This window comes from Salvelinus sp. IW2-2015, linkage group LG36 (genome assembly GCF_002910315.2).
Source record: "Salvelinus sp. IW2-2015 linkage group LG36, ASM291031v2, whole genome shotgun sequence".
NCBI lineage: Eukaryota > Metazoa > Chordata > Actinopteri > Salmoniformes > Salmonidae > Salvelinus > Salvelinus sp. IW2-2015.
The window spans coordinates 30,792,824-30,937,002 of NC_036875.1; the positions used below are offsets into that span (position 1 = coordinate 30,792,824).

Genomic DNA, 144,179 nt, shown 5'->3' on the forward strand with positions numbered 1-144,179 from the left:
GTGTTTTAATTTCTATATTGTATTTACTTCGCCACCATGGCCTATTTATTGCCTTTCCCTCCCTTATCTCACCTTATTTGCTCACATTGTATATAGACTTATTTTTCTACTGTATTATTGACTGTATGTTTGTTTTACTCCATGTGTAACTCTGTGTTGTTATATGTATCGAACTGCTTTGCTTTATCTTGGCCAGGCCGCAGTTGTAAATGAGAACTTGTTCTCAACTTGCCTACCTGGTTAAATAAAGGTGAAATAAATAATAAATAAATAAATAAAATAAAATGTACATTGATTGATAAATGGGTGGCAGGTAGCCTAGCGGTTAAGAGTGTTGGGACAGTAATGGAAAAGTTGCTGGTTTGAATCCCCTAGCCAACTAGGTGAAAAATCTGTTTATTTGCACTTGAGTAAGGCACTTAACCCTAATTGCTCCTGTAAGACGCTCTGGATAAGAGCGTCTGCTAATTGACGTAAAAATTCAACGCTGAGATGCAAGTAATGCAACCCCCTCTCTCATTATATCCAGTTAGCTAGTTGTGGAAACATCAGGAGCCTGCTATATCAAAGGCAGGCAAAGATATGGGCTCTCTTTCCCTATCCTCAGGGGTGGCATAATTGATGCTGATTACATAAAATACATTACACCCATAACGGACTCCCTTTGACCCTGCATGTGGTCATAATCAATCCGATTGACCCCTGGCTGCCTGTGCAGAGCAGTAGCACACAGCACACTCCCCCCTCCCACGCCTCGCGCCGCTGTAAGATTATCCTTTGGGGATCTTCCTTCCTTCCTTAATAACACAAAACATGCAAAATAAAGTTAAATAAATGTTAAATAAATTTCCTTCCTCACTTTTTCCTTGCTTCTTTCTCCCTGCTGCCTGCCTTATCAAGCATCTAAAGTCTTGAACAAAAATGCCTATAGAGAATCAATCCAGGTCAATCAGATATGTGAATATCAGTTGTGTGAGTCTATACAGTACTGTGTCGGCTCAAAACCAGGAAGAGTTCATTACTATGTACGACAATACTCCAGGGCATGTATTCACAAAGGTCCCTCCTGTCCATGTCATATTATTCATTATCATCTGAAAGGTCCAAGATCAGCAGTCCTACTCTGGGACTTTTTGAATACAGCCTCAGGTATTTAAAAGAAAGGCTTCATTAAAAGCAATGAACAGTGACATGAACTCAACAGCCTCTCTTTGTCTCCTAATAGCAGTGTGTGAAGTGCTGAATCAGTCTTTGGAGACAGATCAGCAAACCCGGGATCAAATAATACACTGAACAAAAATATAAATACAACAATTTCAAAGATTTTACTGAGTTACAGTTCGTATAAGAAAATTAGTCAATTGAAATAAATTCAATAGGCCCTAATCTATGGATTTCACGAATTGGGAATCAAATCAAATCAAATCAAAATGTATTGGTCACATAAACATGGTTAGCAGATGTTAATGCGAGTGTAGCGAAATGCTTGTGCTTCTAGTTTTGACCATGCAGTAATATCTAACAAGTAATCTAACAATTTCACAACAACTACCTTACACACAAGTGTAAAGTAATGAATAAGAATATGTACATAAAAATATATGGATGAGCAAGGGCCGAACGGCATAGGCAGGATGCAGTAGATAGAGTACAGTGTATACATATGAGATGAGTAATGTAAGGTATGTAAACATTATATAAAGTGGCATTGTTTAAAGTGACTAGTGATACATTTATTACATCCAATTATTAATGTGGCTAGAGGTTTGAGTCAGTATGTTGGCAGCAGCCACTCAATGTTAGTGATGGCTGTTGAAAAGTCTGATGGCCTTGAGATAGAAGCTGTTTTTCAGTCTCTCGGTCCCAGCTTTGATGCACCTGTACTGACCTCGCCTTCTGGCTGATAGCGGGGTGAACAGGCAGTGGCTTGGGTGGTTGTTGTCATTGATGATCTTTTTGGCCTTCCTGTGACATCGGGTGGTGTAGGTGTCTTGGAGGGCAGGTAGTTTGCCCCCGGTGATGCGTTGTGCAGACCTCACTACCCTCTGGAGAGCCTTGCGGTTGTGGGTGGAGCAGTTTCCGTACCAGGCGGGTATGCAGCCTGACAGGATGCTCTCGATTGTGCATCTGTAAAAGTTTGTGAGTGTTTTTGGTGACAAGCCAAATTTCTTCAGCCTCCTGAGGTTGAAGAGGCGCTGCTGCGCCGCCTTCTTCACCAGGCTGTCTGTGGGGGTGGACCATTTCAGTTTGTCCATGATGTGTACGCCGAGGAACTTAAAACGTTCCACCTTCTCCACTACTGTCCCATCGATGTGGATAGGGGGGTGCTCCCTCTGCTGTTTCCTGAAGTCCACGATCATTTCCTTTGTTTTATTGACGTTGAGTGTGAGGTTATTTTCCTGACACCACACTCCGAGGGCCCTCATCTCCTCCCTGTAGCCCGTCTCGTCGTTGTTGGTAATCAAGCCTACCACTGTTGTGTCGTCTGCAAACTTGATGATTGAGTTGGAGGCGTGCATGGCCACGCAGTCATGGGTGAACAGGGAGTACAGGAGAGGGCTGAGAACGCACCCTTGTGGGGCCCCAGTGTTGAGGATCAGCGGGGTGGAGATGTTGTTTCCTACTCTCACCACCTGGGGGAGGCCCCTCAGAAAGTCCAGGACCCAGTTGCACAGGGCGGGGTCGAGACCCAGGGTCTCGAGCTTAATCACGAGTTTGGAGGGGATTATGGTGTTAAATGCTGAGCTGTAGTTGATGAACAACATTCTTACATAGGTATTCCTCTTGTTCAGATGGGTTAGGGCAGTATGCAGTGTGATTGCGATTGCGTCGTCTGTGGACCTATTGGAGCGCTAAGCAAATTGGAGTGAGTCTAGGGTGTCAGGTAGGGTGGAGGTGATATGATCCTTTAGTCTCTCAAAGCACTTCATGATGACGGAAGGGCCGGCAGCCTTGTGAAGGTTAACACGCTTATATGTTTTACTCACGTTGGCTGCGGTGAAGGAGAGTCTGCAGGTTTTGGTAGCGGGCTGTGTCGATGGCACTGTATTGTCCTCAAATCGAACAAAGAAGTTGTTTAGATTGTCTGGGAGCAAGACATGGGGGTCCGCGACGGGGCAAGTTTTCTTTTTGTAGTCCGTGGTTGACTGTAGACCTTGCCACATTCCTCTTGTGTCTGAGCCGTTTAATTGCGACTCTACTTTGTCTCTATACTGATGCTTGGCTTGTTTAATTTCCTTGCGGAGGGAAGCACATACAAATCAGCGTATACATCAATGTTGTTGTTCAACGCTATCCGGAACATATCCCAGTCCACGTGATCGAAGCAATCTTGAAGCGTGGAATCAGATTAGTCGGACCAGCGTTGAAAAGACCTGAGCACGGGCGTTTCCTGTTTTTAGTTTCTGTCTATAAGCTGGGAGCAACAAAATGGAGTCATGGTCAGATATGCCAAAAGGAGGGTGAGGGATGGCTTTGTATGCGTCGCGGAAGTTGTAACAATGATACAGAATTTTCCCAGCCCGGGTCGCGCATTCGATATGCTGATAACATTTAGGGAGCCTTGTTTCAGATTAGCCTTGTTAAAATCAATACAGATATGGATCTGTTGGTAATAGTTACCATAAAAAAAGGTAGGGGTCGTGGATGAGAAAACCAGTGAGTATCTGGTGTGACCATTATTTGCCTCATCTTCTTCGCATAGAGTTGATCAGGCTGTTGATTGTGGCCTGCGGAATGTTGTCCCACTTCTCTTCAATGGCTGTGCGAAGTTTCTGGATATTGGCGGGAACTGGAACACGCTGTCATGCACGTTATCCAGAGCATCCCAAATATGCTCAAGGGCCATGGAATAAATGGGACATTTTTAGCTTCCAGGAATTGTATGGAAGAGCCACCATGGGGCACTCTGTTCACAACGTTGACATAGGCAAACCGCTCACCCACACGACGCCACACAAGCTATCTGCCATCTGCCGGTACAGTTGAAACCGGCATTCATTTGTGAAGAGCACACTTCTCCAGCATGCCAGTGGCCATCGAAGGTGAGCATTTGCCCACTGATGTAAGTTACAACGTTGAACTGTAGTCAGGTCAAGACCCTGGTGAGGACGACGAGAACACAGATAAGCTTCCCTGAGACAGTTTCTGACAGTTTGTGCAGAAATTCTTCTGTTGTGCAAACCCACAGTTTCATCAGCTGTCCAGTGGCTGGTCTCAGACGATCCCGCAGGGGAAGAAGCCTGATGTGGAGGTCCTGAGTTGGCATGGTTACATGTGGTCTGCGGTTGTGAGGCCTGTTGGGCGTACTGCCAAATTCTCTAAAACGACATTCAAGGCGCCTTATGTTAGAAAAAGTAACATTAATGTCTTTGTCAACAGCTCTGGTGGACATTCCTGCAGTCAACATGCCAATTGAGACATCTGTGGCATTGTGTTGTGTGACAAAACGGCACATTTTAGAGTGGCCTTTTATTGTCACCGGCACAACGTGCACCTATGTAATGATCATGCTGTTTAATCAACTTCTTGATATGCCACACCTGTCAGGTGGATGGATTATCTTTGCAAATCAGAAATGTTCACTAACAGGGATGTAAACACGTGCACAGAAATAAGCTTTTTCTGGGATCTTTCATCTCAGCTTATGAAACATGGGACCAACACTTTACATGTTGCATTTATATTTTTGTTCAGTGGCTTTGAAATCTTTCAAATACTGTACTTTTAGCGTTTGCTTTAGCCTAACTGGAGTTTTAGATGGTTATGGTTTGTACTCTTACGACTACTCTGTTGGTTCTATTGTGCGAGGCAAGCTAAATTGAGCACAGCTGTATTTTAAACTTTTTCAAGCAGCATTTGAAGCCAGGTCTGATGGAGCAGTGCATCAATCTTCAGAGATGGAGCAGAGCCGAAGATTACTAGCCACAGCTCTTTGGGAGAAGGAGCGAGGATACGGAACGAACAGAGCAAATCCCGAGGATTGCCACAGCTCTTTGCGAGAAGGAGGGAGTTACGGAACGAAAAGAGCAAACAGAGGACTGCCACAACTCTTTGCGAGAAGGAGGGAGGTACGGAACAAACAGAGAAAAACAAAGGATTGAAACAGCTCTTTGGGATATAAGGAGGCAGAAGGAATAAGAGCTCCTAGCCCAGCTCAGTTGGAAATGCCATCACCCACAGGGGGTCGTTACACATAGTTTAGTCTGACTAATAAGTATTAAAGAGAGGGAGGCTCTGATCCACTACAGCTGAACACACCTACACACACTCCCTCCCTCCCAAACACACACACACACACACAAACACAAACACACAAACACACACACACACATTCTTGTATAACTTACCTTATGGGGACACATAATTCAGTGCCACTCAAAATCCTATTTTCGCTAACCCCTAAACCTAACCTTAACCCTAACCCTAAACCTAACCCTAGCTTCTAACCCTAACCCTAAAACCAAATTCTAACCTTAACCGTAAATTGCATTTAAAACCTTGTGGGGACAAACAAAATGTCCGCATTTGGTCAAATGTTTGTTTAATAGTTAAACACACACACACATACACACACACACACACACACACACACACACTGACACTGATACCAGAACATGGATTTATCTCGACCCCCCCCAGTCTCTCATGTACTACACTGGAGCTGAGTCAACCAAAACCCTGTTCATTCTCTGGCTGTGTCCCAAATGGCACCCTATTCCCTATATAGTGCACAGCTTTTGACCAGTGCACTATGTAGGGAATAGGGTGCTATTTGGGAAGCATACTATACCATGCCATGCCACTTCCCCTCTTGCTAGAGAGCAGCTCTTTATTTGCTGACTCAGTATCCCATTTAATATGTCTGCTACAGCAGGACCATAAGAAAATGGATAGGGGGGAGAGGGGATGGAAGGTTTTAATGTAGCAGGCTATGGGAGACAGGGGTTGAATTACTATTCTAATTCAGAGCCATCCATGATTGTTTAATTTATTCAAATGGAATATCTTCCATATATGATAATTAATAAATGGCCAGGTCTATATGATTGCAGTAATATTGAAATTAAAGTCACTTATCACAAAGTACACTCGTCATTTACTGAATACAATAATGATAATCAATTGTATTACTATGCAGCATAAAGACATGACAAGACATTGTACGCTAAGGTATTGAACAGTTGGGTTAATTGCATGCATGAATAATGTGTACACATTATTTTATTTACCACCACAGATGGACGCTGGCACTAAGACTGCACTCAGTCAGCTGTATAGGGGAATAAGCTAACAGGAAACCGCTCAACCAGAGGCGGCGCTCCTAGTGGCCGGAGACTTTTATGCAGGGAAACTTAAATCAGTATTAACTCATTTATATCAACATGTTAAATGCGCAACCAGAGGGAAAAAATTCTAGATCACCTATACTCCACACACTGAGACGCATACAAAGCTCTCCCTCGCCCTCCATTTGGTAAATCTGACCACAATTCCATCCTCCTGATTCCTGCTTACAAGCAAAAATTAAAGCAGGAAGCCCCAGTGACTCGGTCAATAAAAAAGTGGTCAGATGACGCAGATGCTAAACTATAGGACTGCTTTGCCATTACAAACTGGAACATGTTCCGGGATTCTTCCGATTGCATTGAGGAGTACACCACATCAGTCACTGGCTTTATCAATAAGTGCATTGAGGACATCGTTCCCACAGTGACTAAACGTACATACCCCAACCAGAAGCCATGGATTACAGGCAACATTCGCACTGAGCTAAAGGGTAGAGCTGCCGCTTTCAAGGTGCGGGACTCTAACCCGGAAGCTTATAAGAAATCCTGCTATGCCCTCCGACGAACCATCAAACAGGCAAAGCGCCAATCAAATCGTACTACACCGGCTCCGATGCTCGTCTTATGTGGCAGGGCTTGCAAACTATTACAGACTACAAAGGGAAGCACAGCCGCGAGCTGCCCAGTGACACAAGCCTACCATACAAGCTAAATCACTTCTATGCTTGCTTCGATGCAAGTAACACTGAGGCATGCATGAGAGGATCAGCTGTTTCGGACGACTGTGTGATCACGCTCTCCGTAGCCAACGTGAGGAAGATCTTTAAACAGGTCAACATTCACAAGGGTGCAGGGCCAGACAGATGACCAGAACGTGTGCTCCGGGCATGTGCTGACCAACTGGCAGGTGTCTTCACTGATATTTTCAACATGTCCCTGATTGAGTCTGTAATACCAATATGTTTCAAGCAGACCACCATAGTCCCTGTGCCAAAGAACGCTAAGATAACCTGCCTAAATGACTACAGACCTGTAGCACTCACGTCCGTAGCCATGAAGTGCTTTGAAAGGCTGGTAATTGCTCACATCAACACCATTATCCCAGAAACCCTAAACCCACTCCAATTTGAATACCGCCCAAACAGATGGAGGTGGAGCGCAATCTCTATTGCGCTCCACTGTGCCCTTTCCCACCTGGATAAAAGGAACACCTACGTGAGAATGCTATTCATTAACTACAGCGTTCAACATCATAGTACCCTCAAAGCTCATCACTAAGCTAAGGATCCTGGGACTAAACACCTCCCTCTGCAGCTGGATCCTGGACTTCCTGACGGGCCACCCCCGGTGGTGAGGGTAGGTAGTAACACATCTGCCACGTTGATCCTCAACACTGGAGCCCCTCAGGGGTGCGTGCTCAGTCCCCTCCTGTACTCTCTGTTCACCCACGACTGTGTGGCCAGGTACGACTCCAACACCATCATTAAGTTTGCAGACAACACAACAGTGGTAGGCCTGATCACCGACAACGATGAGACAACCTATAGGGAGGAGGTCAGAGACCTGGCCGTGTGGTGCCAGAATAACAACCCATCCCTCAACGTAACCAAGACTAAGGAGATGATTGTGGACTGCAGGAAAAGGAGGACCGAGCACCCCCCCATTCTCATCGATGGGGTTGTAGTGGAGCAGGTTGAGAGCTTCAAGTTCCTTGGTGTCCACATCACCAACAAACTAGAATGGTCCAAACACACCAAGACAGTCATGAAGAGGGCACGACAAAGCCTATTCCCCCTCAAGAAACTAAAAAGATTTGTCATGGGTCCTTAAATCCTCAAAAGATTTTACAGCTGCACCATCGAGAGCCTCCTGACTGGTTGCATCACTGCCTGGTACGGCAACTGCTTGGCCTCCGACCACAAGGCACTACAGAGGGTAGTGCGTACGGCCCAGTACATCACTGGGGCTAAGGTGCCTGCCATCCAGGACCTCAACACCTTTGATGGTGTCAAAGACCCCACCCACCCCAGTCATGGACTGTTCTCTCTACTACCACATGGCAAGCGGTACCGGAGCGCCAAGTCTAGGACCAAAAGGCTTCTCAACAGCTTTTTCCCCCAAGCCATAAGGCTCCTGAACAGGTCATCAAATGGCTACCCGGACTATTTGCATTGTGTGTCCCCCCCATCCCCTCCAGCCCGGCTTTTACGCTGCTGCTATTCTCTGTTCATCATATATGCATAGTCACTTTAATCATATCTACATGTACATACTACCTCAATTAGCCCGACTAACCAGTGCCTGTATATAGCCTCGCTACTGTTATAGCCTCGCTACTGTTATTATTCACGGTCTTTTTACTGTTGCTTTATATTTCCTTATCTATTGTTCACCTAATACCTATTTTCTACTTAAATATTGCATTGTTGGTTAGGGCCTGTAAGTAAGCATTTCACTGTAAGGTCTACCTGTTGTATTCAGCGCATGTGACAAATACACTTTGATTTGATTTCACATTGATATATTTACCAAAATGAGGTTGCTTAATTGACAGAAGCATTTTTTAATCTGAAATATTTGGATAATCTATAGAGAGAGATTCATTATTTTTGCTCAGTTTTTCTTAACAGCAAGGGAATTCCAGCAGCTCTGCCAAGGAGTAGATTTGTCACAGTGAAATTATGTTAGGATCAATTGAAGTGCAAGGGAAGATTACAACGACGTCAAGAATGACAGCCTATAGGCAAGAATGTGAAGGCAAGAATATGACACAGTCTACCGTACTGGAAGGGAAGGATATGACACATTCTACTGTACTGGAAGGGAAGGATATGACACTGTCTACTACACTGTAAGGGAAGGTAATGACACAGTCTACTAACTGGAAGGGAAGGATAATGACACAGTCTACATACTGGAAGGGAAGGATAATGACACAGTCTACTATACGGAAGGGAAGGATAATGACACAGTCTACTATACTGGAAGGAAGGATAATGACACAGTCTACTACACTGGAAGGGAAGGATAATGACAGTCTACTATACTGGAAGGGAAGGGATAATGACACAAGTCTACTTATACTGGAAGGGAAGGATATGACACAGTCTACTATACTGGAAGGGAAGGTAATACGACACAGTCTATTATACTGGAAGGGAAGGATATGACACAGTCTACTATCCTGGAAGGGAAGGATATGTCAGCAAGAAACTGTATCCCAAATGGTACCCTACTCCCTATCTAATGAACCACTTTTGACCAGGGTCCCTAGTGAATAGGGTGCCATTTCAGACACAGACAGTGTCTAATGGGACAAATATGTCGGTAAGAAGAACACTGTCTACTTTACTGGAACTCTACTCTCATGTGAAATTCCCTCCTCAAAGACACATTGTAAATAGGAGGACTCATCAAGAAAGAAAGACATTCCTACAGTACACAGAAGGCTGCTGAGTGGAGGACAGTTCATAATAATGACTGGAATGGAATGGTATCAAACACTTGAAAACCATTGATTACTCTGAGCCCGTCCTCCCCAATTAAGGTGCCACCGGCCACCTGTGCCACAGTACACCTTTTCCCCAAGAAAGACAAACCTAAACAGAAAATTGGTCAGTGGTTATTTTTCATTGTAACATTTCTAGTGTTGATTCAGGAGTTGAATTCACTCTGTACAAGTGAAATTAACACTCAGTGGTGTAAAATAACCCTTATTGTTTGCCTAATATCCAGAGTTGTTGTTTTACACAGTGGGGAGTAAAACAGTCCCATCAAAACAGCACACATCATTATCATATTTCCCAGGCCTTTTGAGATCTGCATTGTACTATCTTAGAGTAAAAATTTTATGATGGTATTCACCTAAGTATTCACTTGGTGAAAGCCACAAGTCTACATATTATAGATTTCAATAACTATGTATCTGTCACTAACAAATACAGTCATGGGTGGTAACTCTACAATTCACTCAAAAAGAGAAGGCACCATGAGATATATGCACATTTGGCTTTGCACAACGCGCACAAAGGATTTACTGTAATACTACAGGTGTTCATTTCTTACACTGAGAAAGCATAAGAGTTTCACCACTAAGCAAAGTAAATCCAGTTCAATCTAAATCAAGTGTTATGTTTTACACTGTAGGTGTTGCATATCACTCTAGAGCAGAGCTATGCAAACTCTACAATCAGGTTCATTTGAACACTTCAAGAGTTGAACGGGGAAAAATAAAATCTTTCACACTTTATTTAAGTTATTTTAACACCAATTCTTTGGGAATCTTATATTCACTGAAAATAATGTACATTTAACACTTTTAGAGTTAAAAGTACACCTTTGATTTTGCTTTGTAAAGTACAACTTTCCCCAAGAAAAACTTACAGTTGAGGTCGGAAGTTAACATACACCTTAGCCAAATACATTTAAACACAGTTTTTCACAATTCCTGACATTTAATCTGAGTGAAAGTTCCCTGTTTTAGGTCAGTTAGGATCACCACTTTATTTTAAGAATGTGAAATGTCAGAATAATAGTACAGACAATGAATTATTTCAGCTTTTATTTCTTTCATCACATTCCCAGTGGGTCAGAAGTTTACATACACTCAATTAGTGTTTGGTTGCCTTTAAATTGTTTAACTTGGGCCAAAACATTTTGGTGGCCTTCCTCAAGCTTCCCACAAGAAGTTGGGTGAATTTTGGCCCATTCCTCCTGACAGAGCTGGTGTAACTGAGTCAGGTTTAAAGGCCTCCTTGCTCACACACACTTTTTCAGTTCTGCCCAGAAATTTTCTCTAGGATTGACGTCAGGGCTTTGTGATGGCCTCTCCAATACTTGGACTTTGGTGTCCTTAAGCCATTTTGCCACAACTTTGGAAGTATGCTTGGGGTTATTGTCCATTTGGAAGACCCATTTGCAACCAAGCTTTAACTTCCTGACTGATGTCTGAAGATGTTGTTTCAATATATCCACATAATTTCCCTGCCTCATGATGCCATCTATTTTGTGAAGTGCACCAGTCCCTCCTGCTGCAAAGCACCTCCACAACATGATGTTCTTCGGTTTGCAAAAATCCCCCTTTTTCCTCCAAACATAACGATGGTCATTATGACCAAACAGTTCTATTTTTGTTTCATCAGACAAGAGGACATTTCTCCAAAAACTACGACCTTTGTCCCCATGTGCAGTTGCAAAGTGGAGTCTGGCTTTTTTATGGCGGTTTTGGAACAGTGGCTTCTTCCTTGCTGAGCGGCCTTTCAGGTTATGTCGATATAGGACTCGTTTTACTGTGGATATAGATACTTTTGTACCTGTTTCCTCCAGTATCTTCACAAGGTCCTTTGCTGTTGTTCTGGGATTGATTTGCATTTTCTACACGTTCATCTCTAGGAGACAGAACTCGTCTCCTTCCTGAGCGGTATGACGGCTGCGTGGTCCCATGGTGTTTATACTTGCGTACTACTGTTTGTACAGATGAACGTGGTACCTTCAGACATTTGGAAATTGCTCACAAAGATGAACCAGACTTGTGGAGGTCTACAATTTTTTCTGAGGTCTGGACTGATTTCTTTTGATTTTCCAATGATGTCAAGCAAAGAGGCACTGAGTTTGAAGGTCGGCCTTGAAATACATCTAAAGGTACACCTCCAATTGACTCAAATGATGTCAATTAGCCTATCAGAAGCTTCTATAGCCATGATATCATTTTCTGGAATTTTCCAAACTGTTTAAAGGCACAGTCAACTTAGTGTATGTAAACTTCTGACCCACTGGAATTGTGATACAGCGAATTGTAAGTGAAATAATCCGCCTGTAAACAATTTTGGGGAAAATGACTTGTGTCATGCACAAGGTAGATGTCCTAACCGACTTGCCAAAACTATAGTTTGTTAACAACAAATTTGTGGAGTGGTTGAAAAATGAGTTGTAATGACTCCAACCTAAGTGTATGTAAACTTCCGACTTCAACTGTACATACAGCCCTTTGCCTGTCATGTCATGCAAGAGAACATCTTTGTACAGTGACTGACGTAATAGATACCTCAAGGCTGTAGAGGCAGGCCATACCTCGGGCCTTTACTGCCACTCTGGCATTCAGTTTATTAAGCCAGCGTAAACAGCCGTGACCGAATATAATACTGAGAAAATCTGATAGCAGTCTATAAATGTAAACCTAATGGCTAAACCATTATAACATTGTTACAGTCCTTGCCTGGTTGCAGTTTGTGAATGAAGCCCTGTGAATGGAAAAGGAGCAGGAGGAAGCATGCTGCTTCTTCCATTAGCTAATTGAATTTGAATCGCTCCTACAGATCTCTTAATTTGATCACTCTTTTGTTGCTGAGAATTTTTATGCACAGTAGCAAATGCAAACTTTACTGTATTCAAGGTTTAAAAAGGCTTCTAAAGTTTGTGATTTCCACTTTAAAATTGTAGACTTGATTTGCCATAACAAAAAATTATCAACCCCTACATCAGTATACGGACGTCTGTGATTTTCTCATCTTTTTTTTACAGTATGTCAAGCAAGTGCAGCTTTAGGAGCAGCAAATAATTACACTTTTGGAAGTAGCTAGAGAAAGGAAAAGTCAGCAGTGAGAAAATAAATGCTAACATGTGAGATGGAGCTATTTTAGGTACTACTTCACTTGTTTCTGCTCGGCTGTAAACAACAGTATTATCCGTTGCATGGTTTCCACAAGCCAAAGTGAAGGGCTAATGGACCAAGGCTTGCTGTAGTAGTGGTTAGTTTTCTGAAACAACACACCCTACAGTACCTAGCCTACTTTATAACCCTATAAGGACCAGTGTGCAGCAGTGTCACTAAATAATTGATCCACCTTGTTCTGGCTTGATGCCATGATGCCTTCCCAATTGGAGTCCTGCCTTAAATGTGAAATCTGGGAATCTGTTCAATGGTCAATTAAAAAGGAAAGTGACAGGTAAGATATACAAAACCTTGCAAAGAGCATATCCAACTGACAATCTCTTAGAAAAAAATATAAACTATTGGAACCAAGAGTTAAAAAGAACTGATGTTGGCACAAAATGGAAGGAAAGTTGGAGAATAACTAATGAATTAACAGAAATGTACGCTTAATCCAGTATAAACTAATTTATATAATTTTTATATAATTTATTATACAAGAGACAGAATTCACAAATTCTACAGCACAACAGCAGAGTCATGTTTTAAGTGTAAAATGAACAATGATTCAATAATCCATGCTTTCTGGGAATGCTATAAAGTCCAAAAGTTATGGGCAGAGCTAGAACGTTGGCTGTCAGAAGTATTACTACAACTTACTTTAAATTTGGCGGTCTGCATATTTCAAGACATGGCATATGGGGGTGTAGTGAGATACCCAACTGACTGGATGATTCTTTTGTCATCACTCATCTTGAAAAAAACGTATACTAAAACTTGGAAATCAATTAATCCGCCATCATTAACACAATGGAAAAATATAATGAATTGTTATTGAAATATTGAATTAGCATGGCGACTGAGAAAACGAATTGGTACAATTTAAGGCCATGTGGCAAACAATAATGCAGGCTCTAGGGATGGAGGTGTGAGCATGCGGATCTGGTCAGAGGAGATGTAGTTGTTTGTGTGTGTCTGTAAATTGTTGTTCGTATGTGTATGTTTGTATTTGGTGTGAAAAAATAAATTACAAAAATAAAAAGGAAAGTGACTTGGCTACTATGGTGCTGAATTGTTTTTCTCCAGATTGAAACAATCAGTGTTTCTAGGCTTCATACAATCATACAACCAGGTCACAGACAAGCATATACTGTAGTGTTAGAGATGGGAGATGATGTGATTCAGAGCTAAGAACTAAGCATGGCACAGCCTGTGACTGTGGCTGCACTTCTAGCCCCTGCCCATGGTCATGAGGAGTGAGAGCTCATTCAGAAGTCACACGAGCCGGTCTCGTTAACATCTTCAGAGGCTAACACAGAGGGCAACCATGACTCTAAAAGGCACGAGGAAGGTAAGTAAGGTAACTACACTTAGGGCAGGTTTCCCAGTAGACTAAAGAGGGATTTTCAGTAGAGATTATCCATTCAACTTTTTATAATCAGAACTAGGCTTAGTAAACTGTGTCCGGTAAACCGGTCCATAAGCTTTGCGGGTGTAGACGAATATGAAGACATGAGGGATAGCATCAATATGCATGAAGAAGAATACGATAATATTGCCAACAATGTATTTTAGTGAGAGACAGGGTCAGCACATTTCATGCTGTACATTCAGAATAGATAATTGTTCTTATCATCAGAGCAAGTGCAACCTTGTCCTTGCTTGTTAACGTTTCAGCTGACACTGTAATATAATATAGATGCATGTCACATCACGCACGACGACGTCAAACACCCACTTCCCCAAGCGGCCACAGCTTCCCATGTGACTGCATGTGGATCTCACTAATCATTCAATACGAGAAATTACCCATGTAGAATTTCAGCAGCAGCGCCTTAGCTCAGAGTCTCTTTCTGTGTGTGTGTGTGTGTGTGTGTGTGTGTGTGTGTGTGTTGTGTGTGTGTGTGTGTGTGTGTGTGTGTGTGTGTGTGTGTGTGATCATCTTATGGAACTTGCTGTGCCTATGATACTCCAGTAATGAGAAGGATGACCTATCTATATGTTGCTATAGTGAAACCTTTCAAAGTCTGTGTGTGTGTGTCTGTATGTCTGTGTGTGTGTGTGTGTATGTGTTCATGCCTGTGTGTGCATGCATGCATTTGTAAGTTTGTGCCTGTGTATGCTGTGTGCATGTGTGAGCGTACGTGAATGTGTTTGTGCCTGTGTGCCTGCCTACATACGTATGTGTGCATGTTTGTGTGATGGGTGAGGGGGTGCGTGAGGAGCCAATTAGAGAGTACATTGCGTTGGTGATCTAACAGGTAAACAGCTAACACGTTGCTATTAAAAATGGGAGAAATCATGCTTCAATTACTAAGGAGCAGGGATATGACATTAGTGATGGGTATTCCGAGTCTTTTCGGTGAGCCAGATCTTTTGGCTCAGCTCACCTAAATGAGGCATTCATTTGGCTACCAAACAGCTCTTGGTTCAGTGGTGCTTAAAATGTGATGAAAAGACATGAAAAATAGCACATTTCTAATGTAAAGCCTAAAGGGTTGCCTACCATTATGTCAGATCATGAAATTTTAGTTCAAATACTACATTTCACCTGACTAAATTTTGCGTGGACCAGAATGAGGCTCTCTCCCCACTACGTATTGTTCCTGCAGTGAGGACTTACCATCTTCAGATAATGTTTTTATAATGTTTCTACAGATCATCATTTTATGGTGCTCAAAAATCAGTAGCAGTAGTATACAAATCAGGGACTCAAATCAGGGATTGAACGGCTCTCTCTCTTGATTCGGTTCCCTTCGTTCTCCAAAAGATATCTGGTCAAAAAGAGCTGTTTGTTCGCAAATGATTCATCACTGTAAGACGTCATCCAGGGCTCTGACACAATTCATCCTGATTAGCCCTGATAGGTGTTGTTTATGACCCATTTAAAGAAGCATAGCACTAACTCTGACAGAGAGGACGGAGACAAGGCTAAGCACACACAGAAACATTATACCACATGCAGGCAAGCATACGCACACATCCAGATGGACTTACTCACGTACTCTCACACACACACACACACATGGACTTACTCACATACTCTCACACACACACACACACACCCATGCATGGTACTCTCACACACACACATGCACACGCACACACACACAACATCCTACAGTAGTGTACATGGTACATGCCTCTGTGTGGCTGCTTGTCCAGTGAGGTATCATGAGTATGTTTTTCACTCAGAGATTAATCCACCCTTGACATTTTACACCATGTTAGCCAGAGATCCCAAGGGACAGCCTGAGAAGAGAGCCTTTAGTTATATCCATTATAGACATGAACCATACCCCTGTACTGTACAAGCAAATGCCTTGGGAGCTGAGCTCTGTAGATTCTTATTTCTCCCCTCCACTCGAAAATGTTGCACCTCTTTAGGTTCTCTGTAGAGCAGATACGGTATAATGTGGAATTGTGCTGATCTTCAATCGTAGGAAATTACTGTGTAGCCTATTCTGCAAATGAACATAACGCCACATTGTACAGCATCTTTTCTCTAAGTCTATTTCAGTTATTGCTGCAAGAATGGTAATGTGTGTGTGATCTAGATCATAGGCTACAGTAGCATAAATCACGTCTGCGCACAGAGAAACTGTGCTATCTGTTTTTGAGGCTTTCAATAAAAAGTGCTCCACGTGATATTTAAGAGCGCAAACCCCATCCAGCTATTTCGATTGATTCAGTGCATTTTGGGCGGATATCGATAGAATAAAATGCCACTTCAAGTTCTTTGAAGAGTGATCTAGCTGCGCCAAACCATTCGCTTTTTCCTTGCTGGTCTGGGGAGCAACACAAGATGGGAAAGCTCTCCAATCTCCGCGTGCTCAGTGGGACGCTCGACTGAACAGCGACAGTGCTGGAGATAGCGCTGTCTGCGGCTGTGCCCTCTGCCACTGTCCGTGGTCCTGAAGTCAAATGCGTCCCCTCTCACTCACAAGGGCGATGTAAAGCGCCGCTGTTCTGCACGCTCCTCTTCACAAAATTGGCGGTATAGGCGGAGGACTTGAATCGGGGCTTTTTCGCTTCAGCTTATTCAACTAACGAGCATCAAGCTATGATTGGTAGGCTACCATGTTCTCTGCTTCTTCCCGGAGAGTGCGCACGGAAAAGTGTGGACAAATTAAATATCTTTAGTAGGCGAAACATTTAACTTTTACTGGAGATGCTGGGTTTAACTTTATTTTCTTTTAGTWATTTTTTCTCTTCTTAAAGGTGTATCTTCCAGAGTTTGGGTCTATTATTCCAATTGCACTCGCTGCTGGATGTATGTTACAATACATAATTATGTTTTTGATCTACCTGCAGCATTTGGAAGTTGATTGAAATTACTCTCACTGCCGTGGACGACTATGAGTAGCCTATTGGCAACAATAGAAGGCAAAATAATTTCGTGAAAAAAAATTCAAGGCTTCTTTTTCACACATCAACTACCTATTGTTATCTTATCTACGGGAAATAAGGGATCGTCTGAGTCATGTATCAGATTGATTTGTGTGTACAAATCACATCGCTCGCGCTGCTCCGAAGTCACCCGTACTGAAAATGGTGTCGTTTCTAACTGCTTTTACGTACAACAACAGCAACTGAAGGGGGATTCTATTTTTATCTGGAGCCTGTTGGTTTTATCCAATGGTCAATCTGGAAGTTATTGGATCCTGTGTTTAATCCATTCTACTGGGTTTGGATCTCTGTTGATCCTGACTCCAACTAGTGGAACCGAACATTTCAACGCGGTGAGTCTATAATGCCCAATGTATTCACTGTAAAACTCATCCTAAAACCTCATGTGTTTTTTCATTGTAAACACATCTTGTTTTTATTGGGGGGTTCTCTTACTTAAAATACTGACATTCTGCAATGTATGTAAGAAATGTAATAATAGACAGAACATTATCCAGTGTTAAATCAACACTTGTCCATTGTCTATATGGGTCCACACTTTTCAGTGTTAAATTAACAGTGTGATAAGCATTATTTTCATATTTCCCAGAGTGCCATGCCTTTCAGTGAATTGTAAAGCTACAAACCTTGACTGTATTTGTTAATGACAGAGACATGATTGTTGCATTCATCAAATAAAATTTCCTGGCCTTCAACAAATGAGATCCTATGCAAATATGTTATCATAAGACGTAATTAACACACTGAAACACTTTTTTCATAAGATCTTATTTTGAGGGCCGCATTTTTACCTAATACAGTGGCCTGAAATTCATGGTTTTCATGCTACATCAGGCCTGCAAATCACATTATGCTGGCTTGGAAAGTGATGTGTAATACCTATTGGAATACAGCCAGAGTGGGGATATTCAACATTATGAATCTTTATTCACCCACAACCTGCATTTAGAAAGACTGCCAATCCGGCCCATTTAAAATGACTAAACCCAAATCAAAACTGTGTAGAAAGTATAACGGACCTACATTCATACAGTTTCAGTGGGGCCCTCTGAACCTCATTGAAGATCAAATGCAGCACCCAGAGAAAAATGAATTAAACCATCTAAACTGGAACAACCATTTCAGTAACGGGTAACATATTTTTTCTCTACCCCATGGCAAAAACTGTGGAATTGCAGGAAATTAGCTTTAAAACTTCAACATTTTCTCTTACCCTCATGACAAAAAGTGTAGAAATGCACATTTTTCTCTCTGCACCATGGCAAAATGTATTGAAATGCAGTAAGTTAGTTTATTTCCCCCCAAAAAACGGTGGGTGGGCCCCTGGAGGTCGGTGCCCCGGGGCTCCAAATGCGGTAGTCTGGCCCTATGGTGCAATAAATCCAGCTAACAGATTGGATTAGATGAGAAATATGTTTGTTATTTATTTTTGAGTAGCATAATATTAATTAACCAATCAATGTACATGCAAAAACATAGATATTGAAACAAACAATTCTAAAAAGCCACCTGCAATAGAGCATGCTGGGAAATATGATAAAGATGAGCATGGTTTTAATTTTACACTGGTTATTAACACCAACACTGGGGTTATTTTACATCAGTGAGTGTTAAATTAATTATGTTAGTGTTAAATTAACACCTGGATCAACACACTTGACCCGTGTTAAATTTAACACTAAGTGTTGAATTAACACTTGAGAATTTGCTGTGTTAGATTGTAAATCTTTTCTGGGATTGTGTCCGTTGCTGTGGATACTTCTAACTGAAAATATCCCATTCTATTTGCATGATATCATCAGCATGTTAATTTGGCCTTCGTGCTGCACAGACTGGGAATGGAATGGGCAAAGTAAATGCAACTTCGACCCTTTCCTTGACTGCAACAGGAATACCGCGGCGAAGGATGGGCTTTCTCTTTCCAACAACCTGCATTGTCCTCCTCGTCCTCCACGCCACCTTGTCACCAGCCTCCCTCAGTCCCGAGGATTACGCCGCGGACGAGGCAGAGCGAACTGCCAACAGCGACAACATCATTTTCGACGATTACCGGGGGAAAGTTTGCGTGGACGACAGTGGCTTTGTTTACAAACTGGGGGAGCGTTTCTTCCCGGGACACTCGAACTGCCCATGCGTGTGCACTGAGGATGGGCCAGTGTGCGACCAGCCGGAGTGCCCCAAGATACACCCTAAGTGCACAAAAGTGGAGCACAATGGATGCTGTCCTGAATGCAAGGAAGTTAAAAACTTTTGTGAATACAGGGGGAAAACTTACAAGATCCTGGAGGAATTTAAGGTAGGGATGTTTGGTGTTTATTGTTTTAATTTGCATGGTCTATTGATCAGTCGTTTGTAATCATTTTAAATGTTTAATTCTCATTTGGATGCAATTGTATTTGTACCACAATACACACTATAAGCAGTGTTGCTTAATTAGGTAGGCAGAATGAGCTAAGTGTGACAATTGAATGTGATCAAAAAAATGTAGCAGTGTTGACTGGATAGTCATTCCACTCAAAACATCATGATTTTGTTTTCCCCCAATGTTCTCTGCTCGTCAGAGAATCGACACAGCAAATTCTCCATTGTTAAAGAAAGTCTAAATTAACAGTGTTCAATCAACCATGAAATGATTGAGTCTATGGACCTATATAGACACCGCGACACTGTTAAATTAACACACTCCTTAGTGTGTTATTCAAATATTTCCCAGAGTGCCTTGCCTTTCGAGTAAATTGTAGAGTTACTGTATTTATTAGTGACAGATACATATTTGTTGCATTCATCCATTTACAGTCCTATGGACTTCACCAAGTGACATCCTAAGTGGATATGTTATCTTTCAAAATATATATTTAACACAATATCATACGTATTTCTTAAGACCTTATTTTGAGGGCCTAGCTTCACCCTAGTACAATGGCCTGAAAGTCATACACATCTCATTATCATATTACCCAGCATTCGATATTGCAAACATTTAAAAAAAAAAACAATTATTTCATTAGCTTTGAAACCATGTCTCTGTCACTAACAAATACAGTCATGGGTGGTAACTCTACAATTTACTCGAAAGACAAGGCACTCTGGGAAATATTTAAATAAGACTTTACACTAAGCAGAGTTAACATTTAACACTGTTTTGGTGTAAATATGGGTCCACAGACTCAACATTTTAATTGTTGATTCAACAAGCTTAGTCTTAATTCATTATATTACACTGTAAAAAACATAACTTGTTTTAATGGTAAATTACTGACAAACAGTTACCTGTAAGCTACTGTAATTTTTTTTTACAGCATGTTACTGTACATTATTGTAAAGAAGTGCTTTCTTTACAGTAATGTAGATTTAAACCAAAGTTTATTGGAATTTACAGTAACATAAGTTACCTTAAAAACAAGTTACAATTTATACAGTGTATAATAATGGCGCCGGAGGGCTTGGCTGCCGTTTTACGGGCTCCTAAACAACTGTGCTATTTTGTTAGTTTTTTTTCGCATTGTTTGTAACTCATTTTGTACATAATGTTGCTGCTACCATCTCTTATGACCGAAAAAAGCTTCTGAACATCAGAACAGCAATTACTCACCTAGAACTGGACAAAGATATTTTCTTTAATGAGTCCGACGCAAACTATATACTGCTTTGTCAAGACAAGGCCCAAATCCCACCTTTACTCCACACACATACAAAGCATACAAAGCTCTCCCTCACCCCCCATTTTTGCAAATCTGACCATAATTATATCATCCTGATTGCTGCTTACAAGCAAAAACTAAAGCAGGAAGTACCAGTGACTCACGCAATATGGAAGTGGTCAGATGATGCGGATGCTACAGGACTGTTTTGCTAGCACAGACTGGAATATGTTCCGGGATTCATCCAATGGCATTGTGGAGTATACCACCTCAGTCACCGGCTTCATCAATAAGTGCATTGACAACATCGTCCCCACAGTGACCGTACGTACATTTCCCAACCAGAAGCCATGGATTACAGGCAACATCCTCACCGAGCTAAAGGAGCGAACCATCAAACAGGCAAAGCGTCAATACAGGACTAAGATTGAATCCTACTACACCGGCTCTGATGCTTGTCAGATGTGGCAGGACTTGAAAAATATTACGCACTACAAAGGGAAACCCAGCTGCCCAGTGAAACGAGCTGCCCAGTGAAACAAGCCTACCAGACATGGTAAATACTTTTTATGCTCGCTTCAAGGCAAGCAACACTGAAGCATGCATGAGAGCACCAGCTGTTCCGGCTGACCGTGTGATCACGCTCTCCGGAGCGGATGTGAGTGAGACCTTTAAACAGTTCAACATTCACAAAGCCGCAGGGCCAGAGGGATTACCAGGACTATCAGGGATCAAGGTAAGACCCAGATGCAAACTGTCGAAGTAACACTGTTTATTGTAGCAACAGGGGCAGGCAAAGACAGGTCAAGGCAGGCAGGGGTCGAAAATCCAGGGTAAGGCAAAGGTACAGGATGGCAGGCAGACTCAGGATCATGTCAGGCAGAGAGGTCAGGAGGGCGAGTACAGGGTCATAACAGGCAAAGGTCAAAACCGGAGGACTAGCAAAGAAAGGTTGGGAAACGATAGGCGCTGACAGGAAAAACGCTGATAAATTTGAACTAACGAGACGAAGAGCACAGGTATAAATACACAGGGGAAAATTGGGAAGATGGGTGACACCTGGATGGGGTGGAGACAAGCACAAGGACAGGTGAAACAGTACCCCCCGTCTAGGGACGTCACCAGGCGTTCCACCTAGGCGGATGTCTGGTTGACTGGGGTGCTGGCGGAGAAAGTCGGCGATGAGGGCCCGGTCCAAGATGTCTTTAGCGGGAACCCAGCACCTCTCCTCCGGGTCATAACCCTCCCAGTCAACCAGGTACTGGAAACCCCTGCCCAGTGGTCGAACCATCAGGAGGCATCTCACCGTGTATGCTGGCTGGCCCTCGATGACATGCAGGGAAGGGATGGGCCTAGAAACAGAAGACAAGGGGCAGTCAGAGATGGTTTTGACTCTAGACACAGAAAAGGTAGGAAATATACGGAGGGTACAGGGCAACAGAGGACGAACAGCAGATGGGTTAGTAATCTTGTAGCGGGGGGAACAGGTCTCAGCTTCCTTGGGTGTAGCCATGGCCCTAAAGCTACGTGCCAGTGCCTCAGACTTGACCTTCTTGGATACCAGTCGGTGCTGCAGAAGCGAAGTGACCTGGGCCTTACTGAACCCCTCCCGGAGGTCCTGGTACTCTGCGGAGCTGGTGTAGAGGTCCGGGGCAATTTCCAAGCCCCCAGGAAGACGTCCCGGGGCAGGCAGAGCTGACTTCAGGCAATGAGTGTGGCAGGACGGGCTCCAGCCCACAATGGCACCAGTAGCCCAGTCAATGGAGGGAGTGTGTCACTGGAGCCAAGAGAATCCCAATACCACGGGGACCTGCGGAGACTCAACCAGCAGGAATTGAATAGCCTCGCTGTGGTTCCCCGACACTCGTAGGCTGATGGGGGTGATCTGGTGGGTGACCCGGCCTATAGAGCGCCCGTCCAGCGCTCTAACACCATGGGGATGGAGAGGGGTTGAGTGGGGATTGCCCAGCTCGGACGCCAGGGTAAGACTCACTTCGGCCCCCGAGTCGATGAGTACCCGGAGAGACTTGGACTGGTCGCCCTACAGCAGGGTGGCATAGAGTGGGGGCGAATAAGCTAGCTCCAACGAATAAGCTAGCTCTCTTGAAGGGACAAGTAGACACAAAATGACCGGCAGTACCGGAATACAGACAACTCTGCGTCTCAAGTTTGTGTACTCGTTTGGCTGAGAAAGGCCCAGCAAGTTCTGGAATCTCGATCATTTCAATCCGGGGGAGGTAAGCGAGGTTCTCGGAATACCGGGGTGACGGCGCTGCTACCAGCCGGATTACAGAGGGGCTCGGTGGTTACCGTCGTGGTCGGCTGCCTAGTAGGCAACCCACGGACTTGCTCCCGCAAAATGTCCAATGCTTGGTCATGACGATCGGCCGTGGCCTGGAACCCCTCCATCATGCCGCAAAGCAACTCCTTGTGCATACCAATGGTGGCTCCCTGGGAGGAGATGGCGTAGCAGAGCTGATCGAAGACTGCTGGGTCAGTCATGGCCAGTTCGTACTGTCAGGGATCAAGGTAAGACCCAGATGCAAACTGTCGAAGTAACACTGTTTATTGTAGCAACAGGGGCAGGCAAAGACAGGTCAAGGCAGGCAGGGGTCGAAAATCCAGGGTAAGGCAAAGGTACAGGACGACAGGACGACAGGGTCAGGACAGGCAAAGGTAAAATTACCGGGAGGACTATCAAAGAGACGCTGGGAAACGATAGGAGCTGACAGGAAAAACGCTGGTAAGCTTTAATGAACAAGACGAACCGACAACAAACAGAGAACAACTGGCAAATGTCTTCATTGACATTTTCAACCTGTCCCTGAACGAGTCTGTACTACCTACATGTTTCAAACAGACCACCATAATCCCTGTGCCCAAGAAAGCAAAGGTAACCTGCCTAAATGATTACCGCCCTGTAGCACTCACGTCCGTAGCCATGAAATGCTTTGAAAGGCTGGTCATGGCTCACATCAACACCATCATGCAGGAAACCCTAGACATACTCCAATTCGCATACCGCCCCAACAGATCCACAGATGACACAATCTCAATCGCACTCCACACTGCCCTTTCCCACCTGGACAAAAGGAACACCTACGTGAGAATGCTATTCATTGACTACAGTATTCAACACCATAGTGTTGCTGTTAATTGACTGTGTCCACATCACCAACAAACTTTCATGGTCCAAACACACCAAGACAGTGTGAAGAGAGCACAACAACACCTTTTCCCCCTCAGGAGTCTGAAAAGATTTGGCATGGGTCCCCAGATCCTCAAAATGTTCTGCAGCTGCACCATCGAGAGCATCCTGACCGGTTGCATCACCGCCTGGTATAGCAACTGCTCGGCATCTCACCGTAAGGCGCTACAGAGGGTAGTGCGTACGGCCTAGGACATCACTGGGGTCAAGCTTCCTGACATCCAGGACCTATATACTAGGTGTTGTCAGAGGAAGGCCCCCAAAATTGTCAAAGACTCCAGTCACCCAAGTCATAGATTGTTCTCTCCTCTACCGCATGGCCAGCAATACCGGAGCGCCAAGTCTAGGACCAAAAGGCTCCTTAACAGCTTCTACCCCCAAGCCATAAGACTACTGAACAATTAGAAATAGCCACCCGGACTATTTCCGTTGACCACCCCCTTTGTTTTTACACTGCTGCTACTCGCTGTTTATTATTTATGCATAGTCACTTTACAATTACAATTACCTCGACGTTGACTCGGTACCGGTACCCCCTGTATATAACCTCGTTATTGTTATATTATTTTCTTGTCTTACTTTTTATTTTACTTTTACTTCAGTTTATTTTGTCAATATTTTCTTAACTCTATTTCTTGAACTGCATTGTTGGTTAACACCTGTTGTATTCGGTGCATGTGACAAATACGTTTTGATTTGATTTGATAGTCATAGTGCAACATGAACTCATTAACTTATTGCATTATTTGACATCTGTCCTATTTACCTAATACGCCAGATTTTGACTTCAGCAGAAACTTCAAATTGGGAATAGGAGTCATTTGCCAGTCAAAATTATGCCATAATATCCCCAAACTGTTTACATAGCAAGAACCTTGAAATGTTAAGGTTAGGTAAGAACCCTGAAAAGGTTAAGGTCCTTTTATTTGGTTTTTCAAAATTCAAAATGATAAATAATTATAACAATAAGCTATCAAGTCAAATTAGGCAAACCAAATGGTAATCTAATCAAACAAAAGCAATCTGTCCATCAGTCAGTCCACAATGTGTCTGTGTCTTTGTGTTGTGGGCGGGGTCTGGGCTGGGCTGGCAGTTGCTGGATGGAGGTGGCAGTTGTGGTTGGTCACTGCTGTGTCCAGGGTTGTTGCTGTTGTTGGGGCCAGGACTGGACTGGAAGTCATGTTGGTGCTGGGACCAGGGTGGAAAACTGGAGACCAGTAAAAAACAGGAACAAGGAACTGGGGCTGGTTCAGGTGCTGGATTGGGATCTGGGTCTGTAGAGGGGAGGAAGGACAACCTGAGGAGCAAGCAAAAACACAAAGGTGCCTTAGACCCAGAGGCCCATGGTGTTACTTTCCTGTGGCCTGATCACCAGGTGAAGGTTTGATCTTTGGTCCCTCCTCTTCGTCTGGTGGTCTGGTGCTGGGACTGGTGCTGGAAACCGTGTACTGAGTTGGTGCTGTAACTGGGCCTGCAGAGGGGAGAAAGGACAACCTGAGGAGGAAGCAGACACACAAGGGAGCCCTAGACCCGGATGTCAATGGTGGCACTCCCCTGGTCCGCTCACTCCGGGTGAAGGTTAGATGTTGGGTCCCTCCTCTGTACCTCTTCCAGTATTCTAGTGCTGTGACTCGGTCTGGTGCTGGAACTGGTGTTGAATCTGCAGAGGGGAGGTTAAAGTTGGGGTTAAGGTTAGAGGAGAGGCTGGGCCTGAACCTGGTGGCAGAGGGAAAGATGTAAATGTGCACGTCTTATGATGCAGAAAATCATGGTATCTTGTATTCAGGCCTACGCCTACTCTGTGGATTAGAAATGGACAAAATGGGATTATATTAGATAATCTGGTCGGCGTCTAGCCTATGTATTTATCCATCCTCCAGGCCAAGATTTTCAAGCGTCTCAAGCATCTTGGCTGTGACAGTGGGGGCGTAACGGATATGGCTGATTAGTAATGACACTTTGTGCTGCACATCTACAGGCACCTCACACTTTATCAATGGGCTTGGAGATTCCCCAAGCACATTCATCAATGGCAAACTGAATGCTTTGAGCCATGGTTGGAGCTGTACCACGCTTGAGGTAGGCTGGCCTACTATACTGGCCTATTATACTGGATAAAATCTACGCATACCCAGCCCTACCTTAAGGCCTGAACTGGGCTGATATATTTATATGATGATTAATCATGGCAATTAGTCGTGTTGGTCGGACATTACATGATGGAAGAGGCTGAAGCACATTGTCAGTGTTGGAGAGGTATATGTCAGTCGGGTGAGAGCCAGAGAAGATGGCAGAGTCATATATTTATTGTTCTGTAGTTGCCATGGCACCAGCCTAAACAGAGAGCTTAAACAGAGAACTCCTGTAAATGTGTACATATTTAATTATTTGTTATTTGTTTTTTATCAGCTGTTTTGTTTTTGATAACATTGAGTTTTAGTGCATATTTCTGGTGGTTTTTACCCACAGATTTGCTGATAGACTGGCAGGTCAACTATTTTTGGCTTGGTTAGCTAGCCAATTGTTTTTGTTCGAATGATGCATCTGGACACTGTACCAGCTTTTTTGTTTCACCTGGCTGCTGGTTCCTGATCTTTTGAAAACATCAATTTAAGAGTCACCTGAAGCCTGAGAAGAATGGGAGATGCAGTAAATTAATGCAGTACTGAGGCAGAGGGTTTGTGGTTGGGACGACTGGCTAGTACTCTGAACTGTGTGTGGTGAGCTTTCTGGCACCAAGAGCTGCTGATGCGTTACCCAACTAGGTGCCATACATTGTGAAGGAGGATAAGTCCAGTAGCTACACGACTCATGCTAGTTCCCAGAGTAGCCTTCTACATGATTGTCACCAGACTCTTCATCAACCATCTCCCTGACCATACTTCCTCTGATCAAGCCATGAACTTCCCATCTCTATCTTTGGAGGATGGACTCAAAGACATGGCCTATTGGTTACCTAACTATAGCTAAACTACTCATGATGATGTATTGCTTGTTTATTTTTTGCTTTTGAATCGCATTAAGATTGTTATGAAAAGTGCTGTAGAAATGTGCTAAATTATTATTATTATTATTATTATTATTTAGTCTTGGTATGGACATGTCTTGTCTATACTGACCAATAGTGATTCTTATCAGTGGCTTGTAAACATTACCTACAGTATATTGTAGCGCTGCTCATTTAATTTTGCTATGAGAGAGTCAGTTAAACCTACAGATTGGAAGAGTAGGATTGAGTCAAGAATAAGTCGATTTTCGCTTGCATAGATAGACCAATTTTTCACTCACATACTGTTGCCTATATCCCCCAGCAGTGTTTAATAGAACTCTGTCGGATAATGCAGCAATCATTCTAAGCATGAGAAGGAATTGTACCAACTTTTATCTCAGAACATATCTTAGACCTGTGACAGGAGGAACACCTGGGGGATACACAATGAGCTGAATACAGTACAGTAGCTCTGACATGACAAACATAAACAAAATCATGCAGAGATATGCCCTAAATAGTCATGCATATTGGGACTGTAATGCCTTTTTTTACTGATGTGAAATAGGAAATGTTATATTAGAAACAGTAGGCTAGCTAGATGAGCAGCTTAATCCCACGGTGCCTCTCTAATCTGCTGTTAGAGCATTGTTTTTCTCTCCCTGTCAATAAAAAACAATATACACAATTTACAGGGTTCATATTTGTTATTATAAACTGGGTGGTTTGAGCCCTGAATGCTGACTGGCTGACAGCTGTGGTATATCAGACCCTATACCACCGGTATGACAAAACATGTGTTTTTACTGCTCTAATTACATTGGTAACCAGTCTATAATAGCAATAAGGCACCTCAGGAGGTTGTGGTATATGGTCAATATACCACAGCTAAGGGTTGTGTTGTACATAAGAACAGCCCTTAGCCCTGGTATATATCAAGACTTATTTCTTAATTATAGTGTCAAGAAACATACCAACCCTTATGCAGTATCATATCATTCCTAGTATATCTTGTGTAAATTCCTCCAGTGAAGATGTGTATAGATCAAATCCAATTTTATTTGTCACATGCACCGAATACAACAGGTGTAGACCTTTCCGTGATATGCTCACTTACAAGCCTGTAACCAACAATGCAGTTTTAAGAAAATAATGAAGCTATATACAGGGGGTACTGGTACTGAATCAATGTGTGTGCTTACAGGTTAGTCGAGGTAAAGTGACTATGCATAGATAATAAACAGCCAGTAGAGGTGTCTAAACAAAGGGGGGGGGGGGGTCAATGCAAATAGTGCAGGTGGCCATTTGATTAATTGTTCAGCGGTCTTATTGTTTGGGGTTGGATGCTGTTATGGAGCCTTTTGGACCTAGACTTGGCACTCAGGTACCGCTTGCCGTGCGGTAGCAGAGAGAACAGTCTATGACTTGGGTGACTGGCCTCCCTCTGACAACACGTAGTATATAGGTCCTGGATGATGAACTAGGCCGTACGCACTACGCTCTGCAGCGCCAAGCAGTTGCCATACCAGGTGGTGATGCAACCGGTCAGGATGCTGTCAAGGGTGCAGCTCTAGAACTTTTTGAGGATCTGAGTACCCATGCCAAATCTTTACAGTCTGAGGGGGAAAAGGTGTTGTTGTGGCCTCTTCACGACTTTCTTGGTATGTTTGGACCATGATAGTTTGGTGGTGATGTGGAAACCAAGGAACTTGAAACTCCCGCCCTGCTCCACCTCAGCTCCATCGATGTGAATGGGAGCGTGTTCAGCATTCCTTTTCCTGTAGTCCACGATCATCTCCTTTGTCTTGCTCACGTTGAGGGAGAGGTTGTTGTTGTGGCATCACACTGCCAGGTCTCTGACCTCCTCCCTATAGGCTGTCCAGAGTTGGGTAGGTTACTTTCTAGATGTAATCCATTACAGTTACCTGTCCAAAATTGTAATCAGTAACGTAACTTTCAGATTACCCAAACTCAGTAATGTAATCTGATTACATTCAGTTACTTTCAGATTACTTTCCCCTTAATAGGCATTAGAAGAAGACAAAAATCGGTATGTTACCGATTTTTGGTATGTTATCAATTGAACAACATCTTTTGCAAGATAAATTTATGTTAAAGTTTATATTGCTGGCCATATATTTTTTTTATTTAACCTTTATTTAACTAGGCAAGTCTTACTGTAAATTGGACAGTGTAGTTAGATTAACAAGAATTTAAACTTTTGCCCATATCAGACATGTCTATTTCCCGGGATTTTTGTTTTGTTTCTTACAACCTCATGCTAATCACATTAGCCTATGTTTGCTCAACTATCCCGTTGGGGGGGGACCGATCCTTTAAGAACATATTCTTATTTACAATGACGGCCTACCCCGGCCAAACCCTTGCCTGGACGACGGATGGTTGTGATACAGCCTGGAATCAAAAAAGGGTATGTAGTGATGCCTCTAGCAATGAGATGCAATGCCTTAAACCACTGCGGAAGCCCAAATATATGGATGTAAAAAAATTGCTTTATGGGTTGGTTATGTAGGCATCTTCTAACCCATCACTTTCTACCACATATAATGATATGATTAAATGATATCTTTACATTAAAATCTGAATTCCAGTCATTCCAATAAATGTTGTACCCCTTGATTTTCAAGAATAGGACTTTGAAATATGGAAGTCTAGATTAGCCAAATTGTTTTACCTCAGCATAACCCCAAAATCTAAGGACTTATTAGCCAGCCGTACTCTGTTGTTTATGATTTTGTTGTCATGGAGGACTGATTGGGCTCAATGATTCAAGTTGAAAAATAAATGCTGCGCTCATGGAATGGCCTGCTTTGAGCGCAACTTAAAAGTGGTATTAACATGTGGAAAAAATGAATGCAATATGCTGCATTTGCAATAGGCCTATTGTTTACCTTTTTGTTGGTGACACTTTTATCTTGTTTAAAGGGCAAATCCACAGATGAAACAATAACAAAATGGTTGCCCTGCCTCTGTTTTTGGTAAAAAGCTGAGGGATGGGCCATGAGAAATGAACCACTCTCAGATTAATAGACAGAGCTATCGATGCAAGGACAGACAGTCCATGATATAAAATGTATTGTTTTAACCATGTTATGAGGCTATACAGTGTTTGTTTACATTTACAATGTTTACAAACTTCGGAGAAAAACAAGCTTACAGTTGAAGTCGGAAGTTTACATACACCTTAGCCAAATACATTTAAACACAATTCCTGACATTTAATCCCAGTACAAATTCCCTGTCTTAGGTCAGTTAGGATCACCACTTTATTTTAAGAATGTGAAATCTTGGTTCCAGGAAGATTCCTTTTGGTTTTCCACAGATGGTTTTACATGGAACTAAAAAGGGTTATCCTATGGGTACAGCCGAATAATTGTCCTTCGAGTTTTGGGTAGTTTCCATTATACTTTAGTATTCATTGTGCTTGCAGTTGCCAATGGCATTAATTTCCTTTTCATGTAATGTGTCCAATCATCAACTTGTGTGATGGTTAGCATTAAATCAAATTATACAAATGTTCCATTTCCGTTCCCCAGCAAACCATGGTCCCTAAAGTTTGATATAAAAGTTAGACAGTAGCTAGGTTTCAATCCAATTGGCAAAATATTTTCATGCAAATATTCTAGAATCTGCATAAAGAAAATATGCACATTTTCCAACCAAAGGTGTGTTTCCACCAAATGGACTTGTTGTGGATAAAGATCAGTGCGTGATGACGTAGTGCACACACAAAAAGAATGATGTACCGAATAAAAATCTAAAGTTCAATGTGTTTCCATCACTTTTTCAACTACCGATAGTTTTTTCACAAAACTGTTGCGTTAAATAGCAAATGTGCATACTCTGGCTTTGGTCTTGGAACCTGCGCACTAGCCAACAGCTAGCAGATACAGTGCGGGTAGGCCGTGCGGGTTAGCTAGTCTACAAAATGAGATTATTATGGATGAGAGCGAGAATATTATTATTTGTCAAATAGCAGTCAAGCATCGCTCGTCATGTCACCAGAATAAGACTCTCAATAGTTATTGGAAAGCAGCATCAAGCTCATCACCGTGTACTTTCACCACCCTGTGAAGTTCATCATAACTTATTTTATCTGTAGCCTAATAAATAGCATGGTTTCCCAAGTAGTGGGAGGACCACACACCATATTGTTGCGTGACTTCAAATTTACTTTGTTTCCACCGCCATTTCTCGTATAATTAATTTTACTAACACAAAAAGATCCCACCATGTCGAACTAACAAATTATCTGTCGACATTTATAAAATTACACCGAAACTTCCTGTTTCCATCACAGGTTTTTTTATATATATAAGAAATGACTTTACTTGCATAAAAACTGTGAATGGAAACGTGGTTAGTGGGCACCAAACTGTGTCAGTTTTAGTCTGACAAGCAAACTTTGTAATTTTTGTTTGTAAGAAATCTCATCTCTCGAATAGCTCAGTTCATTGATTTGATTATACTATTTTCCATATTCCACCTTTGTCCTTGATCACATTCTTCAACTCAATTCAATTCAATCACAATGTGACTGCTCACCCCAGTGAAACACCTGCCACTAATTTTAGACTGCATATCATTTACAAGGCTTTTAGATCTCCAAAAAGAGCATGACATTAGCTAATTAGTATGGGGGACTTAAGTAAAGCAGTGTGTTGCTAATAAGGTTGTGAGCGATCAGCCCTTTAAACCTGTGTACTTAATCCATTGTGATCAGTGACTGGGGGCGCGTCCCATGGCACCTTATTCCCTTTATAGTGCATTACTTTTGACCAGGGCCCATAGGGTATTGCACTATAAAGGGAATGGGGTGACATTTGGAACTCAGCCTGGCTGGATCGGTGTTGAGCGGACGAAGCCTCTTAGGCCTGTATTGGGATGCAGATCCATGCTCCCCTCAGGGAGAGAGAGGCCTGTAAGTAAAGCCTGCTGGTTTGATGTGAGATCAAGTCCATCAATAGTGCAGCTCACCCTCACATCCCCACTAACCTTGAGTGGCAGGGCCCGGCGAGAGGGAAGGACATTTCACACCTCTTGAAAAACCATTCATTTGTTCCAATTGATTTTCTCAACTGAACAGAGAAATTACAGGGGGAGGCAGACCACAGAGGGGAAACTGTGGATGGTCAATGAAAATCGCCATTTTCAGATAGTTTAGATAAATAATTGATGTAGCAAAGAATTCCCATTGACCACAGCTTTGAAGCTTTGATCAGATCACTGTTTTGGGGTTGTTGATCAGTGACAGGCATCTGATGACTTGAGGAAGCTAAAGTCATAATCACCACAGTTGTGCCAGAATGAAAGTGCCTATTTATGAAATTATTAAAGACATGAAAGCATAATTTCTCTTTGAATTACTGTATAAAACGATGACTGCATAGTGCCCAGCAGAGTAAACAAAAAATTGAAGGGTGTCGGTAGCTTCTGATCAAAGCCCCAATTAAGAGGATGCTGACAGGGCTGGCTGGTTAACCTTTGGCGTGGGCTGCGGTGGCATTTCCTTGGCCATCGTCCTGGCTCTTTATGCATAGCTCCGCATTTACTGAACACAGCAGGCGGGGAAGGAGTCCAACAGAGATCTATATCTTTAAGACCCACAAGGCAGGTTCAATCTCTTTAAGGTTGGAGATCTCTCTGATATCTCTTCTAAACAACACACAAAACATTAGAGAAACACTGGGGTTTTGGAACACAAGCAGTATATCTAAGACCCACAAGGCAGGTTTCATCTCTGTAAGGTTGGAGATATCTCTGAGGGTTGATTCACACTACTGTGCCAAGTGCCAGGCCGAGCTAAGCCATGATGCACTGGCCTGGTTAGGCATTCAACATAGTTGCTGGAACCGTGCTGGAAAGGACAATGTAGGAAGGATGTATCGGAGCCAGGATGTGAAAAGGGTATTATATTTCTCCTAAACACAGGCCAAGAGAGAAACACTAAAGTTTTGATCTCACAGATCAGACTGTATCACCACCTTGTCCAACATTTTATGTGTCTCATAGTTACTAATTCACTGATCATGGAATAGGGAATGTGATCAATCTTTTGTGCAAGTGTCTCAGGGTTACATTCTGTATAGATGTAGGATCTTCATTTGATCACTATTTTGTTGATGAGAATTTCCTTGCACAGCAGGAAATGTCAACTTGTAGTCTATTCAAGGTTTAAAAAGGCTTTTAAAGTTTGTAACTTCCACTTTAAAATGTCATACTTAATTTGCCCTAATGTAAAATGTATCAACTACTACAAAAAATGTCCATTAATTGTAATCAACATAATAATTCACATTTACTGTTGCTGTATTATTTTCCTGCTTGAGAAAACTGGCTCAAATTAAGATACTACATCTGTAGATACCTTGTCAGTAATAAAACTATTTGATAAGTAAGGACTCTCTAACCATTGATTGATCACGGACGATGCCCTGTAATCTGTTAAGAAATATGATCCAGCCTTAAAGACCTCATTCATCAGAAAGTGAATCTTTCCATCCACAGAATGCTGAGTCAGTCTCTATTGGGCAGTGGTCCATTTTTAATATGGATGTAATGTAGTTGATGTGGAGCTACTTTATTAGCCTGATGGACAGTTATGTGGTTTGGTGATGGGGACGGTAGAGTGAAAACACTAGTAGTTCCATAGAAAAATAATCATGTTTTTGAGTTAGTCTGTAGAAATAGAATCATATTACTATGGGTGGGTCTTTACTGCTGTGTTATATTCAGTATTATAGCGCACTCTAAGTACAGTTTCATTTCAGATGCATGTAATGTAGAATATAACACAGATATATACAGTATATTTATAAGAAAGAGAGATAGTATACAGTATGTATATAAGACAGTATGAGAGAGTTGTGCCACTCAACCTCGGTAGGTGTTTCACCTACAGGGTTCCCCGTCCGACGAGGAAGGGACCAGTCCGCCCGCCGTCGCGCCCGTACTACCCCCGGTCCTACCCCCAGCCTCTGCAGCGCAGCTCCAATCAAGAACCAGGAAATATAGGGTGAGTTCAGATCCCAGGCCATAGATATAAAACAACTGTTCTATATCTATGACCCAGGTGAGAAGAACAGGACTCGACAGGCTGTAGGGCTGAAATCCGATCAATCCCCATCCCATTCGTGCTCCTGACTGAGATCTCTAGGGGAGAGGGGTGAGAGATGGGCTGAGAAGGACCTTAAAGACATTTGTTGTTGGGTCCCCATCCATTCAAAAATGACACAAAAAGCAACTGTAGTCTTACAAGCTACACTGATTTATTTTGTTTCTACATAACGTTGATGCTCTTAAATATATGCTGAGTGTAAAAAAACATTATCAACACCTGCTCTTTCCATGACATAGACTGACCAGCTAAATCCAGGTGAAAGCTATGATCCCTTATAGATGTAAATGGTTAAATCCACTTCAATCCATGTAGATAAAAGGGAGGAGGCAGGTTAAACAAGACAGGTTAAAGAGGGTGAATGGGCAAGACAATATTTATGTGCCTTTGAACGGGGTATGTTAGTAGGGGACAAGTGGACCGGTTTGTGTCAAGAACTGCAACGCTGCTGGGTTTTTGACGCTCAACAATTTCCCATCTGTATCAAGAATGGACCATCACCAAAAGGACATCCAGCCAACTTGACACAACTATGGGAAGCATTGGAGTCAACATGGGCCAGCATCCCTGAGGAATGCTTTCATCACCTTGTAGAGTCCATGCCCCGATGAATTATGGCTGTTCTAAGGGCAAAAGGGTGGGGGTGGGTACAACTCATCAGCTAACATCACTTCTCGTGAAATTTAAAAAAAGCACATAAAGCACATCAAGGCTTTATTATTAATGTTAAATGACTGATATTATCTCATAGAACAAAACGTATAAGATCTCCTAAGCCTGTGTTAACCTCAGACCATATTTTTGCAGTTTATCCCAAAACCCTATTCTTTCCCCACTATTTTTCCCATAGCTGAACGAACCAGAGGTAACTCCTTTCTGTTTTTTAGGAATACAAGCTGGCGAGCTCTATTACCCACATTGTTACAAGAGACAGATTGGACACAGTTTAATGACATGGGAACCCAAGAGATACAGCTCTGAATCTACTGAATATTAAAGCACAGAATCATAACAGAAGTGACTGCAGTGGAAGTTTCTAAATAAAATGCAGTTATTTACAAATGACACTTTTGGACAAAATGGCAAGGTTTAGGTTAAATTCTGAGGGTTTTATAACTCTCAGCTCTCTCAACTTCCTAGTCTAATGACATTGCAACAGCTTTTTAAACACTGATCAGGCTCATAAGAGTAGTGTCTGACTGCAGTAAAAGTTCCGCAACAAAATGCAGTGCCTTTCAAGATCACGATCACAAATATTACAGGAAAACCAATTTACAAAGTAATGAACCAATATATCCCCCTTTGCACAGCAGAAAATTATAGAATGGAGGACAGAACACACGCTCTTACACACGCGTGTGCACACACACATACACACAAGAACAAACTTCACCGCCCACACTGCACATCCTACACTAATTAGTTACTGTGCTCTTCAGCACTGACACCTATGAAAGGAAACCTTCTATGAAAAGCATCTAAAATGAGTTGCTCAAATTGATTTTCCTATCCAATTTGCCTGAAGAAAAAAGCATTGTTTTAATTTGAAAAGCTGATTAAAAGAAGCAAACAAGTAGGCCAGAGATAACTGGAGTGTTGAACTAGTTTGAGCTAGTTCCCCGCATAACTTACTTTAAATTAATAAACTGAGTGAGGTAAATGAAAGCTAAAAAAGGTTGCCTTGTGTCTTTATCTGACTTTGGATACCCCTTATATCCCCCATCTCCATCTCTCCTCTCCCATCCCTTCATGTCCCATCTCCTATCTCCACCTCTCCTCTCCTCTCCCATCTCCACCTCTCCTCTCCCATCCCTTCATGTCCCATCTCCTATCTCCACCTCTCCTCTCCTTTCCCATCCCTTCATCTCCCATCTCCACCTCTCCTCTCCATACCTTCATGTCCCATCTCTATCCCACCTCTCCTCTCCCATCCCTCATGTCCCCACTCCACCTCTCCTCCCATCCCTTCATGTCCCATCTCCTATCTCCTCTCCCATTCTCCATCTCTCTCTCCATCCCTCATGTCCCATCTCCTATCTCCACCTCTCCTCTCCTCTCCTCTCCCATCCCTTCATCTCATCTCCACCTCTCCTCTCCCATCCCTTCATGTCCCATCTCCTATCTCCACCTCTCCTCTCCCATCCTTCATCTCCATCTCCCACTCTCCTTCCCATCTGTTCATCTCCCATCTCCACCTCTCCTCGCCCATCTTTCATCTCCCATCTTTAATCTCTACCTCACCTCTTCCATCCAACTCCCATCTCCACCTCTCCTCTCCCATCCCTTCATCTCCCATCTCCACCTCTCCTCTCCCATCCCTTCATCTCCCATCTCCAATCCACCTCTCCTCTCCCATCCCTTCATCTCCCATCTACACTCCACCTCTCCTTCGTTCTGTTAATATAAGATGTTGTTTTGACGTAACTTTCCCCATCCCTCTCCCCAAACTACATCCTAATCTACACCCCAGGGACTTCTTGCTCATCTCCCTGATCCCATAGAATAGTCTCAGAGTACAACCACTACAGTCTCTAATGCAGCTTCGACAGTCAGTTCACCCTTATGTGAACCTGAATGGGCTCACAAATCACCATATAGTTTGATCCACAAACACACTAACACACCCCTCGGCATGGCAAAACATGGTCTTGGTGTTTTTCTTTTTTTTGTGAGTTACTGTCGTACTTACATACCGTGGCATGATTAATCCACTTCACCGTACAGTAAATCTCACACAAAAGGTTGCATTCAAAGCACTCTAGCACTGATACAGTAAATACATTGATGGACGAGTGCACTGGCCTGCAATGTATTATTGAGATGCAGGAAGTACAGTATACAGTGTATTCTTCCCGTTAATTTTAAATATACTTTAATTTCAGATGTATCAAATGTATAACAATGCATCCAGTCAAGAAATTGCATTCAATGTGTTTGTCTTGTCATGATTACAGAGAAATATGTAATTATTCCGGGTGATCATGTCAAATAAATTAATCTTACAGTCTTTGTAAGAGACACTGTGACAGCACATGAACATGTACCGCAGGGAAGTAACACAACTTATACAAAGGAAATAAATAATAGCTTCAGTTGAATTCAACCATCCATATCTAATGTATCCCTCAATGAGTAGTGTGCAATTTCTTATTTTGTTTTATCTTCTATCTATGCCATGAAGAAGCAAATGTTTGTTATATGATGGTAAATATAGAGTGCAGTAAAGGCTTGTCAGTGTTTTAACTTCATCACCTCCCCCATAGATTTGGCAGTGGCACCAGATCAAGCAAATTCAGCGAGATCTATCCATGCATTTACATGTACAAGAAAACTGGAGGTATTTTACTGTACATCTAGTGCTGAAAATATATGTCCAAGGTCTCTTACAAATTAAGTTATTTGAATGACCATTGAGTACTGGTAAAAAATATTCCAAAGGAAAGGGGATAGAGAAAGTTACAGGTATGTGGAAAGATCAGTTGCAGGAAAATATGTAAATTAGATAGATAGATATCAAGTAGATTGCACAGTTTGAGGAGTCTGGTGTTGTCTGAAAAACAGAGGAAGCTCTGAATATGACAGGTTTCATGAAAGTCTGTATCATGAAATTGCATGTTACTAGTTACAACTGAGGATGCTTGAGTTGTCTGACACCTCACGTTTACTAAAGGTTCTATAAGACCATTATCCTAGAGCTGCAGTTTTATAACGATTCCATAGACCTTTAAATGCCTTCATGAAAATGTTTCTGCCAGTTTGTGTATAATAAAGTTTTTTTTAAATTATTTATGACAATAAATTACATATATGATAAGGCATTTCTTTGGGGGCCTAGTTATGTCTAGTGATGTTTGATACTGGAGCTCTGAGGCATGCATCAAAATCTCTAAGCAGTATACTTCAAACCACTTTATCAGAAGCATGTGATCAATGACGTCTGAAGCTTAGTTTCATCGAACAACAACCTGATTGGTTTGGAATAGGTTTGGTAGAAGACAAAAAGGCTATGTTGCGCACACGATACGGGGTATGGGACGTCATCTATAATAATTTGGCAGCTCTAAATTCTTTTGACCAGCAGGTGCCACTAATGTACACTGTGTTAATCAATGCCTCGAGTAATGAACCTGTTTTCAAGACCATTGGAAAACCACAATTCTTCATCAAGCTTCGTTTCACCATCACTAATTATACCCTAACACAGTGTTAAGAATCTCCTGGTTTACAGGTCACATCAAGCCTGCAAGTCACATGCTGGCTTACAAAGTGACGTGTAACTCTTATTGGAATCCAGCCAGAGTTAGGATATCCAACAAGTGGCATTGTTAATCACCTGCATTCAGACTGACTGCCAGAGTAAGGCAACTTGAATACTGAGACTTTGTCAGTCATTTTAACTGGAACAACCATCTCAGTAATGGGTGCAATACATCCAATAGATTGGATTAGTTTAGAAAACGGTATGTTTTTTATTTTTCTGTAGCATAAAATGAATCAACCAAATAATGCACAAGCAAAATAACAGACATGCTAGGAAATATTATATATGGTTCTATGTAGAACCCTTCTTGCCTTCCAAAGAATCCTTCTTGTCTTCCAAAGAATCATTCTTGCCTTCCAAAGAATAATCAAATAACCCTTTCTTCCAAAATAGTTCTTAAGACGTTAACGTTCTAGGTAGAACCCTTTGCCTTACAAAGAACCCGTTTTTAACCCTTTTTTTCTGAGTATGTACAGTTGAAGTCGGAAGTTTACGTACACCTTAGCCAAATACATTTAAACTCAGTTTTTCACAATTCCTGACATTTAATCCTAGTAAAAATTCCCTGTCTTAGGTCAGTTAGGATCACCACTTTATTTTAAGAATATGAAATGTCAGAATAATAGTAGAGAGAATTATTTATTTCAGCTTTTATTTCTTTCATCACATTCCCAGTGGGTCAGAAGTTTACATATACTCAATTAGTATTTGGTAGCATTGCCTTTAAATTGTTAACTTGGGTCAAACGTTTCGGTTAGCCTTCCACAAGCTTCCCACAAGAAGTTGGGTGAATTCTGGCCCATTCCTCCTGACAGAGCTGGTGTAATTATAGGATTGAGGTCAGGGCTTTGTGATGGCCACTCTAATACCTTAACCTTGTTGTCCTTAAGCCATTTTGCCACAACTTTGGAAGTATGCTTGGGGTCATTGTCCATTTGGAAGACCCATTTGCGACCAAGCTTTAACTTCCTGACTGATGTCTTGAGATGTTGCCTCAATATATCCAAATAACTTTCCATCCACATAACTTTCCTTCCTCATAATGCCATCTATTTTGTGAAGTGCACCAGTCCCTCCTGCAGCAAAGCACTCCCACAACATGATGCTGCTACCCCTGTGCTTCACGGTTGGGATGGTGTTCTTCGGCTTGCAAGCCACCCCCTTTTTCCTCCAAACATAACGATGGTCATTATGGCCAAACAGTTCTATTTTGTTTCACATTTCTCCAAAAAGTACGATCTTTGTCCCCATGTGCAGTTTCAAACCGTAGTCTGGCTTTTTTATGGCAGTTTTGGAGCAGTGGCTTCTTCCTTGCTGAGCAGCCTTTCAGGTTATGTCGATATAGGACGCATTTTACTGTGGATATAGATACTTTTGTACCCGTTTCCTCCACCATCTTCACAAGGTCCTTTGCTGTTGTTCTGGGATTGATTTGCACTTTTCACACCAAAGTACGTTCATCTCTAGGAGACAGAATGCGTTTCCTTCCTGAGCGGTATGACGGCTGGCTGGTCCCATGGTGCTTATACTTGTGTACTGTTGTTTGTACAGATGAACGTGGTACCTTCAGGCTTTTGGAAATTGCTCCCAAGGATGAACCAGACTTGTGGAGGTCTACAATTGTTTTTCTGAGGTCTTGGCTAATTTCTTTTGATTTTCCCATGATGTCAAGCAAAGAGGCACTGAGTTTGAAGGAAGGCCTTGAAATACATCCACAGGTGCACCTCCAATTGACTCAATTAGCCTATCAGAAGCTTCTAACGCCATGACATTATTTTCCGGAATTTTCCAAGCTGTTTAAAGGCACAATCAACTTAGTGCATGTTAACTTCTGACCCACTGGAATTGTGATACAGTGAATTATAAGTTAAATAATCTGTCTGTAAACAATTGTTGGGAAAATTACTTGTGTCATGCACAAAGATGTCCTAACCAACTTGCCAAAACTATAGTTTGTTAACAAGACATTTGTGGAGTGGTTGAAAAACTAGTTTTAATGACTCCAACCTAAGTGCATGTAAACTTCCGACTTCAACTGTATCACTAACAGTGCTGTTTCATAGTAAAAGTCATGCAGTTTCAGTTGAAAAGACACCCTCAGGCACAAACTTGTTTGTTCTTGTTTACCATTGAGCTCAGTACAATTAGGGAGCGTTTCCATGGATAAGAGCCCTTGGCTCTGAGGCCAAACAGTGTTATTGAAGGCATAGACAGGGGATCATTAGTGTGTGGGACAGTCTCAGTTTGGCAATTACCTACGTACAAAGTTTAAACACCCTGGCTACTGAGAGGGCTCAGGCTTCTCCTCTGTCTCTCATCACCCTATTGACTCCCACACTCACTCGCGCACGCACGCGCACACGCACGCGCACACACTCCGCCAGCCAGGCGGAGGCACCGCTCCAAATGTATGAGTCAACATCTCTCTGGCTTTGTCTCAAATGGCTCCCCACTCCCTTTATAGTGCACTATTTTTGACCGGGGCCCATATGCCTCTGGTCAAAAGTAGAAAACTATATAGGAAATAGGGTGACATTTAGTACACACGCTCTGTTAAGTTGGGGCAGAGAAAAGGCCATTGGGGCTGCAGGGACTTTTAACATTGCTAAAAGGATACCCTTTGCAGTGGGTGAATGTGAAAATGAAAGATAGTGGTTTTGTCATTCTCTAGAGCCAGTGAATTGCTTTCACTGTCGCTTACAACATGATGGCATACATTCTATACTACAAAAGGCATGTAGTACACTCTTTGGAAAAATAAGTGCTATCTAGAGCCTTAAAGGGTTCTTTGGCGGTCCCCATAGGATAACACTTTGAATAATCCTTTTTGGTTGCAGGCTGAACCCTTTTGGTTCCAGGTAGAATCTTTTTGGATTCCATTTAGAATCCTTTCCACAGGGGGTTCTACCTGGAACCAAAAAGGGTTCTCCAAAAAGTGTTTTCCTATGGGGACAGCCAAATAACCCTTTTTGTACCCTTTTTTTTAAGAGTGTACAAACTATAATCGAAATGTGGTCAGTGGGTAAAATAAAGGTTTCTGCTTATGCAGACATTGCATGACAACAACTGTTGGAGTTCATTCTGTTTCATTCTGAGTTCTCCCACGAGTATATTCTTTACGTGAGCTTAATATTTACCTTTTGCTACAGACAGACGTGTTTCTCTTTTATTTTACCTTGGACTTACTCTAAGTCCCATGGAGATACAGTAACTTTTTTCCAATAGGAGACCTGCCCATGACATTAGGTACCAGTTGGATCTCAGTAGGTAGAGGGACAAATGGAAACATACCCAGGTTGATGTGGCGTGATTGAGGTGTTCCAATTCAATCACTCTGTTTCCAGCATTGCCCCCAAGGTTGAGTAGGCTAAGCACTGTTGCTTAGGAACACTGCTAGATCATATCATAGTTGTCAGTTTACAAGTGGAGTTTCAGTGGATTTCCTAATGTGTTGTAAAGAGTAACCCTACACACTTAGAAAAAATGTGTTATCTAGAACCTAAAAGGGTTCTTCAGCTGTCTCCATAGCAGAACCCTTTGGTTTCAGATATAACCTTTTTGGATTCAATGTAGAACCCTTTCTACATGGGGTTCTACCTCAAACCCAAAAGGTTTCTACGTGGAACCAAAACAGGTTATCCTATGGGGACAGCCAAAGAACTCTTTTGGAACCTTTTTTTCTAAGAGTGTGCAGACATCCTACTGTCTGCACACAACCATGGGTTGATCTTTTAAATGTTCAGTCAAATAAACCTTGTATTTTTTTCAAGGCTTATAACTTGATATTAACAGTAATCTTGCCACCATGTTGTTACAATAGTTATATGATTGGTATTCAAATGCAATTAAAATCTTCCCCCCTCCCTCTGCCTCTCTTTCTCCCTCCCTCCTTCCCTCTTCTCTGTCTCTCTTTCTCCCCCCCCTCTCTCTCTCCATTTTCTCCCTCCCCCCTCTCTCCCTTCAGCCTTCGCCTTGTGAGTGGTGTCGCTGTGAACCAAATAACGAGGTGCACTGTGTGGTCTCTGACTGTGCCGTCCCAGAGTGTGTCAACCCAGTCTACGAGCCAGAACAGTGCTGTCCCATCTGTAAAAACGGTAAGGGCACTTACTGTCGTGTGTTTCTGACACACACGCACATACGTGTTACTGAAATACTTTATGTATATCAACCTTACGATTGCATTGCCTGTTGTTGTGTACATGTACCCTGGTAAACCAGACTGACGCTGTGCTCACCATTGTTTCACAAAACAGAATGATGAACATAGCTATTTGTCTGGTTAACCAGGTTAGTGTGTTTGTATATTTCTTGCTGATCTTGTGTTTTTATTGTGAGCACACTGGAGAGTTACATTTCTAAAGTAGTCATTACACATTCTTACACAAATAAACTTGAAACGTAACTGTTTGAACCTCAACCCACACACACACAAACCCACTACAAAAGAATTACACTTTTATCACATCGAAACCAACCAAAAGATTATCTCTTTCTCTACGTCTATATTTTCATGATTCGAGTCTTCAGTCTCTTTAATTGAGGACGTGCATCTTTTATGTTTTACTGTATATTAAATTGTTACTTTGGGGGGTTGCCCGAGCGCTAATGAGGACACTACCAACTGCTTTAATTAAATACAACACACTAAGCAGAATTAACACTGCAAATGTGTATGAGTCTCAGGCCCATGTATTTGTGTAAAACTAGGCCCTCAAAACAAGGCTTAATGAAATATGTATGATATTTAGTGATGTTACGTTTGATACAGGAGCTCCAAGGCATGTGTCGAAATCGCTAAGCAGTGTACTTCGAAGCAGTGTGTCTATGTCTGTATCACTTTATCAGAAGCACATGATCAATGACGTCTGAAGCTTTGTTTTGTCAAACAACCACCTGATTGGTTTGGTATTGGGTTGGTAGGAAACAAAAAGGCTTCCCTGCAAACGCGATATGGGGTGTGGGACGTCGTCTATAATAATTTGGCAACTCTAGATTATTTTGACCAGCAGGGGCCACCAATGTACACTGTGTTGATCAAAGCTTCAAGTAATGAACCTATTTCCGATGCAATTGGCTAGGAAACATCAATGCTTCAGGAAGCTCCGTTTCCCCATCACTAATGGTATTGTGTTAAATAATAAAACGTTTTAATTATAACATATTCATTCAAGATCTCACATGGTGAAGACCATATGATGGAAAATGGATGAATGCAACAACATTGTCTCTGTCACTAACAAATACAGTCCATGGTTGGTAACTCTACTAAGTCCTGTGTTCATTTAATATGGTTCATGTGTATATATTGGTCCACAGACTCAACACTTTCAGTGTTTAATAGATAAAACATTTTACACTGAAGAATTTGCCTTGTAGCTTAGATTGTCCCATTGATTACAGGGCATCCAGATAGGACATTTTGTTACCCGAGCCAAATAGCCACTATGAGGGTATAGTCTTGCCGGTCAGACGTCATGATGATGATTTTGCCGTTGTATAGGCTAACTCTCTCAATGGAAAATGCAAAAGGGACTAAACTGACAGTTGATTAAACTAGCTCCACGTAAACAATGAAGAACAAACTAATGAAGGGCTTCTCACATGCAAGAGACAGGAAAGGACATTTCAGTGCATCCTTAAGGAAAAGGAATTCCACACAAGAGCATCCACTTGGGATATGGCTCATAGCAGTATATATAAGGAATAAAGAATAAATAAATGTCCCATTTTAGACTTCAATCAAATTCCTATGTTGAATAAAATGACTGTATCTTCGTTTGTAGCGCAGTTTGTTCTATATAGGCTAAGCTCTCTGATAGAGGGTACTGGAGCTGTAAGGTGTACAAGGAAGATGCTTGTACACACAGACCGACACTCCCGCAGGCGCGCGCGCGCACACACACACATTGGGCCTGCAGCTGGAGGAAGCACTAATCCACACAGACAGGATACAGTGACACCCTCGTGGTGGTGGCATTTCAGGGAGCCTGCCTGCCATCTCCAGCCCCATAGGGAACCAAAGCCAGCTCTGGCAAGATTCATCTCTGTTGTAGAGAGAGAGAGAGAGAGAGAGAGTGTGTGTGTGTGTGTGTGTGTGTGTGTGTGTGTGTGTGTGTGTGTGTGTGTGTGTGTGTGTGTGTGTGTGTGTGTGTGTGTGTGTGTGTGTGTGGTGTGTGTGTGTGTGGTGTGTGTGTGTGTGTGTGTGTGCACGCGTGTGTGCGTTTTGATTTTGTGTGTGCATGTGTGCGTACCCACATGCGTGCATGCATTGTGTGTGTGCAGGAGGAGTGTTTACTGTAATGCTCATTCCTAGTGTATGTCTGTGGGAGGATAGAGGATAGATTCACTCCTGTAGTCTGTTCCAACCTGCAGGAGATATGCTTTTTCACTTCACCTGCTTTTGAAATGATGGGCAGAGCTTCATGCCTGGAAGCATTGAGCAGATAGGATGCATCCCAAGTGACACCCTATTCCCTGGTGGATTACTTTTGACGACACTGTAAACGTTTCCTGTGAAATTTACAGTAATTTACTGAAAGCAATTGGCCAGTAAGTTACTGTAATTTATTTTACAGTACAGGTAATGTAATCCATGTTATGTTAATCAATTTTATAGTACCAAATTTACAGTATATTATTAGAATTACCCATGCAGCGTCATTTTATCCCTGCGTCCTTTGCAAGTTTTCATTTACACATTTACACTTAGATTTTGGTCATTTAGCTGGCGCTCTTGTCTTTAGGGACTTATCGTCAGTGCATTAAACCCGCAAAACCCAGTCTCAACATCAACAGTGAAGAGGCAACTCCGGGATGCTGGCCTTCTAGGCAGAGTTGCAAAGAAAAAGCCATATCTCAGACTGGCCAATAAAAAGAAAAGATTAAGATGGGCAAAAGAACACAGACACTGGAGAGAGATATGGCTTTTTCTTTGCAACTCTGACTAGAAGGCCAGCATCCCGGAGTTGCCTCTTCACTGTTGACGATGAGACTGGTTTTTGTGGGTACTATTTAATGAAGCTGCCAGTTGAGGACTTGTGAGGCATCTGTTTCTCAAACTAGACACTAATGTACTTGTCCTCTTGCTCAGTTGTGCACCGGGGCCTCCCACTCCTCTTTCTATTCTGGTTAGGGCCAGTTTGCGCTGTTCTGTGAAGGGAGTAGTACACAGCGTTGTATGAGATCTTCAGTTTCTTGGCAATTTCTCGCATGAAATAGCTTTCATTTTCAGAACAAGAATAGATGGACAAGTTTCAGAAGGAAATTCTTTGTTTCTGGCCATTTTGAGCCTGTAATCAAACCCACAAATGCCAATGCTCCAGATACTCAACTAGTCTAAAGAAGGCCAGTTTTATTGCTTCTTTAATCAGCACCACAGTTTTCAGCTGTGCTAACATAATTTCAAAAGGTTTTTCTAATGATCAATGAGCCTTTTAAAATGATAAACTTAAAACGTGCCATTGGACCACAGGAGTGATGGTTGCTGATAAATGGGCCTCTGTACGCCTATGTAGATATTCCATTAAAAAATCTGCCTTTTCCAGCTACAATAGTCATTTACAACATTAACAATATCTACACTGTAGAATATAATAAATTTTATGTTATTTTAATGAGCAAAAAATAATCATTTTCTTTCAAAAACAAGGATATTTCTAAGTGATCCCAAACTTTTGAATGGTAGTGTTGCTCTGACCATATCTGGATAGTGCCAATACAATACTGAGATATTCAAGGTAACTTGATGCCAGAGAAATTAAACACAGTAAAATACAGTAAAAGTGACTATTAAACTAAGAAAATTATTTCTACAGTATTTTACTGTAATTACAAGGGATTAGACCAAGCAGGTTGGCTGTATGTATTTACATATTACAGCATAAATGTAAATACTAGGTGTTTTATATCAGTTGCACTTTAGGCCTTAACAAAGGCTTCTAAACTGACAGTGATTACAAGGTGAAACAGATCAAAAGCACATGGCTAGTCACTCAACCATTAAAGGTTTCATTTAAATGGTTATTCCAAAATTCAATATATGCTAGAATTTCCAAATAAAGTTTGTTAAATTCCAAAAATAATAAACAATTCAAACAATAAATAATCAATCCATCTTACATTAATCAAATCAAACAATTACCCCCCCCCCCCCCCCACCCAAATTGCATCTGTTCTAATAACTAATAACAATCATCAGTCCATCAGGCACCCGGCCCACAAGGGGTCATTCAAGCACAATGAGCCAAGTAAAGCCCCACCAGCTAAACCCTCCCTTAACCCAGACGGTGCTGGGCCAATTGTGAACCATTCAATATCTCTCATGGCCAAGGCCGACCATGTCACAGCCCAGGAATGTACCCGGGGTGATTTAGCCATAGACTGTTGCACCATTGGAGTAGCTTATATTACGGTATTCTGTGGAGGTACAGCATTCCTACTTACGGGTGCAACAAATATAGTCTCTTACACGCCATACCTTAAAATATGTTAATGAGTCAGAGACTCTTTCCCCGCCCACAACATTTTCCCCAAATGCACCATAATTAATACAGTAAACACATTTACGTAATTTTACTCTGCATTTCACAGTGTTTTACTGTTGAAATTACGGTGTACTGTAAAATAAATGTACAGTATTTTACTGTGCATCCTACGGTAATTTACTATATTCAGTTTACACAGTATCCTACTGTTGATTAATACAGTAAATTACTAATAAAATGACAAAAACGGCTAACATTGCAGGGCCCATCGGGTGACATATGGAACACTCACATAGCATCAGCAGACACACATACTTTGACTAAAGTACTCTGACTTGTAGAGGGCTTCATCAGGCTTTCTTCAAGGTTTCCTGAGGCAAATTAAGCTGAGGATCCCTAAGGACTATGCAAATGTAGCTATGTTTTGCCTTGAACAACCTAGCTCTATCCTAAAGGGATATAAATTAACTTATGAATTTGATTTAAATATGAATTTACTTTATGTAAGATACATTTAAATTATTCACAAGTAAATGTAGCTTACATAAAGTTCTTTTACAGTTTTGCAGGGAAAATACACATGGGAACTAGTCTTTTCAGCGTCTATCTATTCCTTTTCATCTGACCTGTCAGTCACTGTATTCCTGATAGACAGTCATGTGACAACACAGAGACACAGGTAACATGTATCCCTGTTGACAGTACTAACAGACAAGCACTGGCTTTGAATGGAGCAATGTCCCAAGGTCTCAGAGCCTTGTCTGTTCCATCTTCTGCAGTGACAGGCAGTAGTGACAGGCAGTAGTGACAGGCAGTGGTGACAGGCAGTGGATACGGTGTCCTTGCATGTGACTGCATCCCAAATGGCACCGTATTCTCTTTACAGTGCCATTATCGGGAGCCCCATAGGGCGGCGCACAATTGGCCCAGCGTAGTCCGGGTTACGGGGCGGTTTGGCCAGGGAGTTCTTTACTCGGCTCATTGCGCACTAGCGAATCCTTGTGGCAGTTGAATGGTGTTTCCTCCGACACATTGGAGTGGATGGCGTCTGGGTTAAGCGGGCGGGTGTTAAGAAGTGCAGTTTGGCGGGTCATGTTTTGGAGGACACATGACTCGGTAGTCAGTTGAATTGTATTTCCTCCGACACATTGGAGTGGCTGGCGTTTGGGTTAAGTGGGCGGGTGTTAAGAAGTGCGGTTTGGCGGGTCATGTTTCGGAGGCATGACTCGACCTTCGCCTCCCGAGCCCGTTGGGGAGTTGCAGCGATGAGACAAGATCGAAATTGGGGAGAAAAGGTACTGCACTGCAAAGGGAATAGGGTGCGATTTGGGACTCATTTTGTGCTTTTCTCCTGATGTGACTCAGAAGTGTCATTTCCCATCGTAAACACCCACACTTGGCAGGGCTGCTTGATGCCCACTTCTCTTATCAACCTCTGCCCAGTTTGTCTATGACTTGTGCCAGCTGTACTGAAGGTGGGTGGTGGATCAATGAGAATTAGGACTTGGCATCAGGCCGCTCACGATGTCTCCATTGAGGTATAGGTTGATTGATGGGCTTTTATCATATCTTAGTAGACTACGAGAGGAGAACCAACCCGGGCACGGAAGAGAGGGGTATGGGTAGCCTAAGGTGCCGGAAGGAGGTAGTGCTAGGCTAGATAGTGTTTGATGTATTATACAGTATATTTGATGCCATTAGATCTGTTTGGTCCAGCAGACACGGGTTCTGGTTTGGTTCAGAGCAGTCTTGCACTGCTACACTTCCAAGTCTAGTGTGTTCACTCAGCTATTACGCAAGAAATCCGGAAACCGAAGTTTGTTCCAGAGCAGCTGAAGGGTGTTTCCAAATGCCTGGGTGTCTGTTAAAACACTCAACTCCTGGATGGAGTGAGTAGTATACCTTGAGGAAGAGGAGTAAGAGACAGTACTGCAGATCATTGAGGACTGCTTACAGTAGGCCTTGAGACAAGCTATTTTAATGCAATCAAAATCAGAAAGAGAAAACTGATAGTGATTGCATATTTTAGATTCTGCTGGGTTATATTCCCCATGTGGGGATGTGGGCAGTGTCTTATTATTATGAGGTGTAGCTAGTGGTCTATTATTACTATAGTTAGAGATGTTTTTACATATGATTATTGCTGACATGATATTCCCCTATGTAGGTTAAACAGACAAGGGTGAGTTAAATGTGCATCTGAAATGGCACCCTATTCCCTATATACACTGCTCAAAAAAATAAAGGGAACACTAAAATAACACATCCTAGATCTGAATGAATGAAATATTCTTATTAAATACTTTTTTCTTTACATAGTTGAATGTGCTGACAACAAAATCACACAAAAATTATCAATGGAAGTCAAATTTATCAACCCATGGAGGTCTGGATTTGGAGTCACACTCAAAATTAAAGTGGAAAACCACACTACAGGCTGATCCAACTTTGATGTAATGTCCTTAAAACAAGTCAAAATGAGGCTCAGTAGTGTGTGTGGCCTCCACGTGCDTGTATGACCTCCCTACAACGCCTGGGCATGCTCCTGATGAGGTGGCGGATGGTCTCCTGAGGGATCTCCTCCCAGACCTGGACTAAAGCATCCGCCAACTCCTGGACAGTCTGTGGTGCAACGTGGCGTTGGTGGATGGAGCGAGACATGATGTCCCAGATGTGCTCAATTGGATTCAGGTCTGGGGAACGGGCGGGCCAGTCCATAGTATCAATGCCTTCCTCTTGCAGGAACTGCTGACACACTCCAGCCTCATGAGGTCTAGCATTGTCTTGCATTAGGAGGAACCCAGTGCCAACCGCACCAGCATATGGTCTCACAAGGGGTCTGAGGATCTCATCTCGGTACCTAATGGCAGTCAGGCTACCTCTGGCGAGCACATGGAGGGCTGTGTGGCCCCCAAAAGAAATGCCACCCCACACCATGACTGACCCACCGCCAAACAGGTCATGCTGGAGGATGCTGCAGGCAGCAGAACGTTCTCCACGGCGTCTCCAGACTCTGTCACGTCTGTCACATGTGCGTGTGAACCTGCTTTCATCTGTGAAAGAGCAACAGGTCGCCAGTGGCGAATTTGCCAATCTTGGTGTTCTCTGGCAAATGCCAAACGTCCGCACGGTGTTGGGCTGTAAGCACAACCCCCACCTGTGGACGTCGGACCCTCATACCACCCTCATGGAGTCTGTTTCTGACCGTTTGAGCTGACACGTGCACATTTGTGGCCTGCTGGAGGTCATTTTGCAGGGCTCTGGCAGTGCTCCTCCTTGCACAAAGGCGGAGGTAGCGGTCCTGCTGCTGGGTTGTTGCCCCTCCTACGGCCTCCTCCACGTCTCCTGATGTACTGGCCTGTCTCCTGGTAGCGCCTCCATGCTCTGGACACTACGCTGACAGACACAGCAAACCTTCTTGCCACAGCTCGCATTGATGTGCCATCCTGGATGAGCTGCACTACCTGAGCCACTTGTGTGGGTTGTAGACTCCGTCTCATGCTACCACTAGAGTGAAAGCACCGCCAGCATTCAAAAGTGACCAAAACATCAGACAGGAAGCATAGGAACTGAGAAGTGGTCTGTGGTCACCACCTGCAGAACCACTCCTTTATTGGGGGTGTCTTGCTAATTGCCTATAATTTCCACATTTTGTCTATTCCATTTGCACAACAGCATGTAAAATTTATTGTCAATCAGTGTTGCTTCCTAAATGGACAGTTTGATTTCACAGAAGTGTGATTGACTTGGAGTTACATTGTGTTGTTTAAGTGTTCCCTTTATTTTTTTGAGCAGTGTAGTTTTGACTACAATCCAAAAGAAAATATGTACTTTTACTCCCATACATTTTCCCTGACACCAAAAATACTCGTTACACTTCGAATGCTCAGGCAGGACAGAATTATGGTCCAATTCAAGCATCTATTAATATACCGCTGTAATGAATACTCAGGGAGAAAAAGGTGTAGATTCATGTGCAGAGCGCGGCAGGTGTATATTTTGCCTTCTTAGAAGGCAGGAATTCTGGTCACAGGCAGGCAATGGTCATACACAGGTAGGCAAACAGGCAGGTGAATCAAAACTAGGACTGAAGGCTATAATTGGTTCTCACAAACGAGCTAGGTAAAGGCTTAGTAGAGTCAAAATGAACAATACCTCACAAAGACACAAACAGAATGAACTGAACTAAATAAGGAGCTGATGAGACCAGGTGAGTAACTAACACAGGAGAAATCAATGAACAAAAATGAAAGACAGAGCTACGTTCAAGAACACAAAGAAACAGAACACAAGGTTGACTAAGAAAATAAATACAGAACCTTACAACCGTGTTGTCATCCCTAATGCCTCTGATCTGAAGCACTAAACGCAAGTACTGTGTTTGTAAATGATGTCTTAGTGTTGGAATGGGCCCCTGTCAGTCCGTAAATAAAATAAACACAAGAAAATCATGCCGTCTTGTTTTCTTAATATAAATCATATGTTATTTGTCACATGCTTCATAAACAACAGGTGTAGACTAACAGTGAAATTATTACTTACAGGCTCTCAATGGTGCAGCTGAAGAACCTTTTGAGGATCTGAGGGCCCATGCCAAATCTTTTCAGCCTCCTGAGGGGGAAGAGGCGTTGTCGTGCCCTTTTCACGACGTGCTGATGTGTGAACCATGAGTTCCTTAGTGATGTGGACACAGAGGAACTTGAAGCTCTCGACCTGTTCCACAACAGCCCTGTCGATGTGGATTGGGGCGTGCTCGGCCCGCGTTTCCTGTAATCCACAATCAGCTCCTTTGTCTTACTGACGTTGAGGGAGGGGTTGTTGTCTTGGTACCACACTGGTCTCTGACCTGGCAGGTGTCAAACTCATTCCACGGAGGGCCACAGGTGTCAAACTCGTTCCACGGAGGGCCAAGTGTCTGCGGGTTTTTGTACATAATTGATTAATTAAGGTCACTAATTAGTAAGGAACTCGCCTCAGCTGGTTGTCTAGGGGTTAATTGAAAGAGAAAACATGCAGACACTAGGCCCTCCGTGGAATGAGTTTGACACCCCTGCTGTAGGCTATCTAATCATCGTCGGTGATCAGTCCTACCACCGTTGTGTCATTAGCAAACTTAATGATCTTGTTGGAGTCGTGCATGGCCGCGCAGTCGTGGGTGAACAGGGAGTACAGGACGGGACTAAGCACGCACCACTAAGGGGCCCCTACTGTATGTTGAGGGTCAGCATGGAAGATGTGTTGTTGCCTACTCTCATCACCTGGGGACGGACCGTCACCAAGTCCAGGATCCAGTTACAGAGGGAGGTGTTTAATCCCAGGGTCCTTAGTTTAGTTATGAGCTTGGAGGGCACAATGGTGTTGAACGCTGAGCTGTAGTCAATGAACAGCATTCTCACATAGGTGTTCCTTTTGTCCAGGTGGGAAAGGGCAGAGTAGAATGCAATAGAGATTGCGTCATCTGTGAATATTTTGGCGTGGTATGCAAATTAGAGTGGGTCCAGGGTGTCTGATGATGGTGAGCCATGATCAACCTTTCAAAGCATTTCATGGCTACAGATATTAGTGCTACGAGGCGGTAGTCAGTTTGACAGGTTACCTTGGCATTCGTAGGCACAGGGACTATGGTGGTCTGCTTGAAACATTTAGGTATTACAGACTGGGTCAGGGAGAGGTTGAAAATGTCAGTGAAGACACTTACCAGCTGGTCAATGTATGCTCTCAGTACGCTTTATGGTAATCCGCCTTGTGAATGTTAACCTATTTAAAAGGTCTTACTCACATCAGCTATGGAGAGCGTGATCACACAGTCGTCCAGAACAGCTGATGCTCTCATGCATAGTTCAATGTTGCTAGACTCGAAGAGCGCATAGAAGGTATTTATCTTGTTTGGTAGGCTTGCGTCACTGGAAAGCTCGTGGCTGGTTTTCCCTTTGTAACTTGTGATAGTTTGCAAACCCTGCCACATCCTACAAGCGTCAGAGCTGGTGTAGTAGGATTTAATATTGATCCTGTATTGATGCTTTGCCTGTTTGATGTAGAGCATTTACTTTGACTTTTTACTGAGGTATAATTTAGGCCCTGCAATAGACTTGTGTCCTGTCGGGCGGTGTACTTGTACAGGCGGTGTACTTGTACAGCAAGCTACCTCGCGCTTCAGAAACAGGAGATAAGCTCCTGCCCTATGGGCCATTCCAGTTCAGACAAGGCTAGCTACATACTTTACATTACTTTTGAATCAAGATCATATGCAGCCAGGGAGCAGGGACACAATCTGGACATGATTATCTTTTCCAAAGAAATTAAATAGGCTGCTAGGCTTTCCTAATCTCAGCACCCAGAACTAAATCTCACGTGCATGCTGGGAAACATTAATTGTTAAGTCTTGTAGGAAGATAATGTAATACATTATAACATTATTCAAAGCGACTTACTGTCCTGTGTGCATTTTACGTATGGGTGGTCATGGGAATCGAACCCACTAACTTGCCCGTTGCTAGCGCAATGATCAACCAAATAAACTTTCCACAGAGGCTGAGGAGGCCTTTCCATGCAGACTAGGAATCTAGGAGTGACTTTCTCTCTCTCTCTCTGTGTTGGTGTGCATTTGTTTTTGTGTGTGCGGGAGTACATGTGTACATGTGTGCATTTGCATGTGTGTTTGTACTCCAGCCCTCTCTGTGCTGTCAAGCCCTCTCCTTCCTCTTCTCTCCTCCTCTCTGCTTGCGGCGCATTGAAATGCAAAGCGTTCTATGTCGAGGGAGAGCCAGGCTAAGAAAAGCGCTTTAATGTTGCAAAAACAAGCCCATCTGTGCATGCCCGTGAAAGGATCTGTGTGTCTGTTCTGACTTCGAAACTCCCCAAGCAGGCATCACTCTGCCATCCTCTTCTTACAGAACCTCCCGAGAAAACAACCACCACACTCATTTCTCCTTCTCTCTCCCCTCCCTCCTTCCCTCTCTGTCTCTCTTCCTTCTGTCGCTCTCTTTCTTTCTCTCTATCTCTATTCACTCTCTTCCTCTGCTCCCATGAGGCAGGTCCAAATTGCTTTGCCGGAACGACGATCATCCCAGCCGGTATTGAAGTGAAGGTGGATGACTGCACCATTTGCCGCTGTCACAATGGGGACTGGTGGAAGCCAGCACAGTGCCTGCGCCGGGAGTGCCTCAACGGCCAGACGTTGTCATAGAAACCCCGGCGGGGACGGTGTCGGTGATGTGCAGCCAGGGAGCGGTCCTGCCTGCTGCAAAGGCAAACAAACAAACAAACGCTCATCTTGTATGATTGATATGATGGACAGGAGAGGAGCACAATTCCTTGGCAACATTGACTAGGAGACTGCATAACAAGCTGAAATGAAAAGCTCTTGTACACAGTACCTACACACCACCACTACCACAACTTTAACCACAGAGGAGCGGAGAGAGCAGGAGGAACTTTTCTTGAGACTGTTTTTTTTGTCTTCTGTTTTGACTGTCTGACTATTTATATTTTCTGATAACTACTTATTGCTTATGCTGCTTATAAACATAATGTTTATATATTTCATGAAGTCATTTCCACCTAACCATTAGCACTGTTAAACACGGTCAGATGTGTTCTGTCATCTGCTTGCTGTAGCTCTCTCACTCTGAGATGTCTTCACCACACCGCTTCGCTTCGGGAATTACAATGGTCACAAAACATATCACTCACAGCTGTTGGCTTCCCACTAAATGTGCAATCCTTCTATGAGTCAATAGCAAGAGTTCACTCCTGGTGTTGGGGTCAATGCAATTAATTATTTACATAAAATGTCAGCATTCTGATGTGCTGTTAGTTACACTCATCTGGGCTGACAAAAGATGCATGGCCACAAACAGATCCCCTCAGTTACTGTTTTTACTACACACAATATTCTTGATGAGAATGTCTTCGAGGTGCTCTTCTCTGCGTGGAGAGATTGGAGGCCAGTTTTATCTAATATACAGTACCAGTCAAAAGTTTGGACACATCCACTCAATCAAGGGTTTTTCTTTATTTTGATTATTTTCTACATTGTAAAATAATAGTAAAGACATCAAAACTATGAAATAACACATGAACTCATGTAGTAATTAAAAAAGTGTTCAACTAATCAAAATGTATTTTAGATTTTAGATTCTTCAAAGCTGACACCCTTTGCCTTTATGACATCTTTGCACACTCTTGGCATTCTCTCAACCAGCTTCACCTGGAATGATTTTCTTGAAGAAGTTCCCATATATGCTGAGCACTTGTTTATTGTTTTTCCTTCACTCTGCAGTCCAACTCATCCCCAACAATCTCAATTGGGTTGAGGCCAGGTGATTGTGGAGGCCAGGTCATCTGATGCAGCACTCCCTCACTCTCCTTCTTGTTTAAATAGCCCTTACAAAGCCTGCAGAGGTAACCCTGGGTCTTCCTTTCCTTTGGCAGTCCTCATGACAGCCAATTTCATCATAGCGCTTGATGGTTTTTGCGACGGCACTTGAAGAAACTTTCAAAACTTTCTTGAAATTTTCCAGATTGACTGGCCTTCATGTCTTAAAGTAATGACGGACTGTCGTTTCTCTTTGCTTATTTGAGCTACAGTATTCTTGCCATAATATGGACTTGGTCTTGGAAATTAATTCCACAAATTAACTTCTAACAAGGCACACCTGTTAACTGAAATGCATTCCAGGTGACTACCTCATGAAGCTGGTTGAGAGAATGCCAAGAGTGTGCAAGGTTATCATCGAGGCAAAGGGTGGCTACTTAGAATAATCTCAAATATAAAATATATTTTGATTTGTTTAACACTTTTTTTGTTACAGCATGTTTCCACATGTGTTATTTCATAGTTTTGATGTCTTCACTATTATTCTACAATGTAGAAAACCTTTGACTGGTACTGTATAGCCAACCGATACATTAGTAAGTGATAAGTTACTGGAAAAAGTAGAAAAAGGAACCAACTTGACTTATTTTAGTAGTTGAAACAACTACTTAAGTTAGAAGCCATGTAACCCATAACAGAGGGGGTAAAAAATGAATATGCTCCAGCATTCATACACTACCGGTGCCATTCCGCTTGGCTTAATTGCCTTTGTTGTTTTCCCCCATAGCCCAAACCAACAAAAATTGTTCTCAGTGTGAACAGCTTGAATTTGTTATCTAAGAAATTAGCGAGCCAAGCAGTGGCCTGCTATAATTTCCATTAATCAAAGGGTATTCTGTGATAAACCATCTGGCCGGGCCTCTCTGCGCTCAACACTACGCCACCTGCCTGCCGTCTGCAAGCAGCAGCCAAGCACCCTCGGCAAAAACTCAGAGAGAGACAAAGGGGATATCTGCATAAGCAAACAAACACACAGGTGAACACGTATGCATGTGCATACACACAAGCATGTGCGGGCACACACACACACACTTGTACGCACATCCTTTCATCCTCTATAGGCCCATACCTACAGCTTGCACAGTAATTCATTTTCAGCTTAAAAAATGTTGATCCACTGCACCCCAAGAAGAAGCACTTAAGCCAATAAGGCTCTCACTGAGATACAAAGTTCCTCCCCTCCCATCCTCTCGTCTATAGATTACACAATAGATTTTCTGTTTTCTAGCCTCCTCCATATATCTGCATAGCTCCGCTACAGCACCCCACAGTATGGCCAGGGTTATAACTTAGCTTGATTTAATGCATTGCTTTGCCTATAGATCCCTTCCTATAGGTTTCAGGGTCACACTCCAGGCAACCAACCCTACCCAACCTCTCTTCCTTTTCTTTTTGAAATGATAAAAACTATTCATTAATTCAAAGGCAGATTTCCTGCTAAGCCCATGCAATTCATCACTGATACTTTATTTTTGTGTTTCAGTGAGAATCCATTCCTGTTCACCTTTTAGAAGCTATTCGTCCTGTGTGATAGATTAACTACTTAATAACGGCTTCCAGTTTCTGGTAATGAGACGGAAATTAACCCAGGAGTGAGACCCCTGACTAAAGAGGTGGAAGAATATAATATGACATAGATTGTGTCCCAAATGGCACCCTATTCACAATGTAGTGAGTGCACTACATTTGACAAGAGCCCATAGGGCTCTGGATAAAAGTAGTGCACTATATATGGAGCAGGGTCCCATTTGGGACATTACCAAAAATATACATGACCTAATAAGCGTCTCCTCCCAAACCCATCTATGTCTGTCTGCAGCCACTGTACTGTAGACTACCTCATTCTGTTATACTCAGCTGCCTGTAGTTGTATCACTATTGATTGGGGAATTCAGAAGATGAACAAATGAGGGAAGGGGACTTCAAACCTGGGTGCATCATTATGGTCAAAGTTGCTCAGGTCATTTTTATCATTACCTTGTCTCGTGATGAATTAGTCATTTGTAATGAGAACAGAGATGCAATTTGTCAAGCCAGAATACTTACACGTACAGTACCTAGAGAAGAGAGTGGAGTGTTACTTTATTAATCCCAACTTGGGAAGTTGTTTTATCACAGCATACATCATCAATAACTCACAAGGACACATAACGACGACAGACATATAATAAAAAACGACACATATTAAGATGCATGAAAGCACCTGCACCTTAAGATATACATCACTCTACAGGTCCATACATTGTATGAGACTCCATGACACCTTTATCACTCATCTCTTTTAATTAGGTCTATCATAGTCCTGATATCTGAGATTTTCTTTAGTGTGTTATAGATTTTTAGGACTGGATATAGATTATCTCTTGCTACCATGGTGTGCTTAATAACCATGGAAATAATTGAGAGACAGAAAGAGAGAAAGAGAGGTGGAGAGAGAGGGAGACAGAAAAAGAGAGAAAGACAGTATTCCAGATGAACAGGACAGAAGTATGTCATATTGAAGTTGTTCTGGAACCCTTACAGGAACCGTCCATGGCCTGCAGCTGCAAACCAACCAGCTGAGACCTCAAGTGCTATGTATATCCATTATCTGCCTCAATTCAGTTAAACATACTCTACATGCATAGCCAAGAGGTAGTGGATATGTAGTTCCCCATACATATAGCATAGCCAAGAGCTAGTGGAGTCACCTCGAACCTGCATAGCTCCTCTGTGACCAGTGGCCAGCTAGGTTCAGTGTACAGTGGGATAAGGCAGAGCCATATATAATGTATAACAGTGCATATACAGTATATAGCGCTGGGGATAGGGAAGGAGTCCTCCAGGGATTGTGTGGGTAAGCAGTACAGTTGAACTCAGATTAACCTGTTCTGGATAGGTGGTTAATCTCTCCCTCAGGAATTGCTAATTTCCTGCAATTCTACACATTTTGCCATGGGGCAGAGAAAATGTTGCTGTTTTAAAGGTAATTAAAGCTCAAATATAGGTGTGTTGACTGTGATAAAGGAACTGGATTATGAGCTGTCTTGCTTGTTGAACGAACAAATGAAGTAGGCAGTGGCATGGTGCATATAGCCATAGAAGCACAGTGACATATCCATCAATGCGGTCATATTCATGGCTTTGTTGGGATGTGGCTTTCAGTTAGTTATTTTTGGCCACCCATCCCATGAAAGTGAATTTAATTCCAGTGCACTGCTTGCTATGAATTATATCTGGTGGTGTTTGCATGTTCAGGTAAAAAGGCAAAATAATGTCCCATTTAGAACACTGACAAGTAGAGAGCCATAGAGATTATATTGAATTACTAGAGGGGCAATGTCATAAACCCTCAATGTTCCAGAATGGGGTGAAAATAGCAGTCATATTGGTCAGGGAGAAACCCAAACCAGTCTAATTGGAATTAATGGCAGTAGAGGCATTTAATTATGCAGGAAAATAAAAGTAAGACGTGATATATAAAAAATGTGGTAATAATTATTTTCAACCTAAAATATTGTCATATAATTTTAAACACAATTTGAAAAGGTTTTATACCAATTTTCTGTCAGATAGCCTCTACAATATATGCACAGACCATAAATGTCAACACTTTTGTTTTCTTGGAAAGCTGTGAGTGCTATTATATGAGACAATATCAGTACTTGTTGCATTTACAACTTGTGTAAGTCCTATCATCAACTGATCTCAGCCAGTGTTTGGCTGTGTATTGACTGCATTGTTTGAATGGAATGTTGGCCTATTGGCAGTTAGTTAGAAATATTTATGGAATAATTCCTCTAAAACTGTCTGGACAGCTAGCTAACACGCATACAGCGCAGATCAATTATTCAAATTCATTATTTTACACAATATCTTATCACAGCAATGGCAATGGCAAACAATGGTTGACCAACTCCCTGTCCAAAATGGCAGACCTTTATCCCATAATAAGGTTCTACTCCATTCTAGTATTCTAATTCTATGTAGGGATCATAATATTGAAATAACCCCTCTCCCATTAATATTGCTAACCCCTTTCTCTTTATTGACAATCACATTCCCGGTTTGTTTCATGAACAGTTGTCCAATGAAAGGACGGAAAGTCTTATTGTAATAATACAGAGGGAAATTATTCAAGTACAAAGGTTAAGAAGGCAGTCATAATTGTTTTCACCACCAGCTACCGCCTAGCATCCTGAACATGGGTTACTGCAGGGAGCTTTCAATGTGCTCTAAAACTGTTCAGTGAACTTGCAGTAGATTTTGAATCCAACTGTGAGACCCCAGCTGCAGTGAAGAATTATTGACTGAGTAATAGAGTTTCAAAATGTATCAAAAGATAGTCTGAGGGAGCAGTCGATATCCCTGTTAATTTTCTGCTCATGAAATAGTCTGGTCTTTTGTGTGTCTGGCCATGAAAGTCTAGCCTACTACTCACAAAGCACTCTCCAACCCATTCAACTTGACACTGCTCATTTGCTGTCCATCACCACGTTGTAAAGGTATACCATACAATTTCTCTTTGCACCGACTTACTGTAGCTGGAAGCTATGAAAGATTGTTCTATTGCTTTTTTTTTTACCAAAAAAACTGTTACATAAAGTGTGCCTGAAAAAACAAGAGTACTATCTAGTATTGAGAGAAAACACTTAAACAATCGAATTGTTTTATTATACAGGCGCTGGAGGGTCACTCCTAAAGATTCTATTAATATTAACTCCTTCTGTTATCATTTAATGTTATATTGAATTAGAGCCAGAAATGTTCATAATAATAACAGATGGTTTGGTTGGAAATACCAAGACACACTGACCTCTAGAGTCTAGAGACCATAGCTTATAACACATAGTGGGTACATACATACATCTAACCAAACACCCCCGATTTTTGTTCCAATTGAAATTATACCCTTGGTGCCAATTATGGTGTATAGTAAGTTGTAAATACCTTCAAAACATATGTGTATTCTGAAAATCAGAGTTGAAGAAAAAAATGTGTATTATTTATGGAGACAAAAACTATTTTGTTAAATATACTGAAAAATAAGTGTTATTATAAGTGTGTGTGTCAATTTATTTATTTATTTTATTTCCACTTCTATTGTCCAGGCAGAAACACATTCCTACATACGTGCAACTCTTCACCACTTTATTGTAGGAAAGGTCACTCCTTATTCACAATATGACCTCTGCATGAAACTTAGGGGCTGTAATTCACTGCACCACAAATGAGATAAATATGGTGGTGTTAACATTTTACTTCCAATTCTTCACCATTGACACCGACAGTATTTCATATGCCTTACACCTGAAGCATCATGCTTCTTCCCATCCCGGTGTAGCGGGGAGCGAGAACACCAGTCAAACAAACCATGCAGAGATCAGAAAAATAACTATTTTGGGAATAGTGCCTGGGTCATAGCCTACCACTATAGAAAACCAGGAAAGGGAGGATACTGGTTTCAGGGGTAGGTCAACTTTAATGATGTACGTATAGAGGATATAAATGTCAAAGAAGTGGGAATTCCTGATTGATCAGGAAAAATCATATCCCTGAGGTCTACTAGAGGAAGTGACCCAGGGCTTTCCTCTGTCTTTCTCACAAATGGCACCCTATTCCCTATATAGTGCACTACTTTTGACCGGGTCCTATATGGCTCTAGTCAACAGTAGTGCACTATGCAGGAAATAGGATGCAATTTGGGATACACACCATTTGCTTAAACACACCATCTGCTTAAACACTCTGGTTCTATTCCACATTCCTATTAATTATGAGGCTGAGCTGAGGTTCTGTCTGTCTGCACCACTAATTGCCCCCCTATACCTCCCGCATGAACAGGAAGGGGTAATTTAATGTGGCACGCTGCAATCAATAGCAATTAGACCTATCCCTGACTAATGCTATTGAGGAGAGGGGCATCCTGGGATATGGAAGAGAGAATGGCTGGTGTCCTACTTCAAAGGCTGGCAGATGGCGATATTGAGTCATTTCATCTTACTGTCCAAAGGCATTGTATGCAGCCAGCTATACACTTGTATCCCCGTGGACCGGCTCGTATATAAAATTAAAATTAAAACATTCTCCATTCAGGCTGCAAAGGCGTTTCTTTCCTCCTTAACTCGGTTTAATGGACTGAACGTGGACAAAAAAATGGGAATATAAATATATACTTTATGAAGCACAATTTTTCACCATTATGGCTAATGCTACTTTCTGATGTTACACCCCACGTTCAGCCAGGGACTGCTGCAACCTGATTGGCTGAACACGACACACAACATCCAGGACTAGCATTCCTATGCATTAGCCACTATTTCCACCTTCTTGCCATAAAATTCCTAATATTGAGTTGAATCCCCCTTTGCCCTCAGAACAGCCTCAATTTGTCAGGGCATAGACTACAAGGGGTTGAAAGCGTTTCACAGGGATGCTGGCCCATGTTGACTCCAATGCTGTTTCCACAGTTGTGTCAAGTTAGCTGGATGTCCTTTGGGTGCTGGACCATTCGTGATACACTCGGGAAACTGTTGAATGTGAAAAACCCAGCAGCGTTGCAGTTCTTGACACAAACGCACTGATTGGAGTGTGTCAAGAACTGCAACGCTACTGGGTTTCACGTTCAACAGTTTCCCGTGTTTATCAAGAATGGCACCTACTACCATACCCCATTCAAATATTTTGTCTTGCTCATTCATCCTCAATCATCTCAAAGCATAAAAAAAAAAAACTTATTTAGCCTGTCTCCCCTTCATCTACACTGATTGAAGTGGATTTAACAAATGACATCAATAAGGGATCATAGCTTTCACCTGGTCAGTCTCATGGAAAGAGCAGATGTTCTTAATGTTTTGTACACTCAGTATATAATTAAGATATATACGAGTCAGCAATTGTGTTGCTGCAACAACAATGTTTATTTTGTAGAATACCATTCATTCTCAAAAGCCCAAACAGAAAACTCTGTGTGCAGCAGCAGGAGGTGACGTTAGTATTAATAAAGGCAGTGTTTCATAATCTTTATTTTTTTAAGTCATAAAAATGGAGAAGAGGCAGTCACAATTCAGGGCATTCTCAAAAGCAAGGACGTTATAAAGAGTCTCAGTAGGAGGAAAAATGTACGTTGATTTTTCACTCCTTCATTCAAAATACTGAAAAGTGCCAACATTTTTATAATCTTCTATCGTCCTTGAGCAGGGATAAAAATAAACACTTCACTAGCTTGTCTTTGAGCTACAGGTATAAAACTTTAAGAAAAACAAGTCATGGTTGTGATAGGTGGGTATATTTAAGGCCAAATCCAGAGACATCAGAGATTGGGGACTGACTGTGGCTGTACAATCTCTATTACGTCAAGGTTATAGTTTTACAACCACAGCTGTCTGTGTTCTGATTAGACCTTGATATTCAGGTGGGAGACGGAAAGACCATGGGCCTGTTAAAGAGGATGCAATGTTACGAAACATTTACATAGAAACATAGTGTAGAACAGATATGATTGTCTGTCATGTAGAATAGGCAATCATGACAACATTCTTTATTACATTTATTTCGGAAATGTTGCGAACGTTTCACCTCACTGAATACACACCAGGTGTGTCTATGATTCAAGCTCAGGAACTGGCAGTAGCTGGAAGGCCGATATACAGTTTACAACCCATGTAGATGGAGCTGACCACACCTTTCCTAACCTCAGCCTGGGTGGCCTGTAAGAGCCCTGGGGATCATAGATGATGTACTGGGTACACAGGGCCTGGTCTGAGCCCGGAGAGGCGTGGTAGGCTGCAGCAGACAGGGTCTGTGTCACATCACTGTCTGGTTTGGGCTGTCGGGTCAGAATCTGGCCCCCTGCCTCTCTCACCAGCTGGAGGAGCTCGTCCCTGGGGGGCTTCCTGAAGGAGCCCATGAGGTAGAAGAAACAACCGTCCAACAGCGGAGGCAGCTGGGGTAGAGTAGAGATGAGTGGAGTATTGAAGAGTAGAATAAAATAAAGTTAAATACAGTAGTCAAAAAGAGTAGAGTCAAACACAGTAGAGTCAAATAGGAAGAGGGGAGAGAAATGAGATAAGGCTTTAAAGTCAAAAGACAAACGAGGGTTGTTAAGACAAAAACACATCGTCTGTGGACTGCAAGGAGAACTAAACAAATAATTTGTAGTCCTCTAACAAGGAAAAGTGAGGATGTTTCATGAATTTTGTAAATTACGGTAGACAAGCCCTTACAAATTCATCAAAGCCCTGCGCATACAGAGGGAGAAAAAAAGAGAACAAAGAACATATCTTCTTCCTTGATCCTAAACGATGCTAACCATTCTAGTGCCTCGGGATAAAATCAAGTCCCACTAAGAATAGCCTAGTGTCTGGACAAAGTGTCCAGACAACACAGATAATTTATCCTTGTTCTGTAGTTAATGAGTTGAAATGTTGCTAAATCACAGCCACAACCTTTCAGTTCTTACATAACCGCAGCCTCTACTCCACTCCTAATAAAATACCAAATACTCCACTCCAGGGTTGGGTGATATGGACTAAAACTCATACCTTGATTATTTCAAACTTATGGGCGATTTATGATATAGATCTCTATTTATTTTATATTCTCTAAATAAGCTTTGTTGCACAATTAAAAGGTCAAACACACTACATTTAAAAAAACAGTCAGCAATAATCTCTTGATTTCAAAGCTTGTGTAATGATACCGAGGCTGAATACATACCTTCCACAACCATAAGACCCACTAATGATTTCATCAAAATAGTTGTACCTGTTTTTTTTTTGCAATAATCACTGATCTGGATTTCAGGTCTGTCTTTAGAAATGTAATTTTTGTTACAAATTTATCACCAGAACCATTCTTAATGCACATTCACTAATAATGTAGCAGGCATTATAGAAAATTAAAACTGGTCTCAAACATTTCTCAAGCACAAGCCCACGTGCTAGTGAGTAGCCAGCTAATATTTATATTTCAAGTTTAGCCAACTTGGCATAATTTCATAAACTCTGAATTCAGCTAACAAGGCAGAACAGTTGAATTGTTATGAACACAGCTTTCTGTCCGTCTCCACCTGTTTGAACAACATGCTAGCCAGATGTTGAAATCAAGCAGCCTACCTTATTTCTCAGAATGAGGAGTTGTTTTACGCTTAATGCACATTTATAAAAACAGAGACTAAACAGCTAGTATAACAATCTATATATTTGACTAAAATGCTGTTAGCGATACGTGGTACCGTAATGCGCGCAACAAACTGAGCCTACATTTTCCGGAATGAATGTTCATTGGTACATCCGTTTTAGTAGTGTCTGCTCTGCTCAAAAAGATCAAACATAAACAGGGTATGGTTCGAACGGTTAACTTCAGTGTCACAGTAAAATAATGTCTCCATGTGTTTCGGTGTCCATATGACCAATTCTGTTGGACCAAACATCAAAATGCAAATCGCTGTTGAAACCATTTATCAGAGAGGAAGAAGTGATCTCTCATCTTTGTTGTTGTGAGTGGTAGGGGGAGGGGTGTGGGAGAAAGTGGCGAAGCGAGAGGTTTAACTCCCGCCAAAATCTGTCCAAAATCAGCCCAATGCCTTTCTATGCGCTTATTTTGAACCTTAGCTTGTCGCCTGCCTACCTGCCTTTGGGACAACGACTCCCATTGTTAGGGCGGAGACAGGAGCATCTCAGAAGGAGCGAATGAGACAAGACGAAAAACACATGAGAACAAGCGGACATAAATGCTCATAAAAACGATTCTGCGATTCTGACATTTGGAATATCACGCAAAAACATGCATTTGAATTAATTTGATAGATCACCCAGCCCTATTGCATTGTACTCCTCTATTCCATTCCATTGCATTCTATTCCATTGGGGTTGCATTGTAATGACGTTGCTTTCCAACCCAAGAGCCATACTCCATCATTGTAGCTTTTTTTTAAATCCAAAACTCTTCAGTTTAGTGGCTGTGTATTCAGGTGCCAGAAGGCCCTTCCACTGAATGCATCAATGCACTCAATTGTTTCCTGCTGTAAACTGGTACTCTCCAGAGTTTTAGAGTAAGCCGGTACATTGCCTCCACTTTGTTTTGTTTCTTGTTTGCAGGGGTGTGTGTGTGTTACCTACCAGGCTGTGTCTGTTAATGCGGCTGCGTTGCGGTCCTGCTCCTGCTTCATGGTCACTCTCGGCGATCCAGCTATCTGCCTGCAGGCACGCCTCTACCCCTGTGTGAGGAGAGAGAAAGAGACAGGGACAAGGGGACAGCAGTAGCTTAGATGAGTGGAGAGAACTTGAAAACCTATTTTATAGCTAGATGAGATCCCTGCGGTCAAATTAACCCACGAAATTGGCTGTTAGTACCACACACTAGGGTTGTGAACATATAAAAACAAAAATGGGATCCTTCAAGTTAAGAGAAATCCTCAACTCAAAAACGTTTTAAATCAATTTTTTTCATCTGTGCAGTTATCACAAAATATTTGTGTTATAGCCTAATTAGAAAAATAAATGTGTCATTTGAATGTAGACTTTGTTATATGAAGTAGACACAGAAAGTAAACAGAAGTGGGTCAATTTCCGCAAAAACTAAAGAGCTCTGAAGCGCCCGGCTCTGGTGCCCTGGCTACCACGCTGTAGACAGCGTGAAGCGAACCTGTGCCAATAATGTGAGGCAAGTGTTGAATCTCGCTCATCTCAATAATCTAGCCTATTCATTGATGATGGCCCCTGCTTTACTGAAGTTGCGAGACATTGCAAGCCAATGATTGCAGATAGATAATCATAGTGCACCATTCGGACTATCTGCCAGGTGGCCGACCTGCCTATACTGTGCCCCTCCCCTCTCGCTCTGTCCCTTGCTAGCTATGAAAAATGTGAGTTTTTGTGTTCTCGAAGGTACGACAACTAATCACTCCTCCAGTCCAGCACTCACTCAGAAATGGGAGTCGACGTGCAAGGAGTCAAGGAATCAATTATTTTGGAGTAGACGCTACACCACTACATCATCGTCGTTAAGAGTTGGAAAAATGGCAGAGAAAGGCAAGTGAAAGCAGCAAAGTCCTGTATGGCAATACTTTCAGAAGGAAATGCAAACTTAGCGAGGTGGAATTGAGGTAAAGTAATGGTAGTATAGGTGCAATGCTTAACCATCTGAAAGGGACACACTGAGACCCAAACTGTTGCTGGCAGTAGCACAGCTGCATTGTGAATTCATATGGAATTTTATGAAATCCTTATCGTTTTAATGGAAAACTGATTTCCATTTGCTAAATCCCTACCACACACTTACAGATCATAGCTAGAGTATATAACCATGAAAATGTCCTATGTACCCACATTTAACCATGGCAAGGTGACTGGGAACATGGCAGAACAAAGAGTAGTCATTCCCTCCGCAAGGCAATCAAACAGGCAAAACGTCAGTATAGAGACAAAGTGGAGTTGCAATTCAACGGTTCAGACATGAGACGTATGTGGCACAGACTACAGACAATCACGGACTACAAAAGGAAAACCAAGGGAACATGTTCTTTGCCCGCTTTGAGGATAACACAGTGCCCCTGACGCGGCCCGCTATCAAGGACAGGGGGCATCCTTCTCCGTGGCCAATGTAAGACATTTCAAACGTGTTAACCCTCGCAAGGCTGCCGGCCCAGACGGCATCCCTAGCCACGTCCTCAGAGCATGTGCAGACCAGCTGGCTGGTGTGTTTACGGACATATTCAATCAATCCCTATCCCAGTCTGCTGTCCTCACATATTTCAAGATGGCCACCATTGTTCCTGTACCCAAGAAAGCAAAGGTAACTGAACTGAATGATTATCGCCCCATTGCACTCACTTCTGTCATCATGAAGTGCTTTGAGAGACTAGTCAAGGATCATATCACCTCCACCTTACCTGCCACCCTAGACCCACTTCAGTTAGCTTACCGCCCCAATAGATCCACAGACGATGCAATCGCCATCTCACTGCACACGGCCCTATCCCATCTGGACACATATGTAAGAATGCTGTTCATTGACTATAGTTCAGCATTCAACACCATAGTACCCGCCAAGCTATCATTAAGCTTGAGGCCCTGGGTCTGAAGCCCGCCCTGTGCGGGCCGCCCCCAGGTGAAGGTGGGAAACAACACTAGTTAGGTGATCCTTGACACTGGGGCCCCACAAGGGTGTGTGCTCAGCCCCCTCCTGTACTCCCTGTTCACCCCTGACTGCGTGGCCAAGCACGCCTCCAACTCAATCATCAAGTTTGCAGAAGACACAACAGTAGTAGGCTTGATTACCAACAATGACGAGACAGTCTACAGGGAGGAGGTGAGGGCTCTGGGAGTGTGGTGTTAGGAAAACAACCCCTCACTTAACGTCAACAAAACAAAGGAGATGATCGTGGAAACAGCAGAGGGAGCACCCCCCTATCCACATCGACGGGACAGCAGTGGAGAAAGTGGAAAGTTAAGTTCCTCGGCATACACATCACAGATAAACTGAAATGGTCCACCCACACAGACAGTGTGGAGAAGGCGGCGCAACAGCACCTCTTCAACCTCAGGAGGCTGAAGAAATTTGGCTTGTTACCTAAAACCCTCACAAACTTTTACAGATGCACAATTGAGAGCATCCTGTCGGGCTGTATCACTGCCTGGTACGGCAACTGCATCGCCCACAACCGCAGGGCTCTTCAGAGGGTGGTGCGGTCTGCACAATACATCAACGGGGGCAAAATACCTACCCTCCAGGATACCTACAGCACCCGATGTAATAGGAATGCCAAAAAGATCATCAAGGACAACAACCAACCGGGCCACTGCCTGTTCACCCCACTACCATCCAGAAGGCGTGGTCAGTACAGGTGCATCAAAGCTGGGAACAAGAGACTGAAAAACAGCTTCAATCTCAAGGCCATCGGACTGTTAAATAGCCATTACTAGCACAGCCTATATAGACTTGAAATAATTGGCCACTATAATAAAGTGTCACTTTACTTGCATTACTTATCTCATATGTCTATACTGTATTCTACACTATTCTACTGTATCTTAGTCTATGCCGCTCTGACATTGCTCATCCATTTATATATTCTTCATTCCATTCCTTTACATAGATTTGTGTGTATTGGGTATGTTGCGAAATTATTAGATATTACTTGTTAGACATTGCTGCACTGTCGGAACTAGAAGCACAAGCATTTCGCTACACCCACAATAACATCTGCTAAACACATGTATGTGACCAACAAAATTTGATTTGAAGAAACCGTTTGAGAAATGAAAGTGTGATGAAGAGTAGAATGCCCTCAACACACTTGCCCTATAGGCGAATGATGCAACACAGATTGAAATACGGCAAGCTTTAGCGTAGTATCTCCTTCTCTCCACGTGTAAGAAATGAACCGTTTACAAAAAGCAGTGATTTTCCCCACATAGCACTTGAATAAATTGAGTACCAGGATCTGGCCTAGTAGTAGTGCTTCTAACCACTGACTACATATGGCCCCCAGTGGCAGGAGTTCAATACACACATCCACCTTAATCCTCTCTTCTCTTCACTCTAATCTAGCGCCCCCTTTCATTTCTTAATATAATGTCACAATTCTTTTTCAAAAACGGGAGAGGAGAAGTTGCATAGAGGGAGATGAAAAGGCCCTAGGATTGATCCCAAATGGCACCCTATTCCCTACATAGTGCACTTATTTTGACTGTAGGATCCTGGGCAAAAATACTGCACTATATACAGTAGGTTAGAGGGTGCCATTTGGGAAGCAGACATGTTTTCCCCCTCCCTGTGGTGCCACAGAAAAGAGGAAGGTTTTCTCCAACGGTACCAGACAACTTTAATAGTACTGTCTGGGACTAGGTAAATGCTCCATTATTACATTATCGATTGTAAAAACAAAAACAATATTTGGGTTGTGTTGCTCAGCACTGGGAGACCTCTTCATGCCGAGAGAGGTTTGGATGACAGATGAACAGCAGTCATGGCTAAAATAAGAAGCATTTCAAGGGGAGGGGAGTGAGGGTTGCTTTAAACTTTTCCATTGTTTGCGGTCATTTATGAACATTGGCTGCATCTGAAATGGCACTCTATCCCCTACATATCACACTATATAGGAAATAAAATACAATTTCAGACAACAGTAAAATAAGAAGGCTTTCAAGGGGATGGAGGGTTGCATTACACGTCTGTTAGTTGAGGTAATTTATGGACATTAGTTACTACATGCAAATAACATGGCCTAAAGCTTAATGACAATCTGCAAGGTAACCAAGTGTTGCCATTTGAATGTCTCATGGTGCCACTGTGCTTGGCATGATGATATATGCTATCAATACAACAGTGCCATCTTGATCACTGCCTAACCGCGGCAGTGGCGGCTACAATGTATTTTCTCATGAGGGCAGTTCCCATGTGACCACATACACACACTACACAGTCACACAACACTGTCTGACACACACAAACAGTGTCCATAGCAGTCATCAAGCATAATTACATTTACTAATCCCCCTTAATTGCAGCTTTCATTTCGAGAGACCCTGCGAGGCCTTGGCGGGGGGGAAAGAGATACCGGGGTTAATCCAGGCTCCCACTCCGCTCTGCTTCGGACGATAGGGCCAGCTAGTTAGCCCCACCACCAGAGACTGGGGTTCATGGACAGAGGGATGGAGTGTGGCACACTTGTTGTTGAGGGTAGACAGGCTGTGTCAAGTGTTCATCCTCCGTGGAGGAGAGAGAGGTGTTGGGAATAATAAAAATGTTCTCAATCCTAAACAGACAGACACACACACCAAGGCATCAGACACCTTGATGACAGTCACCTTTTTCCTTTTTGAGGTAGACTGCCTGTGAATATCTAGTATATTTTATTGTTGCCGCTAGGAATAAACGGCAAAAAAATAACTGCATGGAAATTGTAAAGTTTCGACTTATAAATTCACCTCTGTAGGAAACAAACACAAGAGAAGAGAGTTTCTTTCTTTGATTTCTACCAATTTTGACGTCTAGGTCCGCTGACAATTCTCAAACCCCCCTATTTCAATCCACTGTATTTGCCTGTATGCCCGACACGTATATTTAATATCTACAATATCCTGTTGAACAAACCCTTCATGCCTCTCAGGACACTGCATTGCATAGAATAAAGAAGATGATAAAAGACAAAGCACAAAAGCAAACACATTTCTTCCAAAACCAAGGAAACAGGAGATAATGCAAGGGAAGATGAATAAAAAGTAGGCATATTTCTCCATCTAGATTGTTATGGAGTATGAATCCATACTGCTTTAAAGCTTGAAACAGAGGGTAGCGGATAACTCTGAATGCCTGACATCATCGATCATGTAAAAATGTAAGGGTTTGAAATTATATACTATTAATGCCCAATGTATCCATGTACAGTATATAACACAATATATGGACAGTTTTACAGTATAATTATATTTCTCATTAGAATACATTAACCATACATAGACACACATTTGAAAGAAGCAGTACAGAACCAAGGTCAAAGGCCACAGTTAATGTATGAGGGAAAAAGGTGCCATTTAGGACGCATCCTGTATAAGAATAATAAGATACTTAGACATAAGTTCATAGAGGCTGAAGATATGGTAAGAGGCAGAGTTGTAGGACAGGCTACTGTAGGCCTAGGAGGCAGAGGTGAAAGTTTCTTACAGCTAAAGTTGAGGACCCAGCAGCCATTCAGGAGGCCCAGGAGAGTGGACAGTGTGGTGGGCATCGGCCCGTCTGGTACCACCACATGGGTGACTAGAGGAATGGGAGAAGAAAAACTGGATGTCATCCAAAGATGTGTTTTAGTGCATGGGTAGTGATGGATACAGCACATATCAACTAATGTCTGCCATTGCATGGGTTGGGTTAGTACACATCAAGTGCATGCCAGTGCAATCAATTGGTTTCGTATCTGTTTATAACAGTTACAATCTGATAATTAGGCCTAGTTATGAAAATGTAATATAAATTTAGGCCTACTAAATAAATAGACAGTTGAATACAATTTCAATAGAATAGCCTTCTCCAAAACATTATTTGAATAAAATAATGGCAATGTCTTTGTTGTGAGTGATTGCAACACAGGCATGGGTAGAATCAGCCTCATTCACACCAGGCTTAGACAATAAGACTTTTTTAGACATTCTTTTTGCCTCTGCAGTCAACAAGGCTCTGTGGCTGACAGGCTGCAAAATGACCTTAATTGTATCTCGGGGCTAAACTCTGTGGTTTACATGCTGTGGAGCTTTGCTCTGCTTTCACTTTAAATAATAGGAGACACTGAAGTCTTTACTACCCAAAGCCCTGTAGACAGACAAACACTTCCATTTTCTGTTCATTGGAATACTGTAGTCTAACGTTCATCACAACAGAAATCACAAACAGCTTATGAGAAATTACTTTCCAGCCCTGTCCTCTGTCCCAACTGCCATTACCAAAGAAACTGCCTTCCCTGTTATTCTGTATCACTAAGATTTGCAAAGCTCCAAAAAGGTAGCTACTTGTATGTAATAAGTGATGTTGCAACCCTTTCACAATACTAGAAATGTGAGCCTTCTGTTTCTTAATCAAACCTAGAGTGGTTGGGAGTAACCAGGAATTAAGTCCCAAAATGTGTCTGGACCCAAATCTCTTTGTGCTGCATTGCCAACTCCTATTTGGTCGTGGACATGCCAAACAAATGTTTGCCATAGTATTTGGCACGACAGAACTAACAGATCTGGGAGCAGGCTAGTATCAAATGTGTTGTAGTAGGTGGCAGTGTACAGGTAGATGGGTACAGGTATAGTGGACAGGTAAGTTACCAGAGCAAGAGAAGGCATCTGCTCTCTTTCCTCCCAGGAGATGTCTCAGTTTGGCCAGCTGGGTCTGTTGGGACTGGGACAGTTTACTGCCCAGTACAACTACCTGTTCCTCCCATCTCACAACTTCACTGGCCTGTAACACAACATAGACACACACCATGGGTTTTAAATTACACATTTTATGTTGCTTCACTCTTGCAACTTACTGTATATAATAAATAAAAAAGGTATAAAATAAAACAACTTCCTGCTCTTTTCATAGTCGTATAATTTGTGAAAAGTTAACGCAGAGCTAGAAGGTAATGGTTGATGTAACATTGCTTTTGTGTGAGAATAATGATGTGCTGATGGGCATACCTTATTGAGGCTGGGTGGAGGACTGAGAGGTGAGTTGACTGGGTGGGGTCCTTCAGAGGCTGCCAGAAGGATTGACTGCATCTCTGGGCTCACGGCATAGTCCACAGGGCGAAGGCCAAACATATTCCTGTTAGACAGAGATACAGACTGTCTCTGTCACAAACCTGAACCATGTCAAAACTGTCTGGGAATCCGGATACACAGACTAGTACCATCTAGCAGCCGGCCAGCAATGCATCATTCTGGGTGCCAAGATTATGGTTATACAGACATGGATGGTAACAAACTCACTCATTGGTGACAATATGATACAATATATTAGTGCATGGATTGACATAGGGCTATGAGGATCCAGTGAACAGCAATGCAGCGCGAGACACTGAGACACAGAAGACAAAGTGAAACAGCACGTTCCTGGAGGAGGGGAAGAAGGGATGAGAAAAAGGAGAAGAGGGAGGAGAAGCAGAACAGGTTGGTGCATAAAGATTAGGCGTCAGCAAAGATAACACCTGGGGGACAATTAATAGGTCCACTGGTCCATAAAATATTTCAATTGGATTCATAACCCCCCCCCCGCGCATCTACCCCCACACAGATAGACACACAAATACTGCAGACGCGCACATGTACAAAAACACACACACACACATTCCCAGTGAAAGGATGAGAAAAGCATAGAAAATTGCTTTGGGTAGGTGGTGTAGTGTGTGTATCTAAGGGGTGCGGGTAACCACTGAAACCAAGCCTTTCATACTAATAAGGAAAAATCCATTAATTTATCAATTCCGATCTGGATGCAGAGTACAGTAGTTGCAGTGTTTTGTCAAAAAAAATTGAAATAAAAAAATACATTTATTCTCAAACTTCCTCCATCTACATAAGACAAACCTTGCTATAAATGAATAGGCCAGATGTTTTGTCAGTTGTTATATCTGTAAGTAAATACCCCATTGAGATCATCTTTTATTGATCCAGATACATATATGATGTGTGAGGATCCAAGCCAAGACGGTGACAGACAGAAGAGGAACCAGAAACACCCGACGCATGGCTCTGTGCAGTTCTCAGTGCAGCTGGGCGATCAGCTGTGAATGCCCAAAAATACCTTGTGTCTGGGAGTGCCGGGAAAGACACGTCATCTGCATTGACAGACAAGACGTGCCTCCATCTCCGGTAAGTGAGCGTGCACACACACACACACACACTCTTTTGTTGTTAATCGTAATTTTTTTTGCACAAAAAATATCCATCTCTCATGTTTTCAATTTGTTTTAGTTTATGCTATACCTTTTTATATTGAATACTGCCCTGTTGGGTAGGGCTTGCAAGTTAAAGCCAGAGTGCAATCAAAAACTAAAAGCATTGTATTTGGGACAAACCATTCACTAAACCCTAAACCTCAACTAAATCTTGTAATGAATAATGTGGAAATTGAGCAAGTTGAGGTGACTAAACTTCTTGGAGTATCCCTGGATTGTAAACTGTCATGGTCAAAACATATTGATACAACATTAGCTAAGATTGGGAGAAGTTTTTCCATAATAAACCGCTTCTCTGCCTTCTTAACGCTATCAACAAGGCAGGTCATACAGGCCCTAGTTGACGCACCTGGACTACTGATCAGTCATGTTGTAAGGTGCCAAAAAGAGGGATTTAGGAAAATTATAATTGGCTCAGAATAGGGCAGCACGGCTGGCCATTAAAATTATACAGGAAGCTAACAATGATATGCATGTCAATCTCTCATGGCTCAAAGTAGAAGAGAGATTGACTTCATCACTACTTGTTTTTGTAAGAAGAATTGACAAGCTGAATGTATCGAGCGATCTGTTTAATCTGTCCTTTGGTCTGATGAGTCCAAATTTGAGATTTTTGGATCCAACCGCCACGTCTTTGTGAGAAGCAGAGTTGGTGAACGGATGATCTCTGCATGTGTGGTTCCCACCATGAAGCATGGAGGTAGTGTGATGGTGCTTTGCGGGTGAAACTGTCAGTGATCCATTTAGAATTCAAGGCACACTTAACCAGCATGGCAACCACAACATTCTGCAGCAATATACCATCCCATCTGGTTTGTGCTTAGTGGGAGTATCATTTTTATTTTTCAACGGGACAATGACCCAGCACAAACCTCCAGACAGTGTTAGGGCTATTTGACCAAGGAGAGTGAGGGAGTGCTGCATCAAATGACCTGGCCTCAACCCAATTGAGATGGTTTGGGAGGAGTTGGACCGCAGAGTGAAGGAAAAGCAGCCAACAAGTGCTCAGCATATGGGAGAACTCCTTCAAGACTGTTGTTAAATCATTCCTCATGAAGCTGGTTGAGAGAATGCCAAAAGTGTGCAAAGCTGTCATCAAGTCAAAGAGCGGCTACATTAAAGAATCTCAAATATGAAATATATCTGTTTAACACTTATTTGGTTACTATATGATTCCGTATGTGTTATTTCATGATTTTGATGTCTTCACTATTATTCCATAGTGATTATTATTCCATCACTCCTTGAATGAGTAGGTGTCCCCAAACGTTTCACTGGTAATGTATGCATGTAAACTCATCAAAAAAATAAAACGTCCCTTTTTCAGGAGCCGGTCTTTCAAAGATAATTCATAAAAATCGGAATAACTTCACAGATCTTCATTGCAAAGATTTTAAACACTGTTTCCCAATTAAGGTCACAGTGATGAAAACTTAGGACACTAAAGAGGCCTTTCTACTGATTCTGAAAAACACCAAAAGAAAGATGCCCAGCGTCCCTGCTCATCTGCGTGAACGTGCCTTAGGGATGCTGCAAGGAGGCATGAGGACTGCAGATGTGGCCAGGGCAATAAATTGCAATGTCCGTACTGTGAGACGCAGGGAGAAAGGACGGACAGCTGATTGTTCTCGCAGTGGCAGACCACGTGTAACAACACCTGCACAGGATCGGTACATCCGAACATCACACCTGCGGGACAGGTACAAGATGGCAACAACAATTGCCAGAGTTACACCAGGAACGCAAAATCCCTCCACCAGTGCTCAGACTGTCCGCAATAGGCTGAGAAAGGCTATTACACAGGCAACAACGTCTATGGGCACAAACTCACCGTCACTGGACCAGACAGTACTGGCAAAAAGTTCTCTTCACTGACGAGTCGCGGTTTTCGTTGAAGGAATGAGCGTTACACCGAAGCCTGTATTCTGGAGAGGGATCGATTTGGAGGTGGAGGGTCCGTCATGGTCTGGGGTGGTGTCACAGCATCATCGGACTGAGCTTGTTGTCATTGCAGACAATCTCAACTCTGTGCGTTACAGGGAAGACATCCTCCTCATCCTGACAAGACTGACAAGGCTCATCCTGACAAGACCCTCCAGCATGACAATGCCAACAGCCATACTGCTCAATCTGTGCGTGATTTCCTGCAAGACAGGAATGTCAGTGTTCTGCCATGGCCAGCAAAGAGCCCGGATCTCAATCACACTGAGCACGTCTGGGACCTGTTGGATCGGAGGTTGAGGGCTAGGGCCATTCCCCCCAGAAATGTCCGGGAACTTGCAGGTGCCTTGGTGGAAGAGTGGGGTAACATCTCACTGCAAGAACTGGCAAATTTGGTGCAGTCCATGAGGAGGAGATGCACCGCAGTACTTAATGCAGCTGGTGGCCACACCAGATACCAACTGTTACTTTTGATTTTGACCCCCCCCCTTTGTTCAGGAACAAATTATAAAATTTCTGTTAGTCACATGTCTGTGGAACTTATTCAGTTTATGTCTCAGTTGTTGAATCTTGTTATGTTCATACAAATGTTAAGTTTGCTAAAAATAAAAGCAGTTGACAGTGAGAGGACGATTCTTTTTTTTTGCTGAGTTTATGTATGTATGTATGTACGTACGTACAGTGCGTACACAGCGCTACTAGCAAAATATTCTGTGGACAGATGAAACTACAGTTGAGTTGTTTGGAAGGAACACACAACACTATGTGTGGAGAAAAAAAAGGCAAAGCACACAAACATCAAAACCTCATCCCAACTGTAAAGTATGGTGGAGGGAGCATCATTGGGGCTGCTTTGCTGCCTCAGGGCCTGGACAGCTTGCTATCGTAAACAGAAGAATGATTTCCCAAGTTTATCAAGACATTTTGCAGGAGAATGTTAGGCTATCTGTCCACCAATTGAAGGTCAATGACCCAAAACACAGAAGAAAATACGCCTTCTGGAGTGGCCCAGTCAGAGTCCTGACCTCAACCCGATTGAGATGCTGCGGCATGACCTCAAGAGAGCAGTTCACACCAGACATCAAGAGAATATTGCTGAACTGAAACAGTTTTGTAAAGAGGAATGGTACAAAACTCCTCCTGACCGTTGTGCAGGTCTGATTCGCAACTACAGAAAACATTTGGTTGAGGTTATTGTTGCCAAAAGGAGGGTCAACCAGTTATTAAATCCAAGGACTTACATACTTTTCCCACCCTGCACTGTGAATGTTTACAAGGTGTGTTCAATAAAGACATGAAAACATATAATTGTTTGTGTTTTATTAGTTTAAGCAGAATGTGTTTGTCTATTGTAGTGACCTAGATGAAGATCAGATCAAATTTGATGACCAATTTATGCAGAAATATTTCCAAAGGGTTCAAATACTTTTTCTTGCCACTGCATGTATGTATGTATGCATGAAGTCAGAAGTTTACATACACCTTAGCCAAATACATTTAAACTCAGTTTCACAACTCCTGACATTTAATCCTAGTAAAAATGTCCTGCTTTACGTCAGTTAGGATCACCACTTCATTTTAAGAATGTGAAATGTCAGAATAATAGTAGAGAATGATTAATTTCAGCTTTTATTTCATCCAATTCCCAGTGGGTCAGAAGTTTACATACATTCAATTAGTACTTGGTAGCATTGCCTTTATATTTTTTAACTTGGGGCAAACATTTCGGGTAGACTTCCACAAGCGTCCCACAATGAGTTGGGTGAATTTTGGCCCATTCCTCCTGACAGAGCTGGTGTAACTGAGTCAGGTTTATAGGCCTCCTTGCTCGCAAATGCTTTTTCAGTTCTGCCCACAAGTTTTCTATGGGATTGAGGTCAGGGCTTTGTGATGGCCACTCCACTCACAACTTTGGAAGTATGCTTGGGGTCATTGTCCATTTGGAAGACCCATTTGCAACCAAGCATTAACTTCCTGACTGATGTCTTGAGATGCTACTTCAATATATCCACATAATTTCCCTGCCTCATGATGCCATCTATTTTGTGAAGAACACCAGTTCCTCCTGCAGCAAAGCACCCCCACAACATGATGCTGCCACCCCCATGCTTCACGGTTGGGATGGTGTTCTTCGGCTTCCAAGCCTCCCCACTCTTCCTCCAAACATAACGATGATCATTATGGCCAAACAGTTCTATTTTTGTGTCATCAGACGAGAAGACATTTCTCCAAAAAGCACAATCTTTGTCCCCATGTGCAGATGCAAACCGTAGTCTGGCTTTTTTAATGGCAGTTTTGGAGCAGTGGCTTCTTCCTTGCTGAGCGGCCTTTCAGGTTATGTCGATATAAGATTTGTTTTACTGTGGATATAGATACTTTTGTACCTGTTTCCTCCAGCATCTTCACAAGGTTCTTTGCTGTTGTTCTGAACACATCTACTGCCTGAGCGGTATTACATCTGCGTGGTCCAATGGTTTTTATACTTGCATACTATTGTTTGTACAGATGAACATGGTACCTTCAGGCGTTTGAATATAGCTCCCAAGGATGAACCAGAATTGTGGAGGTCTACAAATTTTTTTCTGAGGTCTTGGCTGATTTCCCCATGATGTCAAGCAGAGGCACTGAGTTTGAAGGTAGGCCTTGAAATACATCCACAGGTACACCTTCAATTGACTCAAATGATGTCAATTAGCCTATCAGAAGCTTCTAAAGCCATGATATCATTTTCTGCAATTTTCCAAGCTGTTTAAAGGCACAGTCAACCTAGTGTATGTAAACTTCTGACCCACTGGAATTGTGATACAGTGAATTATTTGTGAAATAATCTGTTTGTAAACAATTGTTGGAAAAATGACTTGTGTCATGCACAAAGTAGATGTTCAAACCGACTTGCCAAAACTATAATTTGTTAACAAGAAATTTGTGGAGTGGTTGAAAAACGAGTTTTAATGACTCCAACCTAAGTGTATGTAAACTTCCGACTTCAACTGTATGCATGTCTGCCTGTCTACACTATGAGGTTGGAATAATACTGTGAAATTGTGAAGTATTAGGATAATACCATTTTAGTGTAATAGCAGTTTGAAATAACTGCCTGACATTTCTGCCTGTGAGTTGGTTTGAGTTGAGTGGTGACATCACCAGGTGGTAAATTATTTAGACCAATAAGAAAGAGTTCCCAAACCTCTGCCAATAACAGCTAGTTTTCCCCTCCCCACTCAGACAGTCCTAACAAAATTCTTGCTTGAGAAATTGCTCTTTGCTAAGAAGCTATTTTTGAAAATTTTTGAAAATTTTTGTTGAAAACTATGACAGTAAGATACTTAATTGTCACACAGAAAATATTTGATATTGAGATAAAAAGTGCAGCTCTGTGTACCAATCAATCCAAATTATTTCAGACTTAGAGGACCAGGGTGTGTCTTTGTGTTTGTGCTTGTTGTGGACATGTTTAACTATACTTGTGGAGACCAGAAGTCCCCACAAGAATAGTAAATTAACAAAAATTGGACCAACTGGGGACATTTTGTTAGTCCCCACAAGGTCAAATTCTATTTCTACAGATTTAGGGTAGAATTAGGTTTAGGGTTAGTTTTAGGGTTAGGGCAATGGTTAGGGAAAATAGGATTTTGTGTGACTGAATTGTGTGTCTGTCCCCAAAAGATTAGTTATACAAGACTGAGGCAGCGTGTGATCATCCCTGTGTGTGTGTGTGTGTAGACTAAATGTATTGATAGTGTGTGATAGGGAAGGGTTGCACTTGTCTTGTGGCATCATGACAGATTGTCTCTTTTGCCTTGCAGACGACTAGCAGGCAGGCAGGGTAAACTTGAGTAAATCTGCTGTTGCTAACCTCCGTCGCCAAGGCCCCGGGCGCCACCCACTACAGCACATCAACATGATGAGCAGTGGGGAAGAGAGAAGGGAAGGTGAGAGAGAAAAGAGAGGGGGAAAAAAGAAATGGAAGGAGAAAGAGAGAAGATAGAAGGGGAGAATATATAGGTAATTGTTCCTTCAGCGCTCAGTTAACGACCGCCACCTTATCAGCATCAAATAACATGCGAGCGTCCTCACACACACACAGGCACCAGCTCCTTCCCACCCCTTTGGCTGATGTATTCTGAGCCAACCTGCCACATGAGGTCAAACCACTTGACCATCAAACAACCAATCAGTGTCCAGCTGTCCAACTAGAATTGTGACTCCGGCTGTCCGCTACCGCACATCATGCAAAATGAACTCATGGTATTTGTGACTGGTGAGTAGAGTTGCAAAGGGTCAGAAACTTTCTGGAACATTTTCCATGGGAAGTTAAGCCCTGGAATTTTGAGAATTTTGCTTAAATTCATCAAAAAGGTTAGCTTATAACAGTGAACCTTTTTTTGTGGGATACACATAAGGCAATTCTGGGTATTGCGGCATATTTAGGCTAAACTATCCCCAATTCAATGGAATTGCAACCCTCTGCATGCACAGTGCATTCTTCCATCACATGTACAGCTGATTCTCAAGAACTTGCACACTAATGAAATGCTATGGAGCCCACACTACTACATGGACTGAGCAAAAGGAGTACATGCTTTCTGGTAAGTTTTTATTACAATACCGGGTGGGGTGAATATATTTTATATGACATACAGAATTTTTTTGTTAACTAGTAAATAGTAGCCTACAACAAAGTATGTTTAAATCATTTCGAACTTTTAACAATCTCTGCTAGTTAGTTTTTGCTACCATGTGGGTTTTAGCTTGCTTGAGCCTGCAACCTGATGAGTGTTAATTCACCTGTTTCCATACATGTTTCATTTTAAAACATGTATCTTAAAAAGGAGTTGTTTAATCTAACTGCTTAACCATTTATCTATTCATGGAATTGTATTTGTTTTATTTTACTTTTCCCCCCCTAATCTTAGCAGGAACATGCCATCTGATGTTTGGAAAGATTTCACTGCAGCTAATGTAGAAGGAAAAGCTGTGTACATTTGCAAATAATGTGCAAAAAACAAGAGCATAAAGTTCCCTCAGCGCTCACAACAAGCAACCTCTGACAGAGAAATGCTGATGAATGTATGCAACTGGTTCACCTCTGATGCTCACAGGCAATGTGTATTAGAAGAGATTTCTGAATGTTCTTCACCCAGCATACACCCCTCCAACAAGACATGCTTTATCTACTAATTTGCTGGATGCAGAGTTCAACAGAGTTCAAGTGAAGGTGAAGCAAATCATAGAGAACGCAGACTGTATTGCAATCATCTCTGATGGATGGTCGAATGTTCGTGGGCAAGGAATAATTAACTACATCATCTCCACCCCTCAACCAGTATTCTACAAGAGCACAGACACAAGGGACAACAGACACACCAGTCTCTACATTGCAGATGAGCTGAAAACAGTCAATGACCTTGGACCACAGAAGGCATTTGCACTGGTGACAGACAATGCTGCGGACAAGAAGGCTGCTTGGTCTAAAGTCGAGGAGTCCCACCCTCACATCACACCCATTGGCTGTGCTGCTCATGCATTGAATCTGCTCCTCAATGACATCATGGCACTGAAAACAATGGATACACTCCACAAGAGAGACAAGGAAATGGTTAGGTATGTGAAGGGTCGTCAAGTTATAGCAGCAATCCACCTCACCAAGCAAAGTGAGAAGAATAAGAGCACCACATTGGAGCTGCCCAGCAACACCCATTGGGGTGGTGTTGTCATCATGTTTGACAGTCTCCTGGAGGGGAAGGAGTCTCTCCAAGAAATGGCCATATCACAGTCTGCCAAAATGGACAGCCCCATCAAGTGGATCCTCCGGGATGATGTATTTTGGGAGAGAGTGGTAAGCAGCCTGAAACTCCTCAAACCTATAGCAGTAGCCATTGCACGGATTGAGGGAGACAATGCCACCCTGTCTGATGTTCAGACTCCGTACTGCCCTGCCCACTTCACTGTTGCTCCAAGCAGAGGAAACTGCAGTTCTGAAATACATCAAAAAGCGTGAAGACTTCTGCCTGAAGCCCATACATGCCACAGCGTACATGTTGGACTCCAAGTATGCTGGCAAGAGCATCCTGTATGGTGCAGAGAACAACAAGGCCTATGGTGTCATCACTACGGTATCTCGCCACCTTGGCCTGGATGAGGGCAAGGTTCTTAGCAGTCAGGCAAAGTACACTTCCAAGCAAGGAAGCAAGGGTTTTGGGATGGAGATACAATATGGCAGTCGTGCCAACACATCTCATCAGCCACCTGGTGGAAGCGACTTTGTGGATCTGAGGCTCTTTCCCCTGTTGCTTCCATCATCCTCCAAATCCCACCAACATCAGCCGCTTCAGAGCGCAACTGGTCCTTGTTTGGGAACACACACACCAAAGCACACACAACAGGCTGACCAATACAAGGGTTGAAAAATTGGTGGCCCTCCGGGCAAATTTGAGCCTGACGTCAAGCCATCCTCAACAAGGTTGGAAAGTGACAGTGAAGAGGAGGTCTCAGAATCTGATGTTCAAGAGGTAGACATTGAGGAGGTCCAGGGAGAAGACATGGAAGCCTGAGAGGAAGACAACCAAAGCTTTAGTTTCTAGACTATCATTTTACAGATGCATGTTGAAAACGTTTTTAGGAGATGCGATGGATCATTGGGGATCATTCAATATTCCCTTTCTTTTGTTGTTCAGTGAAATCATCCCATGTGAAGAGTCAACTCATTTAATTAAAGTTCAATTCGTAACTACATTTTTTTTTTTTCTATTGGAAGGATTTAATCATTCGCAATTATGTCTACTTATGATAAGGTAAAAGGTTTATGTTTCTGTCTCCATATATGGTAAATATATCTAATGGAAAAAACATCTACATTTAAATGGTATTAATATTAATTTGCATATATTCCCACCTCTGAATATTCCCCAAAATGTGCAACCCTACTGGTGAGGGAGGCCAAAAGTCTGGTATGCCAACAGTCTGGTGCTGTCACGTTGAATACATTGATCTTATATCTGTGGTTACAATATGGGCCACTTCTGCTATCCACAGGATTAAGTGTAATTTTTGCCAAGCAGAGTGCGTAGAGTATGGTGAAAACTAGAGACAACTATGGAAGACCAGACTATGTAAGATGGATAAGTGACTAAGGTTTGGTTTTCACTCGCTATGGTGTCAGATAATGGGGATCCAAATAAAGACTATCATAAATAATCATGTGTTCAGATCTCTGTTGAGGCTTGTCAAATGTATGAGATTTGCTTATTTTTACATTTAAAAAAAAGTAAAGACTCAAGAGCTTCAAAATGGTATCTCGTACACTGTAGTTGGAGGAAACACGAGAGAGTTATGCTGCTTTAAAAGTTGATTTAAGTGGGATAACAAGTATAAGACAAGTAGGAGAAAATGCCCTTTGAAAGATTCACACTTCCTAGAGAACACTTCTTTGTTTACACATCATTCCCTCTTAAGCCTCACCCACACATGTAAATGCATGTGAGTCAGTATGGCAATGTCCTCCAGAAAGTCATCTCTCTACTTAAACCCAGCAAAATTCAGGGCAGGAAAGTTTGAGAGCTGTAGCAACCCTTTTGCAGTTGTCCTTAGCTATATCTTTTCATAAATCTGCAGTAGCAAAGATGATCTATATACTGACCAGGGAAGAGCCCATTTTGGTATAGACAGAAGCCTGTGACATGCAGCCCAATCAGGACTAATCTCTAGGCATGTCCAACCACTCCATTATCTCAACCAATCATGTCTAGTGAAGGATCCTGTCTTCTCCCTGTATAGCTCAGTGCTTTCTCCTTGGCTCAACTTTCTCCTTGGCTCAACTCAACTAATTTAAAATGTTTATTCATATTTACAGATCACACACAAGTTTGTAATTAAGGCACATAAAAGTTCCCATGTTCAAGAAGGCACTTCTACAAAAAGAAATTATTATTATCTTAAATTAATAACATCCAAAAATGTATTTATTCAGGGAAACCCCATTGAGACCAGGGTCTCATTCCCAAGGGTGCCCTGATCTCAGCAATACAACAACCAATAGAATGTAAAACAAAACAGGAATCAATACAAAACATCCAATTTAAGAAAAACAGTTACATTCCTCAGCAACTAGGTCCTCAATCAACACCATAAACTTCCCAAGCAGCAACTGAACATCCAATTGTAAGGAGTTCTGCAAATTGTTCCAGCAGTGAGGTGCATTAAAACTAAAAGCGGAATTACCTAATTCAGTGGAGACCTGAGGAACATCAAGAGTTAACCAACCCTGTGAATGGGTTTGGTAAATCATGTTTTTATAATTCAACAACGAAGTCGGAAGCTCTTATAGTAGAGCTTAGTAAACAAAAAGAGAATAGTGAAGTGATCTACTGGACTTTAATGAGGACCAGCCAACCTTTTGATGCAGGATGCAGTGATGCGTATTAAAACAGTCACCTGTGGTAAAGCGAAGGGTGCTATGACAGACGGCATCAAAAGGTTTAAAAGTATTAGCTGCTGCATTCTGATAAATGGTGTCACCATAGTCTAGAACTAGCAGGAAAGTTGACTGTACAATCTGCTTCCTGCTGTTCAGGGAGAGGCAAGATCTATTTCTAAAAGAGAAGTCCACTTTAAATCTTAGTTTTTTAACTAAAGTACTACATACTATAGCTCACCAGTATGTTTTTTTTTATCGACAATCCAAAAGCCCAGATATTTATAGGCGGGAACCTCATTGTTGGGAATATCAATCAATTAATATGTAGACCATCTCTATTTTAGAGAACATACATTTAGTCTTCCTGACATTAAGTACAAGTTTGAAACTAACCATTTTTGTAAGGCAACAAAAACAGATTGCAGCTCTAAAAACACCTGGTCTACAGTTGGGGCAATGGCATCTGAGGCGACAAATGCCTCAGATCCTGTAACCAGTCACATATGTGACTAAGGGTTTCACTGCGGATAACTGTGTGCATTCTGCCATACTCACAATATGCTCTACCATATTAATGTGTATAATGCTATGTGGGATGAGCCACAAGAGTGGCTAAAAAAATAATACATAAATTCATTCATACTCACAAGACGCTCTGTGAAGCCCCGTGCTGCAGCAGTAGCATGGCGATGCCAGTATGTCCGTTCCTGACAGCGTCGTGTAGAGGAGAATCGTTCTTGTAGCCTGGTGTGTTCAACAGCACGCCTCCCCTCTCCACCAACACCTCCACTACACCCTGGTGACCCAGGTTACATGCCTCGTGCTGCAACACAGGAGCACCGTTATTACATACATTATACAGTAACTTCCTCTGCATACGGTCTTCTATTACTATGTAATACATAGTAGCACTGATGACATTACAAAAAGGTGCATTTCATTTGAATATTCAATGAGGCTGTTAAAGGGATACTTCGGAATTTTGAGTCAGTGGAACTCGTGGATACCATTTTTGTGTCTCTGCGTGCAGTTTGAAGGAAGTTGCTAACTAGCGCAATAAGATACCCATAGACTTCATCACTATGCTAACGCTAGTTAGCATTGGTTCACAAAACTACCTCGAACTTCCTTCAAATTGAACACAGAAACATAAAAATGGTTTCCACAAGTTGATCGGACTCTGGAAAAGTAGATAATTGGGCAATTTGCCTACATTTCTAAGTATCCCTTTAAAAAGGCCAAAAGTCACAGATTTGTAATACTGTATGCATACGTATAACAGCTCTTCTATCCGGCAGGGCAAAGTTAAAGACTTGCATGCTATACCAACATGTAGATCAGGGGTGTCAAACATGAAGCCCGTGTGAGGGGGTCCAATCCAGCCGAGGGTGGTTTGAGTAAAAATTTGTACACAAAGTGTTGGGGAGGAACGAACACAATATACTTTAAAATGACTAAAACCAAATTAAAACTGTGTAGAAATGACAATGGACCAACGTTCATAAAGTTTGTGTCCAGCCCGCTAATAATCACCGAAATGAAAGCTAGACAGTCAGGGAGCATCAGAAATGTCAAAATCAAATTTTGATGGCAAGGAAATACAACCAATTTTCAATGAGTCCTTCCGGACCGAATGCAGCCCCCAGGACAAAATGAGTTTGACACCCATGCCCTGCATTCCTATCTGTCCCCTGATGTATATGATTGGATGTATTTGCTGTCGAGACAAGGAGAGACTGAGGAGACGAGGCTTCACTCACCAGCGGTGTCCATCCAGCATTGTCTTTCAGGTTGGGGTCAGCACCTTGGTCTAGGAGCTCCTTCACTGTCTCCACATCACCCTGCAGAGGTGACAGAGAGAGGAGACAGGCCACAGGATTAGTGTTCAGTTCAGTTGTTAAAGATATGAACATGCCATTCAAACACATTGGCTGATCCAAAATCATCTTAGACCAGCTGCTATTATCAATCAATTACTCTGTGAGGTTGACAAAGATGCATCAGGCCACATGTCTAGGGTCAGGTGTTAGAGACATGTCAACATGTACTCCAAACACAGCATCTAATCCTACACAGGCATCATGGGGCCTGTAGCGATCATCAATCAGGTTCACAGGTACAGAGTCAGTTACTAGAGACATGAGAACATGCACTTCACACAACCAGTGTGTGTCCCAAATGGCAACCTAAGCCCTATATAGTGCTGTACTTTTACATAGGTATAGGGTGCCATTTGGGAAGCAGACAGTAATACGATCAAAGAGATAGTCCCCCCAGGTTATGTACTCTTGTAGTTTAAGGTTCTCTGGGTGCCTTGTTGTGAATCTAGCTTAAATCGGAATTTCTAAATCTACCTGGTTGTGCGGTGTGGTTCTCTCATGGCCCATAGCACTACTCTTTACTGATCAGACAAGCATTCCATTCCCTTCCCAGCCCTGGGAGAAAAGCAGGGAGCTTAACATAAGCCCTGTAAACACCGCTGTAATCCCTGCCTGGATCCTCCCGAGGTAATCAATGTCCCAACGCTGTGAATGATTGATAATAGCAGCAAGTCTGGGATCAGCTGCTACATGTTGACATGTCTCCAACAACTGACCCTGAGCCTGTGACCCAAGTCATGTTAATCTCACCTTTATTGCTGCCAGGTGTAGGGGTGTCTCTCCCTTGTGGTTTCTCTTCACCACAGCTGGGCTGTTCTGTGACAGCCTGCCCGGGGATCTCTTCCCCAGGGGGGCTGGGGAACACGGGCTACTGCCACACTGCTGCGCTCCTTCTCTGGATATCTTGGTGATGGTGGAGGATCGACCCTGTCTGGGGCTGGCAGCGGGGGAGGGCGAGGTATGCATGGCTGGGAGTGCGACCCTGTCCACTGCCGGACGTCTACCCTGGCCAGGAGATGCCTTGGGTTTCTGTGGGGTACACTCTGAGATGTTTTTCTCTTCCACAAAGAATATTTTGGGAGTGCGCTTAGGAGGGGAGGGCAGGTCAGGCTTTGTAGTCATTTCTTCATTTGGTTTGGAGTGCTGCTTTGCAGATATCTTATCCAGCTGAGAAGGGGTGGTGTGTGTGCTTGGACCGTCCTGGTTCTCAGAGAGCGGGACGTTCTCTCCTGGCTGAACCACCTTCAGGATGCTTCTGCTGGGGCTGAGGATTATGGTGTTCCCCTGAGGGAGATCCTCCTTCTGAGGCTCCACAGTGGCAGGCAGGGTGTCTGGGCTTTGGAAGGAAACTCTTTTACTAGACCTGTGCTCTCCTTCCTCTGCAGTGACCTGCTCTTCTTCCTCTCTGACATCTCCTTCTCTCGCTCCGCCAAAGCCCCACTGCTGGTTGATTGCCTCCAGCCTCTGTGTCTTGATATTCTGCTTGGTTTCTTTATGCGTGGTTGGTTTCTGCCCACCCCCAGCTGCAGGCTTCCTGACACCACCACCACCATTTCTCGTCTTCTTAGTCGCTTTTTTCTTTTCATAGTTAGTCGCCCTTTGAGGAGAGGAGGAGCCAGAGTCTTGGGAGGAGGAGTTGAAGTTGAAGACAGACAGGTCTTTGCCTTTGGACTCAGGTAGTGTCTCGGGAGGTCTTGGAGCAGCTTTCACAGTCCCACTCCCAACCTCCGGTAGAGGCACCGCCGCAGGCTTCTCTACCCGGCAGCGCACCTTGCGGCTGCGGGGACTAAACCAGATCTTGAAGTTCTTCTTGTGCTTTAAGACAGATTTATCTGACTGTGCTGGTGGTGTAATGGGAAGGGCATCTGAAAATAGTACAGGAAAGAGAAAAATACTGGTAGGACACACAAACTGAAACCACACATCAAAACGTCTCACCTAAGCTAAGAACAAAGACTATAATGGCATATGTGAAAGCAAGCGGTAAGGTAGCACTATAATTTTTTCTTTCCTTGTCACGGCACAATTTGTATTCCACTAGATTCACCTGTGGTTGTGTTTGGTTGTCTGCGCTGCATTCATTCACGCGACCTTGCTTGTCACACACCCAGCCTGTTCTGCCTAGCAAGCTAGCTAGTATCTAATTTGGTGACCCAGAGGGGCATGTAGCTGCCAGTCAGTGTTCCTCTACCACTGCGGCAACATGAACATCACCCGTTTGTCAGAGCTCAAGTATACAAGCTAAACACCACCATACATAACGGCATTGCATTATTACTGTCATTAACAGGGATTATGATGGGAGGGAGAAAAATAAATCAGAGGGAATACATGGTAATACTTCCATTTGTGCTTAATGCTAAGGGATATAGGCCTACCTTTGTTAAGGAATAATATCACAGGTGAGATGAGGGCAGTGGAAAGGTAGGCCCCTAAATGGCAGGTAATAAAAAGGAATATATTTACAAAGGAATACATATGGGAGCAGTCAGAATTGTACATCAGGTTGAACAACTCGTTGCAGTTGTGCATCCTGACGTACAATTCTGACTGCTCCTGTATGTATTATTTTGTAAATACTGTATATTTTGTTAATAGTTCACTAAAGTGTATTGCACCATACTGGCCACCTATTTATTTATTTTACTTTTATTTACCTAGCTAAGTCAGTTAAGAACAAATTCTTATTTTCAATGGCGGCCTAGGAACAGTGAGTTAACTGCCTGGTTCAGGGGCAGAACAACAGATTTTTACCTTGTCAGCTCGGGAATTCGATCTTGCAACCTTTCGGTTACAAGTCCAACGCTCTAACCACTAGGCTACATGCCGCCTACTCGTCTTCTTCAAGGAATACTATCATTAATATCCTAAAAGTTGTACCTACCTACAGGGGAAACAAAGTTAAAGCAGTCATAACTATCATGTTGAGTAAACAGTCACAGACGTTTCCTGTCCTCGGGGGAATAAACAGTGAATCTAGGTTGTGGAAGAGTTCAGTGCTGTCTGTAAATCCTTTATCTTAAGGCTTGTGCACATCGCACCGAATGTGGATCTAGCGTTTGTCTGCTGTGTTTTAAGAACCACCCGCTGTAGACGTATGACTGCCAACATTTTCACCCGATTCGATGAAATTGGTCAGCACTCTTTCACAAATTACAGCCTGCACTCTGTTCAGAGGTTATAAGTACTCTCGGCCAGCAAACACTATCGGTGTGTACGTATCCTAATTACCATGGTCAGTGACAGGCACAGTCGTTATAATATTATAATAATCTGGAGGTGTTGGGAAAAGCAGTAGAAACATTTCCGTTCTAACCAATGGACAATAAAGTTGTTATTATTGTCTAATAATAACATACCGGAGTAATCTGAGCCAGTGGGATTGAGCAGTGAGTCTAGGTTGCCATAGAGTTCTGTGATATTGCTGAGTTGTCTGTTGATCCGAATGTCTTTCACCCAGGCAGGACTGTGACACACCACACATCCCACTCCAGCTTGAGGACCAGCACACGACCTAGTAGTTAGTACAAAGAATCACAAGTCATTGATAACCTCAGGATGGTAAAAGAACAAGCCAAGTAAAGTACAACAATCTGCTTCTAACGTAAACTCACCCCATTCCGTACAAATGTGCGTAACCACGACATTCAAACGAGGCTACAAAGAAAACTAATGGGACTGTAGCGACTGTGTTGACTTCAAAATCGGGGGTGTGAACTAGGTTTCTATTCAAGCGTTGATCGACATGGTACTGGCTCCATAGTATTGGAGAAAAGTTGAAAAAACTGACCCTCCGTTACATCTTGACGTGTCATGATATAACGTACAGCACGCATAAAGCAACTATTGCTGTCTTACAATCTCCCTCCACCAGGTGTAGCACTTCTCTCATAGTTTAAAAACAAGAAATGGACAGTGACGGGGTTAAGGGGGGATAACTAGTCATTTTTTTCGTCATCATTGCATGCGATCATCATTCTCAAAGTGGCTGTTTACTTCTAAGATCACTTTAGCACCACCCTAAAAACCTGATTCAAATTCGACACTAACCTTCAAATAGGTATGTAATGACACATTATATAAACTCTTTATAGTGTTTTATTTACATTTTAGAGGCGATAAGGTGATAAGTTGGACAGATCGAGTGAAAAAAGCAATGTTCCCACATGACATCTGTCCTTCTCACCATCACGCATTAGTTTCGCTTCCCCACCCGCCATTTTTAAAAAGACCAGACGGGGCTCATTGCCTGCTTGAATTATGCAGAAACGGGCAGTGTTTAGGTCATGTAATTGATTTTGTTGGAAAGGGGAGAAATMGTGCTTTACAATGGTATTGACATTACAGTTGATCTGGAAGTATTACGTTTTTGGGGCGCTAAAATAAGGGCAATATTACAGACCAAGGCGATGTACGAGTTTACGTGAGTTTACGTTACCAAGTTAACCACTCCAAGAGGGACAGCATCCACTCACCTGCAAAGCATATGTTCACAAACTCCGAGGCACACAGGTTCGTTCATCAGTTTTGAACTGTAATGACAAAGTGTATCAAAGACATGACCATAACCATGTAAGTTAAATCTCGCTATTATTATCAATGACATCAACTAGTTACCTAACAAGCAGCCAAGCATGCCCAGTTTCATAACAAATAAGTCCAGCTAAATGTAGCGTGTTTACCATTTTGAGCACAGCAGAAGTTTTCGAAAATGCGCGACAGCCTCCTTCGTTTTCGTCCAGCCTTCGTCGGTGCAAAGATCAGGATCCATTTAACGAAATGTAGTTACGTTTTCCACTATTTCGAAGCTAAATTCGTACACGTTGATATCTTTAAATAACGCTACAGCTGAGTTTTGCTGCGGTAGCTTCACTTCCTAGTTTTTTGCTTCTCCCGCCAAAGCGTCAGGGACAAGGGCCTGCCCGTGATGTAACTGCGTATACCTCCCTCCCGCCCTCTTTTTCTTCTTCTGTGGGTTTCACAGCCGAGAAGGGTGTATTGCTGCCACCAAATGGACCGGTTGAAACCAAAACAAGGTAAAAAAGAAAATCCATACGTAATAGGGAAACTATCTTAATCTACCCAAATAAAAATAGTACATTGACAAAACAAAAATCCCAGTTCTTCCTTCTTTCAAATCTCCATGTCTCCCTTCTCAGGCTGTAGGGCCTGAGGGGGTGGTACGGCTTGTGACAACTCCTTCCCCGAGAAATCTTTCAGCCCCAGGAACCTCTCCGCCGCATCCACAATGATTTCTATCTTCCTGGTACTTCTCTCCACCTTGGCAGTGCACTTTATCCCCATAGCTATAAAGGCCACGAAGTCCACCTTCTTAATTGCAAGATAGCGCAGCAGTAAGACGTGTTTGTTCTGGTCCCATGTAAATATTGTATTTTTCTGGGGGGAGGGGGGGGGGGGGGTTGTATACATTTCATGATATTTCAATCTCTTTTTTTAAATTAAATATACCTTCCTGCAACCCGCCTCACCCAATGTGGTACGGATCTGCTATTTTTGAGACCTTATAACTGGAACATCCATCAGAAGCTAGCCAGCTAATTAGCTACTAGCTATTTAGTCATTGTTAGCCACTGCTAGCGGTCTTTACCTTTAGCTCGGACTCCAGCCGCTTTAGCCCGGATAATACCTGCCAGTCTGCACAGCGCGATATCAGCCCTGAGCATATCGGACTGCTTTTTTTCGGCCAATGTGCTCTCAACGTGCCTTTGCGTCATGGATGTTGGTGATGATCCATCTGCTAGCCCCGGCCCGCTAACTTCCTGAACACTGTGTCTCCCGCTCGCCTAGCGTAGTAATCGACTACCAAACGGCTCCCTGTTTCATCTATTGCTGCTCATTGGACCCTATGATCACTCAGTTACACAGCTGATGCCTGCTGGACTGTTCATTAACACGGTACTTCATTTTGTTTATCTGTCGGCCCCAGCCTCGAACTCAGGCCCTGTGTGTTGCTAACTGACCCTCTTTGCCCATTCATCGCCATTTACCCATTGTTGTCTTAGCTGTTTACCCGTTGTTGTCTCACCCGTTGTTGTCTTAGCTCTCCCAATCAACACCTGTGATTGATTTATGCCTTTCTCTAATGTCAATATGCCTTGTATACTGTTCTTTAGGTCAGCTCTCATTGTTTTATTTTACTGCGGAGCCCCTAGTCCTGCTCAACATGCCTCAGATAGCCCCCTTGTCCCACCCCGCACACATGCGAAGTCCGCATCTAGCTTAACTGGCGCCTCCAGAGGTGCAACCTCTCTCATCGTCACTCAATGGCTAGGTTTACACCCACTGTACTCGCACCCTACCATACCCTTGTCTGTACACTATGCCCTTAAACTATTCTACCATGCCCAGAAATCTGCTCCTTTTATTCTCTGTTCCCAAAGCACTAGACGACCAGTTCATACAGCCTTTAGCCGTACCCTTATCCTACTCCTCCTCTGTTCCTCTGGTGAAGTAGAGGCTAACCCAGGCCCTGTGTGTCCCCAGGCACTCTCATTTGTTGACTTATGCAACCGTAAAAGCCTTGGGTTCATGCATGTTAACATCAGAAGCCTCCTCCCTAAGTTCGCTTTATTCACTGCTGTAGCACACTGCCAATTCTCACACTGCCAACTCACTGCCCCTTTCAAAAAATGTAGAACTAAGAACAGATATAGCCCGTGGTTCACTCCAGACTTGATTGCCCTTGACCAGCACAAAAACACCCTGTGGCGTACTGCACTAGCTTCGAATAGTCCCCACGATATGCAACTTTTCAGGAACCAATACACACAGTCAGTTAGGAAAGCAAAGGCTAGCTTTTTCAAACAGAAATTTGCATCCTGCAGCATTAATTCCAAAAAGGACACTGTAAAGTCCATTGAGAATAAAAGTACCTCCTCCCAGCTGCCCACTGCACTGAGACAAGGAAACACTGTCACCACTGATAAATCCACGATAATGAAGAATTTCAATAAGCATTTCTCAACTGCTGGCCATGCTTTCCACCTGGGTACCCCAACCCCGGCCTACAGCTCTGCACCCCCCGCAGCAACTGGTCCAAGCCCCCCCCCAACTTCTCCTTCACCCAAATCCAGACATCTGCAAAATCTGGACCCCTACAAATCAGCTGGGCTAGACAATCTGGACCCTCTCTTCCTAAAATGATCTGCCGCAATTGTTGCAACCCCTATTACTAGTTTGTTCAACCTCTTTTTCGTATCATCTGAGATTCCTAAAGATTGGAAAGCAGCCTCGTTCATCCCCCTCTTCAAAGGGGGAAACACTCTAGACCCAAACTGTTACAGACCTATATCCATCCTGCCCTGCCTTTCTAAAGTCTTCGAAAGCCAAGTGAGCAAAGAGATCACCGACCATTTCGAATCCCACCGTACCTTCTCCGCTGTGCAATCTGGTTTCCGAGCTGGTCACAGATGCACCTCAGCCACGCTCAAGGTCCTAAACGATATCATAACCGCCATTGATAAAAGACAGTACTGTGCAGCCGTCTTCATCGGCCTGGCCAAGGCTTTCAACTCTGTCAATCACCGTATTCTTATCGGCAGACTCAACAGCCTTGGTTTCTCTAAGGACTGCCTCGCCTGGTTCACTAACTACTTTTCAGATAAAGTTCAGTGTGTCAAATCAGAGGGCCTGTTGTCTGGACCTCTGGCAGTCTCTATAGGGGTGCCACAGGGTTCAGTTCTCGGGCTGACTCTTTTCTCTGTATATATCAATGATGTCGCTCTTGCTGCGGGTGATTCTTTGATCCACCTCTACGAGGACGACACCATTCTGTATACATCTGGCCCTTCTTTGGACACTGTGCTAACAAACCTCCAAAAGAGCTTCAACACCATACAACACTCCTTCCGTGGCCTCCTACTGCTCTTAAATGCTAGTAAAACGAAATGCATGCTCTTCAACCGTTCACTGCCGGCACCCGCCCGCCCGACTAGCATCACTACTCTGGACGGTTCTGATTTAGAATATGTGAACAACTACAAATACCTAGGTGTCTGTCTAGACTGTAAACTCTCCTTCCAGACTCACATTAAGTGTCTCCAATCCAAAGTTACATCTAGAATCGGCTTCCTATTTCGCATCAAGGCCTGTCATTTACAAAATAGCCTCCAACACTCTACTCAGACCACATCCAATTTGCTATCACAGTGCCATCCCTTTTGTCACCAAAGCCCCATATACTACCCACCACTGCAACCTGTATGATCTCGTTGGCTGGTCCTCGCTACATATTCATCGCCAAACCCACTGGCTCCAGGTTATCTTTGCTAGGTAAAGCTCCAACTTATCTCGGCTCACTGGTCACCATAGCAACACCCACCCGTAGCACGCGCTCCAGCAGGTATATTTCACTGGTCATCCCCATAGCCAACCCCTCATTTGGCCGCCTTTTTTCCAGTTCTCTGCTGTCAATGAATGGAACGAATTGCAAAAATCACTGAAGTTGGAGACTTATATCTCCCTCACTAACTTTAAGCGTCAGCTGTCAGAGCAGCTTACCGATCGCTGCAGCTGTACACAGCCCATCTGTAAATAGCCCATCCAACCAACTACCTACCTCATCCCCAGATTTGTTTTTGATTTTCTGCTCTTTTGCACACCAGTATCCCTACTTGCACATCCTCATCTGCACATATATCACTCCAGTGTAAATTGCTAAATTGTCATTACTTCGCTACTATTGGCCTATTTATTGCCTTACCTCCTTACTTCATTTGGACACACTGTATACAGATTTTTCTATTGTGTTATTGACTGTAAGTTTGTTTATCCGATGTGTAACTCTGTGTTGTTGTTTTTGTCTCACTGCTTTGCTTTATCTTGGCCAGATCGCAGTTGTAAATGAGGACTTGTTCTCAACTAGCCTACCTGGTTAAATAAAGGTGAAATAATAATAAATGTAAAAAATGTAAACACCCGAGCCATTGCCTGTTCACCCCACTAACATCCAGAAGGCGAGGTCAGTACAGGCGCATCAAAGCTGGGACAGAGACTGAAAAACAGCTTCGATCTCAAGGCCATCAGACTGTTAAACAGTCATCTCTAACACAGAGAGGCTGCTGCCTACATACAGACTTGAAATCATTGGCCACTTTAGTAAATTGAACATTAGTCACTTTAATAATGCCAGTTATCTTGCATTACTCATCTCATATGTATATACTGCATTCTATACCATCTATTGCATCTTCGCCTATGCTGCTCTGTCATTGCTCATCCATATATTTACATTTATATATTTTTATTCCATTCCTTTACTTAGATTTGTGTGTATTAGGTATTTGTTGTGGAATTGTTAGATATTACTTTCTAGATATTGCTGCACTGTCAGAACTAGAAGCACAAGCATGTTGCTACACTCGCAATAACATCTGCTAACCATGTGTATGTGATTTGAATTGATTTGAAACCCTTTTAACAGCTGCTGCATATGAAATGCTCTGGACAACCCTGACTTTGGCCACCTCATTCTCTTTCACTCTTGTGGGGCATTCGAAAGCTGTGGCTTCATGGTTCCCACCACAATTGCAACATATCACATTTTCATCACTTTTATAACACATGATATGATCTTTTCCACAACTTGGACATCTTGGCTTCTCCCTTGTGCAAACACTTGAAACATGACCAAAAGCTTTACAATGGTCACACTGCGTTGGTCTTGGGACAAATGCTCTAACTCTGTAGTTTATATACCCCAACTGCACTTGAGTAGGGAGAGACTCCATTTCAAAAAACAAAAGAACAGATAGACTTCACTTTTTCACCATTCACCACACGATTCATCCGACGTGCTTCAATCACTCCAGGAATATTTTTCAACTCTTCAAAATCTACTTCCCATGAGATGCCAGATATAACCCCCTTGAGGTGTGCCCTGTTCCAAAGAGACACACATGACACTTCAAACTTATCAAATCGGTTAAGACACAACGCACGTTCCTTCTGATCCGCAGAAGCACACAGCCTTCACTTTGCCCAGCACTCTCACCACCAGTTTGGATAACTCAAATGGTTTCTTCAAGATTGCTACTCTGCTCAGCTGTTCCTCATTAACAAACCATACTCCTACTTGGTACGAAGGGTCATTCTTATCACTGTACGCTACTTTGCTCCGTTTTCCATTCTTTTGGACAATACTCAAATTCTCCTTGATTCTCCCGCAATTGTATTCAGAATCCACTTCATCATCTGCTTCCACCATCTTTTTTTCTGCTGATGAAGCAGACACCTTTTCAAACCTCTGCTAGTCGCCGCTCATAGCTGGGCCTCGTATCCCCTCCCTCCCTTTTCAGCTCCATCGAAAGCAGCCTTCTTCTTCTTTGGTGGCATCCAAAGTTATGGTGCATTACCTCCACCTACTGTATTGGAGAATGGGCCAGAGACATTGAGAAACTAAATCCTAGCTGTCAGCCCCGTTGCTCCTAAAAAACATAAAATATTTGAGACTATATCTAATGACGTTCTACTCAATATACTCTTTAAACAAATTTCCTGTACCCCCTTCTCCCTCATACTCTCAGCCTCTCAAATATGTTGTTTTCTTTTTTAGGAGCAATGGTAGGACTGGTAGGATTTAGTTTCTCAATGTCTCTGGCCCATACTCCAATACAGTAGGTGGCAGTAATGCACCATAACGTTGGATGCCAACCGCCGATAAACCTCACCAAAGAAGGCTACGTTCTACTCAATATAATCTTTAAACAAATTTCCTGTACCTCCTTCTCCCTCATACTCTCAGCCTCTCTTTTTTTCTCTACTGCCCACACTGTATCAATGCATGGTCCATGGTCTCTGTTTCCTGGCGAAAATCACACTTTCTTGTTGGATGCTTTTCAACCGGCTGTGTCCCACCCTTAATCTTGTGAAAATAGCCTCCTCTCTTCTGTCCCTTCCTGCTACCCTCCCGTCCCCGACTTTCCTCTGTACTTGAAATATACTCTTAGTATCTCTATTCCACTGCTCCTGCCATCTCTGCACCATTAGTGTCCATATCAGGCTTTTGCCTCTGACTTGCTCATTGAAACCACAACATCAACATCCCCACTACTATGTGTTGTTTAGCCAGTACATGAACTGCCTCATTCCCCTCCACCCCCACATGTGCTGGGACCCAAGTAAATCTTATCTGCATACCCATCTGTCTAATCCTGCCATGGGTTTGTAGCACATCATAAAGCAGGTCTTGTCTGCTACGTGAGCTAAATGACTGCAGACTCATCAACACTGCACATGAATAAGAGCAAATAACCACTCTGTCTGGTTTGTCTTCCTCCACCCATTGCAATCAGCTCCGCCGTATATACAGCCAGATGATCTGTAATACATTTCCTGACTGCCACCCCACATTCCTTCACTACAAATGCTGACCCAGTACGTCCTGTCCTTGGATCTTTTGAACCATCTGTGTAAATGGCCACAGAATCCTGATACACAGTATCCAGACGTCTTTCTGTAGTCTCACCAACACTTCTAGATCAACTTCTGGAGGCGGGAGTAGCCATGGTGGATTCACAGGAATAGCTCCCGTTGGATTAAACTCCCTTCCAAACAGTCCCATCTCTTTCGCCTAGGTATTATCCACCCACCTAAAGCTTGTGTTCTGTCCTCACTCATGTCCCCAGCATGCCTTTAAAATCCCTTTCACAGGATGAGACACCCCATGTCCATGTAGGTTGACCCAATAATTAATTGGCAGCTGCTGTCTCCTATTCTGCAATGGCATATCCCCCATCTCCACCTGTAGTGCAGCCACTAGTGAGGTCTGAAACGCCCCACTACATATTCTGAGTCCTTTCCCCTGTGTGACATCTAGCCTGTTCAATGAGGTTCGGGCTGCCAAACCATACGCTATACTGCCATAGTCTATTACAGATCGGATCAATGTAACATACATGGTCCTCAATGAGGAACGACCAGCCCCCCCACTCCTTCCCTGTCAGACCGGATCAATGTAACATACATGGTCCTCNTAACATACATGGTCCTCAATGAGGAACGACCAGCCCCCCCACTCCTTCCCTGTCAGACCGGATCAATGTAACATACATGGTCCTCAATGAGGAACACCCAGCCCCCCACTCCTTCCCCGTCAGACAGCGCATCACATTTAGCACCTTCTTACACTTTCCCACCATTCTCTCTCTCAGGTCAGTCTAGTGTCAAAATATACCCCAAGGAACCTGAAAGCCTCACCCTCTCCAAGTTTCTCCCATATAACCTCAAGTGTACCTCATCTCGCACTTTCCTGGTAAAGAACACTGTTTGAGTTTTCTCTACAGAGAACCTGAATCCCCACATTAATGCCCACTGCTATACCTCATCAATTGCTTCCTGTACCTTCCTGACTATGTGTATGGCACATTTCTTCCCCTCTTCCATAAACAAAAAAATCCTTAACAAGTAGATACTGTATCTACCATCTCAACGTTATACTCATTCATTATGCATTGAATATACTTAGAATTATGATGAAAATGAGGGTAGCTAGCAACGATCTTTAATCATAATGGAATGGAGGAAGGTAATTTGCATGCACATGGTGAAATGCAATAGATAAGCCTAATGGACAAAGTAATGTTTTATGACACATTGTTGTAATAAGGAAGCAACACTTGCTATCATATAATGAGCACACCACACAGCAACAAATTCTTTGAAAAATAGCTTTATTAAATGTACAAAAATAAGTTCAGTGTGTTCATGTTTATGTGGAACTGTGCTTTGGGGCAATCTACAGTAGCTATATAAATTGTTGCACTTATAAATTAATGACATATAACCATTGATTCTTGAAGAATATAACTTATGAACGCCTTATGAGTTTAGTTCAACTGTTATACCCCATCAGAACTAAAAATATAAGCTTGTTTTACTACAATGTTTGTAAACAATACATGTAAACAAACACTGTATAGCCTCAAAACATGATTAAAACGATAATTTTGATATTATGGATGGTCAGCCCTTGCACCCATAGCTATGTCTATGAATTTGAGAGTGGTTACATTTCTCCAGCCCCATACCTCAGCTTTCTAGAGAAACAGTGGCGGGGAGAACGATTTGTCAACTGCTGATTGCCGCTTTAAAGCATTTGGAGGTGCCAATAAAATATTTAGATATGCCCTCAGAGGAAGTGTTAAGGAGAAAAGAAGAAATATTGAGAACATTAAGTACGACAATCTCTGCACATATAGTAGGTAGTACATTTTCAAGTATTTTTTCTGATATTTTTTTGCTTAACCAATGGGCCAAATAAATATAATTGAATCAACAAAATATAAGAGTTTCACCATTGGAATGCAGAGAATGGTTAAACATGGGGAATACTGATTTCTCTAAGGTTATAACTGTTGCTGAAGAGCAGTGCCTCCACCACAGTACTTCGATTTGGAATGATAATAACATGACAATACCATTTATTTGCTCTTAGATGTGATTGTAATTGTAAATATGTAATTGTACTTTTGTTAATTGGTTATAGCCTGCAGGTGAGGAAGGATGGCCATTACATTTTTTGGACTTCAACCCATATTAGTGTCACGTTCGTCGTCTGAAGATGAGGAATCATCGGACCAAAGCGCAGCGTGGTAAGTGTTCATGTTAATTTTTTAAAACAGAACACTAAACAAAATAACAAAGAGAATGAACGAAACGAAACAGTCCTGTCTGGTACAGACACAAAGACTGAAAACAACTACCCACAAAACACAGGTGGGAAAAGGCTACCTAAGTATGGTTCTCAATCAGAGACAACGATAGACAGCTGCCTCTGAGAACCACACCCGGCCAAACACAAAGAAAAAGAAAACATAGAAATAGAAAATCATAGAAACACAAAACATAGAATGCCCACCCCAACTCACGCCCTGACCAAACCAAAATAGAGACATAAAAAGGATCTCTAAGGTCAGGGCGTGACAATTAGTGAAGAAACATGATAGAAGCATGTTAACATCTCTATGATTCTCATTACATGATGAAACATCAATATAGCAACCCGGTTCAATTTAACAGTCCAAAGTGGCCACAAAGTGACTTCATAAGTTATCCTTTATAAGGTATATGTGATACAGTGATTTGATAAACTGATAACAGTACCAAAGCAAAATTATACAATTAAAATAAAGTAAATTAATTACAAGAATAATTCATTTAATGTTTGCATTATTAAACGTACATGCAGATCCAATTATTCATTTCCAGCCCAGATTGAATGTTGCTCTTCTTCCTTCACAGTGGGTGTCCTCAGACAGACAGACACATTGTATTGTGAACAAGATAGCCGCCAAAGCTATGTATCTGAAGCTTCAATGGATTCGAGGCTTATGCTGTGTGCTTCGGAACCTTCTTCGCTGTGGATTGGGATTGTCTCCATGCCAACCTTTCCCATGGCAAAGTTCATGAAGACCTGTTATTCAGACTGCTTTACATACTGTAGGGTTATGCCCCAAATGGCACCCTATTCCCTAGTGCACTACTTTTGACCTATAAAGGGAATAGGGTGCCATTTTGGGATGCAGCATCAGTAATAGGTTCATACCCTCTGTCAATCACTGAATAGGATTCAAAACATATTTTTGCACCTTGATTTTTGAAGTGTGAAGACATAATGGCCTTTTAAGTCTCTGCCAGACTCCCCCCACCATCTCTGTCTGTCTCTCTTTTCTCACACCCCATATCTCACTTTCTCCATCTCCCTTCCTCTCCCTGTCTCTCTCGCTCACCTCATCCAGGGTAGTCTGGCTGACAGAGAAGTGCTTGATCTGAAAAGTGGCCTTGTTGGACTCCAGCTGGTCAAAGATGTCTGCCATACCTCCAGGTGCCACAGGAACATGATACTCCACAATGAAAGAGTGTTGGTCCTGGGAGGAGACAGGAGGGCACATGTCAATCAATATATCATCAATCAGGTGCCATACATCATAAACTGTGTGAATGTGCTTTGGGAACGTGCTGGGGGAAATGTGGGGAAGTGGTGTTGCATGAAGTTGGTAATAAACTCCACCTCACAGGAAGACACTGCCAGATACGTCTTCACTGTGAAGCCACTGCCAAAGCTGAGAGACACACACTCAACCACAAAGGAATGTATATATTTTATTACCAATCAGAGTCAATGTTATTATCTGTCAGAAGGGGGAATATTAGGTTACAGCCATAGCGTACAGTTAGCCTGGTCCCAGATCTTTTTGTGTTGTAATGGTGCAATAGCTGGCTATACAGCACAAATAGATCTGGGAACAAGCTAGCTTAGGGCACAGGAAACAAACATCAAATCAGTCAGGGCACAGTAGGAATTGCCTGGTCCTAGATCTGTTTGTGCTGCCTATGGCCGTTGTCACGACAAACAATGACCATATGAGTTGGCAAGGCAGCACATAATACATATGGGACAATGCTACACAGCAAAATCTTCAGTGTAAGAAAAAAACATTAAATTAACACAGAGTGTTAATTCAGCACGTAAAGTGTTGAGTCTGTGGACCCATAAAGACACTGTAATATTGTTAAATTACCACACTGCTTAGTGTAAAGCCATATTCATATATTTTCCAGAGTTTCTTGCCTTTCCAGAAAATTCCTTGCCTTTCCATGATTATATTTGTTAGTGAACGAGACATGGTTGTTGCATTCATCTATTTTTTGGTCCTATGGACTTCAAGTGAGATTTATTTAACACAATACAACATGTATTTCATAAAGCCTTATTTTGATGGCCTAGTTTTACCCTAATACAAAGCCCAAAAACGCAAACCAAAACCATGCCCATCATTATCATATTTCTCAGCAGGCTGTATTTCAGGTTGTTTCAATATCTGTTTGTGCATGTACATTGATTGATTGAGTCATACATTTTATGCTACTAAAACCTGGAAGCTTATAAGAAATCCTGCTATGTCCTGCGACGAACAAACAAACAGGCAAAGCATCAATACAGGGCTAAGATTGAATGATACTACACCGGCTCCGACGCTCGTCTTATGTGGCAGGGCTTGCAAACTATTACAGACTACAAAGGGAAACACAGCCGCGAGCTGCCCAGTGACACGAGCCTACCAGACACGAGCCAATCACTTCTATGCTCGCTTCGAGGCAAGCAACACTGAGGCATGCATGAGAGCATCAGCTGTACCGGAAGACTGTGTGATCCCGCTCTCCGTAGCTGACGTGAGTAAGATCTTTAAACAGGTCAACATTCACAAGGCTGTGGTGTCTTCACTGACATTTTCAACATGTCCCTGATTGAGTCTGTAAAACCAACATGTTTCAAGCAGACCACCATAGTCCCTGTGCCCAAGAACATGAAGGCAACCTGCCTAACTGACTACAGAACCGTAGCACTCACATCCGTAGCCATGAAGGGCTTTTTCAACACCATTATCCCAGAAACCCTAGACCCACTCCAATTTGCATACTGCCCCAACAGATCCACAGATGATGTAATCAATATTGCACTCCACACTGCCCTTTCCCACCTGGACAAAAGAAACACCTATGTGAGAATTCTATTCATTGACTACAGCTCAGCGTTCAACACCATAGTACCCTCAAAGCTCATCACTAAGCTAAGGTCCCTGGGACTAAACAGCTCCCTCTGTAACTGGATCCTGGACTTCCTGACGGGCCGCCCCCAGGTGGCAAGGGTAGGTAACAACACATCCACATGCTGATCCTCAACACTGGGGCACCTCAGGGGTGCGTGCTCAGTCCCCTCCTGTACTCCCTGTTCACTCATTAGTGCATGGCCAGGCACGACTCCAACGCCATCATTAAGTTTGTAGATGACACAACAGTGGTAGGCCTGATCACCGACAACAACGAGACAGCCTACAGGAAGGAGGTCAGAGACCTGGCCGTGTGGTGCCAGGACAACAGCCTCTCCCTCAACGTGATCAAGACAAAGGAGATGATTGTGGACTACAGGAAAAAGAAGACCGAGCACGCACCCATTCTCATCGACGGGGCTGCAGTGGAGCAGGTTGAGAGCTTCAAGTTCCTTGGAGTCCATATCACCAACAAACTAACATGGTCCAAGCACACCAAGACAGTCGTGAAGCGGGCACGACAAAACCTATTCCCCCTCAGGAGATTGAAAAGATTTGACATCGATCTTTAAAAGGTTCTACAGCTGCATCATCGAGAGTGGTTGCATCACTGCCTGGTATGGCAACTGCTCGGCCTCCGACCACAATGCACTACAGAGGGTAGTGCGAACGGCCCAGTACATCACTGGCGCCAAGCTTCCTGCCATCCAGGACCTCTATACCAGGTAGTGTCAAAGGAAGGCCCCGAAAATTGTCAAATACTCCAGCCACCCTAGTCATAGACTATTCTCTCTGCTACCACACGGCAAGCGGTACCGGAGCGCCAAGTCTTTGTCCAAGAGGCTTCTAAACAGTATCTACCTCCAAGCCATAAGACTCCTGAACATCTAGTCAAATGGCTACCCAGACTATTAACATTGCACCCCCCCCCCTACTCTCCACATCACTGACACTCTCTGTTGTCATCTATGCATAATCCCTTTAATTAACTCTACCTACATGTACATACTACCTCAACTAACCGGTGCCCCCGCACATTGACTCTGTACCGGCACCCCCCCGTATATATTGTTATTTTTTACTGCTCCACTTTAATTACTTGTTGCTTTTATCTCTTATTCTTATCTGTATTTTTTGAAACTGCACTGTCGGTTAGGGGTTCGTAAGTAAGCATTTCACCGTAAGGTTGTCATCACGTCTTGCAGTCAATTTTGCCTCAATGTTTCTCAGAATAGCAGCTGACTCTACAGCACAGTGGTACTGGCCTTCAAGCATCGTGATCGTGTCACTGAATACGGTCAAGTTTCCATGGACAAAGTCCAGCCAAAGTTCAGTCAGTGGATCTTCGAGCATTGTTCGCAGGACAACAGGGCATTTGTCTTCAGAAAGAAAGAAGGATTTCAATGGCACATACCTTTTCAGCACTCTTTCTAGAGCAGGGAGCATGGACAGCCAGCAAACATTGCTGTGTCCAAAAATGTTATGGTACTCCTGGCCAACAAACTCACAAAAGCTCTTCAGGTTTTCTACTCTTGACGGTGAAAAAGTGGAATGCCACGACTTTGTTTTGCAGGTTACATTTTTGGATGACCACCAGGACTGCAGCTGCAATCTCCTCTTCTGTTTCTCCTTTCAAATCAACAAAATCAAGCAGTTTTGTTTCCACATATATCTGACTACTATTGGCAGCAGCTTTACATGTCCATGATTGGATGCATCAATGGCCAGGGACACAAATTCAACCTGGTCTAGGTCCTGTGTTACCAAAGTGGTTGCCCATGGTGCTAACACGTTACTTACTGTGGCGTCACATTTTGTCCTAGCACATGTAAACTTCGGCTCATAAAGCTTTCGTGTCAGTTATGCTGTGCAGTCCATAGATCTGTAACTATGATTGTGTCGCATAGTGTGGTATGCAAAGACACCCTCCTGCAAAGCTAAATCATATTCTTCTTGGGAAGGATCTACTTTCTTGAAGAATGTGGTGACAGAGGGCATACCAACACGGGCAATCAGAGAGGCTTTATGCTTTTTTTGTCTGTTGATGTTCTACCACTGCCGTTCTTCCCCCGCTGCCATTTGAAAAAAAGGAATTACAAAGGGTGCAGTTAACCATTCTATCGTCTTGACCTGAGCGTATAAATGGAAATTCTCTCGTCATGTTGTCATTAAAATGGCATTTCCGTTTCTTGGAAAGAGCCATTGTACCTCCTTTGTCTGTTCTTCTTCACTCTCCTTCTGTCACTCTTCTTACTCTCAACTTMTTCTTCTCCTCCAATCGTCTTCCTGATCTTTCTTCCTTTCCTTCTCTTTACCTTTCCACCTCACTCTCCTCGCTTCACTCTTTTTACTCCCTTAATTTTTCCTTCTCCAATCTTTAATAATAAATAGTACACTATTAGATAAAATACTTTGGTTAACAGATTCCCATTGCTTGCCTCATTTTGTATTTTATCTCAAAAACATTTTTTGGGATAATAAATTGGCAGGCTCTGTAATCATATCTTTCCTCCCCTATCTCACTCTTCTTCCTATCCAGTCTTTCTCCTCTCCACTCTAACAGAAAACATTATGCTAATGTTATCCATGAAAATGTCAAAATATATTTTCACACTACTTATAACACTACACTACACACTGCATTAATTTAATATAATCATATTTTCAAAATAGCCCGTCCACTGCATGTTTACATGTGAACGTTTTTTAACCTAGCTACATAGCTAATGTTAGCTAGCATAACCTATTTAAAACCATATAACGCAAACCATTTAACTATAAAATACGTTGTGAAAGAACATCATTAGCTAGTATCTCAAATGAGTGTAACTTACCTGGCTTGAAAATACGTTTGTGGTGATGTTATGGATTCACTTGACACTTGCTAGCTTCTGGCCGAGTTTTCCACAGCAGTTTTCTCTAAAACTAGCGCGAGCAAGTAGTTAGAAGAAGTAGAAGAGTGAATGAAGCTGATATAGCGAGCGGCCCCCTCTGCTGGACAAAACAAGCACAACAAGATTGAGACGTCAACCGGTAGACTCTGATGCCCGCTGTTTCTTGCCACGTAAAATATTATTTCACTTTGTAGTCTGTTTTTAACGCACAGTTAAAAACGGGGACATTTCCGGGGACAGCTCCAGCCGGGGACTGTCCCCGGAAAACGGGGACGTCTGGTCACCCTACAGGCTCTGTACTAGTAAAACTGGTGTCATCATCAGCAGCAGGATTAGTCTGTAGGACACACAGTAGTCAGTGATTAGCCAACATTTTACTACTTTGTCCCCATCAATACACACTCAAACAAGGGGCTATATCCACCCAACCCCATCGTGTCAATAGATCACACATACTAACCTTCACACACACACACACACAATACCTACCCGCAACCGACACCAGTCAGTCAACCACACATCCAGTCCTTACTAATACTGATTTTTCTCAAATGTTGACTTCAAGCCTTGAATGAACAATCAACTAAGCCTCCATAATAAGGAGAAAACTACAGTAGAAGTTGTAGCTTGTCTTGTTTTGCACGCTTTGTACAAAATAATAAAAATGCAATACTACAGGATATTTCTTAACGTAGCTCTTTATTAGCTAGCTATAACTGGCATGTTCACGTATCGCCAACCAGGATCAAACTGACCATCACCTAACCATTTGGGTGGTCTTAACCAATCATAGCACAGTATGATATGGCGGTAAAATGCATCCAATTATAATTCAGTATGTTTACACATATGAATATTACATAGCCTACTTGTAAACACACCAACAAGACACGGACCATGTTTATGCCTAGCTCCAGTATATTTATTTGCGCATAATGGTGTCATGGGAAAAGTTTGTATATTTAAGTAAGATTTTACAAGGTGACTTACACTAGTACCTGGTGCTGAGCTTGATGTCAATGCCACTGAAGATGTTGATGGGATCGGACTCTAAATAGAACACACAACGTTAGTCACATTAGCCTCTGTGGTAGTTAGTTAGCTAGCTAACATAACCCAATGAAACTAACATTAGCATGTAAAGTTACAAATCACATTGCCAGATAGCAGCTGGCTAATTACATTGAAATGCTTTGGAATGTGTAGTGTGAACGCTGCGTGTAACACATTCGGTATCAGGAAAAATAAATAGCAAGGTCTGCTAACTTTCTTTAATTATGTTTAATTACCGCAAACAATGAATGGCAAATGCAATTTTCGTATATACGGGTTCACTGTATCTCCGCGCAGGGTAGATCAGAGAACTGGCAGGAAGTACGTAAACAGCTGTTCTTATACCGTGATGACGTAGTTCCAACGCGTCTGTTGGCCTATCACAGTAGAGGCTGGGCGCGGTTTAGACTTTGCCCCGCCTTTGCTGGCCCTCGGATTTGTCCAAGCCCCTTGGCACGTTCCTTTTGTCCACATCTGGTTGCTGGGTAGATTAGATCCGTCTTGTGTCTGTCGATTCTACACTGAAACAGTTCCTAATATGGTATTGTCCAGTATTCTAACCTCCTGGTTGGCCTAGAGAGATGCACCCCTCCCCTCTCCAGACTGACCACAGCTTTTATGGCCTGTGTTGGTCAGTCCTTACACACCCATCTGTATTGTTTGTGTGTGTGTGTGTAACAAAACAATATTCATCTTCAAACAATATGCTAACAGGCTATAGTGCATAAACATAAATCCTAACAGTAGCCAGAGTATTATGAAAGTTAGCTAGCTCGATTTTTGTTCAGATAAACAAATATAGTTAGCTAGCTAGTTAGCTAGGTAACGTTAGCTACGTTACCCCAGCTTGACCGATTTTCTGCTGCGCTGATGTTGGCAGATCGGATGCCTTCCTTTTTGAAGTGAAGGGGAAAATCGATGGAATAGCATCACTCTTCAACTTTCGATGACATGGCAACCCCATTAGTTGAGATTTCAGTTCCGTTTCGAAATCTAGCTACAGACATTTTGATATTTCTAACATCAATTGAATACACCTCGACATCCTGAAATCGCTATGAATTCAGGATATTGTGGTTTGTTTACAACCAGGAAATGTAGCTGGCCCGTTTCTACTGGTTAGATGCAGAATTCTCCTATTTGCATGTAGTGAGGAAAGTCTAAATTTTGATGACACATATGAGATGTTAATAACATATTAATGGACATATATAGTGAAATAGAGCAGCGGTGAAATATCCCTTTAACGGAAATTAACTCAACAGGGTCGAGTAACAACAACACCCTCTGATTAACACTTACAATTTATTCACCGCAGGTGGCATCAATTTCAATCCCACTGATTTTAACCCCACTAGAATCAACACTCAGATATAACACTCACAACACTTTTTACTTGGGATGTACACCTTTCCCTTTCAAGACGATTCAATACATATCTAGATACCTGGGCTCTGATACGATATAGGAACAATACATATTAGTTTGAAATTATTCGGTGCGATTCAGTTTGATTAGAGGAACAAATCAATGCAATTCGGTTCGATGCGATATGCAACTTGATGTACTAACATTTGTTGCATAAACACATACATTTTCCATTCTAAATAAGAATCTGCTGCTTTGGAGATCATGAGCTGGGCCTCTCTGAGCAGGAGCTGACTGTGTGTGTGTGTGCGTGCGTGCGTGCATGCCTGCGTGCATGCGTGTGTGTGTAAATTATGTATATGGTGCATATAGGCACCTGAGCTGAGCCATAAGGGAAGATGGGCATCTACCACCCCACTATCAGTAAGCCTTGAGCTAGCCTCGAACTAGGCCCATATACCAGCTAACTTCTTGGGCTACAATACCTCCTTTGCCAATTGGCCTGGACCCTTTATTGTCGATACGGAGCCCCGCCGATCCATCACGACTGGTCTGCCGAGTAATCGTCCAATGTGGTTTCAACAGGCTTTTCCGTTGCAATGTTGCCGAAGACCCATCCGCTAGACCCGGCCCACTAGCTTTCTGAACGCCGTTGTCTCCCTCTCGCCTTGCGTAGTAGCGACTAACGAACTGCTCCCGGACTCACCTATTGCTGCTCATTGGACCCTATGATCACTCGGCTACACAGATGATGCCTGCTGGACTATTCACTAACGCGGTACCTCTTTTTGTTTATCTGTCGGCCCCAACCTCGAACTCAGGTCCTGTGCATACCTGACTGACCATCTCTGCCCATTCATCGCCATTTACCCGCTGTTGTCTAAGCTCTCCCGATTAACACCCGTGATTGCTTTATGCCTCTCTCTATTGTCAATATGCCATCTCGTTTAGTACTTATTGTTTTATTTCACTGTAGAGCCCACAGTCCCGCTCAACATGCCTTTGATAGCTCTTTTGTCCCACCCCCCACACATGCGGAGACCTCACCTGGCTTAACTGGTGCCTCCAGAGATGCAATCTCTCTCTCATCGTCACTCAATGCCTAGGTTTACCTCCACTGTACACACATCCTACCACACCCTTGTCTGTACATTAGGCCTTGAATCTATTGTACCACGCCCAGAAATCTGCTCCTTTTATTCTCTGTTCCCAGCGCACTAGACGACCAGGTCTTACAGCCTTTAGCCGTACCCTCATCCTACTCCTCCTCTGGTGATGTAGAGGTTAACCGAGGCCCTGTAGCCCCCAGTACCACACCTATTCCCCAGGTGCTCTCATTTGTTGACTTCTGTAACCGTAAAAGCCTTGGTTTCATGCATGTTAACATCAGCAGCCTCCTCCCTAAGTTTGTTTTATTCACTGCTTTAGCACACTCTGCCAACCCTGATGTACTAGCCGTGTCTGAATCTTGGCTTAGGAAGGCCACCAAAAATTCTGACATTTCCATCCCCAACTACAACATTTTCCATCAAGATAGAACTGCCAAAGGGGGCGGAGTTGCAATCTACTGCAGAGATAGCCTGCAGAGTTCTGTCAAACTATCCAGGTCTGTGCCCAAACAGTTCTAGCTTCTACTTTTAAAAATCCACCTTTCCAGAAATAAGTCTCTCACTGTTGCCGCTTGTTATAGACACCCCTCAGCCCCCAGCTGTGCCCTGGACACCATATAAATGATTGCCCCCCTTTTATCTTCAGAGTTCGTACTGTTAGGTGACCTAAACTGGGATATGCTTAACACCCCGGCCGTCCTACAATCTAAACTAGATGCCCTTGTCGTGTCTTTGACTATGCCAGATTGATTGCTATGACATGCTATTCTATAAAATAATTTCTCCGTAATTAATATTACCTGATTGAACTAATCATGTAAATATTAATTAACTAGAGAGGGACACCACGAAAGAATATTTATAGAGCTGTTATCTTTCGAATAAACTCTTAAAGATTTAGTAATATTTTACTAAATAGCAGTCACATTAATCGTCATTTTATTCAGTCTCATCTGAAAGTTGTAAGTCCTTGATTATCTGCAAGAATCCTGGCTAACAAGTTGAATCAGCAATACAAAATTGGGTTTAATTATTTATTTACTAAATACCTAACTAATCACACAGAATCACACATATACAATTAAATCATAACTTGATCACAAATTACGTCATACAGAAAAACGTCCCTGGCGGGCGGAATAGATATGACAGCTTGTTACACAAAGAAAAGGGGCGGGATCTTAGTGAAAGAGCGGGAGATTCGAACATAGGCGAGCTGTGCTGTCGTAAATACAGTATCTGATGCATTCTAAATTACCGGCCATTTGAAAAAGAAAATGCAATACATATTTACTCTGAGCTGCGCTTCAGTAGGTTGGTGGTAGATGGACCGTGTCGCCAACACGAGTCCTCTGTCCTTTGAAGAATGTCTCTGGTTGTCACGGGATACGTTGTAGTAACGTTGTATGTAGTAGACGGGATACTCGGACTGTCCTTCCTAACCTGCGTTTAGCTGTTSCTAACTCAACGGTTAGGAGATATCACTTCTGTAGTGAATACGAGTTCAAAGTTCATACCATTCACAATCAAAGTCCATGCTGATGTTGGCCTAGTTCTGTAGTTATTGTCTGAACCATTCTGACACAGGACCGTCATCCTGGTGTACCCGGAACAGAAAGTTATATTATATTATATATATTATATGGCTTTTATAGTGGAGGGAGAGGGGTGTGTCTGAAAAGTTTATAACCCATGCCTCTTCACAGGGGCGGGCCACTGTGAGCAGAGGAACACTTATGAAAGTACAGATCTCTCATTTGGAAGCTAAAATTACATTTCACCTCTTCACAAATAATGTCATATTCAAACATTTCAATTAAACCACAATTCCATGTGAATCCGATACCTCTGACATTTATACTTTCCACAGTAGAGTTTATGTCATTCTATCATTGATGAGAATGTGTCAGAGGGCAACCGAACTGACATAATATACCTTAAGTACCACCGCATATGTTCAGTTGGTTGGATTACCAGAATATAGTTCATTTCCCCCAACTTCTGATGTTACCCAGAATCTCTATGTTAACCCATGGGTTTCCTTATGTCACATCAGTTATAGTGGGGAGAGAGAAAAAGGGGGAAAGAGGTATTTATGACTGTCGTAAACCTACCCCCAACCCAACGTCATGACACCCTCAATCTCACACAAATTATCAAGGAACCTACCAGGTACAACCCTAAATCCAGAAACACAGGCACCCTCATAGATATCATCCTGATCAACTTGCCCTCCAAATACACCTCTGCTGTCTTCAACCAGGATCTCAGCGATCACTGCCTCATTGCCTGCATCTGTAATGGGTACGTGGTCAAACGACCACCCCTCATCACTGTCAAACGTTCCCTAAAACACTTCAGTGAGCAGACCTTTCTAATCGACCTGGCCCGGGTATCCCGGAAGGATTTTGACCTCATCCTGTCAGTAGAGGATGCCTGGTTCTGCTTTAAAAGTGCTTTCCTTACCATCTTAAATATGAATGCCCCATTCAAAAAATGTAGAACTAAGAACAGATATAGCCCTTGGTTCATTCCGGACTAGACTGCCCTTGACGAGCACAAAAACATCCTGTGGCGTACTGCATTAGCATGAAATAGCCTTTTCAGGAAATGCAACTTTTCAGCGAAGTTAGGAACCAATATACACAGTTAATTAGGAAAGCAAAGGCTAGCTTTTTCAAACAGAAATTAGCATCCTGTAGCACAAATTCCAAAAAGTTTTGGGACACTGTAAAGCCCATGGAGAATAAAAGCACATCCTCCCAGCTGCACACTGCACTGAGGCTAGGAAACACTGTCACCACCGATAAATGTACGATAATTGAGAATTTCAGTAAGCATTTTTCTACGGCTGGCCATGCTTTCCACCTGGCTACCCCTAACCCGGCAACAGCCCTGGCACCCCCCACCGCAACTTGCCCCCCCCCCTCCGCTTCTCCTTCACCCAAATCCAGAAAGCTGATGTTCTGAAAGAGCTGCAAAATCTGGACCCCTACAAATCAGGTGGGCTAGACAATTGTTGCAATTGTTGCAACCCCTATTACTAGCCTGTTCAAACTCTCTTTCGTATTATCATCAATTTTAACGCATAGTAGGGAATAGCATGCCATTTGAGACACATCATATTGGGCCTGCTGTCTGTCCCTGCTAAATAATGCCAGCTTAGGAAAATCAATCTATCAAATAAAAAATGGGTAAATACAGAAAGTCAGTCTCCACATAATCCTTGTTATCTCAGGCTAGAGCTAGACCGGTTTCCTTTTGGAGATATCAACTCAGGTTAATGAAAGTAATAAACATTGAGGTATCTTTAAGTATGCCAGGCAGACACAGGAACATCAGGCTTTGGCTTTGATGCCCAACCAAGATAGAAGCAATCTCACGAATACCAATGAAAGTTTGAATTCTCTCTTTTTTGTTTACAGGCATAGTAACTCCTTTTAGCAACAATATATATGCTTTTTAGAGTGAACCAAGAGAAAAATAAACTATATTTAGTCTCCAATGTTTATTGAAAATATAAATACAATGAGCACATGTTGTCTCTCAAATACATTGTTTCAATTGTTGGTTAGTTAGCTAGCAATTATTTTGCCATATTAGCATAGATGTGACATCAGTAAAAAACACCTTAATACAAGACATAGTATCAAGAACCACATAAAACTAGCTTAAACGAGCCACCTATGATTCCCCACATGTCAGCTTCTTGTCATTGTGGTTAGCTTCTGGCCATCCAGAATCACAACAACACACGGACTTCTGACCCATTGAAGTGTGCGCATCAATTTTGTGAGGTTGTCAGCTAACTCGTCTATAGAGACAAAATCAAACAGAATCACTTTAGCAACATTCAAAAGATGAAACCATGACACTGAACAGACTGAGCCAACGATAAAACAACTGTCAGCCAGGGTAGCAGGGTAACATTAGGCTACCCCCCACCCCAAATAACCAATTCATCATCAAGCTATGATGATTTGAATCAGCTGTGCAGTGCTAGGGCAAAAACCAACACGTGCACCCAGGTGGGCCCCAGGACTGAGTTTGGGAAACCCTGCCCTATATAGTGCACTACTTTTGACCAGAGCCCTATAAAAGTAGTGCACTATAAAGGTAATAGGGTACCATTTGGGTCACACACACAGGCTACACTGTGGTGGTGCTGAAATTAGGATGAAACTTCAGTCTGCATGCCTCAATCCCTGAGTACACCTCTCAACACTCCTGATTGGTATTCAGCCGGCATAGTGATAGGAGACTGATGAGGAGACACTACTGCCCCCTGGCTTTAAACAATAGAGCTAAAAGGGTGGAGAATTGGGATGCAGCCCATGCCTTTCAGACTATAGGATCTAAATGGTTGCCCCGTGAGAACCTACACAGAAAAATGCTGGGTTAAAAACAACCCAGCGCTGGTAGGTGGTGGGCCGAAGCTGAAAAACGTGAAGTTGATCGATCCCCAACTGTATATGACAGTTAAACATTCTTACGCACACACACACAACATCTGCTAATTTGCAACTGCTATGTCCTTTAATTAACTCTAACCCACATGTTCATGTTGGGTGCATTTGCAAGACTCAAACGGTACTGAACTGTCTCCTTTGGTTTCCCAGCTGTCAGACTTGGTGCTTCCGGTGCAGACCTATGAAACAAAAATACATGCACAATGTAAACCACAGGCTTGTTCATAAACATAGATTAGTAACAAGTCATTGCCCAAAGGAGATTTAGGGCCAGTTTCCCTGACCCCGATTAAGGTAGTGTTTTATTGTGAAGACCCTTCAAAAAAACTAAAGATATTCACAAGGTGAACCACAGGCCTGTTTAAAATGGTAAGATGACTGCATTGTGCATACGTGTACTGATTGACAACGAAACTAGCCAAACCACTCCAATAACACTTGTACATACACACACACAAATGCATAAACATATAGCGGGAACATAGTACAGGTAATCCTAACAGACAATGCTCTCCATCAGGAAATTAATACAAATGAAAATTCACACAGCAAATTTAAGATCAGATTTTTAACACCCAGTGTTAAATTTAACACTTTCTTTGAAATTATGTGACCCACCGAAATAGTGCTAAACACTAAACACTGTGGGAAATACCCACTCATGACTGTGCTTGTTAGTCACAGAGACATAGTTGTTGCATTCAATAACTTCTAGGATTGAATCCTTCACCAAGTGACACTGCCTAAGGGAACATGTTTAAAATAAAAGTACAACAATTCCAGATTTTTAAAACCCTGAAAACCTCATATGATGAATTGCAACACTCCTCGCTCATAGCTGAACAACTAAAGTGGCTATTTTAAAGTCTTGGTTATGATTATAGCCTACTGTTATGGCTTAGTCAACTTTCAATTGTACTCACACTCAACTGTTTTGATCAACTGATAAGATACATTCTGATGTTTTGTCTCTTGAAATGAACCAATACACGTCCTGATCCACCTCGTCATTGAACATATTTGCTTGTGGCATGTCACAATTATGCCAGTTATTCAACGTTGATTGTTTTGTTAGATTTGAAAAAATAACAATATTTTGGAGATGATTGTTTTCAAATAACCTAAAGTGAGTGAGAAAAAGGCAATTTTTGAACATGGGGTGAGACATTGTTAGTAATCTGTAAATTAAGCCAGTTTGTTATTTAGAATGATATATTTCTGTTTTTAGAGGGAGAGAAACCAAAAGCCTACTGTCGCCTCATGGGTCTCCAGGTCGCGGCCAGCACGGGTATCAAACCAGCATCTGTAGCAACACAGTTTGCACTGCGATGCAGTGTCTTAGACCGCTGAGCCACTCGGGAGAACAACATCACCGGTCAGGAGTAGGCTACAGTACTACAGTAAGAGCAAAATAATCTTAACATTTCCACACCTTAATTGTAGTCTAAGTTTGCAGGACAGAAGAATAGCAATTCTTACACTATTGTTCTAAATTCAATCACCTTCTTCATCCTCATCATTCAGTTCATTGAAATTACATTTTGAAGTCGTGCACAATTATCAGTTTCTATTTGGTTTATGTCGCCCATTCATTGTCAGTTAGAGACACAGTAGTGCCTTGGGACCCAAAAGCATAATCAGTGCTCTAACTTCCCCTTGTGCTGGTCTGGAGCAATTAAGTAGTGATGCAGGGTACCGGACTAAACAACAAATTACCTCTTAAATCCCGCAGCATAATCTCAAAACTTTTAGTTGAGCAACCACTGTACCTTGTCACAACACAACTGATTGGCTCAAACGCATTAAGGAAAGAAATTCCACACATTTTAAAAAGACACACCTGTTAATTGAAATACATTCCAGGTGACTACTTCATGAAGCTGGTTGAGAAGGCAAAGCGTGGCTACTTTGAAGAATATAAAATATATTTAGATTTGTTTAACACTTTTTTGGTTACTACATGATTCCATATGTGGTATTTCATGGTTTCGATGTCTTCACTATTATTCTACACGGTAGAACATAATAAAAATAAAGAAATGAGTAGGTGTGTCCAAACTTTTGACTGGTACTGTATATATATTTACTCTATATATTTTGCAGTTAACCTTGGAACATATTGGCAGGTGATAGTGACTGCTTTGTGTCGTCTCAGTCCTTTTGTTGTAAGAAAAAGATGTATGTAATCATCGAAAATATGGTATGTGCTCTGATTGATACTCGTGAAAATAATTTATAATGAAATAATTTCCAAAATGACAGTCATACAAGTGGAAAGATTAAAATAAAAGTCCCAAAATTATCATACATCATTTTTATCTGTAGAAAAAAACTTTCTGTAACTGTAATCATTGAAAATAAGTTATGTTTATATCTGATCATATAAAATATAGATCATATTCTGGGCTTCACCATAATTACCTGGTCAATCAATGTTCACTATATGGCTTTGAACTTACCTTTAACAGGTCATGCGGGAAAAAATGGATCAACAACATACTATATTTAACCACATATCTTTTTTCTCTGTTCGAAGACTGACATGTCAACCAAGCAACACAGTTTCTATCATAGGCTATTCACAAAGGAAAACAAAACAAAAACCGGTTCCTCAAGTTCACAACATATCGTACAGCATAATGCAACATAAGGTAGATTCACAACCGAATACAGTATGAATTGGTCATAGAAGACACTGCCCTTTCAATGCATGTTACATGACCAACAAATAATTCCCTTATAAAAATCGTACAGCAATTGAAATACCATTGATTGCAGCCAGATTTGATTTGATCATTCTCACACATAACACTAAAAAAGGCAGATATAATACCTAGAAAGTGATTAGAAAGGTGCAATGAGTGTAAACAGGTCAAATTAAAGTGGTGCTTTTTAAGTCATCTGACTGCCCAGTCTTTGACCATTTTAGCATCACATTCAGTCACAGTGGTCAATGGACCCCAGTTTGCACAATTCTCAAAACAATACAAACATAACACAAAAAAAACTTTAATAAAAAGTAAAACATTTACACATATATAAACACACACACTACCGTTCAAAAGTTTGGGGTCACTTAGAAATGTCCTTGTTTTTGAAAGAAAAGCAAATTTTTTGTCCATTAAAATAACATCAAATTGATCAGAAATACAGTATAGACATTGTTAATGTTGTAAATGACGATTGTAGCTGGAAACGGGAGATTTTTTATGGAATAAAGAAACGTCCCTTTTTCAAAAAAAGAAACGTCCCTTTTTCAGGACCCTGTCTTTCAAAGACAATTCGTAAAAATCCAAATTACTTTACAGATCCTCATTTTAAAGGGTTTAAACACGGTCTCGCATGCTTGTTCAATGAACCATAAACAATTAATGAACATGCACCTGTGAAACGGTCGTTAAGACACTAACAGCTTACAGACGGTAGGTAATTAAGGTCACAGTTATGAAAACTTAGGACACTAAAAAGGAGGCCGTTCTAATGACCCTGAAAAACACCAAAAGAAAGTTGCCCAGGGTCCCTGCTCATCTGCGTGAACATGCCTTAGGCATGCTGCAAGGAGGCATGAGGAATGCAGATGTGGCAAGGGCAATAAATTGCATTGTCCGTACTGTGAGACGCCTAAGACAGCGCTACAGGGAGACAGCTGATCATCCTCGCAGTGGCAGACCAAGTGTAACAACATCTGCACAGGATTGGTACATCCGAACATCACACCTGCGGGACAGGTACAGGATGGCAACAACAACTGCCCGAGTTACACCAGGAACGCACAATCCCTTCATCAGTGCTCAGACTGTCTGCAATAGGCTGAGAGAAGCTGGACTGAGGGCTTGTAGGCCTGTTGTAAGGCAGGTCCTCACCAAACATCACCGGCAACAACGTCGCCTATGGGCACAAACCCACCGTTGCTGGACCAGACAGGACTGGCAAAAAGTGCTCTTCACTGACGAGTCGCGGTTTCGTCTCACATGGGGTGATGGTCAGATTCACATTTATCGTCAAAGAAATGAGCGTTACACCGAGGCTGGAGCGGGATCGATTTGGAGGTGGAGAGTCCATCATGGTCTGAGGCAGTGTGTCACAGCATCATCGGACTGAGCTTGTTGTCATTGCAGGCAATCTTGTCCTCTTGCTCAGTTGTGCACCGGGGCCTCCCACTCCTCTTTCTATTCTGGTTAGGGCCAGTTTGCGCTGTTCTGTGAAGGGAGTAGGACACATCATTGTACGAGATCTTCAGAACAAGAATAGGCTGACGAGTTTCTGAAGAAAGTTATTTGTTTCTGGCCATTTTGAGCCTGTAATCGAACCCACAAATGCTGATGCTCCAGACACTCAACTAGTCTAAAGAAGGCCAGTTTTATTGCTTCTTTAATCAGGACAACAGTTTTCAGCTGAGCTAACATACTTGCAATAGGGTTTTCTAATGATCAATTAGCCTTTTAAAATGATAAACTTGGATTAGCTAACAGAACGTGCCATTGTAACACAGGAGTGATGGTTGCTGATAATGGGCCTCTGTACGCCTATGTAGATATTCCATAAAAAAATCTGCCGTTTCCAGCTACAATAGTCATTTACAACATTAACAATATCTACACTGTAATTCTGATCAATTCGATGTCATTTTAATGGACTTTTTAAAATTTTCTTTCAAAAACAAGGACATTTCTAAGTGACCCCAAACTTTTTAACGGTTGCGTATATATAAAAAAATGAAAAAAAGATCCACTTCAACACTGCTTTTGGCATGTTTTTAAAAGAGGTGTTGAGTGGGGTTTTGCATTGATGAGTCAGTAGACTATTTTCCAGTGTGTGGGCTGTTCACACTCTTTCTCACTGTCCCCACAGAAGCGGTTGTAGGTGGTTTTGGGTTCGAATCCCAATATCTCTCTCTCCTCGTGGATACGGAAGGAGAAGGTCGACACGGAGGTTCCGATAAAATACCTGGGAAATGGAAGGGAGATAGAGGGAATTCAATTCAGTACAACTTTATTAATCCATCCAAGAGCAACTAACAAAGAAAGACAAGTCACTTTTACAAGTATCAAACCAACAAGAAATATTCAACATAACAATACAACAATAGGCTTCACCTTCCCAAATACAATACATCATCCCATACAGTGAGGGAAAAAAGTATTTGATCCCCTGCTGATTTTGTTCGTTTGCCCACTGACATTGAAATGATCAGTCTGTAATTTTAATGGTAGGTTTATTTGAACAGTGAGAGACAGAATATCAACAAAAAAATCCAGAAAAACGCATGTCAAAAATTTTATAAATTGATTTGCATTTTAATGAGGGAAATAAGTATTTGACCCCTCTGCAAAACATGACTTAGTACTTGGTGGCAAAACCCTTGTTGGCAATCACAGAGGTCAGATGTTTCTTGTAGTTGGCCACCAGGTTTGCACACATCTCAGGAGGGATTTTGTCCCACTCCTCTTTGCAGATCTTCTTCAAGTCATTAAGGTTTCGAGGCTGACGTTTGGCAACTCGAACCTTCAGCTCCCTCCACAGATTTTCTATGGGATTAAGGTCTGGAGACTGGCTAGGCCACTCCAGGACCTTAATGTGCTTTTTCTTGAGCCACTCCTTTGTGGCCTTGGCCGTGTGTTTTGGGTCATTGTCATGCTGGAATACCCATCCACGACCCATTTTCAATACCCTGGCTGAGGGAAGGAGGTTTTCACCCAAGATTTGACGGTACATGGCCCCGTCCATCGTCCCTTTGATGCGGTGAAGTTGTCCTGTCTCCTTAGCAGAAAAACACCCCCAAAGCATAATGAATCATTCAGATGTTCATTGGCAAACTTCAGACGGGCATGTATATGTGCTTTCTTGAGCAGGGGGACCTTGCGGGCGCTGCAGGATTTCAGTCCTTCACGGCGTAGTGTGTTACCAATTGTTTTCTTGGTGACTATGGTCCCAGCTGCCTTGAGATCATTGACAAGATCCTCCCGTGTAGTTCTGGGCTGATTCCTCACCYTTCTCATGATCATTGCAACTCCACGAGGTGAGATCTTGCATGGAGCCCCAGGCTGAGGGAGATTGACAGTTCTTTTGTGTTTCTTCCATTTGCGAATAATCGCACCAACTGTTGTCACCTTCTCAAGCTGCTTGGCAATGGTCTTGTAGCCCATTCCAGCCTTGTGTAGYTCTACAATCTTGTCCCTGACATCCTTGGAGAGCTCTTTGGTCTTGGCCATGGTGGAGAGTTTGGAATCTGATTGATTGATTGCTTCTGTGGACAGGTYTCTTTTATACAGGTAAGAAACTGAGATTAGGAGCACTCCCTTTAAGAGTGTGCTCCTAATCTCAGCTCGTTACCTGTATGAAAGACACCTGGGAGCCAGAAATCTTTCTGATTGAGAGGGGGTCAAATACTTATTTCCCTCATTAAAATGCAAATCAATTTATAACATTTTTGACATGCGTTTTTCTGGATATTTTTGTTGTTATTCTGTCTCTCACTGTTCAAATAAACCTACCATTAAAATTATAGACTGATCATTTCTTTGTCAGTGGGCAAACGTACAAAATCAGCAGGGGATCAAATACTTTTTTCCCTCACTGTACATCGTAGATCTTATTTAGTGTTTACTTCACCCCTATTCTAGTATTTGTTGTATTTGCCCAACACCCCTTATTTTCTCATTAGTGGTACCTACAAGTCACTCCACTTCTATCAGCCAATCACAGTCTGCCATTCCCCATGCACCTCAACTGATTGCAGTTACATGCACACAATTATTGTGGATAGTCAGATTAATATAATAGTTTGATTAAAACGTTTACATGCCTTGCAAGAAGAACGATTTCCCTAATAATCCTGTTTACATGGAAACATCTGAAATCAGACTACCTGATGGCACTCTGATAACTGCAGAAAATTAGCAATCAAAATAAACGTGTTTACATGTCCTAATAATCCTAAAGATTTCTCAGAAAACCAGGTGTTTCTAATCGGCGTATGCTTACTTCGATTTTGACCGTACACCGATTAAGATAAGCAGAGTAACGTGTTTACATGACTATTGCATAATCTGCCGAATTATTACTGTGCATGTGTGTTACAGGGTTTGGTTTTTCCAGTTATGTTTTGAGATTGGACGTATAGCACATTAGCACGTAGAGCGCACCGATTGGTGTCACTTCGATAGTCAGTGTGTGTTACAACTGTGCTGGTTGCCATCTCATTGGTGGGAAGGTGTTTCACCTGTGCTGGCCCAGGTTCTATTTAAGAGTGGCTGGCCCAGTGCTCCAGTTGTCTTGAGCGATGTAGCGGGTCAACACCTTTAGTTGTCGATCGCTATTTTAAAATCTAGACAAACAATCCTTTTATCTGATCTTCCCTGTTTTCATTTTGCTCAACTTTTTGGTTTGCTTTCTAACTTTAAGTTTGGTGTGGGTTTTTCTTTTGTTTGCCTCTTCTTGGGCAAATTTAGTGGGTTTATTTTAGGTTCCAGTTGTTGTTGCTAGTCAACTTTCAGTGGACACCCCCATGATTGTCTTTTAGAACCTGTGCTAAAACCCCGCCTGTTTCGTTTTGGTTGTTGTCAGTGACACTTTGTTAGTTCCCCCTTCTGTTTGAACGACATATTTCGTTTTCTTGCTGGGGAACATAACAGTATGTAAACGTACTCTCTGAACCCCGCTCCTGTCTTTGGAGTGAGATTGTGGTCAGAAGAGGATGGACTAGTTGGACTGTTCCTCACCAATCTGTATTTGACCTGTGTTTTAGTGTGTGCATCTAATAGTAAGTACTGTCTGACATGTCATTACTTTAGTTGAGTGTTGCTAGTTCATATATACCATACCTATGTGGTATTTTTCTTTCATGTGTGTAATGCTACTGCTAGCCAGCTAAGCCAAGATGTTAGCTAGTAATGCTAGCTCGTTAGACCTGGTGTAGCTCACGTATCATTTCAGGGGTAATATTATCAGTTTCATATAGACTGTTTATGCATAGCCTTGTTTATGGACATTTAGAACATTTATGTAGCCTCATGCTACTGTACACTGTATTTAGCCTTATGTATGCATGTAGCCTAATTTAGCCTGTGACTTCCAAGTGGTGCAGTTACTATTCCACGATGGTCTTGTGCACAGAGCCTGGTTTCATTACGGTCACGTTTCTGTTATGTGTTTACCAGTAATTGGGCCTTTATTCTGTTAGTGTTTTTGGTTTTACAACTTATGTTATATCATGCCGTAGCAGTATACTCTTAAGGATTAACATGTGCACTTCAACAAAAGAGAAGCACAATAATGTCTGCATCATTTGTACTCATCACAGCTCCCTCCCTACAGTATGCACACATTGTGCAACACTTTCATCTGAATGGTGGAATATATACTGTAAGCACGCAGTGTGAGCTGGGAGCTGTACCTGGCATGTGCGCAGATCCATTGGTCGATGATAGCCACGCCCCCGTCTTTGAGTAGTTCCAGGTCGTCCCAGGTGGGCTCGAAGCGTGTCATCTCTGGTAACATCCTCTTCAGCTCCGCCAGCTCTGCACAGGACAGACATATGCCTCATTAGGAACACACTGGTCCTATTATCTAGGTCTAGGACAGACTATGTCGAGTAGGGTACAGACAGCATAAACCTGCCAAGCCTTGATGTAGGTATTCTCTCTACTGGGTAATAGGGTTGGGGTCAATTCCATTTAAGAGTCTAAGCCCTGTCTAAGTCGGGGGAGGGGTTCTACTGAGCTATATGGAATTGTTTTATGAAGGTCATACCAAGGATCATTTTGCTATTTGATTTAGAATTTTAAGAACCCTTGAAGAATTAAAATATAAACAATTATTTGATCAAATTATTTTTGGCCTCACTGCTATTAGCCAATACAAACACATTTAATAAGATTCACTACATGGAACAACAGATAGTGTCTGTCCTATATATGTGAGATATAAGAAAGATCAGGAAACATTTGTTATGCATTTAACCCTTTATTTTATTTAACCCCTTATTTTTGGCACTAACGAGTCTTGAGGCCTGTGGGCATCCTCGAGCAAAACATGTTTGTGAGTGTCTCCTTTCTACAGAGGGGTCATAATAGTTTGTAGGCTAAACCGTTTGGACGCTACAGACGATTTTGTGAGAAGACCGACTTTCGGGGATGTCTCATGGTCTGACAAACATCGCTCTAGCCCTGACATCTTTCACTGCAGATGCGGGAGTACAACAGGCAGATTTTTATGGGGATTTTTTTATTTTGCTAATTAGATTTCCACAGGGGGCGCAGACATCGACTGTGGGCATTCCAATTCCTAACAGCATTATTAGTATGTTATTTTCTTTGGGCTGCAAATATGAATCGCTTTATTGTCAACTCCTTCATCTAAATTCAACATCAATCTATCTCAATTGCACCAAAGTAAAACAGTACCTTCATCATCTGCATCTGTGGCCACAAAGACTCTGTCTAGTTTGGTTTTCTTCATGAGGCTCATGATCTTCTTCACAGCTCCTTTGAGGCTGGGCACATCCTCTCTGTGACCCCAGATAAAGTCCTTCCTTCTCAGGTGGACACCCAGGTACGGCCCCCCTCTGGCAGAACCCAGCTTATTCTGAGTTTACACACAGAAATGAATAACACCTCAAACCACACATGCCCAATCCAAATTAACCACCAACAGCAAATCATAACTATCCATACCTTAACATGTCCCCCCCATTAATTGTAAAGGTACAGTAGACCTACATGCTGCTAGTGCAGGAAGTAATCAATGTGGATGGATAAATAAATATAATCTAAATGTGCAAGAATTGGATGTATGTGAAGAGGTCTGAAAACCTTAATGAGAGTCCAGTCCTCGTTGTATACGGTCTGGTCCTGATCGTCTGTGGAGTTCAGGTACTTTGCTCGGAACTCATCCCCTAGGAGACGCAGGTGTTTGGCGAAGACCATGCTGCGGCGAGTCTAGAGAGGAGAAGGCACGAAAAGACAATGAACAAAATTGTGGAGTGTTAAAGCAAACAGGTAAGGACAATTCATTAAATTAGTGGTAATAAGGTACAATTGTGATGACAGAACAATTAAATAGCAAAAGGTTGAGGCATTGAAATGCCCAATTTAGTTAATCATCTTGTTACTACAGTATCTTATCTACACTGAACAAAAATATAAACGCATGTAAAATGTTGGTCCCATGTTTGAGCTGGATAGGTAAGCATAAAAGATCCCAGAAATGTTCCATACGCACAAAAAGCTTACTTCTCTCAAATGTTGTGAACAAATGTGTTTACATCTCTGTTAGTGAGCATTTCTCCTTTGCCAAGATAATCCATTCACCTAGCAGGTGTGGCATATCAAGAAGCTGATTAAACATCATGATCATTACAGGTGCAGCATGGTAATGCATAGCCCCATGTCACAAGGGTCTGTACACAATTCCTGGAAGCTGAAAATGTTCCAGTTCTTCCATGGCCTGTATACTCACCAGACATGTCACCCATTGAGCATGTTTGGTTTTCTTTGGATCGACGTATACGACAGCGTGTTGTAGTTCCCACTAATATCCAGCAACTTCGCACAGCCATTGAAGAGGAGTGGGACAACATTGTCACACTGCATGAGGCAAATAATGGGCACACCAGATACTGACTGGTTTTCTGATCTACACTCCTACCTTTAAAAAAAAAAAGTATCTAGAACCAACAGATGCATATCTGTATTCCCAGTCATGTGAAATCCATAGATTAGGGCCTAATGAATTTATTTCAATTCACTGATTTCTTTATATGAACTGTAACTCACTAAAATCTTTAAAATTGTTGCATTTTATATTTGTTCGGTGTATGATTGTAGGCTATCAACCATTACCAAACTTAAGCTACATTCTTTACAACATAACATCAGACTAACATTCCAGTAGTCCTTTCCAGCGTAGTGATCATGGAGGACAGTCTCTGCTCTATCCAACATCACTGACCTGCAGGGATATGAAAGGAAATACCAGTGAACATGTGCACATCTCATACAGTACATTCAGAATCCAATAAAGACTATGCATCTAAGTCTAGAATGTTTTTTTCGTTTTAGTTTAAAATTGGAATTCCACAGCACATGTCATATGGTTATATTATTAGTATTTGATTTGCCTAAGACAAGAAGATTTGGCCTAAATCAAGCATTCATAAGGGCTGGTTCCATATTAAATTATTTTATCTACCATGGCCAAACACAGACTTCTATTGACTCACGTTGATGTGATGTTGTTCTGCAGCAGTGGTGCCAGCATGGAGGCTTGGCCCTGAGCTGAAAGACAAGTGACGTTCACACACCTGGTTTCCTCATAGCCCCAGAACCAACCTCTATACAGAGGGAGAGAGAAAGAGAGGACAGGTTGTAAGGCCTCCATTAAAACACAGGGATATTTCTATGACTGCAACTACCCCATACTCACTACCCCACTATACTACTATTACTACTACTAACACATTTGCTTCCACTCCCATAACAAAACCTTTAGTAGCTGAAGCAAGTATTTACCTTTTCTAGTTCAACTTCGCGAGACATAGAGATAGGTAAGCACAGATGACAGACTGTTAGTTTCCTCGTGCCATAGTCCTTTGTGTCTTTGGAATGCATTGTGCTTTATCTATTGTGTTGCTATCCATCTCTGAACCTGGTTACTGTACCTGTAATAGCCCTGTTTGTCTTTGGAGTACATTAACCGCTCAACGCAGGGTCTCTCATCCACTTTCTCCTCCCATTTTCCATCCGTCCACCCTTCAGCGTAGTTCTGTAGCACCAGCACCTGCTCAATAAACGGACCTCCAGACTCTGGAGCCAAAAACATGGAAATATAAAATGTTACTTTAAGCCTGCAGGTACAATGTTTTATAACTTGTTATAAGTTTGTATGAGCCTTTATAACCAGGAATCATAATGCATTCTTATACCCATGGAACAATCATTAACAGAAGAAAATGGAAAGGAGCCAGGCGTCAGGGGAAGTCAACCAACCACAGCAACATGTAAATGTACTCAAACGTCTGAGGGGTGGTTCACACTGTAGTGTTGACCAGGGTGTTACTGTGCTGCCTCTGATATTTGCCTTCCACAATATCCTTACCAGCACGATCCCAGTAACTATGGTGGATGTATAACCAGGCCAGCACAGTACAGCTCACTTCAGCTCAGCTGCACTCACCGGCTATAAACTCCTCGTATTCTATGACTGGCACGTTGCCCTGAAGACTGGTGAGGCTGAAGAACTCTCCCCAGGGGATTCTTGTCTGGTGGATGTCTGGGCTCTGCCAGTGGTAGAGACGCCCCCAAGGGGGCAGCACCAGCACCCAGTCACCGTGTTTCCTCAGGGTCTTCACCAGGGACGCCATGCGGATGTAGACATCCCGACGCAGGTTGAAGCCCTCTGGTGGGTTGACATCGTAGAGAAGATACCTGGCAGTATAAAGTTATAGAGATAGAATATTATAGTATAATACTGTTGTGTTATATTGATGTGCCCGGCAGCCTGATAAACATGAGTTCTGTCAGAGCTAGAGCTACAGCTCCCAGGTACCCAGGGAGGCGCTTCACTCAGAGGCGATGAGGCAGACAACTGTAGCCTGCATTTTGAGCGTTTTAGTGTCATGCTTGCTCTGTAGGTTTAACTTAGCTACCACACTAAGTTACTTGGTGATAAAGACTTTATTCATTCGGTTTAAAATGTATTCTGGTTATAGAATATGAGTCCCACGTCTTGAGTTTTATTTTTTTTACAGATATGACTGGCACCACTGTAGAAAACTGAACTAATCTAGTCAAATGTTACCGAACTGAATAGATTAAAGCTAAATGCCTCCCTAATGCAATAGAGGCTAAAGAACAGAGCAGGCTAAATCTGTGTTTACTATTGAGTACGCTGCCGACGCTCTTTACCGTAAATCCCGTGCTGCTGCAGTGGTCGGTGAAAATACTGTATTTCCTGCACGGAAAGCATCTTCAATTTGACCCTCAGCGTCTACAGCTCTCAACCCGAGAACCACCAACCACATTTTGACTACAAATTTAAAAGAAAAAATCCACAACACGGGCGAATGAAATCCACTGCAGCTGTAGTCAGCCATTTTTTCGTTGAGGCACGCACTTCCGGGAGGGTGAAGCGTCTGTGGTTGCATAGCAACTGCATTTTGTAACAATTTGATACGGTATAGGTAACGTTACAGTATCACCTGCTGGAGGAGCGGCATGTGTCAAGGGGGTAGATTTTTAGCAACGCTTTTTTAGTTTCTTGTTTTTAGGCTGCTCAGTTATTCTTCCTCGTTCTCTTTCAATAAGTTGACATTAGTGCACATACAGTCAGAATGGAATACAATTTAGTTAGAACTTCCCATTCCAGAATACAGCCTAATTCCAGAAACATTCCATTTCACTATATTGACATTTTGGTAGAATATGGCATAGCTCGAATATAATAGAATAGGATCGAAAATAATAGAATAGAAAATATTCTACACATTTAACTTTCAGCTAGAGTAGCATATATCCTGTATCACATATTTTGGAACAGAGAAAATAATATATTAGAATAAGAATAGAATAGAATAGGTGTGTCATAACATAATTTGAGTTTGCTTATTGCAATTCCACCACTTGTCACTAGAGGACGCAATACCAACAAAAAAACTGCAACTGCAGGTCACAATTCGGGCGTTCCTGCATGTCAAAATCAAATAAAACTTTATTTGTCACATGCGCCGAATACCGTGAAATGCTTACTTACAAGCCCTTAACCAACAGTGCAGTTCAAGAAGAGTGAAGACAATATTACGTAGTGATACTGATGTGCAAACGAGCCGCAAAGTAAATAAAAACAGTATGGGGATGAGGTAGGTAGATTGGGTGGGCTATTTTCAGATGGACTATGTATCGCTGCAGCAATCGGTTAGCTGCTCAGATAGCTGATGTTTAAAGTTAGTGAGGGAAATGTAAGTCTCCAGCTTCAGTGATTTTTGCAATTCGTTCCAGTCACTGGCAGCAGAGAACTGGAAGGAAAGGCGGCCAAAGGAAATGTTGTTTTCGGGGATGACCAGTGAAATATACCTGCTGGAGCGCGTGCTACGGGTGGGTGTTGCTATGGTGACCAGTGAGCTGAGATAAGGCGGGGCTTTACCTAGCAAAGACTTATAGATGACCTGGAGCCAGTGGGTTTGGCGACTCATATGAAGCGAGGGCCAGCCGACTAGAGCATACAGGTCGCAGTGGTGGGTGGTATAAGGTGATTTGGTAACAAAACCGATGGCACTGTGATAGACTGCATCCAGTTTGCTGAGTAGAGTGTTGGAAGCAATTTTGTAAATGACATCGCCGAAGTCGAGAATCGGTAGGATAGTCAGTTTTATTAGGGTAAGTTTGGCGGCGTGAGTGAAGGAGGCTTTGTTGTGAAATAGAAAGCCGATTCTAGATTTTATTTTGGATTGGAGATGTTTGATATGAGTCTGGAAGGAGAGTTTACAGTCTAGCCAGACACCTAGGTATTTGTAGTTGTCCACGTATTCTAGGTCAGAACCGTCCAGAGTAGTGATGCTAGTCAGGCGGGCAGCGAACGGTTGAAAAGCATGCATTTGGTTTTGCTAGCGTTTAAGAGCAGTTGGAGGCCACAGAAGGAGTGTTGTATGGCATTGAAGCTCGTTTGGAGGTTAGTTAGCACAGTGTCCAAAGAAGGGCCAGATGTATACAGAATGGTGTCGTCTGCATAGAGGTGGATCAGGGAATCACCCGCAGCAAGAGTGACATCATTGATATATACAGAGAAAAGAGTTGGCCCGAGAATTGAACCCTGTGGCACCCCCATAGAGACTGCCAGAGTTCCAGACAACAGGCCCTCCGATTTGACACACTGAACTCTGTCTGCGAAGTAGTAAGTGAACCAGGCGAGGCAGTCATTTGAGAAACCAAGGCTATTGAGTCTGCCGATAAGAATACAGTGATTGACAGAGTCAAAAGCCTTGGCCAGGTCGATGAAGACGGCTGCACAGTACTGTCTTTTATCGATGGCGGTTATGATATCGTTTAGTACCTTGAGCGTGGCTGAGGTGCACCCGTGACCAGCTCGGAAACCTGATTGCACAGCGGAGAAGGTACGGTGGGATTCTAAATGGTCAGTGATCTGTTTATTAACTTGGCTTTCAAAGACTTCAGAAAGGCAGGGCAGGATGGATATAGGTCTGTAACAGTTTGGGTCTAGAGTGTCCCCCTCTTTGAAGAGGGGAATGACCGCGGCAGCTTTACAATCTTTAGGGATCTCGGACTAAACAAAAGAGAGGTTGAACAGACTGGTAATAGGGGTTGCAACAATGGCGGCGGATAATTTTAGAAAGAGAGGGTCCAGATTGTCTAGCCCCGCTGATTTGTACGGGTCCAGGTTTTGCAGCTCTTTCAGAACATCTGCGATCTGGATTTGGGTGAAGGAGAAGCTGGAGAGGCTCGGGCAAGTAGCTGCGAGGGGTGCGGAGCTGTTGGCCGGGGTTGAGGTAGCCAGGTGGAAAATATGGCCAGCCGTAGAGAAATGCTTATTGACATTTTTGATTATCATGGATTTATCGGTGGTGACCATGTCGCCTAGCCTCAGTGCAGTGGGCAGCTGGGAGGAGGTGCTCTTGTTCTCCATGGACTTTACAGTGTCCCAAAACTTTTTGGAGTTAGAGCTACAGGATGCAAATTTCTGTTTGAAAAAGCTAGCCTGACTAACTGTATGTATAGGTTCCTGACTTCCCTGAACAGTTGCATATCGCGGGGACTATTCGATGCTATTGCAGTCGCCACAGGATGTTTTTGTGCTGGTCAAGGGCAGTCAGGTCTGGAGTGAACCAAGGGCTATATCTGTTCTTAGTTCTATATTTTTTGAAAGGGGCATGCTTATTAAAGATGGTGAGGATATTGCTTTTAAAGAACGACCAGGCATCCTCGACTGACGGGATGAGGTCAATATCCTTCCAGGATACCTGGGCCAGGTCGATTTGAAAGGCCTGCTCGCAGAAGTGTTTTAGGGAGCATTTGACAGTGATGATGGGTGGTTGTTTGACCGCGGACGCAGGCAATGAGGCAGTGATCGCTGAGATTCTGATTGAAAACAGCAGAGGTGTATTTGGAGGGCAAGTTGGTCAGGATAATATCTATGAGGGTGCCCATGTTAACGGATTTAGGGTTGTTGTTTGACCGTGGTTTGCTTGATAATTTGTGTGAGATTGAGGGCATCTAGTTTAGATTGTAGGACTGCTGGGGTGTTAAGCATATCCCAGGTTAGGTCACCTAACAGAACGAACTCTGAAGATAGATGGGGGCAATCAATTCACATATGGTTTCCAGGGCACAGCTGGGAGCTGAGGGGGGTCTATAACAGGCAGCAACAGTGAGAGACTTATTTCTGGAGAGATTAATTTTTTTAATTAGAAGCTCAAACTGTTTGGGCATAGACCTGGAAAGTGTGACAGAACTTTGCAAGCTATCTCTGCAGTAGATTGCAACTCCTCCCCCTTTGGCAGTTCTATCTTGATGGAAAATGTTGTAGTTGTGGAAGGAAATCTCAGAATTGCAGGGCCTGGGTTAGCCTCCACATCACCCGAGGAACAGAGGAGGAGTAGGATGAGGGTACGGCTAAAGGCTAGCAAAACTGGTTGTCTAGTGCGTTGGCGACAGAGAATAAAAGGAGCAGATTTCTGGGCGTGGTAGAATATATTCAGGGCATAATGGGCAGACAGGGGTATGGTGGGGTGCGAGTACAGTGGAGGTAAGCCCAGGCACTGAGTGATGATAAGAGAGGTTGCATCTCTGGACATGCTGGTTATACTGGGTGAGGTCACCGCATGTGTGGGAGYTGGGACAAKGYAGGTATCTAAGGKATGTACAGRGGGACTAGGGYCTCCGCAGTAAACTAAAACAAMGATAAMTATCCWAAACAACKGTATACAAGGCATATRGACATTTGAGAGAGACATAAAGCGAGGCATAAAGCAATCACAGGTGTTGATTGGGAGAGCTAGCTAAGTCAACAACGGGTAAGACAACAACAGCTAATCAGCTAAGTCAACAACAACAGGTAAAATGGCGATGAATGGGCATAGAGGGTCGGTTAACTACACACAGGGCCTGAGTTCGGGGCTAGGGCCGACAGATAAACAAAGGTAAACAAAGTGGATTACCGTGATAAATTAACAGTCCAGCAGGCATCAGTTATGTAGCCAAGTGATCATAGGGTCCAGTGTACAGCAATAGATGAAACAGGTAAGCCTCTAGGTAGTCGTTACTACGCTAGCACGCGGGAGACACAGCGTTTAAAGTTAGCAGTCCGGGGTAAGGAGAAGCGTCTGCTTCGTCGTCCGGCAAAGGCCGGTTGAAGGCACAGCTGATGGAATTACGTCTGCGGACCAGTCGTGGTGGAACAGCGTGGCGCCGTGTCGACGAAGGGACCGGGCCAGATGGCGAAAGCGGTATTGTAGTTGTGGTAATTTAGTTTGCTAGCCGGGAGATGCGCCTGGCTCAGGGCTAGCTTCGGGGCTGGATCACTCAATGGCAGCTAGCTAGCTGTGATGATCAATGGTCCAGGGTTTACGGCAGGAATCTGGCGTTGTAGTGAAGAAAAACAGTCCGAGGCTGGCAGGTATTATCCAGGCTAAAAAAACGGCTGGTGCCTGAGCAGAGGGTAAAGGCCGCTAGCAGTGGCTAACAATGACTAAATAGCTAGTGGGGACTATAAATAGCTAGTAACTTAGCTAATTAGCTGGCTACCTTCTGATGAAAGTTTTGGCTATAGGGTCTAAAAAAATTGCGGATTCGTGTAGTAGACTATGTAGACTAAAGTTTAAAAAAAGAATAATAAGTAACACAATAAGAATAAGAACAACAAGGCCATATACAGGGGGCACCGGTACCGAGTCAGTGTGCGGGGGTACAGGTTAGTTGAGGTAATTTGTACATGTAGGTAGGGGTGAAGTGACTATGCATAGATAATAAACAGTAGCAGCAGTGTACAAAAGGGAGGGGGGGTCAATGTAAATTGTCCGGTGGCGATTTGACTATTTGGTCAGCAGTCTTATGGCTTGGGGGTAAAAGCTGTTGAGGAGCCTTTTGTTCCTAGACTTGCCGCTCCAGTACCGCTTGCCGTGCGGTAGCAGAGAAAACAGTTTATAACTTGGGTGACTGGAGTCTCTGACAATTCGATGGGCCTTCCTCTGACACCGCCTATTATATAGGTCCTGGATGGCAGGAAGTTTGGGCCCAGTGATGTACTGGGCCGTTCGCATTACCCTCTGTAGCACGTTATGGTCAGATGCCAAGCTGTTGCAATACCAGGCGGTGATGCAACCGGTCAGGATGCTATCGAAGGTGCAGCTGTAGAACCTTTTGAGTATCTGGGGACCCATGCCAAATCTTTTCAGTCTCCTGAGGGGGAAAAGGTTTTGTCGTGCCCTCTTCACGACTGTCTTGGTATGTTTGGACCATGATAGTTTGTTGGTGATGTGGACACCATGGAACTTGAAACTCTCGACCTGCTCCACTACAGCCCTGTCGCTGTTAATGGGGGCCTGTTCGGCCCGCCTTTTCTTGTAGTCCACAATCAGCTCCATTGAGGGAGAGGTTGTTGTCCTGGCACCACACTGCCAATTCTCTGACCTCCTTCCTATAGGCCGTCTCATCGTTGTCGGTGATCAGGCCCACCACTGTTGTGTCGTCAGCAAACTTAATGATAGTGTTGGAGTCGTGTTTGGCCATGCAGTTGTGGTTGAACAGGGATTACAGGACGGGACTAAGTACACACCCCTGAGGGGCCCCAGTGTTAAGGATCAGCGTGGCAGATGTGTTGCCTGCTCTTACCACCTGGGGCAGCCCATCAGGAAGTCCAGGATGCAGTTGCAGAGGGAGGTGTTTAGTCCCAGAGTCCTTAGCTTAGTGATGAGCTTCGTGGGCACTATGGTGTTGAACACTGACATGTAGTCAATAAACAGAATACTCACATAGGTGTTCCTTTTGTCCAGGTGAGAAAGGGCAGCAATGAGTTTGATTGAGATTACGTCATCTGTGTATCTGTTGGGGCGGTATGTGAATTGGAGTGGGTCTAGGGTGTCCGGGAGGATGTTGTTGATGTAAGCCATGACCAGCCTTTCAAAGCACTTCATGGCTACCAATGTGAGTGTGTCACGGTCGTCTGTTGAAGAAGATGTGGACCAAAGCGCAGCGTGGTAAGTGTTCATGCTTTTTTAAATTAAAACTGAACACTGAGACAAAATAACCAAAAATAGAACAACACGAAACAGTGCTGTCTGGTGCAGACACAAAACAGAAAACAACTACCCACAAAACACAGGTGGGAAAAGGCTACCCAAGTATGGTTCTCAATCAGAGACAACGATAGACAGCTGCCTCTGATTGAGAACCACACCCGGCCAAACACAAAGAAATAGAAAACATAGAAAAATGAACATAGAATGCCCACCCAAATCACACCCTGACCAAACCAAAATAGAGACATACAAAGATCTCTACGGTCAGGGCGTGAGAGTATCCCCCCCCAAAGGTGCGGACTCCGGCCGCAAAACCCAAACCTATAGGGGAGGGTCTGGGTGGGCATTTCTCCGCGGTGGCGGCTCTGGTGAGGGACGTAGACCCTCGCCGCCGACCCCGGACTAGGGACCCTCGTAGCGGGCCCCGGACTGGGGACCCTCATTGTGGTGGCCGGACTGGGCACCCTTGTAGCGTGCACCGGACTGAAGGGCGCCTCTGGAAGCTCCGGACTGAAGGGCGCCTCTGGAAGCTCCGGACTGGAGGGCGCCTCTGGAGGCTCCGGTCTGGAGGGCGACTCTGGAGGCTCCGGACTGGAGGGCGTCGCTGGAGGCTCCGGACTGGAGGGCGACTCTGGAGGCTCCGGACTGGAGGGCGTCGCCGGAGGCTCCGGGCTGGAGGCCGTCGCCGGAGGCTCCGGGCTGGAGGCCGTCGCCAGAGGCTCTGGGCGGGAGGCCGTCTCTGGAGGCTCCGGGCTGGAGGCCGTCCCTGGAGGCTCCGGGCTGGAGGCCGTCCCTGGAGGCTCCGGGCTGGAGGCCGTCTCTGGAMGCTCCGGGCTGGAGGCCGTCTCTGGAGGCTCCGGGCTGGAGGCAGGCACAGGACTCACCAGGCTGGGGAGACATACAGGAGTCTTCTTCCTAGCCCGAGGCACCGGATACACTGGGCCGTGGAGGCGCACTGGCGGTCTCGAGCGCAGAGCTGGCACCACCCGTTCTGGCTGAATGCCCACTTCCACCTGGCAAATGCGGGACGCTGGCACCGAGCACACCGGCCTGTGAATGCTCGGCCGAGACACAGTGCGCATCACCCCATAGCACGGGGCCTGACCAGTCACATGCTCGCCACGGTAAGCACGGGGAGTTGGCTCAGGACTCCAACCTGACTCTGCCACCCCCCCCGTGTTCCCCCCAAAAAAATATTTTTGGGGCTGCCTCTCGGGCTTCCTTGCCAGCCGTGTTCCCTCATACCGCTGGTTCCCTTTTCCTGCTGCCTCCGCTCTCCTGGCTGCCTCCACCTGTTCCCATGGGAGGCGATCCCTTCCAGCCAGGATCTCCACCCATGTGTAGGATCCCTTGCCGTCCAGGATGTCCTCCCATGTCCAGTCCTCTCTTCCACGCTGCTTGGTCCTTTGGTGGTGGGTAGTTCTGTCACGGTCGTCTGTTGAAGAAGGTGTGGACCAAAGCGCAGCGTGGTAAGTGTTCATGCTTTTTTTATTAAAACTGAACACAGACAAAATAACCAAAAATAGAACAACACGAAACAGTTCTGTCTGGTGCAGACACAAAACAGAAAACAACTACCCACAAAACACAGGTGGGAAAAGGCTACCTAAGTATGGTTCTCAATCAGAGACAACGATAGACAGCTGCCTCTGATTGAGAACCACACCCGGCCAAACACAAAGAAATAGAAAACGTCGAAAAATGAACATAGAATGCCCACCCAAATCACACCCTGACCAAACCAAAATAGAGACATAAAAAGATCTCTACGGTCAGGGCGTGACAGAGTGCCACGGGGCGGTAATCATTTAGGCAGGTTACCTTCGCTTCCTTGGGTACAAGGACCATGGTGGTCTGCTTGAAACATGTAGGTATTACAGACTCGGTCAGGGAGAAGTTGAAAATGTCAGTGAAGACACTTGACAGTTGGTCTGCGTATGCTTTGCGTACACGTCCTAGTAATCCGTCTGGCCCAGTGGCTTTGTGAATGTTGACCTGTTTAAAGGTTTTGTTCACATCGGCTACAGAGAGCGTTATCACTGTTTCAGCAACATTGAGGGTTTTAAATGACATCCACTGTGCTCTTGATAAGAAGTTACATTGTGTGTCTGTTTTTATTGATTTGTCAAAGGCTTTTGACACCGTGGACCATGCTGTGTTAGTGCAAAGGTTAAAATGTTGTGGAATTACTGGTCATGCTCTAGATTGGTTTATAAATTACCTATCAAATCTAGCTCACACCCAAAGCCATTGCCTCATGGGTTACTCTAGCGCAGCTCATATCGCTGCTAGAGTCAATCTCCCATCGAAGTCAGGCTCATCCTGCAGTACTGCGTCTCCCTACCTCGGATGCCAGTTCCAGCGTGCTCTACCAAACTCAGTCTCACTATTCCTTTCATGTGCCACCACCCCTACAGCCTTCCTTCTAGGTCTCGACACCACGCATTATCTCAGTGCCTTCACTATTACCCACCGCCAGCACACCTCTCCAAACACAGACAACACTCTGAGGCCGATACTTAATTGAAACAGCGGATGTTCATTTTATGCAGATGATACTGTTCTTTATTCAAGTGGTAGTAGTTTATCTTTAGCTTTTGAAAATGCCAAAGAGCATTTAACATCATACACAGAATCTGTATGATTTTAAAGCTGATTCTAAATTGGGTAAAATAAAAATGCATGGTATTTTCAAATGCCAGGCATGTTACAAATCATGTCATTGCTACATTGGCTGGACATACTATAGAGCAAGTTAAAGTGTACAAATATTTGGGTGTGTGGTGTGTGGGTTGATGATAAGCTGAGCTTCACTGTGCATGTAGAGAACTTGATAAGGAAGCTCAAGCTGAAAATAGGATTTTATTATCGGCATAAGGCTTGTTTTTCTTTTGAGGCCAGGAAGGAGCTGGTACGATGTACATTACTGTCTGTTTAGATTTTAGTGATGTTATATATATGCAGGCCTCAGCCACTACCCTGAGAGCACTTGATTCAGTGTATCATGCAGCCCTCAGGTCATTACAAATCAGAAACGTCTAACATATCATTGTGATCTCTTACAGCGCTGTTGGCTGGTCGTCATTGACTTGCGTAGGCTTAAACACTGTATACACTATTTATAAGGCCATATTGGGTAAAATGCCATTTTATCTCTGTTCTTTTTTAGTCAGGTCAGTAAATAAATATCAATTACGGTCCCATTCTGATTTGCTTCTAACAGTACCAAAAATTAGAACAGGTCATGGTAGAAATAGTTATAGTTACTTAGCACCGTGGTCCTGGAATTCTCTCCTGAACATTTTTAAATGTGATGATCTAGTTTTGTTGGTGGAGTTTAAACACTTGATCGATGTATATATCATAGAAGAGTGTAATTGTTTTTAGGCCAGCTGTTTTTAGTTAAGATGTTTGTGTTTTTAATGTAATATGTAATTGTTGAACTGTATGTGTGTTTATAGTTTTGTTTAATGTTGTGTTAGTGTATGTAAGTTGTTTTGTCTGAAATGTTGTTCCCCCTGCTGCTATTGGACCAGGTCTCTCTTGGAAAATAGAAATTATCTCAATGAGAAAAAACCTGTATAAATAAAGGTAAAATAAAAAAATAAAAAATAAAATCACACAGTCATCGAGAACAGCTGGTGATCTCGGGCATGCTTCAGTATTGCTTGCCTCGAAGCGAGCATAAAAGGCATTTAGCTTGTCTGGTAGGCTCGCGTCTGGGTTTCCCTTTGTAGTCCGTAATAGTTTTCAAGCCCTGTCACATCCGACGAGCGTCAGAGCCGGTGTAGTAGGATTCAATCTTAATCCTGTATTGACGCTTTGGTTGTTTGATGGTTCGTCTGAGGGCATAGCGGGATTTCTTATAAGCGTCCGGATTAGTCTCCCGCTCCTTGAAAGAAGCAGCTTTAGCCTTTGGCTCAATGCGGGTGTTGCCAGTAATCCATGGCTTCTGGTTGGGATATGTATGTACAGTCACTGTGGGGAAGACGTCGTCAATGTACTTATTGATGAAACCGATGACTGAGGTGGTGTACTCCTCAATGCCATTGGATGAATCCCGGAACATATTACAGTCTGTGCTAGCAAATCAGTCCTGTAGTGTAGCACTTCCGTAGTGACCACTTCCGTATTGAGCGAGTCACTGGTACTTCCTGCTTTAGTTTTGTACATTCATTCCTGTATCCTCGAGCAAAAACGGACTAATATAAGTATAAAGAGGGGTTCCTGCAGATGCAGGAAAGCCCTGAATTGCGGACGGCAGTTGCACCCTTCTCAAAGATATTGGTAGGCTAACTACAGGTAACTACCAAAATAAAGGTAACACAAAAATAAAGAGTCTTAATAGGGCATTGGGCCACCATGATCCATCAGAACAGCTTCAATGCACTTTGGTATAGATTTTGTGTCTGAAACTCCTTTGGAGGGATGTGACACAATTCTTCCACAATCAATTCCATAATTTGGTGTTGTGTTGATGGAAAAAGCTGTCAGGCGCCGCTCAGAAAACGCTGTCTCAGGTGTGTGATCTGGTCACACACCTATACAGTTGGTTTGAGATCTGGTCACACACCTGTACAGTAGGTGGCGGAATGCACATATAATTGTTGTGAATGCCATATCTCTCTCTCTCGCTCGCTCGCACGCACGCACGCACGCACACACACACACACACACACACATGCTCCTTTGAGACCCCTCTTTCAAGGTCACTGAGATACAGTATCTTCTACCCATGGTAGCCAAAATAATGGACAACTGGGCATTATGACCCTAAGCATAATGGGATGTTAATTGCTTAATTAATGCAGGAACCACACCTGTGTGGAAGCACCTGCTTTCATTAAACTTTGTAGCCTGCCCCTCATTTACTCAAGTGTTTCCTTTATTTTGGCAAATAGCCTACCTGTATCTCCTATCTGTGGCAATGATGTCCATGATGATTTGAAATTGTCACAAGATGGCGGTATTGCACTGATAGATGTGTTTACTGCCAATGAGTTATGATAAGCTTAAACGGCTGTGCATCTGAGAATTTAGGACGTTTTTTTTTATCTCGCTCTCTTACTGGTGGTGATTAACGTTGAAGGACGCCTAGCAGCACTTTGTGCAGCCAGCCGCTCCCTATGCCCGTGGACCCGTAGTCCTTATCCACCTCAGTGCTCAAGTGGAAGTCCTCCTAGCCGGATGAGAGACGGGTCCAGGCACGTTCACAACGCAGATAACTAAAAAAGACAACGGGAATAGAGGAGCCTCTTTTCAACTGAAGGGATATTCCCGGGATTCTTCACTTTCCTCCAGAGTGGATTAAGGAACAACATTTCCAATTCAGAGGCAAGTAGAATATTATAATTTCACATGTGCCACACTATGTAGACTAGCACATTAAATGCTAGCCTTACATCTAGTGTTTGCAACTTTTTTTGTATCACTTCAATGTTACTTTGTAGCCTAATTGACTATTCCGCGTTGGTTGCAGAATCTGAGAGAATCGGACTAAACCCAAATGATATTACGTGTCTATGCAGTAGCCTTATTCCCCATTATTTACACTGCAGTCACTAGTCCCTGGGCGTTTATGGTGAAGGTTTTAACATATCTTATTCTGTTCTTCCTTAGTTGATTTGTCCTACTTGTGCAACTCTAATGCCACGTAACATTTTGCGTTAGACTACCCCCTAAATGTTTGACGCATCCTTACTTTTTTGTCTTTGAATACGTGTAGTTTGTTTGGTTGGCGTAATGGTTTTGCAATACTTTTTTACTGATAATCGTTTCTGACCATTCATTCCCTGAGCCCTTGTTCTATTTCGGGGGGGGGGGGGGGGGGGGTATTTTTTATTTGCGAAGAGATTGGTAAACTACTCTCAGGAGGGGTGGTTTTACTTTCGTTACTTGTCTCCCCTCGTCCAAACCTATGGCGATTGTGTATTGTTAATCAATAATGTGAACATCTGCTGTTGCGCTGAAGCAGAACACAACGTTGAGAGAACGGTGCTTTTATTGAGATTTGTAGGACAAGGGTGAAGAAAGCTGTGCAACTTTTCTAAGACAAAGTAGATGACTTGTCGTAGAGTTCATGCACTCACGTGGCTATGTTAGTGTCCTTACTGTGGTCCACACTTCACTAGCCTACAAGAATGTGATTTCACACACAAATAATTTACTTTAGTTGCAGACACTTTGAAATAGCCTACCCTTTTAATGAATTAGACACAACCTACAGTGATTGCATTACTTTTTGAATTTCTTACTGTACTTACTGCCTACTGTACCACGCCATCAACTTTTTAAAGCATAAAAATATTTTTTTGTTCTCTGAGAAACATCCCAGAGGTTCTCTACTTTTCCTCCTCCTGTGAGTCCCTTATTACAGTCTATTCAGAAAGTATTCAGACCCATTTACTTTTTCCACATTTTGTTATGTTACAGCCTTATTCAAAAATGTATTAAACTATATTTTTTTCCTCATCAGTCTACACACAATACCCCATAATGACAAAGTGATATCAGGTTTTTAGAAGTTTTTGCTTTGTCATTTTGGGGTCTTGTGTAGATTGAGGGGGGGGGGGGGAACAATTTTAAATGTGGAAAAAGTCAAGTCTGAATACTTTCCTAATGCACTGTAGCAGGGGCCAGACATCCATATGACCTTGGAATTTTGGATCATGGAAGGCCCAATAACATGAACAAAAATTGGTTTAGGTCTGCATTTTCTAATGTAGCTTGGTAGTTCAGATGCAACCAGGGTCTGGGTCTCATGTGATTTTAATTTTAAGTACTGGAACCTCACAGGGATTTGAACCCAAGGTCTCTTGTCACTGTGCTTCATACAAAGGAGAATTGCCTCCTGTTTTGTTTTCTGGACTCAACTTTGTCTGTTTAGGGAATAGGTTATTCTGTGTCACACAGCATGCCTAACAACAGAAAGGGAAAGCCCAATTTAAAAAAACAACAACTTTCTAGTACCCTTGAAGATCAGTAGCTATGTTTGAAATGCCACTACAGAGTGCTGCTATCAAAGACACTGGTTCAGATGAACTAATTGATTCCAGGCTGACTGCTCATACAGGTCATGTATAGTCTATTATAGATAGGATAAAGGATCTATGCTATAGTCTCTTCAGCTGTTCACTGCCAAAAGACCAAATTGAATTGCTCATAAAAATACCAAATGGACATTGTAGTTATGACAATGGGGAATGGCACACTCAGCCCATGTGCACCATAAGTCTATCCAGCAAGCCAAGAACAGTTCCCCTTTTCTCTATTACTGTGGTTTCATCAGCTATGACACTGCCTTCATGAGCCTAGTCACCTTTTAATTAGTGGGACTGATCAAACAAACAGGCATATGTGGATGGTGCGGCGCTGCCCCAAAGTTTGGGGAGTTTGTCTCAATGGCTGTTTATTTACCCACCTGGGGACAATATATCGGAAGCACAGCTAGGTGAATTGCTTTTGATAAGGAAATTAGTGTTGTCTCATTTGTATCTTGCTATTTGTCTAGTATTTGCATAGTTTATGCCAGTGTTTTCCACCATTATTTGTGTTCGGCAGTGGTCGAAAAAGTACCCCATTTTCATACTTGAGTAAAAGTATAGATATTTACTCAAGTGAAAGTCACCCAGTAAATTACTACTTGAGTAAAAGTCTTTGGTTTTAAATATACTTAAGTAGGGGAGTTTCAAAAGTAAAAGCAGAAGTAAAAGTAAATTTAATAGCTAAAATGTACTTAAGTATCAATAGTAAAAGTATAAATAATTTAAATTTCCTTATATTAAGTAAAGCAGACGGCACCATTTTCTTGTTTTTAAAATGTATGTATAGCCAGGGGCTCACTCCAACACTCGGACATTATTTACAAAAGCAATTGTATTTAGTGAGTCTGCCAGGCCAGAGGCAGTAGGGATGACCACGTGTTCTCTTGATAAGTGTGTGAATTTGACAATGTTCCTGTCCTGCTAAGCATTCAAAAGTACTTTTGGTTGTCAGGGAAAATGTATGGAGTAAAAAGTACAATATTGTCTTTTGGAATGTAGTGAAGTAAAAGTTGTCAAATGTAAAGTACAGATATCCCCAAAAACGACTTAAGTAGTACTTTTAAAGTATTTTTACTTAAATAACTACAATCAGTTAGCAAGTCGGAAATGTCCTAGTTCCGACTAGCACGTGAACGCAGCATTAGCTCTGCCCCAAGAGGTGGTTGTGAGGGTGATGGAGAGGCTCAACTCTTCTGTCCACTTCAACTGTGAGAGATCGATACATATACAGTTGAAGTCCAAAGTTTACATACACTTAGGTTGGAGTCATTAAAACTAGTTTTTCAACCACTCCACAGATTTCTTGTAAACAAACTATAGTTTTAGCAAGTCGGTTAGGACATCTACTTTGTGCATGACACAAGTCATTTTTCAAAAAATTGTTTACAGACAGATTATTTCACTTATAATTCACTGTATCACAATTCCAGTGGGCCAGATGTCTACATGCACTAAGTTGACTGTGCCTTTAAACAGCTTGGAAAATTCCAGAAAATGGTGTAATGGCTTTAGAAGCTTCTGATAGGCTAATTGATATAATTTGAGTCAATTGGAGATGTACCTGTGGATGTATTTCAAGGCCTACCTTCAAACTCAATGCCTCTTTGCTTGACATGGGGAAATCAAATTTACTTATCAGCTGATGTAAGAAGGGCTTTATATCTGTGCTGTACAGAAACCCAGCCTAAAACCCCAAACAGCAAGCAATGCAGGTGTAGAGGCACAACCTAAATCAGCCAAGACCTCAGAATTTTTTTGGGGACCTCCACAAGTCTGTTTCATCCTTGGGAGCATTTTTCAAACGCCTGAAGGTACCACGTTCATCTGTACAAACAATAGTACGCAAGTACAAACACCATGGGACCACGCAGCCGTCATTCGGCTCAGGAAGGAGATGTGTTCTGTCTCCTAGAGATGAACGTACTTTGGTGCGAAAAGTGCAAATCAATCCCAGAACAACAGCAAAGGACCTTGTGAAGATGCTGGAGGAAACGGGTACAAAAGTATCTATATCCACAGTAAAACGAGTCCTATATCGACATAACCTGAAAGGCCGCTCAACAAGGAAGAAGCCACTGCTCCAAAACCTCCATAAAAAAGCCAGACTACGGTTTGCAACTGCACATGGGGACAAAGATTGTACTTTTTGGAGAAATGTCCTCTGTTCTGATGAAACAAATTGAACTGTTTGGCCATAATGACCATCATTATGTCAAGGTATTGAAGTGGCCATCACAAAGCCCTGACCTCAATCGCATAGAACATTTGTGGGCAGAACTGAAACGTGTGAGCAAGGAGGCCTCAAACCTGACTCAATTACACCAGCTCTGTCAGGAGGAATGGGCCAAAATTCACCCAACTTCGTGTGGGAAGCTTGTGGAAGGCTACCTGAAACGTTTGACTTAAGTTAAACAATTTAAAGGCAATGCTATGAAATACTAATTGAGTGTATGTAAACTTCTGACACACTGGCAATGTGATGAAAGAATTAAAACCTGAAATAAATAATTTTTCTACTATTATTCAGAAATTTCACATTCTTCAAATAAATTGGTGATCCTAACTGACCTAAGACAGGGAATTTTTACCACGATGAATAAATGTCAGGAATTGTGGAACTGAATTTAAATGTATGTAAACTTCCGACTTCAACTGTATATTTATGAAAGCCCATTCCCTGAGCATTCCCTGTTTCATCATAGAATGCTCATGTTCTAAAGGGGAATGTCAAAGTTATATCTGGGAATGCTTGTGTTCCATTTCCCTTGGTGCTAGCTGTTCCTGGTTGGCATCTCCAATATGTAGAATGTGGGATAGGCTTTTGGTAAATGTTTTTCAAGGATGGGACCATCACAGGAGGAGGCTACATATGTAGGGATATCCTCTTTACTACTAGAAGTGGTATAGGCTGACAGACTAGTGTGTTTCCTATGTTGTTTATCTGACTCAAACAATTCATAAAAAAATACGTACCTTATCAGCAAGGGAACAGCAAGATGATTTGTTGAAGGGACTGTCAGTCACCAGATTTAAGATTTGTACAAATTGAAACCCTTGAACTCCTGTGTAATGCCTCATCTCCCTACAGGAAGTATTACTGTTCAACTTGATTCAATGCTACTAAAATCCAGGGCAGCTGCTTTTCCCATTCAGTTGCTGAAACTAAGCCTCAGCAGAGCTACATACTGTACTGTAGCCCACGACAAGACTTCACTGCACAAAACCTGCAAATGTAAGGTACATTCATTGAGGTAGTGTAGTATTTAAGTTTGCTCTCTCAGCTTGTGTGTGGCTGGCAAACCTAGAACATGTTGTGTCACAGAAGTATTTTGTATCCAATAAATCAAGGAATGGGGGGCACTATGAAGTTAATGGCAATAACCTGGCCTCCCACAGGGCAGCATAGGATGTTGTGGCTGTGCGTGTTGTACCCTGTTATGGCAATACTTTTGAGAGGCACATGTGCAGGGAGTGAGAGTGTGGAGGGAGGCAGGGACTGGGACCAGGGGTATTAACCCTGTGGGGTTGTTAGTTGGTAGCTAAAATCCATCAGGTCTGGTGCAGCACTTGGATTGAACAGGACAGCCCCCATATAAACATTTCAAGGCAGGGCCACGGCATAAAGGGGCGTCGTAGAGGAACCCTTATTTCCACTCTCGCACTACACAGCTGATTCAAATAATCAAAGCTTGATGAGTTGTGTAGTGATAGGGCAACATCCAAAATGTGCACCCAAGGGGGGCCCCAGGACCAAGTGTGGGAACCCTGCTCTAGCAGACCAACAGCACACCCCGAAATCATCTGCAGCAGTAGTGATCATCACTTGAGGCTAACAGGGCTCATTGGGTGGACTAGTGGTGATTGTGAGGGAGGTAGGGACCACTACCCCGCTGTCTCTCACTGTCAACAAGGCAAATAGATTTGCTGTGTGGTGGTGGTGCTCTCTAGTTGGGACCTTTTTGTTTGTTGGGAACAGGCATGGTTGGTTGCTTTGCTGAAGGGAAAATGAGAGTAAATAGCTGGTCCTAACCTACCCTCTATAAAACACCTCCAGCAAAAATGACAACCATTTATTTAATATTAACTTTCAAACTAATGTCAAGTCCTAATAAATTCCCTGTTGCCCCAGGAAGGACTCTGACTTCGGCTCTGACAGGGAATGTTAAAGCTGTAGACTATAAGTTGTTGTTCATGAATGTTTTGCTGTACCAAGTCAATTACCCTTTTATCAGCACTTTACATTCACTTTCAACTAGGGATGCACGATATATTGGATGTCAAAGCTGCTGTGCATAGTATACCTATATAACGTAGATACATGACGTATTGACGCCACGTAAAAT

General features: G+C 42.7%; 4 protein-coding genes and 1 long non-coding RNA gene across 11 annotated transcripts in view; 2 read left to right on the top strand and 3 right to left on the bottom strand.

The window, feature by feature from the left end:
• The first annotated feature begins 16,799 nt into the window (after positions 1–16,799).
• Positions 16,800–55,474, top strand: LOC111959431 (von Willebrand factor C domain-containing protein 2-like). Of its 2 annotated transcripts, XM_023980959.2 has the most exons (3): positions 19,119–19,642; positions 42,548–42,677; positions 54,101–55,474. In XM_023980959.2, the coding sequence occupies exons 1-3, from the start codon at positions 19,190–19,192 to the stop codon at positions 54,250–54,252; spliced, it is 735 nt and encodes a 244-aa protein (XP_023836727.1). In that variant the 5' UTR covers positions 19,119–19,189; the 3' UTR covers positions 54,253–55,474. The 2 variants fall into 2 exon arrangements, with proteins under 2 accessions (XP_070293748.1, XP_023836727.1); XM_070437647.1 differs by lacking the exons at positions 42,548–42,677; positions 54,101–55,474 and adding an exon at positions 16,800–17,678 and having other exon boundaries at positions 19,236–20,076.
• Positions 55,475–62,429: 6,955 nt separating this feature from the next.
• On the bottom strand, positions 62,430–91,008 carry LOC111959807 (BRCA1-associated RING domain protein 1). Of its 2 annotated transcripts, XM_023981603.2 has the most exons (11): positions 90,769–91,008; positions 90,562–90,618; positions 89,446–89,600; positions 86,837–87,951; positions 85,967–86,047; positions 84,854–85,029; positions 72,591–72,717; positions 72,234–72,366; positions 71,092–71,184; positions 65,544–65,641; positions 62,430–63,367 (listed from the first exon to the last, which is right to left on the bottom strand). In XM_023981603.2, exons 1-11 carry the CDS (start codon positions 90,855–90,857, stop codon positions 63,026–63,028), a joined length of 2,466 nt encoding a protein of 821 aa, XP_023837371.1. In that variant the 5' UTR covers positions 90,858–91,008; the 3' UTR covers positions 62,430–63,025. The 2 variants fall into 2 exon arrangements, with proteins under 2 accessions (XP_023837371.1, XP_070293782.1); XM_070437681.1 differs by lacking the exons at positions 89,446–89,600; positions 90,562–90,618; positions 90,769–91,008 and adding an exon at positions 88,465–88,633.
• Positions 91,009–98,758: 7,750 nt separating this feature from the next.
• On the bottom strand, positions 98,759–107,345 carry LOC111959399 (uncharacterized). Of its 2 annotated transcripts, none has more exons than XR_011474948.1 (4): positions 106,838–107,345; positions 106,539–106,598; positions 105,489–105,648; positions 98,759–100,971 (listed from the first exon to the last, which is right to left on the bottom strand). It is a non-coding gene; the product is annotated as an uncharacterized lncRNA (long non-coding RNA). The 2 variants fall into 2 exon arrangements; XR_002876674.2 differs by having other exon boundaries at positions 105,489–105,885.
• An 8,702-nt stretch (positions 107,346–116,047) lies between these two features.
• LOC111959329 (GDP-fucose protein O-fucosyltransferase 2) lies at positions 116,048–126,646 on the bottom strand. Its single transcript, XM_023980828.2, has 9 exons — positions 126,453–126,646; positions 125,722–125,972; positions 125,207–125,351; positions 124,769–124,879; positions 124,431–124,497; positions 123,360–123,485; positions 122,952–123,132; positions 121,943–122,066; positions 116,048–118,494 (listed from the first exon to the last, which is right to left on the bottom strand). Exons 1-9 carry the CDS (start codon positions 126,638–126,640, stop codon positions 118,341–118,343), a joined length of 1,347 nt encoding a protein of 448 aa, XP_023836596.1. The 5' UTR covers positions 126,641–126,646; the 3' UTR covers positions 116,048–118,340.
• An 11,198-nt stretch (positions 126,647–137,844) lies between these two features.
• Positions 137,845–144,179, top strand: part of LOC111959417 (unconventional myosin-Ib) — a 151,688-nt gene continuing 145,353 nt past the window's right edge. For 2 of the 4 annotated variants that reach the window (XM_023980941.2, XM_023980942.2), the window contains exon 1: positions 137,846–138,127. The gene's annotated coding sequence lies outside the window, so the exon portion shown is untranslated. Of the gene's footprint in view, positions 138,128–144,179 lie in introns of all 4 variants that reach the window. The other 2 variants (XM_023980940.2, XM_023980943.2) reach the window with 2 other exon arrangements.

What these genes read in the sequence shown, in the direction of transcription:
- LOC111959431 (XM_023980959.2), top strand. Translation starts at nt 19,190, where the DNA reads ATGGGCAAAGTAAATGCAACTTCGACCCTTTCCTTGACTGCAACAGGA. An exon ending in AGATCCTGGAGGAATTTAAG is followed by an intron (nt 19,643 to 42,547) that starts GTAGGGATGTTT and finishes CTCTCCCTTCAG; the next exon opens with CCTTCGCCTTGTGAGTGGTG. An exon ending in CTGTCCCATCTGTAAAAACG is followed by an intron (nt 42,678 to 54,100) that starts GTAAGGGCACTT and finishes CCCATGAGGCAG; the next exon opens with GTCCAAATTGCTTTGCCGGA.
- LOC111959807 (XM_023981603.2), bottom strand. Translation starts at nt 90,857, where the DNA reads ATGGATCCTGATCTTTGCACCGACGAAGGCTGGACGAAAACGAAGGAG. An exon ending in CTGGGTCCTCAACTTTAGCT is followed by an intron (nt 65,642 to 71,091) that starts GTAAGAAACTTT and finishes CTCCTCACACAG; the next exon opens with GGGTAGAGGCGTGCCTGCAG. An exon ending in GCATTAACAGACACAGCCTG is followed by an intron (nt 63,368 to 65,543) that starts GTAGGTAACACA and finishes ACTCTACCCCAG; the next exon opens with CTGCCTCCGCTGTTGGACGG.
- LOC111959329 (XM_023980828.2), bottom strand. Translation starts at nt 126,640, where the DNA reads ATGGCTGACTACAGCTGCAGTGGATTTCATTCGCCCGTGTTGTGGATT. An exon ending in GCAGCAGCACGGGATTTACG is followed by an intron (nt 125,973 to 126,452) that starts GTAAAGAGCGTC and finishes TTATACTGCCAG; the next exon opens with GTATCTTCTCTACGATGTCA. An exon ending in CTGGAAAGGACTACTGGAAT is followed by an intron (nt 123,486 to 124,430) that starts GTTAGTCTGATG and finishes TCTCCTCTCTAG; the next exon opens with ACTCGCCGCAGCATGGTCTT.